We start from the raw sequence: 121,896 nt of genomic DNA, 5'->3' as shown, positions 1-121,896 counted from the left end.
CAGCAGTTGTCACCTACAGCGATCATTCCACAAGAGGGCGCAATCTTACTTCTTTTAAGCTTTGCGGAAAGTCCAACTACATTTGGCCCCTCCTTCAGGTTTTCAATCCAGATGGACTGTATAATAAATATGACTTAACTTTCACAATTACGTACTGCCTGAATTTTCAGTTATTTGTTTTCTGCCCTAAGCTTTTGTCTATAAGACTGTATGCAGGGATTTTCTTGTTTTTAGTTATGGCATGTAAATTAAATTATTTTAGGTGTCATATGAATTCCTATCTCAGGAAATCTCCAACAAATATTATACTGATATGTCAGCTTACTTTTTATCAGCATAATGGATTTTAGAACAGCAAAACAGTAAACAATCCTTTTTGCTTCAATTGTACTGCAAATTACAGAACAATTCTGGCATCTTACAATTACTGAAATTATCTAGTGGAAACTAATGAGTAGCCAATTAAAAATAACATATGCATCATTCTTCGTTTGTTTTAAGTTAACTATACTTAAAAATTTAAATTTAAACTTCAAATATAGTTAAGAAGTACATTTTGCACTTGTCATGGAATTATTTAAAAAAGAAGAGGAAAAAACCCCTGTCAACATGGCTTACATGAAGTTCCAAACAAAAATCTTAGTTAGCCCTTTTCTTTCTATTAAAGCCAGCTCCCGAGTTCTGAACAGATTTGGCTGTTAGCCCAAGAAAAGAGACTGCAGTGCGGTCTTTTGGGCTATGAGACTGCAGATATAAATTAGATTATCGTTTAACTGTCCACAGTAATGTGTTTCCAGTCAAATGCAATATTGGCTCCATGAGTTAACATTTCCACTGGTGGATTAACCATCTGCCATCTTTTCTCCTCTTTCATCTCTCTGCAGAAACACATGGCTAGAGATGGTACCTAACAAAATGGAAAAATCATGAGGTTCATGAGAAGAAATACAATAATTTGGAGAGAAACAAAAAGATGTCCTATTTATGCCAACGTGATCATACACCAAGTAGTTTTCAGTATCTGTCTGAGTCTAGGACTAGTTACCTGAGACTTGTTAAGGATCCCTGAAGGGAAAAGACAAACTATAACCTTGTTTCCTGCCCAACAGGTAAAAAGATGAAGAACAAGACATTTTTGAGGTCTACAAAAGGATCATTAATGTGAAAAAGCAACATCTGGGTATCTTTGGGCCAGTCACTCTCTCTCAGCCCAGTTCACCTTACAGGGTTGTTGTTGTGGAGAAATAGGTGGAGGAGGAAGGAATATTAAGTATGTTTTCCACCTTGAGTTATTTATAAAAAAATAACAAAGAGAGGATGAAAACAAGCAAACAAGTGAATAAATCTGAAAAACAGATGATCTATGTCGTCAATATAAGGCAGTCTGACCTTATATACTGGTCTGCTTGGTTTGAACAGAACAGAACAGAACAGAACAGAACAGAATACAATAACAGAGTTGGAAGGGACCTTGGAGGTCATCTAGTCCAACCCCCTGCTCAGGCAGGAAACCCTATACCCTTTCAGACAAATGGTTGTCCAATCTCTTCTTAAAAACTTCCAGTGTTGGAGCATTTACAACTTCTGGAGGCAGGTTGTTCCACTCATTAATTGTTCTAACTGTCAGGAAATTTCTCCTTAGTTCTAAGTTGTTTGTCTCTTTGATTAGTTTCCTTGATTAGTTTCCATCCATTGCTTCTTGTCCTGCCTTTGTTTATTTTCATGTATTAAAGGAGCTACTAGCCAGTTTATTTTATTTCTATCATTTTAATAAATAACTTTGCTTTACTTCAAAAATTGCCAAGTGTGATGCCTGACATTTCCTAAAAGAAAACATGAGAAAAGTTCTACCTGAAATCCTTGAAATTTATTGCAGGTTAGGTAGGTACCTCAATTTAGTGCAAAGTAGCTGTTCATATTTTGAAAAATACATTGAAGTTTTCTTAGCCCTGATTAAGACAAGAGATCATGAATTCAAATTCTGCCTTAGCCATGAAAGCCAGCTGGCTGACCTTGGGCTAGTCATTCTCTCTCAGTCCAATCCACCTGACAGGTCTGTCGTGGTGGAAAAAATAGGAGAAGGACAGTGTGTTGGATATGTCCCCCACCTTGAGTTATTTGTAAAAATAATTTAGGGATAGAAATAAAATAAAAAAATAATATAATATAATAATATAATAATATAATATAATAATATAATATAATATAATATAATATAATATAATATAATATAATATAATATAATATAATATAATATAATATAATATAATATAATATAATATAATATAATATAATATAATATAATATAATATAATATTATAATATAATATAATATAATATAATATAATATAATATAATATAATATAATATAATATAATATAATATAATATAATATAATATAATAATACAATACAATACAATACAATACAATACAATACAATACAATAGTCTCTAGACTCCACAGGTATTAGACTAGGAATGATGCAAAGTGTAGTAGTTCAAAACTTCTGAAGGGTGCCTAGTTGGTAAATTCTGAATAATAGATATAAAAAGAATTCATTGACAATGTTAAATTCCTAAATTATAAAGAACCAGGAAAAGGCAAAACTAAATAAAATGGCAGTGTCTTACCCTTTGAACAAACTTAGCAAATTCACTGCTTTCTCTGGCAGGCAGACCCAGTAATGGCCGAATGATGGAATCCACAGATGAGCGATGACCAATGATCAGAAGGGTGCCTGTAGACAGAAATGGGATTTCTTGAAGTGTCATACTAAGGTACTGGATATGAATTTTTCTAGACCTGTTTCCCCCAATCTGTGGTGTAGAAGAATATTGGGAATATTTTCTAGGCCTGTTCCCCCTGTTTTTGAAGTCCTATTTTTAATACATTTTCAGCTTTTTGACAGCTGTGGGTCAAATTTATTTTTTCAAAGGCTGGGGGATTAAGTAGTGCAGTATCAGCCCCACTCAGCAGACCAGACTAGGGAATCAATTCCCCAAAGGCGCTTTTTTCAAGAGGCAACTGGACTTTCTTTGTTTTTCCTTGAAGTTGTTTTGCTTCAGAGCTGAAGAAGCTTCTTGGATGAGACGTGAAACAGGAAGGCTAAATTACTTTTATTCTTATACTCCAGTGAATCGGGTGATGTCTGCCTGAGCTACTTTTGAATGTTATCTTATTCTGGACTTTAAAAATGCTCCAGCCATCCTAACTGTCTCCAGGCAGTGGCTTAACGGGGCTTGTGAAAGGTTGGTGGATTTTTTTTAAAAAAAAACTTTGATTGTCAAAGTACAACATGTGTACATTCAGATTAGCTGAGCCTCCCCACCCCCGTGCTCCCTCCCCTGTGACAACAAACCCTCCATCCTACCACACCATGTGAACCAACTACACCACACACTGGCCTCCCAAGTCAATTCTGCATAAGTTCACAGAGATTATATCCCATTTAAAAGCCTAACAGCCCACGGATAAAAGCTATTTTTCAGCCTGTTGGTACGGCTGGCTATACTCCTATATCTCCTACCGGATGGTAGGAGAGTAAAGAGATACCGTCCAGGGTGTGAGTCATCCCTGAGAATCTTCCTCACTCTTCCAAGGCAACGAGCCCTGGCGATGTCATCCAGTGGTGTCAGGGGACAGCCCACAATGTCTTGTGCTGTGCTCACTACCCTCTGTAATACTTTCCTGTCCGCGGCTGTCAGGCCAGCATACCAAACCACGATACCATACGAGTATTTTAACTCCTTTCTTTCCTGTTTGTTTTCTTTCCTCATAGTCTTAGATACATTAAGCATATCATACCAGTATTGTTTTCATTTTCTTCTGTTTCCTGGCACAAACTAGAAGGAAAACACCCTGCTACCTTTGATTTGCCACTAAATTTCAGTGGTGCCCAAAACCGAGCCACATGCAGTCAGACAGGGGAATTTTCTACAGCAAAGTTTTGTTTGCATTTTCATCACTGACCAAAGGATGAAGGTTTACCTTCCGTTGCACAAGTATCAGTAATCTGTTTTACACTTGCAGAGCATCTGCTAATATAGTCTTCATAGCGTTCAGACGGCACCAAAGAAGAACAAGGGAAGTGGCATCTGTTAACAAAACAATCCACTTGGTTAAAATTTGACTTACAGCAGGAATGGATAATCGGAGTCCTTGGCCGCCAGTTCTTTTACAGCTGTTGATAGAGAGACTGTCTGATTGTGCTACTGAGATCCAATAGGATTCACTTCTGAAAACTAGCAAAATGTCTGCCATTTCAGTGTAGTACAGATGTTTGTCTCTTTACACACTCAGAACATTTTTTTTAATAAATTCTAATCTCTCTCTGAATCCTAGTGCTATTCTCTTATGCAATGTGGCTTTGAATATTTTTGAATACAGTAGTCACTCGCCTATTTTAGATTAAATCTCTGTAAAATAATGCATGTTTTTGCCTGTAGCAACTGTTACATTTGGATCATTTGAATACTGTTGCTGTTTCATTATTGAGCTCTCATTATGGCTTGTAAAACCATCCTAGATTAAGAGCCAGTGGCCAAACTTAACTTTTACCTTAGGACCTTGCTTCAGCCAGAAGAACAAAAAAATGTCAGGGGTCAGGAAAAAAAAATCTAGATTTGGTATAATTTATATCCTTTTCATTATGGTATAATAAAATGGCTAATTTGATGGCAAATTTGATGGCAAACTTCTAGAAGAACTCTGGTGCTATATCTGAATCTTTTAAGGGCAATATGTGACTGAGTCTGAGCTTCAGTTTTAGATTTTGTGTCCTTCTTGTTGTACATATGGAGATCTCGTATAAATGGGCTTCAGTGGAGGAAGCAGTACATACATTTCCATATGTCTGTAAATGAAGGATTCTCATTGATTGGATGATTGGACTGCTGCACTGCTATAAGCTGCAAAGGTTGAAATTGGATTGGCTCTCCTGAAATCTAAGTTGCATGGAAAATTATGATCCAATTTCTTTCTTTTTTTTGTAATATATTCAACTTTATAATGATGTCATCATTTCCTGCCCAAGTTCTCACTGCTATAACCTCTTCAAGTAGTTCTTCCCTGTTGGTTAATAGATCAGTGAGACCCATTACTCTTGACTCTCCTTTAGCCTTTTGGAAAATAAAGTAAGAAGAGCACTAAAGAATTGCTGGGATCTTGCAGGATTGGTCTGCCTGATTTTCTTGGAAATGCTTATGTAGTTGAAGCCTCTCATTATTACTGTTTTTTTTTCTTTCTTGAAAGCTCTATTATCTGGCATAGAAAGATATTCTCCAGGTCTCTGCCTGGTTTGGCAATGTATTGTTTATATTCCACAAAAATATATTTCTTCCTTCCTTATACAGTATTCTTGCTCAAATGCTCCAACTAGACCTTTGTAGAGGGACGCGGTGGCTCAGTGGGTTAGGATGCTGAGCTTGTTGATCAGAAGGTCAGCAGTTTGGCGGGTCGAATCCAGAGTGCCGCGTAGCAGAGTGAGCACGTTATTCATACCAGCTTCTGCCAACCTAGCAGTTAGAAAGCACGTAAAAATGCAAGTAGAAAAATAGGGACCACTACGGTGGGAAGGTAACAGCGTTACGTGCGCCTTTGGCGTCTAGTCTTGCTGGCCACATGACCACGGAGACATCCTCAGACAAGTGCTGGCTCTTCGGCTTTGAAACGGAGATGAGCACTGGCCCCTAGAGTTGGAAATGACTAGCACACATGTGTGGGGGAACCTTTACCTTTACCTATAGACCCTTGTGCTCATATCCCTGAATCTCAAAAAAGTGTACTTCCTTCAAATATAAGGCTACTCCTTCTCCTCTTTTCTCTGATTATTTCTTTTGATTAGTTACACACTCCATTCCTTACTTTTTATCCTTTAAAGATTTTAGCAATATCTACCAAATTTACCTTCCTGCATTAAGACTTCCAGTTATTCCTGATATAACATGACTTCTTCCTTATTATCCTATATACATTCTTATTATTGGGTGCCTCCACACTTTGCATATGCCTCCCAGTTCCATTACAAGTATTTGCTGTCACACTACTTTTAGAACTTTCTTCTCCCACCTCCAAGAATTAAGTTGAAAGTCCTCTGGATCACTTTGCAAAGCATCTTCCAAATACATTCTTCTTGTGAACTGTAATCCATCCCTTTTGTACCTCACCTCTTGCCAGTAACTACCATGTCAGAAATGTGTTCTAGGTCAAAGGATCTAAAACACTCTAATTGGTATCATTTGCCAATTCATTTGGTCAGTTCTAAACTAATAGACCAGAGAAATGCTGTGGATGTAGTATACTTAGACTTCAGTAAGGCATTTGATAAAGTAGACCACAACCTACTCCTTGGTAAGCTAGAAAAAAGTGGAATAGACAACATCACACCAGATGGATCTGTAGCTGGCTGACAAACTCTGTTCAATGAGTAGTCCTCAATGGCACTACATCCACATGGAGAGAAGTAAGCAGTGGGTACCACAAGGTTCTGTCTTAGGCCCAGTACTCTTCAATATCTTCATAAATGACTTAGATGAGGGAATTGAAGGGGAAGTCATCAGAATTGCAGATGACCCCAAACTGGCAGGAGTAGCCAACATCCTAGAAGACAAACTCAGGATCCAGAAAGATCTTGACAAACTTGAACAAAGGGCCCTATCCATCAAAATGAGTTTCAATGTGGAGAAAGTTTTACTGAGGAGAAAAGCAAAGTTTTACATTTAGGCAGGAAAAACCAAAGGTACAGGTACAGACTGGGCGAGACCTGGCTTAAAAACAGTAACTGTGAGAGGGACCTTGGAGTCTTAGTGGACGATCACTTAACCATGAGCTATAGGTGTGCAGCAGCAGCCAAAAAAGCTAATACAATCCTGGGTTGTATAAACAGAGGCATAGAAGCAAGATCATGCAAAGTATTAGTACTGCTTTATAAAACCCTAGTAAGACCACACTTGGAATACTGCAGCCAGTTTTGGTTACCATATCACAAAAAAGATCTTGAGAGTTTGGAAAAAATTCAGAGAAGAGCAACTAAAATGATCAAAGGCCTGGAGACTAAAACATACAAAGAACAACTGCAGGACTTGGGTTTGGCTAGTCTAAAGAAAAGAAGAAATATGGGAAACATGATAGCAGTATTCCAGTATTTGAAGGGCTGCCACAAAGATGAGGGGGTCATGTTATTCACCAAAGCACCAGAGGACAGGACAAGAAACAATGGTTGGAAACTGACCAAAGAGAGAAGCAACCTGGAATTAAAGGGAATCTTACTGACAGTGAGGACAATTGACCAGTGGAATAGCTTGCCCCCCAGAAATCATGGGTAGTTCATCACTGAAATTTTTTAAAAAGAGACTAGACAGTCACTTGTCTGAGATGGTATAGGTTCTCCTGCTTGAGGGGGTGGGGCTGGACTAGAAGACCTCAAGGTCCCTTCCAACTCTGATTCTATTCTATTCTATTCTATTCTATTCTATTCTATTCTATTCTATTCTATTCTATTCTATTCTATTCTATTCTATTCTATTCTATTCTATTCTATTCTATTCTATTCTATTCTATTCTCTGATGTTTTCTTTTCTGCTCGATCAGGAGTGAAAAAAGCAACTATATCTCCTGTCACTCTTTTGCCCAGAGCTTCACAGTTCCTTGCAATATCAAGGATATTGTTTTCTTTCCACATGGATCAGTAGAAAGGAATATTTGATGAGCTTTGGGAATCTTCTGGTACACTCCAAATATCTATTCCAGGAAGGCAGCAAGTTCCTTTTGATGGATTATCCAGCCAACAGATTATGACTTCAGTCCTTCTGAGTAGGGAGTCTCTGATTGTTACCATCCATTACTCCCTATTTCAGGTTGAGGGCAGAAATCCTTTCCTTTGCAAGCTTATATTTCTCAGTCCCTGAGTTTTATGGCAGCTGCTCTTCATCCATGCATCCACAAACTTCCTCAGCAGTGAAATCTTTAAAATTATTCTGAACCTCCAAAGTGTAAGAGCTCTTCCTGATAGCCGTGTCTCTTTCTGGCATATTCCTCCATTTCTCCATCCCCTCCACTTGACTTTCCTCTATCTTTCTGAATTGGTGTTGTTGTCTGTTATAGAACTGCTTCCTATCTAATCCAAAAATTCTCAGTCTTCCTTGATAAGCTAGAACAGGGGTGTCAAACTCAATTTCATTGAGGGCCACATCAGCATTGCGGATGCCCTCAAGGGGCCGGGTGGGTGTGGCCAGGGTGGGTGTGGCCTACTGGGTGGGTGTGGCTAGAGTGCGTATGGCCTACTGGGTGGGGGTGGCCAGCTCTACATTGTTCGCATCAAGGGTGCCTATGGGGGCCTGGGCAGGAGTGGGACAGATCTGAGGGTCTCTGGCAGAAGGAGGGTCTCTGGGCCAGGGCCAAGGCAGTGGGGGCCATTCCCTCACTGTTTCCAGGATGGCTTCGCGGGCCACATGAAACCACTTCGTGGGTCAGATGTGGCCCCCGGGCCTTGTGTTTGACATGTCTGAGCTAGAAGGTAAACACTGTTGCCTTTATCCTCTTCAACCTATTTCCCTTGCAACGATCAGGCAGCCCTTACAGCATGTATAGTTCTTGCCTTCAGGAAAGTTACAAAAGCATTTTCCTCTATCTCTATGTTCCTCTGACGAACAACAAGAAAACGTATTCCTTTTCCTTGATCTTCCTTGTCAAATAGCTATTGAGCAAAAGCACAATCAGCATGTGAACAACCAACATAAAGTTTCGCTCTACCAAACATTATTGTAATTCTTAAAAATTGTATATGCATGTTTACAGATATATATAGGGGTTGATTATGTGATTGTTATGTGATTTAATATGTAGATGTTTTAAAGAAATAATTGGTTGCAGTTGGTTGCAATCATGAGAAATATTTATTCACTAAAATCTGCAAATGCTTTGGAAATAAATATGCAATTGTCATTATAAATTTGGCACTGAATTTTCAATGCTAACAACAAATTTCAAGAGAACATAACAGCATTTTCAATTACATCCTGTTTTACACCCCTTATACTGTATAGTTTCAGAAGATAGAAAGATTATTGTAGAAAACATTTCGGGTAGTATCATTGTTTAAATAAGATTTTGGCCAAAATAAAAACAAAATGATGCTGCTAAAACCTAATTCATTGCAGAAGTTGTCTTTCCCTTTGCAGTACATGCTTAAACCAACAAAACCCCAAGCCACTTCTCTCACTTCTGTAAGCAATTTTCACAATTTCAACATCAATATAATAGATATTTCAAAATCTGAAATGTACTTTGCTGTAATAAGTCAACGGCTAACATTGCTTCCTGTTCTGTTTGTGGGTTTGCAAATGTTAAAAAATTGTACTAAACCACAGAACTAAGTTGCTGTGGAAAATAAAGAAACAGTACGATTAGTTGTAGAAAGCAAATAATTTCTAGCTGTGCTATGTCCATATCAACGTATACGACAATGAGTTATTAATTATCTAAAAGTGCTATAAAAATAGAATTTAGTTGTTTGGCTTTTAACTTAAAAAACCTTGTTGTATTGCTCAATGTGGTTCTTGGTTTTACTCCCAGAGTTGCTTCTTAATTGCTTCTTTTTAAAATTCTCAGAGACTACCTAAAATAGCGTAATAGCCTTGTATTCCCCTGTGAGAATTATTGGCACTTGCCACTTTCAAATTGAACTTCGATTTATGAATAACGGCATTCATTCCCTTGCACAAAGCAATTGCTTGCTTACACAAACTGTTGGCACTGCTGCTTCATGAGGAAGGCATGGCATTGGCTATTAGAATAGGAATGGTACACATAGGAGCACCATATATAAGCTTCAGAATCTACAATTTCAAGAGTTCAGATCAAATGTGTTTTTCTCATGGCACCTGTTTCTAGCTATAACCAGTGCAATGCTTTCAAGAAACTTAAAACCAAGATATAAGGCCAACTGTCTTCTTAACAGTTCACTCCTAATCCTCAGTTGCATAGAAACTAGGGATAATTCGGTCATCAGCTTCTGCACTTAAACACATAATCAGCAAAACTAGACTGCATTCAGCTTCTAATCAGTGTTGGAACTATGACTGGTCAGGGCAAAAATCCAGGAAAACCCATTAAGGCGTCTCCCAGTTACTGGCCATGAGTGTCAGCTGATCAGAGGTTTAGCAGGCCATCACAGTGCTCCGGAGATTGCATTTAAAGTTAAATGTAATATTTAGCTATTTGAATTGGGCAACGCACCACAAGTAAAGAGACCCCACCCTGATTAGTTTTATCTGACAAGACTTCCAGAACTTTGGGTGAGTAATTTCCCAATTTAATACTCCCCATTACATTGACACATAATCTGCATCTCCCACAGAGAGGGCCTCCTCAGGGTGCCGTCGGTCAGGGAATGCTGACTGGTGGCCCCCAGGGGGAGAGCATTCTCTGTGGGTGCTCCTGCCCTATGGAACCAACTCCCTGTTGAGCTCCGGATGGCTCCTGACCTTTGCTCCTTTCGCCGCAACCTGAAAACTTGGTTATTTGAGCTTGCCGGCCTGGACTGAGGGATTAGGATTTTAATTTTTTTTTTAATTTTTAAACTTTTAGAATGTGTTTTACTTATTAGGGCTAATTTAACTTAATTTATTTTAACTTTGTATAGTGTATATTGTATATTGTGTTTTAATTGCCCTGTACACCGCCCCGAATCCTTCGGGAGAAGGGCGGTATATAAATCCAATAAATAATAATAATAATTTAAGAAACATATTCTGAATGGGAGCACCTACTTGTATGTGGGATCTATGCTGTAGCCAAGCTCGCTCAGTTCTTTTTCTGTCATAAAAGAGGGAGCAGTTGTGCTTGTCTCCCACTCAGTCCATTCAAACAGTCCAGGTTCTATCCGAATTTTAGCTTTCTGTTCTATCCGGAGCCCTGTAATTGGAAAACATAAAAATAAAATAAAATAAAATGAAGACCTGTTGTGATTCAGGGTCAGCCTGTGGGTTCGGCAGTTGGGTCGGACGATTCAGAGGAGGAGGAGGGGGGTGTTGGAGAGCTTGCTGAGAATAATATTGAGGCTCCACAGAGCCCTCAGCCAGGCCCCTCCCCTCTGGTCACGACGCAGACCCAGCTGTGTGAGCCTGACAGCGTGGATGAAGATGACCCACAGCTGGCCCTGTTCAAGGACGCCCGACGCAGGAGGCAGTCAATCAGGAGTAAACAGAGGAAGGCAATGGGGCACCTCGGAAGGAGGCAGAGAGAAGCCACGCCCTGAACTGTTTAAAAGGGGAATGTGTGGGAGGGCTGGTTTGCTGAAGGCAACCGTCTGAATAGCTCCTGTTTCATGGTTCGTGTTTGCTCTCTTTGCTCTGTTTGCTGTTTTATGTTAATAAATTTGGCAGGCTTAGTTCCAGCCTCTTGCCTTTTTGTAAAAGGGGTTGTCCCTGCCTTTTAATAATAATAATAGTAATAATGATAACTTTATTGTCACTTTGAATGTACACCAATCGGCATACATCAAAATGAAATTTCGTTGCATACAGCTCTCAAAGGGTCACCACCTCTGATATATACTCCTTGTTCATGGCCCGCTCAAATTTCACATTGTCCATTTTAGTCTCTAGGGAGTGAACGATGGCAAACAGGACAGATGGAAATGGGGCTTCATGTGGATTAGCCCTCTGCAGGGCCGGTAGCAGGCTGGTACAGAACAAGACCGATCTTCAGATCTCATTCCTTCATTCAATAAATATCCAGTTTATTTAGCTTATAAATTCAAATTAAAAAACACACAAAGTAAACAGATAAAATCTAAGGAGGAAAGAAAATCATGGATGAATATGACTACTTAAAAGGTGTAGACTTGATCCAAAACAGATTTTCTCCGAAGCAACTGAAGATAAAGCAAGATGGTTTTGAAAATTCTCATTTATTCGGAAGGGCAAAGAAAATTAGAAATGACTAGTTTAAAAAAGGTTATACTTCTACCCCCAGGAAAATGGGGAAAGGGTAAGGAGAAGGCTTAGTTTAAAGGCAGAGCTTCAGTTACAATGATTAAGAAAAGGAATGTCTAAGTAAAGGATCAACAATGCTCTTTTATAAGCTGCTTTTATTAGCAGCCATATTACTGAAAGAGTAATGTCAATTTCTTGTCCAAAGCAGGGGAATAATTTCCTTGAATTCCAATCTTTTTGAATCCCAACATTAATGTACCTTTGGAGATGGCTGGGATGGTGGTACTTAAATTTTGCTAGGTAGGAGAAAAGGAAGTTATCTTGTAGTATAACAGGAACAGAACATTGGTAGAGCAGCAAACCTGGGCTACTCAATACAACAACTGCTTGTATTGGAAAGCCTTACCTTCTAATATATGATGAGCAGTTTGAATACAGTGTAATGCTGGAGAAGAGTATACACAGCCAACAATGACTTCTTTTTCTAGCAAGGCTTCTCCTATTAGTAGGAGAGAGAAAATATTAATTTTCTCCACACAAAAAAGGGGCGGGTGCAAATTAATACATTTTCAGGCATGTCAGTTAAAATTGTTTCAAACAACCAAACTGGGAACATTTAATTGAGTTCTGTACAGTTTTAATGTGGTCTCTTGGTGGATTCTATCCCTATATATAAACACTCCCCTCCCACAACCCCTTTCAAAATCAAAAGAAGCTATTAGAATCTTCATTGGTTTTAATAAGTAGTTCATTAAAAATGTTGTAAAATGTAAAAGATGAGCATTAATTCATACTTATATCTATGCAATATGAATATGATATAAAATCATCATTCCTTTCCATTGTTTCTAAGGACGCTCCGAAGGCTGTTCAGGCATTACTCTTCCACAGCTAGCTAAATATAGAATTAAAATATGTTTTCCCCAAAATATACTGACTTTTATGACCAAGACTTTTCTCTAACATTTAATTTCAGGTGCATCCAGTTTAAAGAGGCTTACAATTATGATGTATGTGTTTAAAAAATAAATGTGTAAGCAAATGTGTATGGGTGTTATATCAAGAAAAGTCAAATAATAATTTTTGAGATTTTTGAAACTCCTCATTTCTTTTCCTCAGCTGCTGATTAATATACTAAAAAGCTTACCAGTCAGTCTAGATTGAAATGTGCCACAGCATGATAAAGGAGGATCATATTTATAACATTTAATATAATCAGGTTGATTTGGTAAACTGGAGGGGAAATTGAGGTCTCGTCGATAATATTTTCCTGAAACAAGATGACATTAACCTTATTTAATTTAATTTTGTTAATTAGCCAGTTGATTTTAATATGCTACTCTGGCATGTAAGACAACTGATTAGTTTTTCTTCAGAATTATAATCCCAATCCTTTCTCCAAACATAAACTATGATGAGAACCTCCTGTTGAGTGGATGTTTTGTTAATTTACATGTAAATGATTTTAAACCCCCAGGAAATTTGGGAGCTGATGGGAAGTTCATGTATCTTCTTTCAATATAATACAAAATAGATGAGTCATTGTTCTGTTGTTCATTTCTGTTAATGTAATCCACAGCTTTAGACCACACCTGCCTTATCAGATCTCTAAACATTTACTTACCATCTGGTCCAAAACACTGTTGTACCCAAGATTTCCCAAACACCTGATCTACTCTTTCTCCATGGCAAATCACCAATAGCTCTCTCTGGGTTGTGGTTTGTGGTGACAACTGAAAGAAATTATGTTACAATTCTGCTTATTGAAACTATTGAAAGATCAGTTCGTTCAGATGAACAAAAGCGAATTCATGTAGCAACTAGATTGATGAAATTTGATCAGCCTTTTTCAACCTTTGCAACTTTGCTGGTTGGGGAATTTGTGGAGTTGAAATTCACACAACTTAAAGTTACCAAGTTTGAAGAATACTGCATTCAATTGTACTATCAGTTTTATATTTATTGTACCATCAGTTTTATATTTATAACTTGTGACACTCAGAACATTGTGATAATGTAGCATGTTTCATGAAACAAAAACATTTACTTGAGTAAAGTCTATCAATAATAGCTTTCTCTCTCAAGAAAAAATGTTGGATCTGAGAAGCTTATAAGTAGCCTCTGCACAGGGGTATCTACAGCAGGCTACAAAGGAGAGCAAGTGATGAAGTAAGCCTCATGGCATTGCAACATTTGTTGGTCATTCTGACAAAATTATCATTTGCTGCAGATCTTCTGTGGATACATTGAAGATTTATTTGTTATGTTACATTGTTATCGAATATTTAAATATTTGTCCACTGTAATTAAACTGTTAAATAGTAGATCTAGATTATCTTTTCTAAAATGCTGTCCCCCAAATATATTAGATTACGCTTTCATCATTTTCAAACAACATGCTACGCTATGTGGAAATGATGAGAAAGCACCAGGTTGGAAAAGATTAAACTTAGTCAATTAAGATACTTTCTCAAAAAAAAATGCAGGAAGAATTTACTTATGTACATGCTATAGATTTATTTACATGAAATGAAATCTTTTCATAAAGTTGATTGACTTCAGAAAATAGAAGTCCTTGTCCTTTGGCAATTTTGATAATGTTGCTCTTTCATCTAGAAATCCTGAACCAAGATTTGAAAACTGGATAAACGTTTCCTGTATCTAAATGTTTTGTACCTAAACTTGTCTTCCTCTTCATTCTCACACATATTCCACAGATCAAGATCTCTGAATTCCAGTTACCTGATGAGCAAGCATTTTGGCTACATTCCTTGGCACTGGACTTGGAATCTTTGTTTTAAAGCAAGTTTTGCTTTGGTTCTTAGGAAGTTGGCCTGCATCTGCAGAGAAAATATATTCTCTGAAACATAAATAGCAAAGAACAAAACAGAAAACAATGAGAAAATTTGAAATGACACATATCTTTGGACCGAAGGTAACACAACACATCTCAGAAGAGTAATTTCCCTCATAAATGGAACACAGCATTCTTATCAAGACATCTGAGCCTATACAGACATCAAGACTCTCTCCTGTGATTAAAGTGGGAAGTAGGAAATCTAAGACTCTCCAGATAGTTACAATTTTCATAAACTCACCCAATTTAGTCAATGGTCTGTGACAATGGCAATTGTATCTCAACATATCTTGGTGTTGGCAATAGGGGATAAGAAGGAGGAGAATTATGGGCTCAATCTGTTAATGACAGTGAAACTGAACTGTTTAGTGACAAATGACAGAAAGTTCAAAGGCAGAACTCCATTTCTTTAGTATTATTTTTTATATAATTAAATCTGCATTTTATGCAGAATAAATGGTATATTTCCCCTTCAGAGCATGTCTATAAAATTTTTGATGCTTTCTAGCATCTACAACCAAAAATGCTCCCAAGTTATTTTAAGCAAAAACTATTAAAGGAACATCCTTAACTGTCAAAGACACAGAAACAGTTGTAAGATTGTCCCTCAATTTAATGGCCATGACAATATGTTTACTTTCATTTTGACTTCATGAGTCTGCAATGCTAAAATAACAGATACAATGTTGAGACCCAATTCGGTTCATTGGCCTGGTTATTCATATTTCTTGAAGCGGGATGAGGTATATCTTTTGGCTGTTACATATTTTTCTGCTGATCTGCATTTAGGAATGGATAGCACTGGTAAAGGTCTCTCTCTCTCTCTCTCTCTCTCTCACACACACACACACACACACACACACACACAGCTCTTAAATCAGAATGATGAAGTTTTCAGCCTGTGAGCTAATCACCAGGTTGACCTATCTGTCTTGTGGTGCTGCAAGTGAGGTTCTGTCTCTAAAAGATGAATTAATAAATTTTCGACCAACTAATACTAACCTGTGTTTGACCCAGGTATCTGACTCATTGGCTTTTTCTGTATAATTTTCAGGAAAAAATCCCCGACATCCAGTTCGGTGAGATATACCAATTGTCCAGCCCTCACATGCTTCATGTTGCTGTGACCGATCAACATACATAAGATCCCCTGAATTCAGCATCAATTCATCAATATTTTGAGGCTTATACTGGAATAAGGCCCTCAAAACCTTAATAGAAGCCAGTAAAAATATTTTGTCAAATCCAAGAAAAGTTACATTTGCATATATTTTATTTGCTCCATTCATTCGTGCTGTTGACATACAACTGTAACCATACTCCTACATCACTAAGCAAGTCCATCGCTTGATTAAAAATATTTCCAAAATTCTAAGCACATTGATTTGTGCCTTAGATTGTAAGCCGCCCTGAGTCTTCGGAGAAGGGCGGGATATAAATGGGATTAAAAAAAAACACAAAAAAACTTCAGAACTCAGTACCACTGATTTCAATAGAATTTATTTAACAAGAAGGAGGTGGGATTTGATTGCTGGAAAATCAGCTACATTATAGCAGTAGTAGGAGAAAACATAGAGTGGATAAAGTGTTGCTCTTGGACTTTGATGTAATACCTTGCTAAGAAAGTGATGGTCTAATTGTGTGACTTGTTATCGTGGAACACAATTATCATCAATGACAGCCAAAAGAGTTTCTCAGTAATGCATAGTTATTATTGTTATATCAAAGCCTTTTCAGATCTCTATGCATTTGCATCATATTTATTTTTATGTATAAGATTCAAATTTTAATTCAGAAAGGAATTCCTCAAAAAATAAATTAACGTATATATTTTTTGACTTTATTTAATGGATTGTTTTTATCTGTTTTTCAAACGTGTGGAGAACAGATTGTGTTTTAGTTCATATTTATGCAGAAATATTGAAAATTTGAAAGGTTTTACAAACTTTTAAGCACTGCTCAAGCATCCACAGACAGATTTTAATTTTAAGAGAATTAACAAACAGGGCATGTGAATGCGATGGAAAAATTACTTTGGTTTACATTTTAGTGAAAACTTACCAAGTTTGCATTTCCCGAACTAAAACTCAGTTCTAGTGTAAGTTCAAAATTTTCAAAATTGTACTGTATGATGCAGTATTTTCATCAAAACTATGCATGAATTATATTGATTTGGGGGAAAAAGTGTACAAGATCACTATATTACTGAAAAATAGAAAATGGCGTTCAAGCAAATTGCTCTGAATGGTTTTATAACAGGTTCAGAGCAGATATTCACACATATATGAGTATACTGTACAGTATGTATGAAAATTCATATATATTTTTGAGTGCCATTCTAAAAATCTACAAAAATCTACAAAAATGGGTGAACTTAGAAACAGAGCAAGCCTGAAGTGGATGGATTCCAGGTAATACACCTACCTGATAATGGACAAAGCGCATATCTCTAGAATAGAGAGCTGCCACCCATTGGCAACTTTGCTTAGGGTTGATTGACTTGGCCAGTTGTTCCAATGTCTTTTGATGGTGAGGATAAAATTTGTGGGCTAAAGTGAGGTGGAGTTGCTTTTTGGAAGGCTTCACACAACAATCTATGACTTCCGGTGGCTCCGCGGCGACGGAGACAGCCCTCCCGGGCTGCCCGCGGCTCAGCTGTTGTTCTTTCGCCCGAAACAGCGCCGATCAGCTGTTCGGGCGAAATTGAAGCCCCCTCCTCGGGAGAAGAGGAGGGGGTGAGCCCCCAGGTAGGGGTAGAGTTCCCCGGGGCCGCCTGAGCTTGGAGCTTGGGCGGCTGAAGGTTTGAACTCCCCCGTAGCCTGGGCTGCTCCCAGCTGACCAGCGTCTCTGCTCCGGATTTCATGGAGCAGAGCCAGGCGTCTGCGACCATCCCTGCTTGAAGGAGAGACTATGAAAGGAAAAAAGCAGGCAGAGCAGTGCAAGAAGGAAAGATAAAGAGATGAAGAGGATTATTTTGTTTTACTCTCAAGCTTGATGGACTTTGCTTAAAACTTAAAGTGAAAGTGCGTCACAATTGTAAGTAAAAGATGGCGGCTAAACCTCCCCCTAGAGCTTTTCGGAGTGCTGGAAATTCTCCGGTGCAACAACAATCATTACTGCAGGCGTTGCATTCTCCTGATGTACTGACATCGAAGGATTTGGAAAAACATACCCAGTTAATTTTGGAGTCAATAGGTGTTAAATTTCTACAGATGGAGGAGAAATTGGAGAAATTGGAGCAGAGAATGGAAGAAAGGATGGAGCAGAAACTTAGAGAGATGAAGGTAGACATTTTGTCCTCTGTGCAAAAAGTTGCTAAATGTGTGGAGATGCTGGATGATCAAGTGCAAGACTTAATTCAAAAGAATGTTTTATTAGAAGCAAAAGTATTGGAATTGGAAGATTTAAAAGACAAAATGGACAGTGAACAGAGTTTGGCCCAATTTTACCAGATGCAGTTTGCTGTGAGAATTAGAGGCCTAAAAGAGAATATTAAGGAAGATTTAAAGCAGTTGGTTTCTGAGGCTTTTGAGGGGGTATTGAACCATCCAGCATCTGAATTAAAACAAGGTATGGACAAAGTGTTTCGTGTGAATTCGTGGATTGCTAAACAGAGAAAGTTGCCTAGAGATGTGGTGGTTTATTTTGTAAAAAGGGAAATTAGAGATGAAGTTATATAAGCTGCCTATGATACCAAAGTTATGATTGCTGGCCAACAAGTTTTGGTTCTAAAAGAAATTCCTCCAAAGATTTTAAAGAGAAGGAAGGATTTTATATTCCTGGTGCAAGAGCTTAAGCAAAGAGATATAAGGTTCAGATGGGAGATTCCAGATGGGTTGAGCTTCATGTATGATGGCAAAAGGTACTGTTTGAGTAATGTGAAGCAAGCGCACGATTTTTACAACAATGTTTTGAAACTAACCCCATCAACACTTTTGGAAGCTGCAGAGGGATCTGGAGAAGGAGAATGTCAAGAGGATGAAGATGGACAGATGGACGAGAAGGGTGCAGGAGGAGATCAAGCTGCAACTCTTTTGGATGATCTTAGAGAACAGAGGGTGACGCGTGCTGCCTTAAAACGTTCAAAAAAGACTAAAAAATAAGACCAGTAGAAATCTATGGAACTTCCACAATACATTTATAGTTAAGTGGTAGTTGTGTTTTTAAAGGTTTTGGGATACTATGTGTGGTAACAGATTTTTTTTCTAATTTGGAATTAATGGATAACTTACTATAGAGGAAGAGGAAGAAAGTTTTTTGGCTTAATGTGGGTTAATTTGGGTAAGAGCTATCTATTATAGCCTATTTTGGTTAGAGAGGTTAACAGGGATAGGTGTTTGTGATGTGTAAATGAGAGTATGTCTAGGTAATAGTGAATTGTGGAAGAACATAGATGGGAATAATGTTAGTTTTCTTTTATTTTAGTTTTTTATATATATTTAGTATTATTAAGGATTGGTTTACCTTATATAAGCTAGAGAGTGATGGATTTTAGAGTTTATAATTGTTAGTATATGATTGTTTATGATTGCCTTTTAGATATATACCTTGTATTTTGCTCTGGGAAGTCGGGGGGGGGGGAGGGGGGAGGAGGGGAATTAGAGGGGGGGAGGTAGGGGAGGGAGGAGGGAGAGGGGGAGGGGGGGAGGTAGGGGGGAGGTAGGGAGGGGAGGAGGGAGGGGGAAGGGGGGTTGTTAAGGGAAAATTGTATTTTATAAAACTTTTCAATAAAAAAAAAAAAAAAAAAAAAAAAACAATCTATAAAGAAAACATAACAATATATATCTACAAGGCTATATCAGGTATTACTGTATTATTCCTAGACTTGTATTCCACCAAGTGTTGCAGCATTGAACTGATGCACAGGGAAATCATATGACCAGCCCCTGAGAAAAAAAGCTCCCTTGGTTTGTATTCCTAGAAGCTGAATACATACAGGCAAGCATTAGACCATGTTCCAATACTCACAAAGCTACACAGAGGGTCTTTTCGTGTAGAATGGAAATGTAAAGGTTTGTGATAGGAGAGGCTGCTTGTGATTTCTGGCTTGTGGTTACCTGCTAAGACTGTAGCCTCTGCAGCAAAAGCAGCAGCAAATGACTTGATGACATTTGCAGGGCCATCATTAAGAAAGAAGCCAATGTAGGTGCTGGAGGAATGTAGTGATAGGGAAATCATCACAGGAAAACTGCTGGAAAATTGGCTACCGGCTTTTTCTAGAGCTTCATATAAGCCATCAACTTTTTGGTCTTCACACTGGGAGAAGAAAAAAACACTCTTGCATTACAGTTACAGACTAAAGAGCTCTCTTAACCCTTGAATGTAGTACAATGTAGAAAACTAAAACCTTTAAAATAAAGATGACAAGGATATGATCAATAACAATTGAAATAAGTATCGGTCATTTCCATCCAGCCACTGGCTTTTCTTCTGAAATCCAAGAAACTTTTCATGTTGCCCACAAGTCTCCTGACCATTTTCTTGCTGGCAATATTTGCTTCTTCTCATGAACAAATCGGACACCAAGGCTGTACAAAAACCAGTTTCCAGTCAGCAGTCCACTCCAATCTATTCCATCCCACTATTCTCTGTTTGTCTTGCAGCCTTTCTTCTTCACTCAGGTGAAAAAGCACAGGGAAATAATGGCAATGGTGCTTAGTCTCACAGGGACTGGGGGAAGTCACTCAGCAGAAAATGTTAAGAAGGCAAAAATGCTTGCCTATTAAATCACCTGCCCAACATCTCCAGGGCTAACACTGCAAAATAAACTTCACAGTATTTTGTCCTGTACCACAAATGAGAATGAAGTTAAGGAGCTCAGTTATGGAAAAGCGTCATTGGTGTAAGAATAGTAAGTGTGACACAAATCCCCAATTAGCATAGATGCAGAGTGAAATTACCTCTGAGCTTAATCTTTAGCTGGCTCAGTGGGTTAGGACGCTGAGCTTGTCGATCAGAAGGTCGGCAGTTTGGCGGGTCGAATCCTGAGTGCCGCGTAACAGAGTGAGCGCCTGTTACTCGTCCCAGCTTCTGCCAACTTAGCAGTTCGAAAGCACGTAAAAATGCAAGTAGAAAAATAGGAACCACTATGGTGGGAAGGTAACAGCGTTCTGTGTGCCTTTGGCGTCTAGTCATGCTGGCCAAATGACCACGGAGACGTCCTCGGACAAGTGCTGGCTCTTCAGCTTTGAAACAGAGATGAGCACTGGCCCCTAGAGTTGGAAACAACTAGCATGCATGTGCAGGGGAACCTTTACCTTTTTACAGCAAGGGAGTTCACAACAATTAAGAGACACCAGAATGTTATTTAAGCCATTGTTCACCTCACACACAAAAATAACTTACAGTGAAGAAGTCAGAAAGTGTAATGTGTGGGAAATTTTCATGGGCTTTGTTTTTTCCACATTGGCATCTGCTTTCTCTCCAAAACTCCATCAGAATGTCATTCAAGGGGCCTGCTGGACACAAATAGAGAGCATATTCCTGAGGGATGGGATCTTCTAACGAAGGATCATTGCAATGTGAATGCAACCTACAATTAAAAAGGAGAATGGATCAGTTGTTTGAGCATTTTTCAGCTAAGCCACCATATGAACATAAAGAATGGAAAGAAGAATGATCTAGGACTGGATAAGATCTACTGACTTCCCTTCTGAGATCTTCAGAGCTCTCCAGAATGGATAAGGCCAAAAATTAGGCAACTCTCTCTTGCATTTTAGAATACTTTAAAGCTGTTTTAAGCCTTGTAGAATTTTAAAGCACCCAGTCCCATCCTTAAAAACTGGCTAATTCTTTCAGAATACAAGTTGGTCCCACCTATTTAAAGTATGGCTCTTGACATGTTGCATAAAGCCTAGTTAATCTCTCAGTTTGTCAGAAATTGCCCATAGAAATGTAGAGCGGGAAAAGTACTGATCTAATACTATTTTTTATTCAGGGAAAGTTGTGCTAAAGCTTTTCAGACAGATGATTATCTGATAATCTCCACTGAAACCACTTACAAACCACTTTGTAAGACATTTTCACTAGTAGATAATTTATTATCATATTTATGGAGATTCTTAATTACCTGGGTCATGGCGTCCCAAAGGTATTTTTTCAAAGGTGTTTTTTATTGTAATGAAAATCCTACTAGTACCTGATTTAAATATGTCATTGGTTCTGTTCATGCCTTATGGAGCAATAGACAAAAGCCAACTCTCTCCTGTATGGCAACCATTTAGATATTTGCTGTCACATCTTAGTCTTCTCCTCATAAAGCAGACATGCCCATCTCCTTCATTTTCCTCATAGGACTTGGTTCCCAGGTCTCTTACCGAGTAAGAATTAGTAAGAGTTGTCTTTACTTGTGCCAATTGGTCAATGTTCCTTCAAACTATGATACCAAAACTAAATACATCTCCAGAATAGAGATGTTAAAGGTACAATTCTTGTTACAAAAAATCCACTGAAATTATTCTAGTTTAAAACCACACTAGGTTCATCCTTCTTAAGATTAAATATCTTTCTTTGAAACTGTGAAGAATGTTTTCTGAATGAGAGGAATGAACAGGGACCAATAGCCTATTTCATGCACTCAAAAAAATGAAATATGGTGGAGAGAAAGACCCATCAGCACTCCTCCTCTCTCTTCACTTAAAAAAAAGGTTCAGAAACAGAAGATTCCTATTAACCCAGGGGTGTTAAACTCAATTTCATTGAGGGCCGCATCAGTATTGCGGTTGCCCTCAGGGGGCCGGGTGGGTGTGGCCAGGGTGGGCGTGGCCTACTGGGTGGGAGTGGCTAGAGTGCATATGGCCTACTGGATGGGCGTGGCCAGCTCTACATCGTTCACATCAAGGGTGCCTATGGGGGCCTGGGGAGGAGTGGGACAGATCTGAGGGTCTCTGGCAGAAGGAGGGTCTCTGGGCCAGGGCCAAGGCAGTGGGGGCCGTTCCCTCACTGTTTCCAGGATGGCTTCGCGGGCTGCATGAAACCACTTCGCGGGCCGGATCCGGCCCCCGGGCCTTGTGTTTGACATGTCTGTATTAACCGAATGCAGTTACAATCTGCACCCCTGTTTGAAACCGCATTCAGTTGAATATCGTTATACAATAATTTTAGAATGTTTACCATAAGGAGAGATCAGAAAGGTTTATATGCATCTCCATTATTCTTCAAGTATTTTAATGCATGTGACATTAATAATAACTTTGAAATAATAAAAAAAGAAAAATATTGTTAATTAGCTCCTTTAAGTACTACCTAAATTAAATACTTATGTTTAATTTTAGCTTTAGCAGTCCAAAGCACCTTAAGGTTTATACTGAAGGTTCTCAGTCAGGAGTAGACAATCTGTTACTCCTGAGGTGCACCACCCAGTATCTCTAGAAGCCTTGCCCGAAACATAAGAAATGCTGAGTTGTGGTTTAGCAACAGCTAAGCCTGCAATGAAATCTTTGGGATAAATTTTCTTAAGTAAGCATATTTTGGTTGTATGCTACCTAGAGTCATTTGTCTGCTAGTTGAGCAGCCATATAAATATTATGAAATAAATAATAAATAAATATTTGTTCCCAGAACTGTAAATGTTACAACTTTTACACATTTAATAATCACATTTTTAAAGACTCTGATCATGTCAGTTTCTGGTAGTTTTGATGACAAAGCAATCTTTCCCCACTGCCAAGTTAAATTGTTGTCCACCCATCCATGAGTCACTAGAAAATAGTGCTAGCATAATGTTTGCTTTTTCCTTTGCAGATTCCTATCCCATTTCTTTTGTGTCTGTTCTGAATGGCCGCGTCCTGATTTTGGGTGTGTGCTGCCTTTTGTTTAACATTCTGGTGGGGCTGCTCTCCATTATTTTTGAGAGACTCCAAGCTAATGGGACACAGTCACCAATCCCAATGATAATGCAGGAGTGGGACAGGAGAAGATTTGGGGAGATGATGAATTTAGACAGGTGGCACGATCCTTCTTTCCTGCTTTATCCTGCAGAGCAAAGCTGGGGGAGATGAAATTACATCTTAATTTAGGAAGCCCACCAAACAGCTACTGGAAGGATTGCCAAAATGCCAGATTTTGAAAGAACATCCATTCAAAACCATAGAAAGTGACTTGCAAAAAACTGCAGTTTTGAAATATCATATTAGATATGTCAGGTTGGCTTCTTTTGAAAGGGTTACACTTTTTCTATTTTCAAGTAAGTACTGTTCTTTAAAATCCATGTACTTCCCCACCTTTTTTTAATGGGGAGAAGAAAAATGACAGCAGAGAAGATTGCCAAGGAAGTGGAAAGAAAAATTATGTCCACACCACCTTGAAGTGGCCAATAGAGACTGAGTCAATCCACCCCTTTTGGATCGCTCAACTGAGCCATCCCAACAGCATGGGCAGTGAAACATGTCATTATGAAATTGTTAGTGGTTGCTGTCAGTTTTGGAGAGGAAACAATATAGGAACAACTAAGAATGACTGAAGACTGCCTCAAGCTTGGGCCAAGGATCAGAAGACAACTCTCAAGGACCAACAGAGTAAAGAGATTGTTAGGGGATTTCACACCTTGATTAGATAGGCTTCAAGATAGGTAGGCCTGGTGTTGAGAAAATACTGTATCTCTTGCATATAATCATGACACTAACACACACTGATAACCTCTATTAGCTTTATTTCTCTGAGGCAACTTTAATAAATATCCATATCCAAAGCACTTCTTCCAAATCATTTTTGAAGTGTGTGCAGCTCTATTCCCTAGATCAGTGTTTCTCAACCTTGATCACTTAAGACTTGTAGACTTCAAGTCCCAGAATTCCCTAGCCAGCTATGTAATACTGGCTATGGAATTCTGGGAGTTGAAGTCCACAGATCTAAGTGACCAAAATTGAGAAACACTGATCTAGATAACATAAATGAAAATCAGGGTTCTTCACAGTAGAGTTATTGAATAAGAGAAAAAAACATTTAACATTAATTTCTGAGCAGCAACATGCCATACTACTTTATTTAAAACATTTAAATACTTATCCATTTTATATCAAATTCTGGACAATTCCCATTCAGTAATTAAAACCACATCAAAACTTACCATTGCATTGCTGCTTCTGCTGTCTTTTGTCCAGTAGCTGCCAATGCCTTTAATCTAAGGAAAGAACAATATATTCATTTTGAGCAAAGTAAGTGATAGATGATGTTTAAACAGTTTGGCTAAGGTTTTGGCTTTGCCATATGTATAGCTATTGGTCCAGTTAGTAGTTAAGGCACCAGGCTAGAAATCAGGAGATCAAGGGTTCTAATCCCTTCCTAGTTAGGCATAAAAGTTGACTTGGGGACCTTGGGCCAATCCCATACTCTCAGCCCAACTCATAGGGTTATTGTTGTAGGGAAAATAGAAGGAGGAAGATTAGGAAGATTGCTTACTGCTTGGATTATTTATAAAAATAAGGAAGGCAGTATAAAAATATTTTAAAAATCACTAAGTTCAAGCCCTAGTGCTAAAAATATTCTTGTACTTGCAAGCGTTTCAGTAAGCCATTAGCTTTTTCTGGTTTTCAGCTGAAATGGTATAAGGATGAAAACTGTCTTGTTAGCTATAACAAAATTAATGTGCAGACAATTATCTATGAATCAGCAGTAATTCTCCAGTTCAGGTCCTCTAGGTTTAAAGATGTTTTTTTTACATATGATAGTACCCACCATCTGAATGTTTCTTCTTGTAATTACAGAGAAGCAAGAATTACAAAATACTTCGATTTTAGAAACCTATGCCCTGTTAATTGGAGAATTAGATTACCTCTTATTAAGAAATAAAGCCATCCTACCTTTGGTTTTACAAAAGTCTGACATTTAGCCTTAGATAAAACTTAATACAGGTAGTCGTTGACTTATTCATTTAGTGACCCTTCAAAGTTGCAACAGCACTGAAAAAACAAACAACTGTTGCAGCATCTCCATGGTCACATGATCAGAATTCAGATGCTTGACCAGTGCTTTTTTTGTAAAAGAAAAAGGTGCCGGAACTCACACAAGTCATACAATCCGCCTTGCCTACCCTACAAGGTTCCATCCAAAAAAGGTGCCGGAACTCCATTCTGAGCGTTCTATGAGAAAAAAAGCCCTGCTTATGACAGTTGCAGAGCCCTGGGGTCACATGATCACCTTTTGCAACCTTCTGACAAGCAAAGTCAATGCGTAAGAAACAGTCTTAATCACTTTTAAGATTCACTTAACAGTGGTGTTACTAACTTAATAAGTGTAGTGATTCACTTAACAACTGTGGTAAGAAAGGTTGTAAAATGGGGCATAATTCACTTAACATCTGTCTCAGTAACAGAAATTTTGAACTCAGTTTTGGTTGTAAATCAAGGGTTTACCTGTACCTGCCAAAATTCTGCAGTAGCATGAAATTAGGCATTTTTCTTTAAAAAAAGATTGATTTTCTCCTTCCTGGCAAGTTTTTTTTAAAATAAATAAATAAATAGATTAATTAATTAATTAATTAAAAGCTCTAGCCTTTATGATAAATAGGGCGGCGTGGTGGCTCACTGGTTATAATGCTGGGCTTCTCTGCTTGAAACCTGGCAGCCGAGATTTGAGACCCAAGCGCCATGCAACAGGTTGAGCTCCCGTCCTTGCGCCAGCTCCTGCCAACCTAGCAGCTCGAAAACATGCAAGTATGAGTAGATAAATAGATACCACTACAGTGGGAAGATAACAGTGCTCCATGACATCATGCTGGCCACATGACCACAGAAATGTCTTCTGACATGGCTGCTCAATGGCCTTGAACAGAGAAGAGGACTGCCCCCTATAGTTGGCAATGACTAGAGGATTAAAATCTGCAGGTATTCCATTACCTTTTACTTTTTAGGATAAATAAGCAATTATTAGTTTAGACTCACTCCTTAGCTGATGTAGATTAGCAGCTCATTTGTAGGTGTGACTGGGTGAGAGAAGGATGCAATGGATCCATCAATATTCTTTTTTTTGTAAATATTTTATTAGAATTTTTTAACATAACATAAATCATTATAAAACAGAATGTTGTCTGGGTAACATTTATAAGACAGTCCTTAACAATTAATTTCTATAATCTATATTCCATATGTTAATTATTTGATTTCCCCTTTCCCCAACATATCTTTCTTTGCAAAACATTACATTAAGACAGTTTTATTTGCTTAACAACAGTTCAATATATAGTTTCAATAATCCTATATATCATTTTAGTTGCGTTATCATAAATCCTGTCACCATGTTTATTTCAGCTTATTTTTCCCCTTTTTAACACTTAACTATATTTACTTTGGTGGATTTCATTCTGTTTTTTCCATACCCTCTCATATTTTTATATTTCCCAATCAATAAGTAAAAAAAAAGAAAAAGAAAAAGAAACAACAAAAAAAGAAAGAAGAGTAGCTTATTTCTCCCTCCAAATTCTAAATGTTTTTACAAATAATCAGTTCAACATTCAACTACATTGACATTAGTGGATTTAAGTACTAGACTACAAAAGATAACATATGAAAATATGTATTTCTCCTAATTTATTATATATTTATTCCCTCAATTTCTCGTTCATTTTTACCATAGCTAAGAATGTATTTACTCTATTTAAACTTTGAACATTCCATTCAATAGTTCTAATCATCTAATCCTTTAAATCTCGTTCAAAACGCATTTTTATATTTTTCTTATCATCACATTTAAGTAGCTAAAACATTTGCTTTTGTTTAAATCAATTCAACTCAGAAGAATAGAAAAAACAAAAACAAAAAACAAACAAAACACAATTATATTGATTTGGAGGAAGAAAAAGAAGAAAAAATTTCCCTCTAAGAGTAGTATATTTCAAAATTTTCCCATTTCTTATCCATATTCAAACAAATGTTTCTTTTTAAAGTATTCTTTCTGATATGTTCCATCTTTTTCCTGAAGTGTCATCATCATTTGTTTCCCTAAAGGGAATTTTTTCTCATTCTTTTCCTTATCTTCAAAGTTGTTTAGACGTATTAAAATATTTCCCAATTGAATTAAATCATAATTTTTTTATTTTATATGATTCCATGTTCAAGTCTCTATCCTCAAAATTATATTTAATCATCTCTACTATATTTTCCTGAGAGAGTTCTTGAAGTGAAATTAACTTGAGAATAAGTTGATTCATGCTCTCAAAATTCTTCTGCATTTCCTTGTAATTTAAGGTCATTGTCCTTTGAAATTTTTGCTGCTTATCATATACTTCCTTTTTTGAAATGAGCATTTTATAAGGTTCCTTCTTTGAGTCTCTGTCTTTAGAATCTGGTTCAGTCATCTCTACTGTATTTTCCTGAGGAATTTCTTGAAGTGAAATTAAGTTGAAAATGAGTTGATTCATACTCTCAAAGTTTGATTTTATTTTATTTTATTCCAGATTTCTATGTAGTTTAAAGTCATTGTCCTTTGAAATTGTTGTCGCTCATCACATGTTTCCTTTTGTAAAGTATTCATTGCTTCAGCTGTGTTATCTTTGTTTAAAACAGGTGTATTTTCTGAAAGCTTAAAAGTTCAAAGGGAAAAAAGTAAAGAAAAAAATCCTTATCCACCAGCAGGTGTCAGCAATTGCTCATTTTTCATTACTTTCTAGTTGTTTTCTTTCTCTAAAGGGTAAATGTCGCCGCCCAACTAAAAGGGAGGGAGCGAAGTCCCCCTCCCCCTTTCCTTCTTCGGAGATCTCTTATTTTGGGGATTTTCTTCTTCAGGAAAGTAGGTAGGATAGAAAAAATCAGTATTCTTGCCCAGATTCAAGGATGCTGTTTATTATTTCGCTTAGTTTAATCGCTTATGACTTCCGTTGCTTCAGCTATGAGTGGACACGATGTTAGCCAGCCTTTTCTTCCGATGGTTTCTGGGAGGCTTCTCCTGAACTGTTCGGAGAGACCGCCATCTCTCCTAAGTCTCTGGGATTTCCTTCCTTCATTCCACCCCTTCAGGGTGGATTCTGGCCCCTTAGGGTCCCCAACAAAAATAAATTTCAGCCGGAGGATCTGACATTTCGAATTTTCCAACTGCTCTGCTGAGAAACAGGAATGGAAGTCGGATCCATCAGTATTCTTAACATATCATTTGATATGCCCTTTTAACCCTTGTTTGACATCAGAATGAACCTGCTTTAGAAGTTTTTATGCAGCTGAGTTCATTTCTCTGAAGTTGGAGCTATCTCCCCACCTTCAAGGGTTGGTGTTGTCAAGAAATCTTTGGTTTCCTGGATCGTGGACTGCATTTCCTTTGCGAAGGACTCTTGGCAAGGAATGGGCCTTGCCTCACAAAAACAGGGAAAAATGTACTTGGGAAAAGACTGACCCAACTCATCAGGAGGTCTTTAAACTAAAATTGAGGGGGGAGAATGACAAATGTTCAGAATCTCTAGAACCCCAAACCAATCATAAATCCCAAGAAAACAAATCAAACAATGAGGTGGGCAGAGATGAAAAGAAAAAAGAAAAACTCAAACAATCAGGAGATAAAGGAAACACACCCATGGACAGGCATAAAAATCTTAAATGTTTATATACAAATGCTCAAAGCTTGGGGAACAAACGGGGCAAACTAGAAGCAATAGTACATGAGGGAGGGTATGACATAGCTGGTATTATAGAAACCTGGTAAGACGAAACCCATGAATGGAATGGAATGATGGATGGATAAAAATTGTTCAAAAGAAACAGGTCTACAAAAAGAGGAGAGGGAGTTGCATTATATGTAAGAAAAAACTATATATGTACAGAAATGGGCATGATCAAAGATAAACTCTCTCCAGAATGCATATGGGTCAATATAAAAGAGAAAAAAGTGACATTACCATAGGTGTATATTACAGACCACCCAACCAATCAGAAGAAATAGATAAACTCTTTGCCAACTAGTTAACAAATGTATGTAGGAAACATACTACAATAGTAATGGGTGACATTAACTATCCAGATATCAACTGGGAGACAAAGTTGGCAGTTTGGCGGGTCGAATCCTGAGTGCCGCGTAACAGAGTGAGCACCTGTTACTCATCCCAGCTTCTGCCAAACTAGCAGTTCGAAAGCATGTAAAAATGCAAGTAGAAAAATAGGGACCACTACCGTGGGAAGGTAAAAGCATTCCGTGCACCTTTGGCGTCTAGTCATGCCAGCCACATGACCATGGAGATGTCCTTGGACAAGCGCTGGCTTTTCAGCTTTGAAACCAATGGCACTACATCCACATGGAGAGAAGTAATTAATAGGGTAACACAAGATTCTGTCTTAGGCCCAGTGCTCTTCAATATCTTCATAAATGACTTAGATGAGGGAATTGAAGGGGAACTCATCAAATTGCAGATGACACCAAACTGGTAGGAGTAGCCAACACCCCCGAAGACAAACTCAGGATCCAAAAAGATCTTGACAAACTTGAACAATGAGCCCTGTCCAACAAAATGAGTTTCAGTGTGGAGAAAAGCAAAATTTTACATTTAAGCAGGAAAAATCAAAGGTACAAATACAGACTGGGTGAGACCTGGCTTAAAAACAGTGACTGTGAGAGGGACCTTGGAGTCCTAGTGGACGATCACTTGACCATGAGCCAGCAGTGTGCAGCAGCTGCCAAAAAAGCTAATACAATCCTGGGTTGTATAAACAGAGGCATAGAATCAAGATCATGTGAAGTATTAGTACCGCTTTATAAAACCCTAGTAAAACCACACCTGGAACACTGCAGTCAATTTTGGTTACCATATCACAAAAAAGATGTTGAGAGTTAGGAAAAAATTCAGAGAAGAGCAACTAAGATGATCAAAGGCCTGGAGACTAAAACATACAAAGAACAGCCGCAGGACTTGATTTTGGCTAGTTTAAAGAAAAGAAGAAATAGGGAAGACACGATAGCAGTATTCCAGTACTTGAGGGGCTGCCACAAAGATGAGGGGGTCATGTTATTCATCAAAGCACCAGAGGGCAGGACAAGAAACAATGGTTGGAAACTGACCAAAGAGAGAAGCAACCTAGAATTAAGGGGGAAACTTCTTGACAGTGAGGAAAATTAACAAGTGGAACAGCTTGCCTCCAGAAATTGTCCATCACTGGAGATTTTTAAGAAGAGGCTAGACAGTCACTTGTCTGAGATCTTATAGGTTCTCCTGCTTAAACGGGGGGCTGGACTAAAAGACCTCCCAGGTCCCTTCCAGCTCTATTCTATTCTAATATAAAGGTTGTGGCCTTCATCAAACACTGTAGCCCTCTTGAATTGTATTTATTTAGGATCGCTGTGTATCCTGCCCTTCTACTCCCAAAGGCTAGCAGCAACTGAATTAATAAGCAAGCTGTTATAACCTATACAAAAATAACAATAGAAACCCAACAATTAAACACATGTTGATTTTTAAAGAAACAATTGACATAGCCAATGGACAAACAAATATTTCAAGCTAATTAAGTTGTAGTTAAGTACAAGCTAACTACACTAATTTACACTCTAACTAAAATAATATCTGTCTGCCAGGGGAAATAATCAGGAAATGTTTTTGTGGCCCCACTCAGAAAAGATATGAGTCCACGAGGCCCTTGCATTTTTTTTAAGTGAACAAAAAATGTAAATGTTTTTTCCCGAGCCTGCTCCTAAACCTTTAAAAGAAGCCTGGTATTGAAATTATTTCTCAAATGTTATCTGCATTGTAAGAAGTAATACATTGGAGTAAACTCATTTGAAAGTAGTGAATAAAAATTATTCATATATTGCATTCTTTGAAATGTTTAATATGCTACTTAGCAATGTAAAAGCTAGCACTTTGGTATTTAAATGATAGAAATTGGCTATCAAAAAACAAAAGGAAATTGGTGAAAGCACTTCTAGAATTCTAAAATCAGAAAGATAGAAGGGACATTGTACAGTAGGCCATTTAACTTAGTTGCTCGTGGCTGTGGGAAATTCAGAGCTTCCCAAACAAGGGGCTGCCTAGTCTTTACTTGCAGTTCTTAAGAATCCTCACAGAATGACACAGTCAACAAAACATTTGCTTACTACCACAGAGTTTTAAGTATTCTTGTCTCCTTTAAGAATTTAACTTCAGTAAATCCCAAACAATCTCCAGTTTTAATATTTTATTTGCTTTGCTTTGGTCCAGATTTACTTTAGATGATTATACTCTGAATTTTACAATACTGCCAAATTTACTACATTTATGTATCAACTTTAAACTGTAATGCTGGCATAAATTATTTTGTATACCATGGAGAGCCAGAGCAACCAACAGAGAGGTGCTGAATCAAATAAAAATGGACACATCACTAGAAGCCAAAATCACCAGACTACATCTGATTTATTATGACCACATCATGTGTGCAGGTTCATTGGATAAATCAGTGATGCCAAGGAACAATTAATGGACCAAGCAGAAGGGGCAAGCAAAGAACTCGCTGGCTTGATACCATCAAAGCTGATTCAAAGATGAACATCCAACAACTGAAAGAAGCGGTGGTTGACAGGGTAGCATGGAGAGCACTTGCAGACAAAATTGCCAAGAGTTGGACATGACCGAATGGTTAAAACAACAATATACTGCCCATATCATGACTGAGTAACTCTGAGTGGCTTACAATACCTTAAAAACAAAAATATATAAACATTAAAACATTAAGAGACAATAAAACATTAAAATTAGCAGGAATTGGGTAAACCAGAAACCCATACACAACCAAGGTGAGGGTGAGATGTTCTTCTTATAAGCTCTTTTCATGAGCTCCTCTAAACATAAAAGGGTGGATTTCCGTGGCACTGTGAGAATGACTGTACTTACGCTGTATGTACAGAGAAACCAGTAGCCAAGAGAGGCTCCATTAAGGAATTGGTACTTCTGCTTTTTCTCTTGTTTAAGACCTTTGAATAGAGCTGTGTCTCAGCTGCCGCCATCTCTTCCTTTCCTTCTGTGAATGTGTGTATAGAGAAAGAGTAGAGGGGCAGAGTCTGCTAAGATAAAATCAAACCCTCAAAACCTCCTTCAGTCTTTTTGACACAAGCTGATATCCTGTTTTTTACAGAATGCTGTGGTTCTTACAATTATTACAGTAGACAGACTGCAAAGAGAGGTGAAAGGAAAACAGAATTTTATATACATGTGTATATATATGTTTTCTATACAGTGTGTATATATATATATATATACAGTGTATATATATATAGTGTATATATATATATACAGTATATATATATATACAGTATATATATATATATATATATATATATATATATATATATATATATATATATATATATACTGTATATATATATATATACTGTATATATATATATATATACTGTATATATATATATATATACTGTATATATATATATATATATATATATATATATATATATATACTGTATATATATATATATATATATATATATATACTGTGTATATATATATATATATATATATATATATATATATATATATATATATATATATATGTAGATCTAGAGTCTCGGGTTTCTTCCCGCGTTCCTTTCATCTTCAGAAAGTTGTGGCGACGTTTCGACGAAATCCCATCCGTCATCATCAGGCCGGAGTGTTCCTCCTGCTGTTTCCAGGAGCAATGCATGGTCTGGCTGTTCCTTTCCTTCCAACGAAGGAACAGCCAGACCACGCATTGCTCCTGGAAACAGCAGGAGGAACACTCCGGCCTGATGATGACGGATGGGATTTCGTCGAAACGTCGCCACAACTTTCTGAAGATGAAAGGAACGCGGGAAGAAACCCGAGACTCTAGATCTACACATACAGACACCCGCGAGAATCTACGAAAATATATATATATATATATATATATATATATATATATATATATATATATATATATATATATATATATATATATAAACAGCAAATTCAGTATGACTTATATTGAGTAGTCTTGGGTCCTGGAGACAGCTTGGATTAATATCTGCACATTCCTTGGCAAGATTTTGCAATGGCTTGCCATTCATTGCCTCCTTCCTAGGGCTGAGAGAGAATGACTGGCCCAAAGTCACTCTCTTGTGCCTAAGACAAAATTACAGGATGTGGTTGGTAGTGCGTTTGGTCTCTGCACCCAACTGGTGCTCTTTTAGCAAGAATTATCAATGAATTAGCTACATTCCATATTACTACATGTCAGTACTTCCTGATTTGTAATTTTATTTATTGAACTGTATGATAATCCAGGTTCAATTCCCCAAAGATGTTCAGGAACACAAATGCAGCACATTGTCTGTCTGCAAGTATTTAAAATACCTGCCCCTTTTCCTGGAGCTATGTGGCTCTTGCAGAGCACAGATTGCTTTAAAGAGCTGCTGATAGATACTACACTCTTATCCCTGAATATTCTGAAGCACCTTTTTGGAATCAAATCCAAAGCATTGTGGAGCCTTATTCATTTATTCAAAAGCAGGTTTAAGCCAGCAGGAATTATATATTGTCTGTTTCTATTAAGCAATATAATGAGAAGTGGACAGTTTATTTTGATTTTTTATGATTATACTGTCTTCTTTTAAAAAATAAGGACAAAATACCTATCTTATATTAAAATAAAATAAAAACCCAAAGAACAAGGAAATCCTGCAAAAAATCAGCTTACATAAAACAAAGAATGTGTGACTGCAGTCTTACAAATAGGTAGTTCATAACGAGTCTTACTAAAATCAACGGAGCTTTCTTCTGAAATGACACATTGAAGGATAATGCTATAAAATCCTTATAGGCCAGTTCTCACATAATCTTCCTCCTATCTGTGATCCTAAAGCTTTTCTCCAGGAGCTTCTAAATGACTGGAGGTAGAATAGAAAAATAATATATAATGCAATGCAATGCAATGCAATGCAATGCAATGCAATGCAATGCAATGCAATGCAATGCAATAATATATATTGGTACACACACACACACACAGACACACATGTGAGGGTGATCTGGCTGCGACATCTGTCATCCCATTGATTGCCAGGGTTGATTTGGCTGATCTGGCTGGCTAGGCAGGTGTCCCCTTCCTCCCTCACTGCTCCATGTGCATCTCTCCCAAAGCTGCGCACTCGGTGGAAGAGGACAACCATCCCAGATAGAAGGAGTGTACCGAGATAAACATCCTTCTGACAATTCTTGGAAAATGGACAATTGGTATATTCATTAAAGCTAATGACAAGGCTTCTTAATAAAAGTAGAATTAAGTCAAGAACCTTTCAGGAAAAATATAACTTCATTCAAAACATGTCCTCTTTCCAAAGTAGATAAGTGTTGTGTTCCTTGAGTCATAATCTTATTTGGATTGATTTTTTTTTTGTTCCCTCCCCGTTCTTTCACACTGTCTATTCAATGTTCAATCACCATTTGTAATTAAACTCAGGAAGTTGATTTATGGTGGATCGGAATCTGCATGTAGAATCTCCAGATGTTCTGGAGTACAGTAGATCCCCCATAATCTCCAACCACTATTTTTGCTGGCTGCCACTAATGGAAGTTGTTGGCCAAGACATATGCATAAACCTGGGTTGGAAAAGTTTAATATTCCCTGATATGACAAACTGCTTTCCAGGATTTAAAAAAGGAAATAGGACCTCCTGCTTGCATTCTATTGCTGAGCAAAAGTTCTTCTGAAAATACTGGTTCAAAATTCCACTTACATATTTCAGGAAAAACGCTATTTCATCCCTGCTGATGTGTTATGGGTCGTAACTTCTAATCAGTATACTGTATGAGAATTCAGTTGTGCTCTTTCCTGGACCAGGAGGCCTTACTCACAGTCACTCATTCCTTGGTCACTTCCTGTAAGAGCCTTGGTGGAGCAGTGGGCTAATGCCTCCTTAAGTAACACCAGCTGCCTGCAATTAGTGCAGGTTCGAGTCCCACCAGGCTCAAGGTTGACTCAGCCTTCCATCCTTCCGAGGTAGGTAAAATGAGGACCCAGATTGTTGGGGGCAATTAAGCTGACTTTGTAATAATGCCGCTTGGGGGGTTGTGTGTGAAAGCCCTAATAAGCAGGCATATACATTGAATGAAGGCTACTGCTAAGCTTGTAAGCCGCCCTGAGTCTTCGGAGAAGGGCGGGATATAAATGGAATTAAAATAAAATAAATAAATAAATAAATATTGCAATGTGCTTCTGTTCTATGGAACACTCTGCCTCCTGAAAGTCAGTAGGCCTCCACCCTCCTAGTTCTCTGTAAAATGTTGAGGTCCTGACTTTCCCCCAAAGTGCTGGGATAAGATTGGATGACTGCACATTAAGTTTGATTTGGTGCCAGATTTATTGTTATTTTTAATGATTTAATGTGTTTAACTTCATAGTTTTAGTGTGATTTTGTATTTTGATCTTTGATTGGGAGCCACCCAGTGGGCTGAAAGATTAAATTAATTAAATGTTTTAATTAGACAAACAAATAGACAGATATAAATAAACAAACTATGTCTTCGGTTGCCAGAATCTTTTTATTAATGTCTTTCATACTTGTGGGCTAATATAATAATCATCCTATAAAATAGAAAAGTTTGATCAGTTTGGTTCTGCAACTTTTGTTGATGTAGTGCAAACAGAAACTTTGGCGCTCCTTATTACCCAGTCTAGTCATTGCACATTTCTGCAGGCACCGACTGAGGTAAATAATACATGTCCTTCTCTGCAAGACCCATTGTGTCAAAGGTGGGGAGGGAGTTTGTGTGTAATATGAGGCAGAAAAAAACAAAAAGACTCTCAAGCAGTATTCCCATTGTTCTTTTATATAAATATTTTAATTGGTGTGAAGCTTTTCATGCACACTTCATAATTCTTTAATTTCCTGCCTAGACTCAGGATTTACATGCATTGCAAAAGATCATGAAAGATCCTGGGTGTGGTTATAGGTTTAAGATAGGCAGTTGTTGTTTTACTGACCGCTGCTACCTTTTCATATCTCTGAAACCACATCTCCACTCTGCCATTTGAGAAGCTCTGTTGTTTGAGAAGTGACCAACAAATAATGTATTAGGTGTCATTAACTATCCTCTCAGCAGAATTTCTACTAGAGACAATCTGACCAACCAAATCATCAGTTTGAACTGTTTTGCCTGAAAAGTAAAAGCTGCAGTTTCCAAGATTCTTGAACATATTTGCATCTACCACAAATGTTTCCTTCCCTTGATTACAATTAATTAATAGGACTGGTGCCTTTTTACCTTCCTGGTCTTTGGAACAAAGCCATGCTAGGCCACTTGATATCTTTGGTCTGGTTGGGTTACATTAATAGCAGTCATAGGATCATCTGCTGCAATGAGTCCAATACTAATTCCTGAGGAGTAGGTGAACATATTTGGAAAGAATACCATGGGGCTTTTAGCTAGATAACGTTTAGAATGAAAAGAGGGAACATTCAGGCTTTTCAGGATGAGTTCATTGGAACAGGTAAGTGAAACCCAGGGAAGGAGAAAGAGGGTTAAATGTTTTTCTTCTGTTTTTCATTACGTGCCACATTTTGGAAACTGGTTTCTTTGACTATTGCCAGTTCTCAGAACAAAGTCCCCCTAGAGAGAAGTAGATGGGAGCCAGAAGTAGGCAGGAGCCAGATAAGGGCAAGTCTTTTTGAACTCACATGATGGTGTAGAAAATAGCATTCTAATGTACAATAGATTGTGTACTTTGTTATTTTTGATTGTAGACAACTGTTTGAATTCCAAATGCACTGAATGAGAAGGGTATAAGAGCACATTTCAGTAGTACCAGACTGTTGCAGGAAAATAGTCGCCTGTTAATCCAGCTGTGCATTCAGTTCTCCGCTGGATTTCTTCAAGCACAAGTTGAATAGATTCTAGCACTGGGCCAAGTTGTTTTCAATTCAGTGAGGACTGTGGATAGAGTATGAAGTTATTTAGGAGCAGGTTCACCTCTAGCACAACACTAATTGTCATGTGTGTTACATGGCCCCCTCATGTGCAGAGGTGGATACATGTACACAAGGCTGGTGCATCAACTCTATGCACAATAGAAGAAATCTCCCTGAGAAAATTTCACGTACATGCTAAAATGTAAGAAGTAGTTCAGAGTAATGGAAATATGTTAGTACTAGGCACTTGTTTTGTTTAACATTCTTTTGTGCAGAATTACAGGTAGTCCTTGACTTACAACCTCAATTGAGCCCAAAATTTATGTTGCTAAGCGAGACATTTGTTAAGTGAATTTTGCTCCATTTTACAACCTGCTGTGCCACAGCTGCTAAGTGAATCACCCTGAGGATGCTGCAGTGGTCTTAAGTGTGAAAAACAGTCATAAGTCACTTTTTCCAGTGACGTTGTAACTTTGAAGGGTCACTAAATAAACTGTTGTAAGTTGAGGACTACCTGTATAATTGTGCTATGAACAGAATATCTTTTTCCTTCATTATTATGTTTCCAGAGAAAATAAACTTATAGGGAGACATACAGTTAATTCTATCTGAAAACAGAAGGCATTCATCAAAGTAATAGTGCTAATTTTCAACAGTTATTCCATCACCCTCATTCTTACTTCCTCCAAATCCAGTCCAAAAATATGGACCAGATTTGAAGGCACCAACCTTCAGGAGGAAGAGAAGTTACAGGGAAAAAGGAATAATAAATCCCTTGTCTTTCTATTTTAGAGGAACCTTTGCATCAGCAAAGACATTTCCATTATTTCTATTATAGTTTCTATAGACAATATCAAACTGAAATATTTTTAGTTTAAAAAGCACTTTGAAAAAAATGGTATTTATTTAAATAGGTCATATTTTAAATACTTGCACACAATTATTTTAGTCACTAGGAAGTCAAATGAACAATTGCAGTTTATTAAAGACAGGCTTAAGGAATACTCCCATCCTTTCAAGTTATAAATCCTCTAGTCAAAGGCCACGAATGATGAAAATTTGAGTTCTAAATTAAAACAGTTCTAAAATAAGATAACGTTTGCACTTAATTCAAAGAAAAACAGCATTGTTCATGCAAGCCCTTGGCATGCCTACACTCATTTCTAATCTGCAGTTTCAAGCTTTAGGCTGGTGATGTAGGTTATATGGGATAATATAAGCTTTTACTACATATATATTTTAAGGGATATAAATATTTTAAGGGATTACAATAGGACCCAAGGTTTGAGGCTACACTCTATGGTGTTTTGCTCCATCATGGGAAGCAATATAAACAAGATCTGAACAAATAAATAACTGACTTGTGGTTAGTTACTCAGTGGACAAGGTGCCTGGTTAAAGTATAACCATGGTCATGTATGTGATCCTTAATTTACAAAAGTTGAATCCTATTTGGAATGAAAGGCTCTCACAAGATTAACACATGCTGTTCCTTCTACCCAGTTGGACTACTGAAATAAGTTCTAAATGGGGCTGACTTTAAACAGCACTTAAAAACTGCAACAGGTATAAAATTCTGTTGGTTCATATTCAAATCATGAATTTATTACACATCTACTATGGGCTACCAATAGGCTTCCAGGTGCAGTAGGAAATTTTTGTTTTGAATTATAAAGTCTTATATGGTATAGAGGACATAGAGCAGGGGTGTCAAACTGCCAGCCCGTGGGCTGGACACGTCATCTGGAAGCCTCGCCCACCCCATTGCCGGCAATGGCAAAATAGTCCCGATACGTCTTGCAACGTCATGTGACGTCGTGAGTTTGACATGTCTGACGTAAAAAGTAGCTTTGACAGACCCCTCTATAGTTCACGTGAAAATGGCATGAGGAAAGGGGAAAGCACATTCAGACTTGTAAGATTGTATTACTTTTCATTTTACAATAGCAGTATTTTTTTAATCTCCTTTCTTAGCCTTGTCTATCTTATAGAGGTGACTTGAGATCTTGTACCATAGTATTTCCAACACTGCCTACTTCAGTTTTCTCTGATTCAATCACCACAGGATATGATTACTTGTAATTCCCCCAGGTCTATAAAATTAAGGGGACAGATGTGAGAAACAGATTTTTTCTGTCCTGGTCCCCACTTATGCTTTAGGTAGTAACACTGTTAGCCTTCTGGAAGCAAGTTGAGTAGAATTATTCTTTTTATGTTTTAATTAATTAGACACTGCAGTGGAAAAACATTATATTCTGTTCTGCTTTTTGGGCTGATGATTTTATTGTTGGGTACAGAGTTTTTTTGTTTATTTTTGGGGTACTTGGCGAATGTTTTTCCTTGGTATACACTACGACTAAGGGTGCAACAGTTGTGACAGCAAGAAAAATTAACATGTAACTAATAAGTTAAATAAATAAGCAAATAAGTAGCCATGGTGTCCATCTTGTCTATTGCAATTAGAAAAGTGAGAATTATTTTGATCCAGATTAAAATCCAATTACAGGAAAGAGGCTTTACCTCTTAATATGATTTCCATTTTTGATGGGAGAGGGCTTCAAGTCAGCATTTGACTCCTGGTGACTTCCTGGATAAGTCCTGCAATTTTCTTGACAAGATTTCAGCAGCGATTTGCCATTTGCTCTTCCTAGGGCTGAGAGAAAATGATTGGCTCAAGATCACCCAGCTGGCTTTGTGTCTAAGGAAGGACAACAACTCACACCCCAAGTTTCCAGCTTGTTGCCTTAATCACTACACCAAACTGATTCTCTATTTACTCTTTGGTAAAAGTAATAGATTCTGAGTTTGTTAAAGAGCGCCACTAAAACAACAACAAAAGCATTGGTTGAGGACTTATTTCCTGGATTCTCGCTTGACAATCACCAGGCTCCCTATCCTACCTATGCTATTTTTCTTAGATTTGTTAGATTAAAAAGCAAATGGAAAATCGACATGCTGTAGGATAAATACCAACATCAAGTATAACTTATATATCCATCAATATCTCTAGGCCCACGTAGGTACCAGAGGCATTCTTAAAAAAATAAAATGATGAGTGGCTGAAGCCTTGTGCTCTGGGTCTGTCATATGGATGTTTGGAATGGACACAACCGGTAATCATTTGTAGTCATGTCCTCCCTGGCCTATATAGTTTGGGAATCTGATCTAATCTATTCCAGGGATGAGATTTGGCCTATCATATATGTATACTTAATGCTTAGGCTGAGTTTTCATATGCGTCCTTCCAATAATCCTGCCACATAAGACAGACGTACTGTGCCGCAGTTGATTATGGGACTCCCAAGACATATGTACCTATCCTGATCTAGGCCCCAAGAACAGATTCCAGTCTTGATACCACTGAAATTGCCTCTGCTGCAGAAGATGAACTGCCAGATTCGAATATTTGTTTCTGCTGCAAAAGGATGTTCTGTATACAGCAAGCAAAAGTAGATCATAGTGAACGTGAAAACGGTAAGAAGCATAGAATTCTTTGATATAACACAGCATAGGTTGTTGCCTCTCCAAATCTTCTTTAAGCCCTGTACTCTTCCTTTTTATATTGCTTATTGATTTCTTTTTGTTGTTGTTGTTGTTGTTGTTCTTGTTCACGCCTTTGTATGTAAATTCATATTAACAATCTGGGGTCTTTTAAAATGTTATTTTGATACAAAATCTCACGATTGTATGCATTTTTAGACATTTTTATTTCTCACTTTTCTGTTTGATTCCCAGAAGAGATTGCAGTGCCTCGGTGCCATTTTTTAATCCCACTAAGGTTGCTTCCCTTTATCCTTGCCTTATTTCTCACTTTAATCATAGCAACTGCCATTGCCTTGAGTGGTGAGTACAAATAATTTATTTATTAGGTTTTCAGTTAACTATCAAAGAGTTTGCATTTTTCATGAACCTCCTGCCAAGGATAATATTAATTGGATACTAAAAATTGCATCTTGAATTATTGCTGTTGAAATAATGATCATAAAAAAAACTCTTATGAGCTTTGTAAAGTAAGATGGTCATTAATAGGTTTAGTCTTCCCCCAACTTAGTGCCCTCCAGAGATGTCGGATTTCACTCCTCATGATTCCCAGGAAACAGGTTATTCCACACAGTCAATCCTTCTTGAGACCCATTATATCATTTCAATTTTGTTGTGCTCCCATTTTTTTTCCTGAGTGTTTCAGATACCTGCTAGCTTTCTTTCACAAGGTCAAGCATTTGAAAGTTTGCCAAACTTTCAAGGATTTTTATTGCTAAGCAAAAGTCAACACCCATAGATTATCCTTCCCTGGGGCATGCAGTCGCACTGACCATACATAACAGCACCTCTATTCAGCTAAGCATCAGCAAAGTTGAAGTGGCACTGGATTTTCCCCAGTCTCAGCAGGTCTATTTTATTATGGAAGTAGTGTCTCATTTTAAAAGCCACCATAAACTAAGAAAAACCAGGAGAAAATAATTAATCAAGCTTTATGCTTCACACAAAGCTTTCAGTATAGGAGGATTGGGTTATAAAACATATGGGGAACAATGGACAGGCATTTTGTATTGACAGTGAATGAGTGTTACCCATTTCACATTGTAATAGCTGGTTTTTGTTGCCGTATGAGGGAATGGAGAAAAAAAACCAATGAGAAGAAAGGAGAATCTGGATGGAGAAAGTTAGAGAAAGGAATGGGTTCTATTTTAACTTCCATCACAAAACAGTTATAACATTGTTCTGTACCCGCCTACTACCGGCCCTGCAGATAAGGCAGGGACAACCCCTTTACAAGAAGGCAAGAGGCTGGAACTAAGCCTGCCAAATTTATGGACACAAAAGCAAACAGAGCAAAAACAAGACATGAACCATGAAACAGGAGCTATTCAAACGGTTGCCTTCAGCAAACCAGCCCTCCCATGCATTCCCCTTTTAAACAGTTCAGGGCATGGCTTCTCTCTGCCTCCTTCCGAGGTGCCCCATTGCCTTCCTCTGTTTACTCCTGATTGACTGCCTCCTGCGTCAGGCGTCCTTGAACAGGGCCAGCTGTGGGTCATCTTCATCCACGCTGTCAGGCTCACACAGCTGGGTCTGCGTCGTAACCAGGTGGGAGGTGCCTGGCTGAGGGCTCTCATCAGCAAGCTCTCCAACACCCTCAGCAACCTCTCCAACACCCCCCTCCTCCTCCTCTGAATAGTCCGACCCAACTGCCGAACCCACAGGCTGACCCTGAATCACAACAAACATTTCCCTCTTTCCAAGGTATAAAGAAAGAGTGGAAGGTTGCGGACATAATTCCTGTTCCAACTTGGGAGGGCCAATCATATATCAAAATGTTGCTGTTTCATTGTAGATGGTATTTTGAATGAACAGCATAATAATATTTATAACCACAGATGATTCTTCAATGTTCCTTTTTTCATTTCTTCTCTTTCATTTGTGTGGAAATTTTTGAACAAATTTGAAGTTGTGTTGATTTCATAAAATATCCTTTCCCCTCCAGTTTATTTCAACTGCAATGGGAGGTTTCAGTGCAGATCTTCCTTTAAATGCATTGATCAAGCAGCAAGGTGTGATGGCGTCTTCAATTGCAAAGATGGAGAAGATGAGTACAGATGTGGTAACATTCATTTTTTAATTGTGGTTATTACAGTATGTGCTACTTCCTCTCAAGGCTTAAGTTTTGAACTGAAAAAGAATGACTAATCCAATGTTACCTTGGCAATTTCCGTATCTAGGCCTGTGCTGTAGGTAATATACTACACTACTAAAGGGGGAAAAATATTAGCCTCAGGGGACCCTTTTGTGGAGAAAATAATGAAATACATACAATTTTTCCTTCTCAATGGAGTCCTTTTTTAATTTTGAGAATTTAAAATCCCTGCCAGTGTGAATAGTTTTTCTAATTGTGCACTCATCAGGTGCTACCAGTTTAACTGAACATGTGCAGAAGAGCTACCATTTTATACAATGGTGAAAAGAGCTATAGAGATGACCTTGCAGAAACTATGTGAAAGCAAAGTGATTTAAGTCCAAGACAGAAGAAAACATTATAAAGAGCTCAGTCCAGCTCTGTCTTTACTCTCTTGAATATAAGAGGGAGGGAGGGAGGAATAAAGTTGTTAGACTTTCAGGATTCTGTTATTAATAAAATAGTGTTCCAATATTAGTTGTGGAGCCTGTTTCCTTAATCCAGCTTGCCACAAAGCGGTGACACATGCTAAAAGGATTCATTTATTCCAGAATCAGCATTGATTGCAAAAACATCTTTTAAAAAAATCACATAACAAAGTTATGCACCAAGCTGGCAGGAATAGCCAACGCTCCAGAAGACAGGCTTAAGATACAGGAGGATCTGGACAGACTTGAACACTGGGCGCTATCTAACAAAATGAAATTCAGTGGTGAAAAAAGTAAGGTTCTACATTTAGGCAAGAAAAACCAAATCTACAGGTATAGTATAGGGGTACCTTGCTCAATAGTAGTAACTGTGAGTGGGATCTTGGAGTCCTAGTGGACAATCATTTAAATATGAGCCAGCAGTGTGCTGCAGCTGCCAAAAAAGCCAACACAGTGCTAGGCTTCATTAACAGAGGGATAGAATCAAGATCACGTGAAGTATTAATATCACTTTACAATGCCTTGGTAAGGCCATACTTGGAATACTTCATCCAGTTTTGGTCACAGCAATGTAAAAAAGATGTTGAGACTCTGGAAAGAGTACAGAGAAGAGCAACAAAGATGATTAGAGGTCTGGAAGCTAAAACATAAGGAATGGCTGCTATAATTGGGTATGTCTAGTTTAATGAAGAGAAGGACTAGGGGTGACATGATAGCAGTTTTCCAATATCTCAGGGGCTGCCACAAAGAAGAGGGAGTCAAACTATTCTCCAAAGCACCCGAAGGCAGGACAAGAAGCAGTGGATGGAAACTAATCAAGGAGAGAAGCAACCTAGAACTAAGGAGAAACTTCCTGACAGTTAGAACAATTAACCAGTGGAACAACCTGCCTCCAGAAGCTGTAAATGCTCCAACACTGGAAGTTTTTAAGAGACTGGACAGCCATTTGTCTGAAATGGTATAGGGTTTCCTGCCTGAGCATGGGGTTGGACTAGATGATCTCCAAGGTCCCTTCCAACTTTACTATTATGATTATATTATATTTGTACATTGTAGCATTATACTTATCCTGAAATACTATAAAAATGTCCCTTTATATCTGGGTTCATATGTATTACATAGATAACCATATATGAGTAAGACTGCCTTGAAACAACCCAAATTTATTATTTGAAAGTTGACCCATAAAATTACAAGTTCTGCTTTTAAATATAGGCATTTTTTAATTATGGGGAATCAAGGGCAATAAAATCCAACATTATCAGCATAGCCTTCAGCACATGGAATCAGGGATGTCTGCTGGGATAGGTTAAAAAAAGTCAAGATGGTTGATGCAAATGTACAGTCAAAGGATTCCCCTCTTATTTTACATAAAAGGTGGCACAGAGGTTAGAATGCAGGCTACTTGTGCTGACTGCCGTCTGACTGCAGTTTGGCAGTTCGATCCTCACTGACTCACAGTTGACTCAGCCTTCCATCCTTCCAAGGTCAGTAAAATGAGGACCCAGATATTTGGGAGCAACATGCTGAGTCTGTAAACTGCTTAGAGAGGGCTGTAAAGCACTTCCATTGCACGCTCAGGCCACCATAGTTTTTTGACTCCCCACAAACATTTTGCATTTGAGCATACTGCATGTCAGCTCTATCCCAAATTAATTGTTTAAGGAATTTTTAAAAGTGGGGGGGGGAGAGATAAAATTGGAGTCAATTACAGGGTTAATTTCATTGTTTTGAATATATTATTACTGGTTTACTTTCTGAACTAGTCTACTGGAGGTCTTACGCAAATAGTGCAAAGAGAGAAAAGCAAGAGGCACTTGGCTGCTGCAACTGTCCTGTCCTTACAATAATTATTATTAAACACCAGCTGACTTTTTGTGTGTGTGTGTGTCCTCCTAGTTAGATTGAGCGGCAAAAGAGCTGTGCTGCAGGTGTTCAGTTTTGGAACCTGGCGGACTGTGTGTTCTGATGGCTGGAAAGACAACTATGGCAATGTTTCGTGTAAATACTTAGGATTTTCAAGGTATTGCTGAGCAATTTTGTCAAGTGACAATGGAAACAAAATGACCCAAAGTATATTACATTTTGACTCAAATATACAGTGAAAATTTTGTTGAATTAGCTTTTTGCATTTAGTGCTTCTTTTTAAATTATTGACTGCAATTAATAATAGCTTATTAAACTACACAGTTTCAGAAGACTTTCAAAATGTTAGGAAAACTGCCAAAATGTGACAGGCTTGGTACTGCTGACGATTATGTTAAATCTGACAGAATTTAAAACAAAACAAAACAGTAAGGCACTGGAGATGCAGGTCTTCTGTTTGCAATGTTTACAACTGTATAGAACAGGGCCCACTGTGAAGTAGTCTTTCTAATGCAAAAGGAATGATGGGATGGTGGTGGTGGTCTAACATATTGAGAAGATGCTGGGAATGCTGACAAGCATGGAACTCCAGCATTCTGAGAAGGTTGTAGATTTGCTACCCTGAATTAGATTTATTGTATTATTATAATCTACCCCAGATTCGAAAACCAGATAATATAAGAAGTCTTAAATATAAGAGTTAAGCATGAAAATTGTACTGGAACATATTGGTTAATTCTTACCTTCTGCAGTTTTGTAAGTGCATCTGGCTTCCCAGTGGCTGCCATTGAGAATGAATTCCAGAAATATTTTGTTACTGCAAATCATTGGTTATCAGCTGATCAGCTGACATCACCACAGAATGCTACCAATGTACGGTATGTTTCAGATATTTAGCTTCAGAAAGACATGTAAATGGGCTCCACGAGCTTCCATAGAACTGCAGAATCTAAATCTATATTATCTGCATTATCTGGAATTAATTGTAACACGTGTCCAAGTAAAGGCTTTGTATAAATAACATGATCTCTCTCATGTCCAAAATCATGTGTATAGTTGATTCACAATCTGGACATCCTTGGGACCAGAACACTAAGGAATTTGCTTCTGGGAGATTCCATTTTACCCTGTTAAGGGCTTTAATATGGGAAGGAAGTCTTCATATATTAAATTAAGTATCTCTTTCCATATATCTATGTGGAAATATTTATGGAAATTCAGACTTCCAGGGATGAACTCATACTTGGTGAAGACTATGCTGACAAAATACCTGATTGAGCCAATAATCTTTCTTGTTTAAACCAATCGTTGCCAATCTAGTCCCTTTCAAATGTATTTTGAATGTATCTCCAAGGGAGATGGGCAGTTAAGAAATGTCAAAAGAAAGAAAGAGAGAAAGAGAGAAAGAGAGAGAGAGACAGAGACAGAGAGAAAGAAAGAAAGAGAGAGAGAGAGAGAGAGAGAGAAAGAAAGAAAGAAAGAAAGAAAGAAAGAAAGAAAGAAAGAAAGAAAGAAAGAAAGAAAGAAAGAAAGAAAGAAAGAAAGTCTTAGAATTTTCAGCCAACATAATGAAAGCTATCTGGGACACATTTGGAAGTGATGAATTTAGGAAGGCTGGTTTAAATTTATAGACTGAACAAATGGCATTTTTATGGCTAAAGCTGCCAGGAAAAGAACAAGTAATAGACTTTACTTTTTTCTGTTTCAGAGAAGAATGTATTTCAGGCAATGTAATTGTCTTAAAATGTTTGGGTAAGTGATTTGGGAATAGTAATGTTTGGTATAAAATTTGGTATAGTAATGTTAACTCAATTTCCTCCCGCAAACTAAGGAAGAATGCAAATGTTCAAATATAAATCATTGTGTGCAAGTTCAATTTTAAGGAAGGGCAGCTATACGAAACAAGATTATCAGTTTTAATTAATCTCTGCGAATCTTTTGGAGCAGAACTTTCTGGTGGTGATGCCTCAGTTATTAACATGTTTGGTATGACTGTGTTTCTCCTAAAATGATAAGGACAAAATAAGGATATTTTCCGAGTTAGAAAAATTAAATCTTTTCTATTAGATAAGTTTTAAAAACAGGCATTTTATAGTGACAGGTATATTCCAATGATTTTATTTTTTCATTCTGCCAGCATGTGGTACCAGAACCTGGTACTCCCCACGTATTGTCGGTGGAAATGTGTCCCTGCTCCAGCAATGGCCATGGCAAGCCAGCCTTCAGTTTCAAGGATATCATTTGTGTGGGGGGTCAGTCATCACCCCACGATGGATTGTTACAGCAGCTCACTGTGTTTATGAGTAAGCAGCCCATCTAGAATACTATCTTCTAAATGTTTTGTGATGTTATCTCCAGTTTTCTGTTCCAATTTCCTTATTCCAAAATGCATCCATATGAACTCTCACACTGGATATCTGAGTTTTATCTTTATCTTTATCTGAGTTTTATCTTTCTGGTCTTCATGGATTTAGCCTATATACATATTTCCCTTCTTCTGAAAAGGTGGTCTTGCTGTTGTTTTTTTAACCTTATTATGTTGCTTCACAAATGCATTAAAGCATTAACATTTATCATCTGTATATTTTAGTTATCGGTACTTTTCATTACAGCAGTGACACGGGAGTCATCTTTCCTTGTTTATTTTCCAAGATAGAGAGGCAACTAATTGTTGACATCTTATCCTGGTTGGGCCTGAGTGGCTGGATGTGGGCTATAAGAAACTTTTGAAAAGTGATTAGATATCATACAAAGTCATTTTCACTTAACAAAATGATGCAATTATAAGTTCATGTTACACATTAGACATCAATTTGGTTTTGTGCTCATGCTATAAACTTCTTCAATAGTGCCAATAGAAACCTTACATTTACTCTCTATCTTTCTTACAGAATCACTCTGAGTTATATTTCAATGGCTATCTTCCAGCACAATCTCTATGGAGATTCTCAGTCATCCAGGTCATAGTTTTCCCAAAGGTGCTTTTTCAAGAGGCAACTGGACTTTCTTTGTTTTACCCTGAAGACGTTTTGCTTCTCATCCAAGAATCTTCTTCAGTTCTAACTTCTTCAGTCAGAACTGAAGAAGCTTCTTGGATGAGAAACGAAATGTTTTCAAGATAAAACAAAGGAAGTCCAGTTTCCACTTGAAAAAGCACCTTTGAGATGATATCTTCAAGCATGGTTTTGATGTTTTAATTTGGATTCTGGAACTGATCTGAACTGGATCTGAAGGATGGAATTATTTGCCTAAATGTCCCTGAATGTTTATTTTTTTATTTTTTTATTGGATTTATATACCGCCCTTTCCCGAAGGACTCAGGGCGGTTTACAAGGTATTTTAAAAAAAGATCGATACAAAAGTTAAAAACTATTAAAAAAGATTAAATCAATCCCTAAAAAAATAAAAACCCCAATTAAAATTCTCAGCCTGGGCCGGAAAGCTCGAAGAGCCAGGTCTTCAGGTCCCGGCGAAATGAACGAAGGTCAGGGGCAGTCCTAAGCTCCACAGGCAGCTGGTTCCAGAGGGCAGACGCACCCACTGAGAAGGCCCTCCCCCTGGGTGTTATCCACCAGCAATCTTTTACCGGCGGCACCCTGAGAAGACCCTCCCTGTGGGAGCGCACTGGACGAAGGGAACTTGATGCTGGCAGCAGGTGTTCCATCAGATATCCCGGACCCAAGCCATTTATGTTGCTGTGAAAAGGTGGTGATGGTGGGAAATATAGGACTCCTGTGGGCACCACGTATAGAAATTTATACAGGTAGTGCTCAGGTTACATCTGTAATTGAATTTGGAATTATGGTCATAAGTCGTGCAGTTGTAAGTTGAGGTATCACATGACCAGACCCTAATTTTCATAACTTTTTGTGGGGTTGGTTAAGCAAATGCCATGGTGATAAAGTGAATGTCACAGTGATGTGATATAAGATATATGATATTCATATGATTTTATATTTTTGGAAATGAAATCTTGTACATCAAAACTTATGGAATGTAAAGTTGTAAATGCTACACATAGCCAATTTTAAATGTTGACAGATATTACTTCCTTTTTTATTTGCAATGTTTTTGCTGAAACAGTTTGTACCTACCAGGAGCATGGAGTGTTCACGTGGGTTTAGTAATCCTGGAAGAAAGCCCAGTTAATCCATACTTAGTGGACAAAATTATATACCATAAAAAGTATAAGCCTAAAACAATGAAGAATGATATAGCGTTGATTAAGCTGGCTACTCCACTTGCACTAAATGGTAATTTTGACTCTCTTGATTTTCTTTTTTCTCTTGTTTTGTATTTAAAGTTCATATTGAGAAGGGTGGCCCAGATTTATCACATGTATTATTTGCTACAGTGTCTATTCGCTTATAGGAAGAATATTATAACATGACCATGAGAAGGTGAGACCTGTAGGATGTTGGAATATTCTTCTTGTGCTTTTCGTTTCTCTTAAATTCTCTTAAATTTGTGATGGAAAGGAACAGTAACCATTTCCAGAAGGCTTCTGTGCAGGTTTCTGATGATGTCAGACCTGATGCTCATTTTGCAGAAGCAATTATGATGGAGAGGAAGGAAGGAAAGGTGTGAGCTATGATTCTTATCTCAGAATTGCTGTCTTGTGGGAGAGACTACCAAAATGCCATTTGCAGAGAGAGGCTGTTTCGTAATCTGTACAAATTTAAGAGTAGTTGAAGAGAAGTGAAGAAGAACAAGAAGCATGCCTTTTGTTTTTTAACTTTTCTGATAACTTTTTGGTAAATGAGAATTTGTTATATCTTCAAAATAAAATCCAGATTTTAGAACTTATGCAAAGTATGCAGACTCATTTTCCCCTATTAATAGTGTCATATCAAATTTTCTTCTTTCATCATTTTCAGTGAAATGTTCTTTATTTTATTAAGTTATGCTGTTCTATCGTTGTTGTATGATATTATGGCACAGTCAGCCAGATGTTTAGACTGGATTTGGCATTTTTATACTACCTATCAAGTGCTTCCTCAGGACTTGGGCTAGGCCTAGGGTAGGCAATCTTGGCTCTTTTATGACTCGTGGACTTCAACTCCCAGAATTTCTATGCTGGCTCAGGAATTCTGGGAGTTGAAGTCCAGGAGTCATAAAAGAGCCAAGGTTGCCTACCCCTAGGCTAGGCAGATGTTGTTGCTTAATGATATTAACTATATTTTTATTATTATTATTTTAGGGGTTCATAGATTTGTGTAGATTCAGAATTGGATTTTTAATTCAAATAGTTTAAGAACTGGATGTTCAGTTCAGGAATAGGAAGTGTCTTGTCACTTTTCCCCCAACCCTCTATAATCTCCCAAAGCTGTAGTTCTACACAAGAAGTATTTGAAAAACCGTATTTAAATTTTTAAAAGTTCTGAATCTTCAGACGAAAGATGAGGGATTTGATCTCACAGAGAATGTTGTTTGCTTAAACAGGTCTTATAGAGCCAATTTGCCTTCCTAATTTTGGAGAACATTTCCAAGAAGGAAAAATGTGTTGGATATCAGGATGGGGAGCAACAGAAGAAGGAGGTATTCGTTTAAGTGTTTGAAACTGTCTTTTTCTCAACCAAACTTTGTCACATGTGAAAAATTAATTCAAGATGTTCCCATAAATATCCTTCTATAAATATAACTTCTCAATAAACATTCCCTTTATTTCTAAAACAGAAAAAGTAGCTATAAACACAAAATACAAATAGAATTACTATGAGCTGCTAATTATTGCTTTATGTACCAATAAACAAACAAACAAATAAATAAATAATTGATTCCTTTTTAGAAATACAAAGATCATCTCCTATCAGCCTTAGCCTGCTTTATCTACGGGAAAAGACTGTAGGAGATGTTCCAAACATCTGACAATACCAAATTGTCTACTTCCTAAAGTATAAATACCACACATTACTTTTGCAATGTATGGCAATTTGATTAGTCTACAGCAGGGGTGTCAAACTGCTGGCCCGCAGGCCAGTTGCATCATACGGAGGCCATGCCCACCCCACCTCCGGCAATGCAAAAAAAGTCACGATACGTTGCGACACGTCACATGGTGCAGTGAGTTTGACACCTGTGGTCTATAGGTTGATCTGAATACAATTAATTTTTGAATTTGCACTCCTCTGAATTTTGTATTGCAATTTCTGCTTAAAAATTACCCACATTTTAAAAAAAAATTAAATTCTTTATTATTATTATTTTATTTTCATCCTACCATTTTATATCAATACGCCTTTCCCATTCTCTTTTCCCCACAACAAGTGAATGGGATTAAGGATGAGTGACTGGCTCATACCTATGGCAGGACTAGAACTCATAATTTGCTGGTGTCTAGGCCAACTGAACTAGCTCAAAATTGCATTATATTAGGACAAGTCACAAATTGTGCATAGTAGAAAATGCTGTGTACAAAAAAAGTGCATATTATGAAAAAATATACACAACATGACAATTTAATCTTTTTTTTTCGGTTTTCAATTGCAAAAACTATACCGTAATGACTATAGCTGACTGTATATAAAATAAGTCAGATTTGGGAAGACTGCTCCATCTCTACTTCATTCCTGGTCCTAATTTACATACACTGGAAGGTAGTAGGGATTACTTTAATAGAGATTAATAATTTAATGTTTTGCTTGTTGAATGTCAAGTTAAATGTCAAAAATTTCAGTGCATTAACTCAGTGTTTCTCAACCTTGGCCACTTTAAGATAGGAGGACTTCAACTCCCAGAATTGTCTAGCCATGATGGTTGGCTGGGGAATTCTGGGAGTTGAAATCCACCCATTTTAAGGTGGCCAAGGTTGAGAATCACTGCATTAGCCTATAAATCGTTTTGAATTAGTTCTTTTTTGGATATTAAAATTCCTTCTAAACAAACAAACAAATAAATAAAAACAGTTGATACATGTGGCCCAATAACTTATAAGACAGCAATACATATACATAGCTAATGAATAAACATATTTACTTTATTTATAAATATAAGACTAATAAAATATATTAAATTATAGGAAATCTTCTTAGGATATACTGTATACTTTATCACAGCTTATAGCTTTTTTAAAAAAGCCATCTTAACACAGAAATGAAAAAACTAATTATTGTCTTGGAATATCAGGAAATACTTCAGAAACAATGAGATATGCTGGTGTCCCTTTAATTTCTAACAAAGTATGCAATCATGGAGAGGTTTATGGAGGAATTGTGGCTTCATCAATGCTCTGTGCAGGTTATTTAAAAGGAGGCATAGATACCTGTCAGGTAAGAACATTTCTTATTGGTACATGTCTAAATTTTATTGCTTATATCCCCTATGGAAACTTTGTCATTAAGACATATGCAAACACACTACTTTTAAAGAAAACCTCTACAGAATTTCTACATGGCATTTCATGACAATTTTTCTTCATCTCAGCCATAGGAAAAAGTTTATGTATCACATCGGCCTGTGGTCAAATTATAAATGCATGCAAATAGAAATGATGTAAGAGATGTGAGGAAACACCACTAGGAATATTGTAAATTAAGGATCCTCCCACCCAATGTCTTGTTTAGGGGAACATAAGAAAAGGAAGGACGGTAAGTATCCAAAGTTTAGCTGTAGAATACTGTACAGAAGATCCCAGTTTCAGTTTTTGGCAAGGATCTGCTCCTGCTTCTTAAAGAAATATTGTTCTTTACATGTGTAAAGCCTGGATAAGGTGGCTTGGGATTCTGGGAGTTGCTTCCCACCCTTTTACAGAAAAGGCCAAATTGAGGGAAGCAGAAGAGAAGAACCAAGATCATGGCTATAGCCAAAACTGGCTGGGGAATTCTGGGAACTGAAATCCACACATCTTCAAGAGGCCAAGGTTGAAAAACACCCAGCTGTATGATAATGGCAAAAGGAAGTTTCTTTTTTCACTTTATCCTCATCAGTCTCTCAGACAAGTGATGCTGTGGACTCATCGTAGAGGCAGTCTTCCTCTTCATTTGCAGTTGCTAAGCGGCTTGAATAAAATCGTACACTTGCTTGCTTTACTAATTGCTCTGCTGATTTCTAAGGTGGTAGTACTTAACGTATGGTGTAATTAAAAGGTAGCAAATGTCCTCAAGATTATATGTGCTCCGATAGTGATCAGCAATAGTTTTCAGACATGGCCACACCACTTTATGTTTTGCTGTTATGTCTTTTCAGGGAGACAGTGGGGGGCCACTGGCATGCAAAGACATGAATACTTGGAAGTTGGTAGGAACAACCAGCTTTGGGGTGGGCTGTGCTGAGGAAAACAAACCTGGAGTCTACAGTCGCATCACCTCATTTCTGGATTGGATACATGAACAAATGGAGGTTTATTCTCTGATAGTTTCTTTCCCTGGCTTAAGCTTATTGTATCCAGTGGGAGCAGGCAGGCAGTTACAGGTGAAACTCGAAAAATTAGAATATCATGCAAAAGTTCATTTATTTCAGTAATGCAACTTAAAAGGGGAAACTAATATATGAGATAGACTCATTAAATGCAAAGCAAGATAGTTCAAGCTGTGATTTGTCATAATTGTGATGATTATGGCTTACAGCTCATGAAAACCCCAAATCCACAATCTCAGAAAATTAGAATATTGTGAAAAGGTGCAATATTCTAGGCTCAAAGTGTTCCACTCTAATCAGCTAACTAAGCCATAACACCTGCAAAGGGTTCCTGAGCCTTTAAATCAGGGGTGTCAAACTCAATTTCATTGAGGGCTGCATCAGCATTACGGTTGCCCTCAGGGGGCTGGGGTGGGTGTGGCCTACTGGGTGGGCGTGGCTAAAGTGTGTATGGCCTACTGGGTGGGCATGGCCAGCTCTACATCGTTCGCATCAAGGGTGCCTATGGGGGCCTGGGCAGGAGTGGGACAGATCTGAGGGTCTCTGGCAGAAGGAGGGTCTCTGGGCCAGGGCCAAGGCAATGGGGGCCGTTCCCTCACTATTTCCATGAAACCACTTTGCGGGCCGGATCCGGCCCCGGGCCTTGTGTTTGACATGTCTGCTTTAAATGGTCTCTCAGTCTGGTTCAGTAGGAATCACAATCATGGGGAAGACTGCTGACCTGACAGTTGTGCAGAAAACCATCATTGACACCCTGCATAAGGAGGGAAAGCCTCAAAAGGTAATTGCAAAAGAAGTTGGATGTTCCCAAAGTGCTTTATCAAAGCACATTAATAGAAAGTTTTGTGGAAGGGAAAAGTGTGGAAGAAAAAGGTGCACAAGCAGCTGGGATGACCGCGGCCTGGAGAGGATTGTCAGGGAAAGGCCATTCAAAAGTGTTGGGGACTTTCACAAGGAGTGGACTGTGGCTGGAGTCAGTGCATCAAGAGCCACCACACACAGAGGGATCCTGGACATGGGCTTCAAATGTCATATTCCTCTTGTCAAGCCACTTCTGAACAACAAACAACGTCAGAAGCGTCTTACCTGGGCTAAAGAAAAACAGACCTGGTCTGTTGCTCAGTGGTCCAAAGTCCTGTTTTCTGATGAGAGCAACTTTTTCATCTCATTTGGAAACCAAGGACCCAGAGTCTGGAGGAAGAATGGAGAGGCACACACTGCAAGATGCTTGAAGTCCAGTGTGAAGTTTCCACAGTCTGTGTTGATTTGGGGAGCTGTGTCATCTGCTGGTGTTGGTCCACTGTGCTTCATTAAGTCCAGGGTCAACACAGCCGTCTACCAGGAGATTTTGGAGCACTTCATGCTTCCTTCCGCAGATGAGCTTTATGGGGATGCTGACTTCATTTTCCAGCAGGACTTGGCACCTGCCCACACTGCCAAAAGCACCAAAACCTGGTTCAATGACTGTGGGATTACTGTGCTTGATTGGCCAGCAAACTCGCCTGACCTGAACCCCATAGAGAATCTATGGGGCATTGCCAAGAGAAAGATGAGAGACATGAGACCAAACAATGCAGAAGAGCTGAAGGCCGCTATTGAAGCATCCTGGTCTTCCATAACACCTCAGCAGTGCCAAAGGCTGATAGCTTCCATGCCACGCCGCATTGAGGCAGTAATTGCTGCAAAAGGGGCCCAAACCAAGTACTGAGTACATATGCATGCTTATACTTTTCAGACGTCCGATATTTTTCTATGTACACTCCTTGTTTTATTGATTGCATGTAATATTCTAATTTTCTGAGATTGTGGATTTGGGGTTTTCATGAGCTGTACACCATAATCATCACAATTATGACAAATCATGGGTTGAACTATCTTGCTTTGCATGTAATGAGTCTGTCTCATATATTAGTTTCCCTTTTTAAGTTGCATTACTGAAATAAATGAACTTTTGCACGATATTCTAATTTTTCGAGTTTCACCTTTTGCTCAGTTGCAACATTTTCCTGCAGTTGTGGATAAAATAGTCAAGGTGGCAGCCGCTACTGTGTGCTCAGACCTGGACCCTTTTTGGTATCCATCAACACATATAAAAAGAAATGGACTTCAATGATGTGGTTGCATTTGCCATCTTAATTCCTTCCTCCCTGCAGATGTTCCTATTTCTCTCTGTTGCAAATATGTGAATGGCACAAGAGAAAGGGATTTTGCTTCACCTGCAGCTGATTTTATACTCTATTAAGTTGGCAATTGTGGGAGCAATTGTTGAAATCTAGTGTTTATTGTGTGGGTGGGAAGAAACCAAACCTAAGTCTGTGTTTCTAGGAGTAGGAGGGCGAGACTTTGATAAAATGCAAGATTTATGCCAGAAGGCTGAGTGTCATTTGAACTTTGTTGACATTTGGCAAATAGGATAGTCCTGCCGCACCCCAATATGCTTCTATTTATCCAGGGATAAAACAGGAGAAAGATTAGATTTGCAGAGCTATGCTTAATCATTTCCTGCTTGGTTTTGCATTGCCAATTAGAGCCAATTATTTCAGGAATATGAGCACATATTCCTAAGAGAGTAGCAGGCTTCATGCGGGCACCTCCCAATGTAATATTTCCCTTATCTACAGAATGACAAACAGCTTAAGAGTGATCTAGTCATCAGACTGATGTTATCACTCTTTCTCAGCAATCTTTGCTTATACAGTAGGTGTAGTAAAGGAATGAACAAGCTTTACTGTAAATGAAACAGAATCAAAAATTCTATGGAGGCATAATAAAACAATGTAAAGACCAAATGTGGGTATTATGATTGACATGCCCATGGGAACTGTGATCCCTGACTTACAAAACAGCTGTTAGACTCTTATCAGTGAATAATAGATGGACAAACAGCCACTGTTTTAATAAAGCCATTGAAAGATGTTTACAATGTAATGACAATTTAGGAAGAACATTTGATGTACATGAAAGCTGCATCACCGTTAGCCTAGCACCTTTCCTATGGTTTGTCTATGTATGGATCCTCTGATTCTGAGTCAATATCTTTCCACAAATTTTGGAGATGCTGATTATGCAGACCTATGTGGATGTGTTCATGAGTATTATCTCCACATGAACTTGCCACATGCGTTTTACAGTAAACGGCATTAACAATCACAGCATCCTTCTGTAATGAAGAACGTTGTTATCAATTATGACAAATCTTAACTTTAAATTTTTTCAACAAAAGACAAAGGCACAAGTGGTCAACTGATTCCCATGAATTAGAGTAAGTGAAATATTTTAAGTACTTGGGCAGAGTATTTCAAGCCTCTAGGAAATTAACAGCCCAAGTAAATTCTGCCACTTCTACTGCCCAAAAAAGCACACTATGAACTAAATTTTATAGGCAACAGGGGGCAAATTACATTCCAGCATCAGTCACATTGTTTATGGCCAATTTATGTGGGATGAAACCTGGCCTATATACAAACCTTAGGGCTTATGAAATCACTTATTTTCCTTAGGACTTTGTTCAGTATCCCAAAATGCACTCCTAATGCAATCTTGATTTTTATCCATAGAGAGAAGAGTGGAAGGGAGACGGTTAGCATCATCATCATCATCATCATCATCATCATGCATTCATCAAAATGCTCTACAATTAATTTTCAGCTTTTTTGTACTTTTGTACAAAGGTGCTGCAATTTTTTCTTTTTTGCTATAACTACACAATATACTTTTATATTGGAGAATTTTTGCCTTCTTTGGATGACTTTGTGCAGTCTTGAGATGAAGGCTTATTTGTAAACCATTGGTTCCTTTTTTTAAAAAAAATCCTATCCATAATCTGATTGCTTTAAAATGAAACCAATAACCAGAACAAAAAGACATATTTAAAGAGTGAGCTAAGGTCCTACACCAAGCATGGGAGGAATACGTATAAAAGGGGAGAGGAGACTATGATTTATATAGGGAATTCTGATAGAAAAACTGTTAGACACTAGCTGAATGTTGAACTTATTTAAATATATCAGGTCACTTATTTACTGACTTGAACACAGCTTGACTTTGGTGCTTGCTAGCAGGGACAGACACACACAAAATCTGTATTCTAATTATGGTTGGTTGCGTACTTAGATGTTTCAACTGAGTTTGGCATTTTTATCCACCTATCGTGTCCGTCCCTAGGGCTGGTTTAACACCATCAACATCTGCCTATCGAAGGTCCTTTAGAAGGACTTGCTAAGTAGATAAAAATGCCAAACCCAATCAAACATCTGGGTGACTGTGCAACCAACCTTAATTAGAGAACACAGATTATGTGGTCCCTGGTAGCCAACCCCAAAGCGAAACAGTGTTCAGATCGGTTGTTTGTTGCACAGTTGGACAGATGTCCAGACTTGATTTGCCATTTTTATCTACCTATTGAGTCCTTCCCAAGGCCCTGGGGTAGATAGATGTGGATGTTTGATGGTGTTTAAAAATACTGTAGCAAGATATAAGCTGCCTTTTGAAATTGACTAATGGTGAATTTGTCAATGACAATGGTATTCAAGTGATGCTCCAGTTGTTTTGGGATTGCACCTAAGGTATCTATGACTACGGGTACTATTTTGCTTTCTTTTGCCACAGACATTCTATTTCTATTTGCAGGACTTCATATTTTGTTATCTTCTTTCTCTTCTCTTGTACTTCTCCAGGTATTGCCATGTCCACTATCCAGACTTTTTTGTCTTTCTTATCAACAGTTGTTAAGTCTGGGTTGTTAAGTGTCAGATGCCTGTCTGTTTGAATTCTAAAGTCCCATAGCACTTTAGCTTCTTCATTTTTTATTACTTTTTGTATTTTATAGTCCCACCAGGACTTGCTTGCAGGCAAATGGTATTTCTTGCAGATCTTCCAATGCACCATTATTGCTACTTTGTTGCAATACGTTCCCATCGTCCTGCTACTTTGTTGCAATACCTTAGGGAGCACCTGCTGCCAGCATCAGCTTCCCATCGTCCTGTGCGCGCCCACAGGGAGGGCCTCCTTAGGGTTCTGCCGGTTAGAGACTGCCAGCGGGTGATCCCCAGGGATAGGGCGTTCTCTGTGAGTGTGCCCACCCTTTGGAACGAACTGCTGATGGAGCTTCGGACTGCCCCCGACCTTCGCTCGTTTTGCCGGGACTTAAAAACCTGGTTGTTTGAATTGTCTGGCCTGGACTGAGGGATTTTAAATTATATTAATTAAATTTAATTTATTTTAATTTTAATTTTAATTTTAATTTTAATTTTAATTTTAATTTTAATTTTAATTTTAATTTTAATTTTAATTTTAATTTTTAATGTTATCTTAATTGTGGGCTTGTATTAATTTAATTTTATTTTATTCTCTCTTTTGTATTGTTTTTTGACTTGCCCTGTGAACCGCCCTGAGTCCTTCGGGAATGGGGCAGTATATAAATTCAACTAATAAAATAAATAAATAAATAAATCTTTGTAATCAGTCTGTGTCTTCCATTGTACCATTGATTTTTGCACAAAATGTCTGATATTTCTTACTGTTATTTGTAGGCACTTGATTATTCAATCATGTGGCAGAGAGTTGAATTCTTGTAATCACTCCATGCTATATACAAGTTGATCTCCCTTTTCTTGCAGTTTTTCACAATCATCTTGTCAATTAGTTGTTTATCTTTTGTTTCTCTGCTATTTAGGCACTTTCCTTTCAGCTCAAGTGGAGAAAGTTTGTTTTCCACTAGATGTTGAACTGTTATTCACTGCAGTTTCTCCATTGATGGATTGCTAGAAACGTTTCTGATTAGACTGAAATTGGAGATTCCACCTATAACTTGCAATTCAAACTCTGTATCTGCCGATCCTCTTGGCTATAGCTCTTATTTGAAATTTTATTATTTCCAGTGCTTTCTTAATTTTCCTCATTTCTAAGTAGTATTTTTTGATTAGATATTTTTTGGTCTTCTTGTTCAACAACTTTTTTCATTTCATATGTTCTAGCTTGCTTTCATTTGATCTCAGCTTGCTGATCTTATTTTCCAAACTAATCTTCCATTTTAGATGTGTATCCTAGATATTCAGTTGTAACTGCAGCTGTACTATAAATTATTTGGTTTGTTTCATGCTGCAAGCTGGTGCTTAGATTTGATATTACAGTATTGGCATCTTTTAATGCTTGGGCTAGCTGTCTCTTTGGAACAAGCTTCAATTTAAGCAACCTTATTCTGTTGTTCTTGTACTGTTCTAGATGTTTAGTTATACTTTCTTTCAATTTTTCTACTTCTTTAGTGATAGAGCTTTGTTTTTTGTGAAGCAGAGGAGACAGTGCCTGGTTTCTAATGCAAACAATTCTATACCTGTGCTGGCTTCCACTACTGCCAGCTCCCTCTGGTTTGCTTCTACAGTCTGAGGTACTTATGGCAAGGCTTTGATTTCTTTGCCCTGTTTAGACTTTTGTAGGTCTTCCAATGCTGCTTCTATGAATACTTTATTTTGTATTATAAATCATTGATCTGCTAGCCTCTGTTCTGTTATTTCTAATTCTGGATGTTGTTTTTCCAGACTTGGTGCATTCATTTCAAATATTCTCTTCTTCTTGGACTTGATCTGTAATAACAGATCATTATTTCTATGTTTTCTGTAACTGCATATTTGCGACAAGTAAACACCTTTCCCTCCAGTAGTTCTGCAACTGCTGGCCTTGGTTGTTCAGCCAACAGTCCTGAGTCTGATAGCCTGTTTTTCATCAAATGCCCAGGAACTCCAACAACTAGCATGGTCCTTGTTGACCCGGGCCATGTCCAAGCCAATATGGGTTTCAGTAATTTATGTTTCACCATAATTTTTATGGGAAAGACACTCTTTGTCTGACTCCTCTGATGAGATGTGTCCAGTATGGTTGAACCTCTGGTATAGCTCTCATCTTCCTCAGAGCAAACAAGCTCCACAACCATGTCAAGACAGTGCCTCAGTGGGTATCAGGGTAGCCCATAATTGGTCAGAGAACACAGATTGTGTGGTCCCTGCTAGGAAGCACCAGAGTCAAGTTGAGTTCAAATCAGCATTATTATATGGTTGTTGCACAGTCAGAGAGATGTTCAGATTGGATTTGGCATTTTTGTTTACCAATCAACTCATTTCCAAGGACCTGGGATAAACAGATATGGATGTTTGATGGTGTAAACCATCCAGTGGGGTACTATGGTTGCTGGTAGATTTGAGGCTGTTATTCCAAATGTTGATCCAGTGACTTAGCTATTACATCACAGTGGAATGCATTTAATTAATTAAGATCTACATTCAAGGGAAAGTAGAGAAAGCTGCAAAATAATTTTTTTGTGGAAAAAAGCAAATAATCCTTTAAAAACAGCTTATAAAGAGAAAGTTTATTCTGTCCTACAATAGGGAATCTGAAGTAAGACTCTCCTGGGAAAGGAAATATCAATCTCTGGGATGATCTCACCTTCTGGTCCTCAATATTGACTAGATCCTCAATAGCCCTGATTCTGGTTGTTGTTTCTAAATGCTAGTTTGGTGTATAAAAGGGCTGCCCCCATCCATGATTTGATAGTGGTAAAAGGTAAACGTAAAGGTTCCCCCGCACATGTGTGCTAGTCGTTTCCGACTCTAGGGGCCAGTGCTCCTCTCTGTTTCAGAGCCGAAGAGCCAGCGCTTGTCCGAGGACTTCTCCGTGGTCATGTGGCCGGCTTGACTAGATGCCAAAGGTGCACGGAACACTGTTACCTTCCCACCGTAATGGTCCCTATTTTTCTACATGCATTTTTACGTACTTTCGAACTGCTAGGTTGGCAGAAGCTGGGACGAGTAAAAGGTGCTCACTCTGTTAAGCGGCACTCGGGATTTGAACCACCAAACTGCCGACCTTCTGATTAACAAGCTCAGCGTTCTAACTCACTGAGCCACCGTGTCCCTTTACCTTTTGATAGTGAATGAGGCAACTAATCTGGCATGTATAACCAGGTTGGATCCAGAAGGGGATGTTTCCATCTTTGAAGTATGCCTACCTGGGATTTGAGTCTGACATCAATTGCACTCCTGTACCAGGGAGGGTGGGACTGTGTTCTGAGAAGGTGATCTAGTGATTTTTAGGGACACTGTGCAATATATTAGCCAAAAAAAAAGTATCATGATTGAAATCAGGCCCTAGGAAACAGTCGGATTTGATGCTGCTATACCAGCCTTCTTACTTGAGCTGTCTTACTCTGTTGTGGAGTTGATAGTAGAATCTCCTAAACCAGTAGTTCTCAGCCTTTTCTTCACCAAGGAACCCTTTAAATACCTTTTGTAGCTATCGACTATGACCACATACCCCCAAGACTTAAGATTTAAATCATAACATTTCTTCAAGCATTTGCAGACCTCCCCCATGACAACATCACAACTCCCCAGGAATCCATGGACCACAGGTTGAGAACCACTGTCCTAGACTGTTGGGTCTGTGTGACTTCAATCTACAGTCCTGGGGCACTGAACTGGAGGTGGCTTGAGAATTCACAGCCAACACGGCAACTGTAGACCCGAACATAACTTACACAGGTGTCACACACAAGGTCTTTTTCTTTTCCTGGAACAGTTTCAATGTGATTTGAAAACACAGAATGTTGCAGTTAGTCCTTTCTCATGGTATGATCACACTGGGGTCTGCATGACTTGAAGAGACAAAAAAAGTGTATCTTAAAAGACGTAAAAGATGGTGAAAAATGTTTGCTATTAAGAACATAAGGTCATAAGTGTCAGGAAGTGATCTGCCACTGCCCTGGCAATAGAGAAATAACTTTGTCTCTGGTAACTACTCTACTGTAGGCATCAGAAGGACACTCCATTGAAAGCATATGCATGGTTAGGAACATAATGGATCTAGCTGATCATTCAAAACAGATCATCAGGTCCTGGGCTGTGAAGTTTTTTAAAACTCAAAATGAATACTTTGAATTGGACAATATACTAAATTGGGACCAGTCAACTTCTCAAAACTATAAAAGAACTGTAAAAGAAAATAAAAGCAAAAATAGAAGACAAGAAATTCTGTGGAGAACTAAGAGGGATTCTGCAATAAAGTATTGTGTGTACATGTCTCCAGGGTCAGCCCAATTAGGTCTCTGGATTTTAAATGAGCTTGCAGATGTCATTATAAAGTCCTTTTCTCTATTCCTTGCGGAATCGCAATGAACACCCACAGTGCTAGAAAATTGGAAAAGGTCAAATGTTTTTATCTTCAAAGAGAATGCCAAAGTAATTAAGACCCTTCAGCTTAGCTGACCATGGAAATGTGGTGGATGTAGCATATCTGTGCCCTTATAAGGTAGAATACCTTATAGAGGGCACAGGAAATAGTCTTGAAGGACAGGAGGAAATGCTCCTACAATGATTAGAGAAGCATAGTTCGAGTACTTTCCGAGAAATTTGAGCAAACACCTCAGACAGGTCCCTCTGTCATTTGTCCGCCCGGGCCGGTTTGAACCTCCTTCTGGAAGCCGACGGCCGGTCGAGAAGACGAAAGTGGCAGAGCCACCCGTAGCAACGTCCACACGACCTTCCTCCCAGCCAGCACGGGCTGCTCTGAGGTGTTTCAGATGTGACCAGCCAGGACACCGGGCAGTCGATTGCCCTCTGCCTCCTGCCCGGCCAGCCCCTGTTTCCCCAGCACGGGGGGCCGGGACTCGGAGATCCATAGAGCGGACACGGGCCGCTCACCAACTGGGCGGAGATGTCTCCAGGCCAGCTGCTCCTGTCCGGGTGGAGACGCCGTTAGATACCCAGCCTCCTCCGTACGAGAGTTCAGAAGAACAGGATCTAGACGAAGATCCGATGGTAAGTGCTCCGGTTTGTCCCTTTGTATTCCCTGTGGTGTTGGTCAGTCCCCGCACCGGACAGAGGACGGCATATAAAGCCCTCGTAGACTCAGGTAGCACACGGTGCCTAATGAGCCAGGCGGTGGTGGCAAGGCTGGGGGTTACGGTGAAGCGATTAACTAGCCCACTACGCTTCCAGCAGGTGGACGGGTCTCTTTTGGGCGGGGCACCTGTCACTCACGTCACCGAACCGATCCGATTGGAGATGGGCGATCACTGGGAGACTTTACGGTTTATAGTGGTGCCTTCTATGACCGAGGCGGTTATTTTGGGGCTCACGTGGTTGGATCGGTGGGGTCCTACGATCTGGTGGGAGGGGGGTAGCCGCCATCTCCGGTTGGGGTTGGGCCCACAACCCCCGCGAGAGCACGCATTTTTGGGACCACTACGCACGGGGGAACGGGAGAGGGTCTGTGCGGGTGAGTTAGCGCAAGAGGCTCAAGTACCCCGTGAATATTCCGACCTGTTGGACGTCTTCAATGAACGGGAGTGTGACACGCTACCACCTCATCGCACCACGGACTGCGCCATTGAGCTGGAGAAGGGTGCTAGGTTACCAAAACCCCGGATGTACGCCATGTCCCCAAAAGAAATGCAGGAACTCCGGCGGTACATCGACAAGAACCTGGGGCGGGGATTCATCCAGCCTGCACGGTCCAGGATGGCGGCGCCCGTGCTGTTTCGTGAGAAAAAGGATGGTGGGCTTAGACTATGCGTGGACTATCGTGGTGTGAACGCGGTGTGCGTTGAGCACCTTTACCCGCTCCCACTAATGAAGGACCTGTTAGCCCATCTGGCTAAAGGACGGGTTTTTACCAAACTGGACCTCAGGGAGGCCTATTATCGTGTTCGAATCAAAGCAGGGGACGAATGGAAGACGGCGTTCAACTGTCCTCTGGGTAGTTTCCAGTTTAGGGTGATGCCGTTTGGGCTACAGGGTGCTCCCGCCGTCTTCATGCAATTGATCAACCAGGTCTTGCATGAGTTCTTATATCGTGGGGTCTTGGTTTACCTGGATGATATCCTGGTTTACACCGAGACGATGGAGGAGCACGTCGCCTTGGTCAGGCGGGTATTGATGAAATTGCGGGACGCACGGCTCTTTGTGAAACTATCCAAGTGCGAGTTCCATCGGCAGCGACTTGATTATTTGGGGTACAGAATCTCTGCAGGAGGGGTAGAAATGGACCCAAAAAAGGTGGAGGCCATCCAGCAGTGGCGGGCCCCGCGGACACGGCGGCAGTTACAAGCGTTTCTAGGCTTCGCGAACTTTTATCGCCAATTCATACCCAGTTTTGCGGCCATAGCCCTGCCACTTACGGACCTTCTTCGCACACGACAACTAACCGTACGACCACGTCCTGGGTTACGGGTGGGGTGGACTGCAGAGTGCCAACGAGCTTTTGATACGTTAAAAGCTCTTTTTGCTAAAGAACCAATCTTACGACACCCAAACCCTGCCCTGCCTTTCGTGGTCCAAGCCGACGCAAGCGACGTTGCCCTCGGAGCCGTCCTTCTCCAACGAAACAACGACGGGGTGCTTCAACCATGCGCTTATGCGTCTAAAAAGTTGTCTCCTGCAGAACGTGCCTGGGCAATATGGGAGAAGGAGGCTTTTGCGGTACGCTGGGCACTGGAACTGTGGCGACATCATTTGGAGGGGGCTGTCCACCCGTTTGAGGTGTGGACGGACCATAAGAATCTGGTGGCATTACAGACACCCCGACGGCTGTCCCCCAAGCATGTGCGGTGGGCACTGTACTTCCGTCGGTTCCGCTTCACATTGAAATATGTTCCGGGGGGAAAAAACTTCCTGGCAGACGCATTGTCACGTATGCCACAGTTTGAGGGGAAGAGGGAGGATGTTGTACAAGCGCTTGTGCCTACCGGAAGTCCAGATCAGGAGGGGGACACCGCTTTGGCAGCACAAGACGAGTTCTGTGAAGAGCTTCGGAAGGGCCTTCAGGGGGATACCTGGCTACAGGCCCACCCAGAACTCGTTGACATGCGTGATGGCTTGGCCTGGCATGGGACCCGACTTTACGTGCCAGCCCCTTTGAGGGGGCGAGTGCTGTATCGGTGCCACGACACCAAGCAAGCTGGACACTATGGGTTTCTGAAGACCCTGCATTTGGCACGTCGGCAATTTTGGTGGCCGCACATGGCAAAAACGGTGGAGGACTATGTACGGCAATGCCACATTTGTGCCACCACAAAACCTATGGTGGGAAAACCGTTGGGTCTCCTACAGAGGGTGGCTGATCCTACTCGTCCATGGCAGGATATAGCCATGGACTTCATTGTTGAGTTACCCGACAGTAAGGGCCATAACGTTATTTGGACGGTGGTAGACTTATTTTCAAAGCAGGCCCACTTTATTCCCTGTAAAGGGTTGCCCTCAGCACGTCGATTAGCTTGGCTCTTCGTAACCCACGTCTACCGTTTACATGGAGTGCCACGCCGTATCATTTCGGACAGAGGAGTACAGTTTACGGCACGTTTCTGGAGGGAATTTGTTCAGTTCATCGGGTCAACTCAAGGACTCAGTACGGCGTACCACCCTAGCACCAATGGCGCAGCAGAACGGGCCAATGCTGCCGTTGAGCGGTATCTACGTTGCTACGTTTCGTACCAGCAAACCAACTGGGTGGATCTCTTAGCGTTTGCGGAAGTAGCGTATAACAACGCTGTACATAGCAGTACGGGGTTTTCCCCTTTCAAAGTGGTTATGGGTAATGATTTTGTTCCCATCCCCGAATGCAGCCCGGGGCACGAGGATCCCTGTCAGCCACGCGAATGGATGAGGCAGATTGAGGGGGTCTGGGGTGCAGTGAAAAAAGCGTTGGAGCGGGCTGCGATATCGAATAAGGAGCAGGCTGATAAGAAGCGAAAAGCGTTCGCAGTCCCAAAGGTGGGGGACCTGGTCTACTTGTCTACTAAGTATCTGCGTGGCCAGGTTCCCTGTAAAAAGCTAGGGCCCAAATACATCGGACCATTCAGGGTGGTACAGGTAATTAACCCTGTAACAGTACGACTACGACTACCAAAGATCCTAGGCAAACTTCACCCAGTATTCCACAGTAGCCTTCTGAAACCTGCCACCTCAGGCGCAACAGCAGTGGGGGAGGGTGGGCCTGGGCCCACCCAGGGCGACCATTATGAAGTCCAGGAGATCCTTGACTCCAGAGCTCGTCGGGGGGGCGTCCAATACCTCATCAGGTGGAAGGGATATCCTGTGGAAGAGGCGACGTGGGTGGGGGAGGCAGATGTTCATGCTCCTCGGTTAGTGCGAGCATTCCACCGGTTGCACCCTGGGAAGCCGAGGGGAGGACGGGGGGACACCGCGGACAGGGTGGACGTTTGCTTACCTCTTGTGTCTTCCCCTGCAGGAGGGGCCCTGGTAGGAGGGGCGGCATGTCGCGCCCCGTGGGCTCGACGCCCAGCGGCGTCACGGGCGCGACACTCACCAGCGCCGGTTGCTCCTCCTCCTCCTCCTGCACGGCCCGGGAGAGTGCCTGGCGGCCTGGAACGACGACGGCCTTTCCCCTCGCCCGACCAACAGCTGCGACGACGGCCTCCTCCTTCGCCCGCCCATCAGCTGCGACGGCGGCCGAGCCGGTTGAGGCCGCCCGACAGCTGCACGACGCCCGGGCCGGTTGAAGCCCTGAGAGTGCGCACGCGTGACGTGCGACCCGGCCCCGCCCTGCCGGCTACGGTGGCCTCACAGGACCATGAGGCCAAACTCAATGAAGACTCGGCCCTTGCGGTGATGGTGGGCGGGGCCTTCGGCAGCGGAGCCCGTCTGCGAGAGGAAAAGACTGGGGGCTTGCCTGTCTTGCAAGGGGGGGCCGGGCAGCAGGGCTGCGGTGGGTCCGTGACAGGAGGGAAGGTGCCGGGTACAGGGACGGGGGTGGGGGTGGTGATTAGCGGCGATGGGGAGAGCGTTCGCGGGGAGACTCACCTGGGAGGGAGAGGGTGCCGGGTGACAAAGGGAGGTGTTTGGGAGAAACGGGAATTAAGTAGGGAATGGGCGGAAGTGGGTGCGGTTGGGTGGGGCGTGGGTGTATACATGCAATGTGTATTTAAAGGCGTTGGATGAGGGTAGCAGCCAACGCTGGCTTTGTTCCGTTTGAAGATCGTTTGCTTTGCCTATTAAACCACTTTGGAAACTCAGCTTTCGTCTCGGTTGCTTGAATTTCCTGCTCTCCGGACGAGGTTTGAGATCATTCATATGAAAATACAGTGAGGGAGAGGAACAGCACACTCAGACGATTCTGTTGTTATATGTCAGGCCCAAGCAACAGGTCAACAGTTGACCTGAAGAGCTGCAATTTGACTACTGAAATTTTACCTATAATATAGGAATCGTCTCCAGACAGCTGGCCTTCCCTTGGGAACAAACAGATAAGGTTCCGTAGAGTTTGGGGCATGGTGGGTGTGGGTGTGGGTATCAGTCCTAGATCTCTTGACAATTCAAAGTTAACTCCCCACTTGATTCTTCCTTTCTGCATGGCTGGACATTTCCCAGCAGCACATCCGCTCCAATAAAAGTAGTTTTAGCTCTATAATGGCATTGGTTTCTTAGTCTGTCTACCTTATAAGGCTGGCATAATTTGACTTCAGCAGAACATTCAATAAAGCATTCAAAGTAGATGCAAAGCTTTGGGCTGGAGTTGGCTACCATTAGATGTACACAGAAGTAGCTGAACAATTTTATTAGTCAGTTAGTTTATTTATAAAATGTATTGGCCACCCATCTTACCACAGGATAAGGCAGCTTACAGTCATAAACATATGCCTATACATGTACAATTAAAGCATAAATAATTAAAACCAACATTAAAACCTGGGGAGGATGGGGTTGGAGTGGGGGGAGGTGGGATTGATTGTTACTCAAACAACTGCTACCACTATGCTGTCCCCCTTGGCTCCAAGCCAACTGGTAGAGCTGCGTCTTTAGCTGAGAAGACTCTCCTCCTAGACCCCGCCAGCCAGAATAATCGGGCTGACGGGACCCACAGCATGCCTCCTCTGCTGGCATAAATGCGAGTGGCCAATTCCAGTGGGGTGATTTAAAGGTGATCATCAACACCTTGAATTGCACCTGGAAGCAGGATAGATAGATAGATAGATAGATAGATAGATAGATAGATAGATAGATAGATAGATAGATATGATATATATATGTTTTCTGAGGTTTTCGCGGGGTGCCTGTATGTGGATCCTTGGTTTTTCGGGTTTTTCCCACGTAGAACTAAAGGTGTGGGCGCAACGTTTCGACGGAGTCCCATCCGTCATCATCAGGCTTTAGCTTCCTTCTTCTGGGAGAAGCATGTGGCTGTTAGTTCCTCTTTTTTAAACTGCCAGAGGGGGTGTGTTCTGTGGAGGTGTGCTCTGATTGGGTAGGGGACCAAGTGTGTTCTGATTGGGTGGGGGGGTGTTCTGAGTGGATGGGCTGGTCTCAGCTGCCAGCTCCAGAACTGAACTGGTGAGTTGTGCTGCTTTTGTTCGGCTTCGTGTTTGTGGTGGTGCCATGTTTTTATAGTGGGTGTCAGTTTGCTTATTGTGTGGTTTGGAGGGGTTTAAAGTGGCTGATGTTGCAGCTGTAGTTAGGTTTCTGTTTTGTGGTTGTGTGTCTTTATCGTTGTGGGTTCGGATTTGCTTTTTGAATGGTTGTGTGGTGGTGATGTCATGTGATGTTATCATGAGTTTGGGTCTGGTATCATTCTTGGTGGTTGGGCCTCGTCTGTCAATCAAGGCGGGTTTCCAAATGGCTGGTAGACGAGAGGTATCATCTCGTGTATTCATGCTGTGGGGGCGTTTTTCTATCTCAATGGCTTCTCTGATTATTCTGTTGTTAAAATGTTCAATTTTGGCGATAGTTTTGGTTTTTTTAAAATCAATTTCATGTCCCGTGGCTTCAAAGTGTTGGACCAGGGATGAAGTTTGTTCTCCCTTTCTGAGTGAGTTTTTGTGCTCTTCAATGCGTGCACTTATTCTTCTGTTGGTCTGTCCGATGTATGTGGTGGTGCAGGTGGTGCATGGGATTTCGTATACTCCTTGGTTTTCTAGCCCAATTATGTCCTTGGGGTTTCTTAGGATGGTGGATATTTTTCTGTCTGTGTAGAATGCTGTTTTGATGTTGTGTTTTTGGAGGACCTTGCTGATTCTGTCTGTGGTCCCTTTTAAGTATGGGAGGAGGGCTTTGCCATTTTCTTGTTCTCTGTCTTGGGTTTTTGTGGGTGTCTCTCTTCGGATTAAGTTGGTAATCGTGTTTCTTTGGAATCCATTGGCTGTTAGTACATTAGTGAGAGTGTGTAGTTCGGTTTTTAGGTGTTGTTCGTCAGCTAGATGTTTTGTTCTGGAGATGAGTGTCTTGGCTACGGAGTTGATCTGTGCTGGGTGGTGGTGTGAGAGTGCGTTCAGATAGCGGTTTGTGTGTGTTTTTTTATGGTAGATAGTGTGTCCTAGGGAGCCGTTGGATTTCTTGTAGACTAAGACATCAAGGAAGGGAAGTTGATTGTTAGCTTCTGTTTCCATGGTGAATTGTATTTTGGGGTGTAGGCTATTGAGGTGTATGAGGAAGTCATCCAGTTTTTCTTTGCCGTGTGGCCAGATTACGAAGGTGTCATCTACGTATCTGAGCCAGAGTTTGGGTTTGTGGTTGGATTTTTCTAGAGCGAGGGTTTCAAAGTGTTCCATGTAGAGGTTTGCGATGACAGGTGAGAGGGGTGATCCCATGGGTGCTCCTTCCATTTGTTTGTATCTTTGTCCATTGTAGATGAAGTATGTGTTAGATAGGCAGTGGTTGGTCAGATCTAGGATGTGTTTTGGGGGGTTGTATTTATTTACGATAGCTGTCAAGGCTTCTTTGATTGGCACTTGGGTGAAGAGGGATACAACATCGAAGCTCACAAGTAGGTCACAGGGCTGTAAGTTTAGTTTACTTATGATCTCTATGAATTGGAATGAGTTTTGTACGTGCGAGGTGATGGAATTTGCATAAGGCTGTAGTTGTTTGGCAAGAAATTTGGCTAGATTTTGTAGAGGTGAGCCTATGGAGCTGACTATGGGTCTGAGTGGGGTTCCTTCTTTGTGTATCTTGGGCAGACCATAGAGCTTAGGACATCTGGATGATTTTTCTCTGGGAATGATTGTTGCACACCTCCACAGAACACACCCCCTCTGGCAGTTTAAAAAAGAGGAACTAACAGCCACATGCTTCTCCCAGAAGAAGGAAGCTAAAGCCTGATGATGACGGATGGGACTCCGTCGAAACGTTGCACCCACACCTTTAGTTCTACGCGTGGAAAAACCCGAAAAACCAAGGATCCACATATATATATTGATATATATATGATTGATATATATGATATATATATATATATATATATATATATATATATATATATATATATATATATATATATATATATATATATGTATGTATGTATGTATGTATGTATGTATGTATGTATGTATGTATGTATAGGTTCCCCCGCACATGTGTGCTAGTCGTTTCCAACTCTAGGGGCCGGTGCTCATCTCCGTTTCAAAGCCGAAGAGCCAGCACTTGTCCGAGGATGTCTCCGTGGTCATGTGGCCGGCATGACTAGATGACAAAGGTGCATGGAATGCTGTTACGTTCCCACTGTAGTGGTCCCTATTTTTCTACTTGCATTTTTACGTGCTTTCGAACCGCTAGGTTGGCAGATGCTGGGATGAGTAACAGGTGCTCACTCTGTTATGTGGCACTCAGGATTCGAACAGCCAAACTGCCAACCTTCTGATCGACAAGCTCAGCGTCCTAACCCACTGAGCCACCACGTCCCTTATATATATATATATATATAAATACATAAATAAAACTGCGTTCAAATTGAACAGCCCTCTCACAATGAAGGGAGCAGGATTCAGCATCACTTATACCCTGTTTACAATGCAGTCCTCTCAGCAATCCCAAGACAGTTCCACACCTGTTTGCACTCATTCAGGTGACTTTGAGGATACAGATTAACTCTCAGGTGATTTCAATGACTCTTGAAATGTTAACGACCAGCTGATGCAAAGAGTATAACTCCTCTCCATTCTCCACCAGTTAGAACTGAAGCAGATTCTTGGATGAGAAGTAAAAGATCTTCAAGAAAAAAGCAAGAAAGGCTAGTCGCTGTTTGGGGGGAAAAAAGCACTTTTGGGTCATTCTCCTTAGCAGTTTTCACCAACAGAACCACCTTTTTGGGAGAGAGAGAGAGCATAGAAACTTCAACAGAAATTAAAATGATCTGGCTTTTGGCTATTTGCCTAACCATAGGGTTCAGCAATGCCTATTCTTGTAAGTGTACACATTTTCATTATGTTTCTATGGTATGTGCAATGTGAAAGATCAAATAGTGAGAGATTAACATATATGAATAGTGAAAGCATAGGCAAAATTGCTCAGTAGAAAGCTCAAAAGGATGTAATGAGAATTTGGAAAATCAAAATCGAATTGGAGAAGAAATACTGGAATATGTAGAAAATATTTCACCAGACAACAATTCTTTTAGGGTTTTTTTTGTATTGCAGCTAATTATAATTAATGGAGTTATTGCCACAATGTTAAATAATTATATATTTGTTATTTGTAAGGACAATGACATCAGATAAAATAAAAGAGCTGGTAATATTGTGTTATCTTTCAAATAGCTATGGAGCAATGCAATGTTCCAGCAACGGCAAGAGAAAATTGTTCCCCTCCCGGCATCACTGAACATCAGTGCAAAGCTAAAAAATGCTGTTTTGATTCAAATGTACATAATGTCCCGTGGTGTTTCAAGCCAGCTTCAGTAGATGGTTTGTATCTTTCCCTCAAAGTCATTACTGGGCTGTGAGTTTCTTTCAGTTTCATCATTGTGACTGTATCTGCCTCTCATGAGTGTGAAAATGAACAATTTCTGGATCTTGATAAATTGCAGCCTAAATGGTTTTATATATTCTGTGTGTCAGTTTGAGGTGCCATGATTTCTGCATGTTATTCAATAACCTTTTGACCCGGAGAATACCAAAGAGTATAAACATGAAACATATATATATATATATGTTTACATATATATATATATATATATATATATATATATATATATATATATATATATATATATATGTAGCAGCCATCCCTCTTTTCCATTTTCAATAGTCTAGTAATGACCATGTGTAAATCCATTTTATACTCCAACAGGAATGTCACAGCACCTGCTATCGGAACCACTTAACTTACTCTGCCTAATGGTAGTCCTAGCATTAGCTAGGAATGGCAAAGAAGAGAATATAGGGAATGGGGGAATTTCAATTTTTAAAATTTACATAGAATCATAGGGCTGGAAGGGACTTGGGGTGTGTGTGTCTTCTAATTCAACCCCCTCCCCAAGGCAGGAATCCTTATATCATCAAAGACAAATAGATGTCCAACCTTTTCTTGAAAACCTCCAACGATGGAGCACCCAACCACTCTGGGAGGCAAGCTGCTCCCCTTTTGTTCTTTGCCAAATTTCAATGGAAGTGGTACCTCCTTTATTACCTATTATATTTCCCCATTAGGACTGCGGCTTTTATGCATCGCACAATAGAAGAAGCAGTAAAAAAAAAAAGTGTTGTGCTCTCATATTATCTCTTCCCACTCTTTAAAATAGGCCTTTGTTTCTAGTACTGTGTGGACAGAAACTAGGTATTGTTTCATATATGACGAGTTTTGCCCAATCTTGTTTTTCATGATCTGTTTCAATTGCTGCTCTTTATATACATAAAAACATGTTATTAACTCAAAAAATTATTCAAATTTTCCTCACTGTACAATCCTATCTAATATCCCACCGACCCAACATCCTTAAAAAATTTGAGCGGGAAAACACCATATCCCTGTATTAATTAGAAAAACCAAATGGGTAAGGCAATATTATTATAATGACAATTTTACAATAAGCAACAGCAAAGGAAGACACTTCAATAACATCACAAGACAGATGGTGAATTACTGGAGACGGTCTCTTAAGAGGCAAGTAACATGTACTTCAAATTGCATCAGCCTATTTAAAGTCAGATCTTTTTCACAATTTGTGGTGAGAAGTGTTATGATGAATCTACTAAATTGTAGTTTTACTGTTTTTCATTCTATTCAGCATTATCCATTTTTGTTTTTATTGTAGCGTGTGCCTTATAAAATGTTTTCCACCAAACCGACACTCTTAATAGGAAGTACCGTACATTTCTGCATGAAGAGCTGTTCATCTAACTTCTTTCATGACTGTGCTTTTCATTATTTCTTCATACCTTATGAAATCCTGCAGAAAAAATACAGCTGAATAAACTAATCAAATCCACTTCCCCTGATCTAAGGGGAAGAATTAACAAACTATGATTGTGAAATGCTACTTTTCTGAATCCTGGTGCCCAACAATATTTGCACCCTCTAAAAAATAAAGCAAAGCAAACCATGTGATGTGTTTAACTTCATCTTAAATATGTCTCTCCCTTTTTCTCCCTGGAAATCAACAAATTCTGTCACTGCCACCTAATGGATAAAAAGTACAGCCCCAGGCAATGCAAAGTATTTATTTGGGTACATCCCATCCAAGTTTGTGGTGGGGTGTGTGTTTGTGTGTGTGTGTGGGGGGAAGCTCCCTTTATTTAATCCTGCCTGAATCTTTGTGATTGTTTTGTTTCTCCAGCAATTCAAAGAGATGTTAATTCAATAATTCTGCTCTATTTCAGTCTCATATTCAGGAGGCCTATTGTCAGGACCCAGATTATTAGTGCAGTTATACCTTTAAAATGTTCCTACTTAACCCCAGGCTTTTTCCAACTGTGTGAAGTTAAAACTCTCAAAATTCTCAACAGTGGTCTTGCAGGCTGGGGAATTCTGGACAATCTCCAGAATTTTGGGAGTTTGAATTCCACAGAACTGGAAAAAAACCAGGTTCATGCATCTGGAAGATTAACCAGTTGGGGATTCTGCAGGTACAGTACAGCCTTGGTGGAGCAGTGGGCTAATGCCTCCTTAAATAACACCAGCTGCCTGCAATTAGTGCAGGTTCGCATCCCACCAGGCTCAAGGTTGACTCAGCCTTCCATCCTTCTGAGGTAGGTAAAATGAGGACCCAGATTGTTGGGGGCAATTAAGCTGACTTTGTAATAATGCCGCTTGGGGTGTGTGTGAAAGCCCTAATAAGCAGGCATATACATAGAATGAAGGCTACTGCTAAGCTTGTAAGCCGTCCTGAGTCTTCGGAGAAAGGCGGGATACAAATAGATTTTTTTTTAAAAAAACTAAGCCCTCCAGGATAACCATGCTTCCTCCAATTGAAAAAGGCTACAGAATTCAAACTACTCCCAAAGGAATTTAATATATTAAATATTTAAAGGTATTAAAATTCTTTCCAATGGTTACTTCTATTTAATAGTGTCAGAATTCCTACCTAACCAATATTTAACTATGTAGTACATCATTTGAATTCCATTTGTGAACCTATAGAATAGGTATTCCTCTAATACAGACATGTCAAACACAAGGCCCGGGGGCCAGATCCGGCCCACAAAGTGGTTTCATGCGGCCCGCGAAGCCATCCTGGAAACAGTGAGGGAACGGCCCCCACTGCCTTGGCCCTGGCCCTGAGACCCTCCTTCTGCCAGAGACCCTCAGATCTGTCCCACTCCTGTCCAGGCCCCCATAGGCACCCTTGATGCGAACGATGTAGAGCTGGCCACACCCACCCAGTAGGCCATACGCACTTTAGCCACGCCCACCCAGTAGGCCACGCCCACCCTGACCATACCCACCTGGCCCCCTGAGAGCAACTGCAATGCTGATGTGGCCCTCAATGAAATTGAGTTTGACACCCCTGCTCTAATAGTTCATTTTTTACACCTTCAACAAATGCTTGAAGGGATTTGTGAGACCACCTAAATAGCAGTGCCCAACATTAATATCAAGTGCTGTGTCCCTGATGAATATCCATTAGATGAGTATAATTGTCTAGGGTATGCATGTAGTGCTTCTGTCCTCCTAAAATATATCTAGATTCCATTCCACATACGTACATCTAATATACTTTTGTAAGAGGAATTGAAGACGGCAAAAGTTCAGATAGGGACAAAATTAGAGGGCCTCTCTCTGTTTTCCAGAAACATAAAGAAGGGAAAAAATCAAGAATTCTTCTAAGGACAACTGATTCAGCCAAATCTTTCTAAAACAAAATATATCTGAAAAAATATGTGGACATTCACATATGAGACTTCAACTCAATTGACTCTGAATATAATAGCCTAATAGTCAATGGTGAAACTTTAGCAGCTACACGCCTCTATGTTTCAACTTGCCTTTAGAGTTTAAAGGGGGAGATGTTACTTTCAAGTGGGTTAGATGGAGAAATGGAACTTCTACGATTCTGCTGAAGACTGTGAGAGCCTGAAACCTTTTCAAGGACACCAGAACAGGTGTGGATTTGAAGCAGACGGTTCCCATAACAAAGTGAACTTGTTTATATAGACTACGTAAGATATTAGGGGCTTAATAGCATAATCAAATCAGAATTGTTACTTCAAAAATCTTCTTGCCTAGCCTTCAGGTAATGAAGGAAATCTATGGCTGTAACATCCTTGATTGATAACTATTACTTTAAACCACTGTTTCTCAACCTTGGCAATTTTAAGATGCAAGGAATTCAACTCCCAGAATTCCCCAGCCAGCATGCAATCTGGACATCAAATCCAACTAATGCTGAATCAAAATTAATGCCTTTTTTATATTTGTTGCTTTGGATTTAACCGCCTGGAGAAAAAGATAACGGTTTTGTTACAATGACAGCCCTTCAGGTACCTGAGGATGATTAGATGATTAACATAACTCCCTCTTAATCGTAATTAAAATGGACATTAATTAAGTGATCTCTGTACTTTCTTTGTCGCCTTCCTCTGGACACTCTTCATCAACCTCTATAAGTAGCAGAAGAAATATTTAAAAGCAGGTTTTAACTTCATATATGAAAACACTCTCTATTCTAGCTGTGTCAGATCTGGGTATAGTGATACCACAAGAATCAGCCTTGTACAGGACCAATTTCTCTCTAGCTGAAAAGCTTATTCCTCATTTGTAGAACTAGTTACTGAAGATACAATTTATTTGACATTTTGTATTTTAAAGGCTTCAGATGATACTATATATAAATTTTCACAATGTATTCATGCAGTGTTGACATATCCCCATTTACCTCTGTTGTCTGTGATCATAACCAATCAAAGAATTTGATAAAAAGAGGGGAGTTATTACTGATGAAAAATGCATTCTGTCCATACTATAGAGTATACAACCATAGAATGGGTTTTCTTGCAGTCTGTATCGTAATCAGCTATGCGGAAAAAATAGGGAAATGTTACCTTGCCATTTATCTTGTTTTATCAACATTTCTTATTAAAAAGTGTAGATGTACAATGCAGTTTGCATTACTTTCAGGAAGGCTTAAAAATGAGGGTGGTCCCCAAACAGTGCATGCTGAAGATAAAGATTTCCAAGCAAATCTGTCTGAATTCCAGGGCACATCCTTGATGTCAGAATAATGCCAGGGGTTATGGTTTATCTATCCAAATATGGAAAACATCCAACATACTGCCAATATGTTGCAGTAAGAGCTCAGAAGATCCAGTGCTAAGACAGTGAACTAGGTGAACATCTTACAAATAATTAGGAAAGTGCAGCCTGTTTCCCAAGGCCTAAACTATCATGTATGAACAAGCCCTTTGTTCTATGCTCTTTCAAAAATAAAGCACTGCAGGCTCCGTTAATGCATGATGTAACTTCACAGTCATTAAAATATGATTCCACAGACTAAGGGGCATTATGCCAAATTAATACTTGGGCCCCAAGTAAACAGGAAATGCAGTATTACTCCAGGATCCATATCTTCAGGCACTACAGTCAAGTCAGATATTTCTAGCTTCTCAAAAGTTCAAGTAAGATTAAAATCTTCATGTGTTTCTTTGTCTTATTCTTTGTTTTCTGTTTTGTAAGTGCCATGGAAAATCAAATGATCGTTAAAATAATTAAGCCTTTAAATATGTTTTTAAACTGTGGGATACACTGGGGTCAGATGAATTTGTTTGGAAAGGGTGGGGGCAGGTGCAGTGAGCATATATTTGGATATGGAAATATAAAGATTTTCCCAAAGGTATTAACCCTCAAGATGGAAATCTGTAGTGATACAATTTCATAAATCACTTGCTACAGAAACAATAGTTTCATTTTATGCTGCACTAGTCAGATCATCAAATAAAATTGATTAGGGTGGAATAAAATGGAAATATGTTCAATTCATAACGAACCAATTCAAGAACAAGGTAGACAAAACTGAATGGTTCCAATTTCCTTTTAAGGGTCAGGTTGTGGTCTATAAAATACAAGATCTTGCCCTGAAAGCAGCTTAAAAAAATGCAACTTTAATGTGAACAAAATACAATCCTAAACTCTCTAATGCTCATCAAAATTGTTTTGAAATCTCAGAACAGCCCAGAGCGTTCAATGGGAATACTGTCACTATCACACTCACCAGAGTAGGGAACGGGCAAAGAAAGCTGGCAGGAGAAGTGAAACTTTTGGCTGCAAAATTTTTCCTGTTGTGATAAATCTAGTGCAAGTTATTTTACCATGTGATTAAAAACACATTATTTAAGAAGAGAAGTATTTTCTGGTTTGTACAGTTAGGTAGTTGTTACAGAATCACAACCACAAGTAAGTATTTAGAATTAATCTTCAGAAGAAGCAGAACTTTGCCGCAACATTTTTGAAGGAGAAAAGCTGATTTAATATTTATATGATAGTAACTTAATGATTATAAATTATTTATTTTATTTGGATTTATATACCGCCCCTCTCCCGAGGGGCGGTATATAAATTATATATAAATTATGAATTATGTTCATGTGTATTTGTATTTGTATATTTAAGGAACACTGAAGAGGACAGGCTGGATAAAGGAATGGAGTTTAAGACCTGCTTAGTACTAGCTACTGCTTTGTGTTTAGGATTTGTAGGCCCCCAAAAGAGTAGTCACCCACCATGTAAGTATATAATATTTATTAATAACAAATTGATGATAAAGTCATGGGTTAGTTATTAATTGGTTAATAATCAAGAAAAAATGGATAAAAAACTCATTTTATTTGCTAATTATAGTGCATGCATATGAATACTATATATATGACTATATAGAGGGGTGTGTGATGGCTCAGCAGTTGAAGACACTGAACCTGTTAGCTGGAAAGCATTCAGATTTGAAACCTGAGTGCTGCATGATGGAGTGAGCTTCCATTACTTGCTCCAGCTCCTGTCAACCTAGCAGTTCAAAATCGTGCAAATGCAAGTATATAAATAGGTACCAATTTGGTGGGAAGGTAAAAGTATTCTGTGTGCCTTGGCATATACTCATGCTGGCCACAAGACCATGGAAATGTCTGCATAATGTTGTTCTCTCTCGGCTAAAAAAACAGATGAGATGAGCACCAACCCCTAGAGTCGAAAACAGCTGGAAAGGGGAAATCTTTATCTTTACCTACAGTATATGATTTTATGAGATATAGTTCATAACCTAAACATGTACTGTATTTGCTCCAGTTAAATAATGTGGGAATTCTAAAGTCCATTGATCTCATTAGTAGATATTTTGAGTGGACATATATATGATTGTTCTCCAGGACACCATTCTCTCTTTGGGGTCTATGTCTGGCTCTCTTGTGAAATATGTGCAGGTATTATGGAACCATCCAAAAGCATTGGAGTACTAGGTGCATTACCAGGTATCTGAACAGATAAGAAGGACATGGGAGATTGGGAAGATCAAATGGGAGAAGAATGAAGTGTGTAACTTTTTTGGCTTCAAAGTAAAAATTTCAGTAAAAAGTGACAGAAAAAACATGTTTAGACCTACATTTATATGAAATTACTTTTCCCAGCATCAAAAAGACTAGCTTTTCAATCACAGGAATGTACCAGAGCAAGAGAGGACGCAAAATACTGCATCATGTAGTAAGTGATTAAGGTCTTATCAGTTTCAGGCAGAAGGCAGCCTGGAGGGTACTAGTCAACCTAGACCACAATGCTGAGCTTGTTAACTTGTCATTAGCACTTATTAGGGAAGCACTGTCTCTGGGAGAAAAGCTGCTGAGAAAGAGATTGCTTGTAGATACTTAAGCATCCAGACGGTACTTGATTTTTAAGGCTACATCTGCTGGACAGAGGACATGATGACAAAATGAAGGACGTAACTCCTTTTGATAGAGAGACCATGGGAAGAATTCCATGGATGAGAATCCTAAAGGGGAAAACAACTCAAGAAGCTTGGGAAATTTTGAAAAGTGAGATAATAAAGGCCCAGTCTAGTACAATACCAACAAAGAAGAAAAATAACAGCTCTCAAAAGAAACCAGCATGGCTGCATAAAGAACTCTCTGATAAATTGAAAGATAAAAAGGACAAGTATAAGAAGTAGAAAGAGGGGCACATAACTAAGGCAGAATATCAGCAAATAGCCTGTGCCTGCAAAGATGAAGTGAGGAAAGCTAAGGCTCAAAATGAACTAAGGCTTGCGGCCAAAGTCAACAATAACAAAAAAAGCTTCTTTCAACATATAAAAAACAAGAAAAAAGTTAAGGAAATGATTGGTCCATTAGTGGGGGAAAGTGGCAAGAAGGTGTCAAGCAACAGGGAGAAAGCAGAACTATTTAACTCGTTTTTTGCATCTGTCTTTACACAAAGGGAAAAAACAGTCCAACCTACCAAAACCAGTCCCATAAAAAACAGAATAGAAACGTAAGTTAAAATAGGCAAAAAAATGGTAAGTGAACACCTGTCCAGCCTAGACGAATTCAAATCACCAGGACCAGATGGATTACACCCCAAAGTTCTCAAGGAACTGGCAGACGTGATCTCAGAACCACTGAACTATATTTTTCAAAGATCCTGGAGCACTGGGGAACTACCAGACGACTGGAAGAGAGCTGATGTAGTTCCCATCTTCAAAAAAGGGAAAAAATAGATCCAGGAAACTACAGACCTATCAGCCTGACCTCAATACCTGGGAAGATTCTGGAAAAGATAATCAAACAACAAATCAGCGAACACCTAGATACAAACAAAGTCATCACTAAAAGTCAACATGGGTTTGTCAAAAACAGATCATGCCAGACAAATCTTATCACATTCTTTGACCAAGTGACAAAATTAGTGGACCAGAGGAATGCTGTAGATATAATTTACTTGGACTTCAGTAAGGCATTTGATAAAGTAGATCACAACCTACTACTTGATAAGATAGAAAAATGTGGGTTAGATAGCATCACCACCAGATGGATTCATAGCTGGCTGACAGGCCGTACTCAGCGTGTGGTCCTCAATGGAACCGCATCTACATGGAAGGAAGTGTGTAGTGGGGTGCCCCAGGGCTCTGTTCTGGGACCAGTGCTCTTCAATATCTTCATTAACGATTTGGATGAGGGGATAGATGGGGAACTCATCCAATTTGCAGACGACACCAAGCTGGCAGGAATAGCCAATACTTCAGAAGATAGGATTAAAATACAGGAGGATCTGGACAGACTCGAACACTGGGTGCTATCTAACAAAATGAAATTCAATTGTGAAAAAAGTAAGGTTCTACATTTAGGCAGGAAAAATCAAATGCACAGGTATAGTATAGGTGGTACCTTGCTCAGTAGTAGTAACTGTGAGAGGGATCTCGGAGTCCTAGTAGACAATCACTTCAATATGAGCCAGCAGTGTGCTGCAGCTGCCAAAAAAGCCAACACAGTGCTAGGCTGCATTAACAGAGGGATAGAATCAAGATCAAGTGAAGTACTAATACCACTTTACAATGCTTTGGTGAGGCCACACCTGGAATACTGCATCCAGTTTTGGTCACCACGATGTAAAAAAGATTTTGAGACTCTAGAAAGGGTACAGAGAAGAGCAACAAAGATGATTGGGGGACTGGAGGCTAGAACATATAGGGAACGGTTGCTGGAATTGGGTATGTGTAGTTTAACGAAGAGAAGAGTGAGGGGTGACATGATAGCAGTGTTCCAATATCTCAGGGGCTACCACAAAGAAGAGGGAGTCAAGCTATTCTCCAAAGCACCTGAAAGCAGAACAAGAAGCAATGGATGGAAACTAGTCAAGGAGAGAAGCAACCTAGAACTGAGGAGAAACTTCCTGACAGTTAGAACAATTAACCAGTGGAACAACCTGCCTCCAGAGGTGGTGAATGCGCCAACACTGGAGGTTTTTAAGAAGAGACTGGACAGCCATTTGCCTGAAATGGTATAAGGTTTCCTGCCTGAGCAGGGGTTGGACTAGATGACCTCCAAGGTCCCTTCCAACTACTACTACTACTACTACTACTACTACTACTACTACTTATTATTATTATTATTATTATTATTATTATTATTATTATTATCATCATCATCATTATCATCATCATCATCATCATCATCTGGTAACCCTATCCAAAGTATTTGAACTGAAAAACTTTTGATTGCTGAACTGAAGTAGCCAGGCAAATAGCTTCAAGGATTTGTCCCAGTGGTACTCATAGCCAATTACAAGCAGGGATATTGGCAGGAGAGGGGAGGAGAAAAGTGGCAAATGGTGACATATGTGTAGTCACCTGAGTGTTGTGATTGTATTTTTGTCAGGATATCTAATGCAACTGTGTAAGTCACAGCCTTTGTGTGAATACTTCATTGGGTGTATATTATTTTTGGTGTTGCCACATTTTCTCAATGAGAGGCTATTGCAAATTAGAATGTTGAGAAGATTTAGAATGAGCTATCCCAGAAAACAGACCATCAGAATTCTAGACCATTTAAAAAAAATCCTTGTGTATTTCCTAGAACAAGAAAAATGTTTCTTGAATCTAAATTTAATACATTCTGTTAAAAATCTAAGGGAATCAATGTGGTATTCAGGTGTTCAGACCCTGCATATCCGTGTAGGGAGCCTGCCAACATGTATTGAAATTATGGCTGTAGGATAGAACTTTTTACTTCTTAGTATATTAAATGATCTATGTCTGTGTGGTAGGTTTAATAGACTGGATTTATTTATTTATATTCTTGCTCAAAGCACCAGCAGTTAATATGAAAGAGAATAGTTAAATCAGCCTTCTACATACAGTATGTTAAGAAAGTGTAAAATCATACAGAGAAGGGGATGTTATTAATGATCATGGGATGGTTTAAACACTACTCATAACTAAAGTTCTACTAAACTGTTCTTATTTCTTATATTGTTTAATCCTCTTTTAATTTTTGTATTTATATCTTTTAACTTTTTATTGTTGTGAGCCACCCTGAGTCCTCAGGGAGAAGGGCGACATATAAATTTAATAAACCATAAACCAGTAAACCATACAATAACCAGACAAGTAATAACTGTGATTGTTCCAAATGTATTATTAATAAATATTAGTACAGAATGATTCCTACCTCTAAATCATCGGTTGTTATCTTCAGAATTGTGAGTCTTGTATCTTCCATTGGAAAAAATGGAAACGACTAAGGGAAGAGCATCGGGTTGTATTTGATGATTCACATTATTACAGCAGCAAGATTGTCATTTGCCCAGAATTGGAAAAGGAGTGAAATCCCAGTAGAAAACGAGGTAATATATATATATATGAATATATATATATATATGAATATTGTAGACAAGAAGGTATGTCAGTCCGTTTGTACCATGTCCAATGTTTTAAATAATAAATTTAATAAAGATAAAATAAAAAAAGGAAAAGGAGCACTGCTTAACATATCTAGTCAGAAACACTGACTGTTGAATTTGAAAAAAAATGCATTCACAGGGAAGAAAGGATTGCAGGCAACTGCCCAATTTCTTTCTCCCAAACAGATGCCTGCCAATGTCTAATGGAAGTCAGTGAAAGAGATGAATGTGAATTTTCTTCAGAAAACATTACTGCAGAGCAGTGCACGGCAAATGGATGTTGCTTTGATGCATTGGTGCCTGACGTCCCCTGGTGCTTCAAACCATCAGGTGAAAGAGGTAATGAGAAGTGGGCAGCAGAAAGGGAGATTGTCTATGGAGATTCTCAGTCATTCAGGTCATGGTTGTCCCTAAAGGGCTTTTCGAAAGGCAGCTGGACAGTCTTTTTTTTTTTTTCCCTTGAAGACGTTTCACTTTTTATCCAAGAAGCTTCTTTCGTTCTTCTTCACTTCTTCAGAACTGAAGAAGCTTCTTGGATGAGAAGCAAAATGTCTTCAGGGGAAAAAAACCAAGAAAGTCAAGTGGCCTTTTGAAAAAACCCCTTTGGGAGAAAGGGAGATTGTACCTGTAGTGTATGTGAATGTTAACACTGTTCAATATAAGAAACGCGTGACAGCTCCCTTTGACAGCTGACAGCCGCACACACGGTTTCCGATGACAGCTCCACACGAGGCTATAGTTGACAGCTGAGTTTGACAGCTGCGCACATGGTCCACGCGGATTGGAAGGACCCGAAATGGCGGGAAGTATCCTAGGACGGGGATTGGCTAGAGGCCCGCTGGCATCCCTATATAAGGGGGAAAATGTCACTTGCTTGTTCGTTCCTGTGAGGCAAATAGCTGTTTGAGTTGAAGCCTGCTGTCCTCCTTCTTACCGGGAACCCGCCGCGAACACTACAGTACCCCTTCAGGCAGAATGCAACTTTTATTTTTTAAGCCACAGCCAAGCTTATTATCTGGAAAATACAGTGACCTGCATATTATTTACAACAACAGCTTCAGTAACCTATGCAAGGAAAATGATTCCACCACAAGAAAGAAAGGAGTGTGGCTATCAAGGGATCACCCGCAAAAGGTGCAAACGAATTGGATGCTGCTTTGATCTAAAGGCATCTGGAGCACCAACTTGTTTTCATCCTCCAGTAAATGATGGTAGGCAATTTTTTGAGTTCTTTAAGAGCTAAACAAAGAAAGAAAAGCAATAAAATGTATATCCACTTTCCCCCATTTTCTTTAAAATCCATCTCTCCCACCCCCCACCCTTTTTTTATTCAATATAGAAAAGCAGATATATCTAACCTTGGCAACTTCAAGACTTGTAGCCCGCATGGTTGGCTGGGAAATAATGGGAGTTGAAGTCCATGGGTCTTAAAATTGCCAGGGTTGGACCCCCCCCTTCTCTAAAGTGTCTAAATAATATAACATTAAGATGATTAGCATATTTTATAAATATCATTGCACTGAAATAAAATAAGGCGTCAAGATTTATATTAACACAATACAAAGCGAAAAAAGAAGCAAAACCAGCTTACAAGTCTACTACTTCAACTTCTGGTAAAAGTATGCTGATACCTCAAAAGAAGTTGCACGTATATAAGAGCTTCCCTGCAAAAACCAAACCAACCATCTCTTTAGTTTGCTGTGTTGGCTGAACAGAAACCAGAATTTACAGTCCATCCAGGAGAGGACTTCTGTTACTTGAAAGCTTCGGTTTGTTTTTTTTGTTTTTGTTTATGTTTAGCTTAAGTTTTCTTACTAAGTATTTATCCATACCATGTTTTTAAAGATCGTCCACTCTACACTAACCCTTTTTTTTTAAAAAAATGAAAAATATAAAGAAGGATGATTTTATTCATGTAACGTGACTCATTTTTCTGAATAGCTTCTCAACACTGTGTAATGGAAGGGAGCGCAAGGCTAGAATGTGGTTACCCAGGCATCACTGCGGAGGAATGCCAAGCAAAGGGATGTTGCTTCAATTCATATGACATTAATACCCGGTGGTGCTTTCATCCTCTGTCGGACACAGGTAAGTATCCAAAGATTTATTTATTTATTTATTTATTTATTTATTTATTTATTTATTTATTTATTTATTTATTTATTTAATTAGTTGAATTTATATACCGCCCTATTCCCGAAGGACTCAGGGCGGTTCACAGGGCAGTTAAACAGTACAAAAAGAGAATAAAATGGAATTAAATTAGTACAAGCCCACAATTCATAATAACAATAAAATTAAAATTTTAAAATTAATTTAATATAATTTAATTAAAATACCTTAAAATTTAAAAACCCTTCAGTCCAGGCCAGACAGTTCGAACAACCAGGTTTTTAAGTCCCGGCGAAACGAGCGAAGGTCGGGGGCAGTCCAAAGCTCCATCGGCAGTTTGTTCCAAAGGGTGGGCGCACTCACAGAGAACGCCCTCCCCCTGGGAATCACCCACCAGCAATCTCTAACCAGTGGAACCCTAAGGAGGCCCTCCCTGTGGGTGTGCACAGGACGATGGGAAGCTGATGCTGGTAGCAGGTGCTCCCTAAGGTAATCCGGACCCATGCCATTTAGGGCTTTATAGGTCATCACCAGCACCTTGAATCTCACCCGGAGGGCAACTGGAAGCCAATGCAGCTCGCGGAGAAGAGGTGTTACATGAAAGTATCGGGACACTGCCATTACTACTCACGCAGCTGCATTCTGCACCAGCTGAAGCCTCCAAATGGTCCTCAAGGGCAGCCCCATGTAGAGAGCATTGCAGTAGTCTAACCGGGAGGTCACGAGCGCATGAGTGACTGTACGTAGGGCATTCCGGTCCAGATAGGGCCGCAACTGGAGCACCAGGTGAACCTGGGCAAAAGCCCTCCTGGTCACGGCTCCTATATGATCTTCCAAACTGAGCCGTGAATCCAGGAGGACGGCCACGTTACGAGCCCTATCGATGGGGGGTAACACCTCACCCCCCATCATTAAAGATGGAAAAAAATGATTCACTCAAGATGCCGATACGCACAGCCACTCAGTCTTGGCAGTATTGAGTCGGAGCCTGTTTCTCCCCATCCAACCCCGAACTGCCTTCAGGCAACGGGACATCACGTTGAGGGCATCACTGAGTTGGTTCGGGGTGGAAAGAAAAAGTTGGGTATCATCAGCGTACTGATGATACCCCACCCCGAAACCACGAATGATCTCGCCCAGCGGCTTCATACAGATGTTGAACAGGAGGGGAAAGAGGACCGACCCCTGAGGAACTCCACAAACGAGGGGCCTCGGGGTGGACCTCTGCCCTCCCGTCAACACCGACTGCGAACAGCCCAGGAGGTAGGAGGAGAACCACTGTAAAACAGTGCCCTCCACTCCCAACCCCCTGAGACGTCGCAGCAGGATACCATGGTCGATGGTATCAAAAGCCGCTGAGAGATCTAAAAGGACTAGGACAGAGGAACAACCCCTGTCCCGAGCCCGCCAGAGATCAGCGTGACCAATGCCGTCTCCATGCTGTACCCGGGCCTGAAACCCGATTGGTACGGGTCCAGATAATCAGTTTCCTCCAGGAACAGAGGAAGCTGATGCGCTACCACACTCTCAACAACCTTCGCCAAAAAGCGGAGGTTGGAGACTGGACGATAGTTATTCAAAATGGCTGGGTCCAGGGCAGGCTTCTTGAGAAGGGGTCTCACCACCGCCTCCTTCAAGGTGGCAGGAAAGACACCCTCACTCAAAGAAGCAGATATCACTGCCTGGAACCAGCCTCATGTCTCCTCCCGAGCTGAATAAACCAGCCAGGAGGGGCACGGGTCCAATAAACAGGTGGTAGAGCTCAGCCTCCCCATAATCCTGTCCACCTCCTCGGGAGTCACAGGATCAAACTCAGTCCAGATAATACTACTCTCAAGACCGCTCGATTCCTCCTCGTCAGACTCTGCCCAGTCAGAGTCCAAACCGGTTCGAATCTGAGCAATTTTGTCCGCCAGATGCTGGCTAAACTCCTTGGCCCTCCCCTGTAAGGGCCCCTCCCTCACCTCCTGATTAAGAAGGGAATGAGTTACCCTAAACAGGGCGGCCGGGCGATTATCTGAGGACGCGATGAGGGCCGTGAAATAATTAGACTTCGCCGTCCTCATCGCCGCGAGATAAGACCTAATAAAAGATCTTAGTCGCAATCGATTTGTTCATGGGAACCACATTTACCTGAAATCAAAGGAGAGAAAATCAATCTGAGGTAAGCATAACTTCAGGGTGGCTAGAAGGTGTGAGGGATGGAGTTGGAAAGGTGGAGAACAAATCACTTGGGACCAGAGAGGACCCATTTTGTAAACAAAAACTAGATGCCATCAACAGGTGAGCATGATAAAAGGACTGCAAGCAGCCTGTTCCAACCTAGGAGTGACATAAATTCAGCAGTTATACTTTGACATAGTTGTAGATGTGGGGGGTGGGGGAAGAGAGAAAAACGTTCTAGTTTTTTAGGCTCTGTAGAAGTGGATTTTTGTTGTGCTAGCATCACTCATATTTGCAATAAAACATCTTATCTAATCAAACTGAGTCTTGACTTTCCTGGAAGTATGCTGAGTTCCGTGAGGAAGAATTATTGTTGTAGTGCTTGCCATACATCCCTGATAAGTGTAATGATTTTAATTGTTATCTTATCAGCATTGCTTGCTTTTTATTAGAATATGACACTGTAGTACCATGTTTTTATCTCTGAAAGTTGCCATAGCAGACTTCTGTCTTAAAGGGAGCAAAGAAATATTGTAAATAAATGTATAAATTAATTCATAATAGAATATTTTATAGAATACTTTATTTGGCCAAGTGTGATTAGACACACAAGGAATTTGTCTCTGGTGCATCTCCCAGTGAACGTGCAAAGTAACAGAGTAATAATAATCATAATCATAATGATACCAATAAGAAGTAAGTCTTTGCTTGAGATGGGAGATCTTTCCACCAAGATGAATCATATTGTTTTTCTACATCCAATGTTATAACAATGTCTAGATTTGAAATTTCTATATATATATCAGCATATATATATATATATATATATATATATATATATATATATATATATATATATATATATATATATATATATATATGGATCCTTGGTTTTTCGGGTTTTTCCCCGCGTAGAACTAAAGGTGTAGGCGCAACGTTTCGACGGAATCCCATCCGTCATCATCAGGCTTTAGCTTCCTTCTTCTGGGAGAAGCATGTGGCTGTTTGTTCCTCTTTTTTAAACTGCCAGAGGGGGTGTGTTCTGTGGAGGTGTGCTCTGATTGGGTAGGGGACCAAGTGTGTTCTGATTGGGTGGGAATGTGTTTTGAATGGTGGGTGTGTTCTGATTGGGTGGGGGGGTGTTCTGAGTGGATGGGCTGGTCTCAGCTGCCAGCTCCAGACCTGAGCTGGTGAGTTGTGCTGCTTTTGTTCGGCTTCATGTTTGTGGTGGTGCCATGTTTTTATAGTGGGTGTCAGTTTGCTTATTGTGTGGTTTGGAGGGGTTTAAAGTGGCTGATGTTGCAGCTGTAGTTAGGTTTCTGTTTTGTGGTTGTGTGTCTTTATCATTGTGGGTTCGGATTTGCTTTTTGAATGGTTGTGTGGTGGTGATGTCATGTGATGTTATCATGAGTTTGGGTCTGGTATCATTCTTGGTGGTTGGGCCTCGTCTGTCAATCAAGGCGGGTTTCCAAATGGCTGGTAGACGAGAGGTATCATCTCGTTTATTCATGCTGTGGGGGCGTTTTTCTATCTCAATGGCTTCTCTGATTATTCTGTTGTTAAAATGTTCAATTTTGGCGATAGTTTTGGTTTTTTTAAAATCAATTTCATGTCCCGTGGCTTCAAAGTGTTGGACCAGGGATGAAGTTTGTTCTCCCTTTCTGAGTGAGTTTTTGTGCTCTTCAATGCGTGCACTTATTTTTCTGTTGGTCTGTCCGATGTATGTGGTGGGGCAGGTGGTGCATGGGATTTCGTATACTCCTTGGTTTTCTAACCCAATTATGTCCTTGGGGTTTCTTAGGATGGTGGATATTTTTCTGTCTGTGTAGAATGCTGTTTTGATGTTGTGTTTTTGGAGGACCTTGCTGATTCTGTCTGTGGTCCCTTTTAAGTATGGGAGGAGGGCTGTGCCATTTTCTTGTTCTCTGTCTTGGGTTTTTGTGGGTGTCTCTCTTCGGATTAAGTTGGTAATCGTGTTTCTTTGGAATCCATTGGCTGTTAGTACATTAGTGAGAGTGTGTAGTTCGGTTTTTAGGTGTTGTTCGTCAGCTAGGTGTTTTGTTCTGGAGATGAGTGTCTTGGCTACGGAGTTGATCTGTGCTGGGTGGTGGTGTGAGAGTGCGTTCAGATAGCGGTTTGTGTGTGTTTTTTTATGGTAGATAGTGTGTCCTAGGGAGCCGTTGGATTTCTTGTAGACTAAGACATCAAGGAAGGGAAGTTGATTGTTAGCTTCCGTTTCCATGGTGAATTGTATTTTGGGGTGTAGGCTATTGAGGTGTATGAGGAAGTCATCCAGTTTTTCTTTGCCGTGTGGCCAGATTACGAAGGTGTCATCTACGTATCTGAGCCAGAGTTTGGGTTTGTGGTTGGATTTTTCTAGAGCGAGGGTTTCAAAGTGTTCCATGTAGAGGTTTGCGATGACAGGTGAGAGGGGTGATCCCATGGGTGCTCCTTCCATTTGTTTGTATCTTTGTCCATTGTAGATGAAGTATGTGTTAGATAGGCAGTGGTTGGTCAGATCTAGGATGTGTTTTGGGGGGTTGTATTTATTTAGGATAGCTGTCAAGGCTTCTTTGATTGGCACTTGGGTGAAGAGGGATACAACATCGAAGCTCACAAGTAGGTCACAGGGCTGTAAGTTTAGTTTACTTATGATCTCTATGAATTGGAATGAGTTTTGTACATGTGAGGTGATGGAATTTGCATAAGGCTGTAGTTGTTTGTCAAGAAATTTGGCTAGATTTTGTAGAGGTGAGCCTATGGAGCTGACTATGGGTCTGAGTGGGGTTCCTTCTTTGTGTATCTTGGGCAGACCATAGAGCTTAGGACATCTGGATGATTTTTCTCTGGGAATGATTGTTTTCTGGATCTCTTCACTGATGGGGGTAGCTTTTATTTTTGATTTTGTGGTTTTTTCCAGGTAGGTGGTGGAGAGATCCATCAGTGAAGAGATCCAGAAAACACCTTTAGTTCTACGCGGGGAAAAACCCGAAAAACCAAGGATCCACATAAGCATATATATATATATCAGCATATATATATATATCAGCATATATACATATATATATATATATACATATATACATATATATATATATATATATATATATATATATATATATATATATATATATATATGTATATATCAGCATATATATATATATATATATATATATATATATATATATATATATATATATATATATATATATATCAGCATATATATATCAGCATATATATATCAGCATATATATATATATATATATATATATATCATATATATCAGCATATATATATCAGCATATATATATATATATATATATATATATATATATATATATATATATATATATATCATATATATCAGCATATATATATCAGCATATATATATATATATATATATATATATATATATATATATATATCAGCATATATATATATATATTAACATCAGCATTTTCTCTCATAATGCCATTTTATTTGGGTGTCTTTGCTATCGTTCCAGCACTCTTATATCAATTTGGGAAGCTTGAAGATACAAGAAACAGAAAGAGGGAGTAGGATTTATTTGTTTGCCCTTTTTTCAGCTTCTTCCTTAACCATGGCGCCATACTTGTGGCCAGTGCTTTTTTTGTAAAAAAAGAAAAAAAAGAAAAAAAGTGCTGGAACTCACACACATCATACAACCTGCCTTGCCTACCCTACAAGGTTCCATCCAAAAAAGGTGCCGGAACTCCGTTCTGGGCATTCTATGACAAAAAAAAGCCCTGCTTGTGGCTATATTAACTAAAATATACATGCTATTATTTCTGAGAATTCTCACAATGCTATAACAGAAGTACGAGCATCACTGAAAGAGGTACAATGATGCTGCTTTATTACCAAGAGAAAATATTCAAAGACACCAAGACTCAACTTCTTTACTGTAATTTTGTTTTAAGTACCTGAGAGGCTATGTGGAATGGCACCCAAGAGACGAGTGTCGTGTGGAGCTCCTGGCATCTCTGCTGATGAATGCATGGCGAAAGGATGCTGCTATGAACATTACCAGTATGCCAAAACGGTCCCCTGGTGTTTCCAGACATATGAAAACAAAAGTAATTATTCTTTCTGAAGAACAAAATGGAAAGAAATGTGGTTTGTTTGAAGATGCTTGCAAAGTGAAGGGCAAAAGACATAACATTCGTATGGGGATTTGCTCATATTCTTTGTATTATTGTAGTAAATGTTTAGTGTTGAATATTTTGAGGGTATTTTGCTTTACTTCTCACTTTTTCAGAAGGAAGAATTATAGCATCGTTACTAAAATTTTCGAAGAATAAATCAACAGCAAATTCATATTTTTACACAATTCCTGAATGATAAGTAATATCCAATTCACTGAATGTAATGCAACTGTGTCTGGACTAAACATTCAAAATTTAAACAATTTGAAAGTACATTAAGATTTGTACTCAATGCACAGATTCAAAGGCATTCGTTCAGCTTCGGTTGTTGGATAGAGTCTTACCACTTCTTGGATAGAGAGCTGTAAAGGCATGTACACAAATATACCCTTGATATGTTAGCCATATAGGTGGTCCAAAATAGGGGAACTAGATTTTTAAATAGGAACAGAGCAAATACAACCATGCTTACTTCATTTGAACACCTTTCCAATTCTAGGTGCAATTAAAGCAGAGGTCCCCAACCTTTTGGGCACCAGAGACTTGTTTCATGGAGAGAGGTTTCTCTGCGGACAGGAGGGGGCATGGTTTCATGTACTGCCTGCATCCCGTGGATGGGGCTTTGCTTGTCTGCGTGGCCTGGTTTCTGGCATGTCATGGACTGGTGCCGGTCCACGGAGCGTGAGTTGGGGACCCCTGCTTTAAAGCAATACAAGTATCCCTTATTTAGCTTCATACAATGACTGTTTGCAGTTATGACAGTGATAAAAAAGTAACTTTGTGACCAATCCTCACATTTATGATGCTTCCAAATTTCTAAAGCAAAGGAAAGCTGAATTAAGATCATAAGCACAGTCATGTTTTCACTTAACAACCATTTTGTTTAACAACTGAGTTGCTGGTCCCAATTGTGGTCACTAAATGAGGACTACCTGTAATTAGCTTGAATTCTAAGTATTGTAAAGGTCAACCACTTCAGAATGCTTTGCTTTCAAAATGAGCAAAACTGGTTTTCTTCCAGATTAGTATAAACATAAAAGCAAGTCTTCTTGGCAACTTCATACCATCTGAGACTTGTTATATCCCAATTCTTTCAGTTATCCAGACTTAAAGAAACTGGACTTTTCCCATGGCTTTTGTTGCTTTTATTTAATTGAATTTTAATTGTTTCTGATATTGGGATTAGTGTTTAAGGGTATATATTTTCCATCTTTCCTCTTAGATTTAAATGAACTTTCGAAGACATGTTTCCTATATTCTGTGAGTGCATTTCAGAAGGAAAATGTATTTTGATTAAATGCAAAATGGGATGTTACTCAATTTACATACATATCTGAGACATTAATTTCCATATTGCTAACAATGGGGGGGGGGGAGTTTGTACTAGCCAGCAGAAAGTACCAGAAAGAACAGAGTAGAAAGTTTTTTAAAGAAGCATCTGGATTGAGGTTTTTTGTTTTTTTTAAAGGTTTGCCTTCTTAGTTTTCTAAAATTTGTTTCATCTGAAACTGTTCAAAATTTGACAGCTGGCTAATGGCCGTCTTGGCTAATATAAACACCTGACTGACATTTATTATTTTTCCCTTGCAAATATTATCCGGATACCTCTACCACATATCTAATAACAATCTAAATAACATTTTCTAATTACTTAAGGTGGAGCTAAACAGGGTATTTGTTATCTGAATGAAGTATAAACATTGTGGTATAAAATAAGCTCTATTTATGCCACATTATACTCTCTTTGATCCAAATCCCTACTTTCCAAGAGTTGTGTGCTATGGAGAATCAGAAAAGGGTCTGGTTATGTCTAGTTATTTTAATTCTAGGTTGCAGCGTACTGCTCGAAGGAGTAAGACCTCCACGTAAGTACTTTAAACTAGCATTTTACTGCAATGTTTTAGTACATGAAAGACACTGAATATGATATTTAACTCACCTAATATTGAGACAGTTTTAACTCATTGCCAATATTTTGAATCTTCTAGACAATCTTATTTCTGCTCGCTAAGCTTCAGAGGTTTGACAGTCATTCATCAGTTAGGCAGAAGTCCCAAACCCCTGGGCTGTAGACCACTGCCACTCCGCGGTCTGTTGGGAATCAGGCTGAGCAAGAGGAAGGCGAGTGTGTGAAGCTTCATTTGTGCAGGCTCAGGAGCTTGCTTGCCTATGTGAAACCATCCCCGCCCTTCTTCCCACCACCTCTGCTGCTTCTGGTCTGTAAAGCCAGAAAAGTTGGGGACCGCTGAATTAAGGATTAAACTATGCATGCATGCTTTACAGTATAACATTTTAAAACATGTTACAAAGGGCTGTACAGCTTTCTTAGTCCAGGAATTCATATTAAAGCATCCCCAATTGATGAGTCTCTAGCCTGTCATTGAACGTATCCAGTGAAAAGGAGCTTATCATTTCTGCAGGTGATAACATTATTCCAGTGTAAAATTGCTCTTATTGTAACAACTATTATTCCATGTCTTGATTCTCTGCTCATTGGGCAAAAGCTATATAGAAGAAAACTACATTTTCTAGGTAAAGAGCAAAGACACGTTTATTTAATTCTAGCATTACAAGCAGATAAAGAAAAATACAGTGCTGGGAATGTGAATTGTAGGCATAGGGAAATAGATAATAGCTTCTCAGTGAAATCCAAAGTCCCATGAACAATGCCAATTGTATCTAGTTATTCTTTCTCTACAGGAATTATACAACAGAAGATTAGGGAAAAATCACAAAGGAACCCCAGCATCTCTCTCTTGTGCTGAGGCAGAGATTCCAGCACTTGATTCTTTGAGTTGTTGCTTCCTCCACAGAGAACTTCTTATAATCCAACATCTTCTACTGATTTGGACTCATAGGTTTGGTCTCATAGGTTGGTCTGAAAGACCATGCCGGTTGGACAGCATGAAGGCTCAGTACATGCAGATGACAGTAGGTTAGGAAGGCTGTATTAAAAGTTAACAGCCATGTGGTTTGGACAATATAACAGGTTTAAGAGTTTTCCAGCATGACTGAATCCAGAAAGTTGAAGCTTAAGAGGAAACATGGATTAGCTCAGTAACAAAGATCCCTTGGCTTGGATTGATTTTGCTAACAGACTGGAACAACGTGCCATTTAAAAGGTGTCTTTTAAAAGAAAATAACCATGAAATAGCCAATTATTATATTAATCTTTCACAGCAATGTTTAAAAATAGGAATTGTGGGCAGTAGGGCAGCATATTCACTCACTTGTTAAAAGTTTAAGTGGGGAGACAATTTTTTTGCATTTCTGAAGTTCTGCATTTTTATAAAAATAGTACTCCAACATTCTTTTTGCGATACACACGATGCTGGCTTCCATGGTGATAGCTAAAAAAAATCATTTGCCATACATTGGTAACATGGGATAACCATGAGTTTTGTCTTTTGACAGCAAAATGCCGATGTAACGTTGATCCCCACAAACGAACCAACTGTGGACCTCCCGGGATCACTCGCCAGCAATGCGAAAATAAAGGATGTTGCTTCAATTCAACAGTGTCAGGAGTCCCTTGGTGCTTTAAACCAACCCCCCCAAAATGTAATCGATCTATGTGATACTAAATCAGACTTTTCCAGCTCTAAAATGATATCCAAATTGGTGGAATAGATAAGAACTTTGAAATAGCTATCTTGCTGGCAGTAGCAGTGAGACAATATCACTGATACACATGATGCTGGCTTCCATGGTGATAGCTAAAAAAATCACTTGCCATACATGGTAACATGGGCTAACCATGAGTTTTGTCTTTTGACAGCAAAATGCCGATGTGACGTTGATCCCCACAAACGAACCAACTGTGGACCTCCCGGGATCACTCCCCAGCAATGCAAAATTAAAGGATGTTGCTTCAATTCAACAGTGCCAGGAGTCCCTTGGTGCTTTAAACCAAACCCCCCCAAATGTAATTGATCTATGTGATACTAAATCAGACTTTTCCAGCTCTTAAATGATATCCAAATTAGTGGAATACATAAGAACTTTGAAACAGCTATCTTGCTGGCGGTAGCAGTGAGACCATATCACAGGTTCTTTATTTTTTTTAATTGTACATTAGAGTGACCCAGACTCAAGAGAAACAGAGAAGTACTGGACCTTGGATAGATGGTTTCTTTATATCTTCCTCTAAGAGTTGGAGAGATGTTTCATTTTATCAAAACAAACAAAGTTTTTCTCCTCGTGGCCCAAACCCCCAAATTCATGTTTTATATATAGAAATCTATTCTCTAAAAGAATATATAGCTTCAATGATAGAGGCAAGTTTGAAAGTTAGTTGAAGAGTATTGAAACATTATCAAAATTATACAGTGTATGTAAATCCATTTTCCAAACTACCCCTAGTTGATAGTTAGTTAATTATTGAGGTCACGAATAGAGATAGCTGAAGTTCAGGAAAATAAATAGATCTAAAGATGATCTAGATAAAGTATCTAAGCAAATTTGTGATAATTAAAGATGCTGCCTGCATGAGCAAAAACTCTAAGCAAAAAATTTGGTCTGTGTAGTACTTCTGATTCAACTCCAGGAGTTTCAGTGGAAGACTGCTAATGTAACACCTGTTTGTATCTCTTTAATGTAGCCACATCTTTTGTGGGATCATACAGCTGTGGCTGCCACACATCTGCTTTAAAGAGTTATAGACAGGTGTTACATTCCCACACCTTCATTTTCAAAGTTCTCGTTTGGAACAAATCTCAACCACTGTACAGGACAATCAGATTTAGTTAAAACTGAATTGTTACAATCAGGGTCCATCAAGAGAACTCTTAAAAGCTATCCATTAGATTTTGAGTTCTACTGACACATGCACACCTGATTTTACCTTTTGAAAGAGAAATGAGGCAGGAGATCTGTGAGATTAATTTATATTATGCCTTAGGCCATGGGCAGTTTTAATTCTTAAATATGAGTCAGCATCTAAAAAGTATTGTAATGCATTTTGAACTGTAGGCATTCTTTATTATGTCAGGCCATTGTAATTTTGATTACAATTTTAATTATAACTATACACTGCTTACTAAATTTTGTCTGAAAATAGTATGTCTTCTTACCCTATTATTTCATGTACATAGTTAGAGGTTGAAGTCTGCTAAATAAATAATTCTCTTGGCTGCTAGTAATTTCTGGATAAGAGGTATTCTTTTGGAACATTGCTTAGAAGTAACACAACTATATGATAAAGTCTTTTTTGGGAAATAACAGAACCCAAACTGCTTTTGACAATCATTACAACCCAAGCCCACTTAGATGAGTTATTATTCAGAGGTTCCTTAAGGTGAGATATTTAAATACTTCAATATAGTTCTGAAATGATTTCCTAAACAACACAGCATAGTTTGCAACACATGTTATGAAGAATATAGGGTTTTGTTTTGCATTTCTCAGTGATTTGATACATATTTTATTAAACCTATTACTTCTAACTGCTACAATATTTTTAGTTCTTATTCCATCTGCTCAGATGAATTGAGAATTATTATAATGGCACATAATAAAATATAAGTTTAATAGTCCTGCCCTTAGTGGATTTTGAATGAGCAGATTCCAGATATCTCTCTGAAATAATGGATAGTCCATTGTAACTGGATAGTCTAGATAAGGCACAGTGATATTTGCATATATTTTGTTAAATTTTTACTCAATTTCTGTCATTCTATCTCATTTTAGTTATGACATCATTGTGCAAATAATACACATTGACACAAAATATAATTTTCATCATTTGCAAAATGACTGTTATGTAAATGTAAATTATGTATTTTTTCAGATTTAATGGACATTCAGAACTAATAAAGGCTTCTCCTTCTGAATGGTACATTAAACTGAGATTTTAAATCAACCTCCATTACAGTCAGAGAAATCCACGGTAAATGCATGCATGGCCCACTAATCTTGAGTTAATTTATTTTCCTAACAGATAAAAAGGTGTGTCCTACAGATGTAAAACTCCGGAAGAACTGTGGCTATCCAGGAATCCCGGCTCATGAATGTGCAAAGAGAAAGTGCTGCTTTGAGAGCAAACCACCTGGTGTCCCATGGTGCTTTTTTCATGTCAATGTGGAAGACGGTAAGGAACAAGTATCAGTTTTGATGAATGCAACAACCTTTTATAGGAGACACATGCTAAGATACTTTCTGGCATATAGTACAGTATAGTTTTCCATTGTGAGCAGAACTCCTCAGTTAATTGCGTTTGCTTACAGTACCTTAGAATTAAAATGATGTATGCACATTTAATTTTTATATCAGTGTTTTCCCCTGTTTCCTAGTTTATAATCTGCTAGCAGGAGTTTTTTGGGGTGTGTGTTTTGTCTTACCTTCGGGGAAGGGGAAATTATTATTATTTATTTTTATACTAACTTAAGTCTGTTTTAGGGCTTATGCTACAGTTTGGGTAGAGATTCCCATCTCAAAATGACAGGACACAATGTCACCAATTTCAATTATTATAGCCTGGGAATTGTACATCATTTAAAAAAAAACGGGGTCTGCATGGGTTTCCCAGGCACTTTGTCTTCTCAAAACCCCAGGTTTCAAATTATTCTAGAAGTAAAAAAAAAGAGAAAGAGAAAACATTTTGTTTAATTTTCACTTTATTCAGAAACTGCTACAAACTCTGCAATCTATGAGCCATTTTCTTAAGACATAGACCAGGGGTCTCCGAACTTGGCAACTTCAAGATTGGTGAATGTCAACTTCAAGATTGGCTGGTTGGGAAATTCTAGGAATTGAAGTCCACAAATCTTAAAGTTGCTACATTTGGAGACCCCTGACATAGAGGACTGGTTGCTTTCATCAAAAAGCCATGGTTCTGATTCTGAATGCAGCTAGATTCAGTTAAGACCCTCAAGCTTTATATCTACATTTTGAGAACAGCTCCAGCATTGCAGGCAGTGATGTATGTTTGGCAGGTTGAATCCCGAGTGCCGCGCAACAGAGTGAGCGCCTGTTACTCGTCCCAGCTTCTGCCAACCCAGCAGTTCAAAAGCACGTAAAAATGCAAGTAGAAAAATAGGGACCACTCTGATGGGAAGGTAACAGCGTTTCGTGCGCCTTTGGTGTCTAGTCATGCCGGCCACATGACCATGGAGACGTCCTCGGGCAAGCGCTGGCTCTTCAGCTTCGAAACGGAGATGAGCACTGGCCCCTAGAGTCGGAAACGACTAGCACGCATGTGCGGAGGAACCTTTACCTTTTTACCTTTATGTATGTCTCACTAAGGTGGAATTAGAGATGAGAATGAAGGGAGAAAATGATACTGGGCTAAGGATCATAGTGATAAATATCAAACAAACCACTATCTTTGATTATGCTTTTGGTCTTCTGAATGCTGCAGCCCTTTCCAATGAGTGGCATGTGTGCCTGGGGCAGGAGTAGGCAACCTTTATGACTCATGGACTTCAACTCCCAGAATTCCTGAGTCAGCTATGCTGACTTTTATGAGTCATAAAAGCCTTGGTGGAGCAGTGGGCTAATGCCTGCTTAAGTAACACCAGCTGCCTGCAATTAGTGCAGGTTCGCATCCCACCATGCTCAAGGTTGACTCAGCCTTCCATCCTTCCGAGGTAGGTAAAATGAGGACCCAGATTGTTGGGGGCAATTAAGCTGACTTTGTAATAATGCCGCTTGGGGTGTGTGTGAAAGCCCTAATAAGCAGGCATATACATAGAATGAAGGCTACTGCTAAGCTTGTAAGCCGCCCTGAGTCTTCAGAGAAGGGCGGGATATAAATGGAATTAAAAAAAACAAAACTAAGCCCTCCAGGATAATCATGACTTCCCATGTAAGTGCCTGACACAACACTGGAAAACACCAATGTAAAGCCAATTGGAAGGGACCCTTGTTAAGTTGTTGTGATGTTTATAGATTTGATATAAGCCAATTCTGAACGATGCAGACAAAAGAGGCTCTGAAACCAGCACCAGAGGAAGGAGGAAATTAGTGTGATAAATATTTCAGAGACAAAAACATGCAGTTATGGTTCTAGTAAAATATGTGTTGTTACTTTTGGGGGGGGTTTGATAGAAATAGAAATAAGAGAGAAAAGCTGAAAAAAGCTTGACTTTTTCCCCCTTTTCTTTCTTTTCAGAGTGTTAAAATGATGCTTCAGGAAGGAGCTTTCACAAAGAGCGTGCTTTCAACAGAACTATTCAAGCACAATGTTATCCCATGTGCTGTAGTAACTTTGGTTTCCACGATACATTATTGCACCTTAATTGTAGACACTTAATTACAGATTTTGTCACTTCTTTACATCTGCTAAAGGCAATCATGATGATAAGAAAGCAATATCTTTTATGTTTATGAATGCATTACAAATTTGCCTCTTGTGTTGATATCCAGGTAGTAGCCTATACACGAGACATTAACTTTTTGTAACTGAAAATTTCATTTGTGACCTGCTTCCGTTAGAAATATACCACTTAAATAATATGCTATTAAATCATGCAAAACAAATTGACCATGACTCTTTGTCCTAATAGACCATCTAGTATGCTTTATGAAGTTTACTATAAATCCTTGTCAATGATAAAAAGCTTCTGACATATTAAATAACAGCAGATATTGAATGAATGAATGAATGAATGAATGAATGAATGAATGAGTGAATGAATGAATGAATGAATTTCAGAACTCCCTCTCCTTTGGGGCAGCAGTTTCACCCAATTTGGAAATCAAGAGGCAAGCAAGAAGTTTCTCCTGTACTTCTTCAATTACCCAACCTGCAACCTCTTCCCCACCTACCAGGTTCCTCTCTTTCTCAGTGTTAGTTACCATCTGCAGAAAACTTATTGTGCAGCTGTATTGAATACACACTGAGTAGCAGGCCCATACTTACATACTGTATAGACAACCATTCAAACTCAAGCAGTTTCTCACAAGCAACAAAAAAAGAACACAACCATGTTGCCAAGATGGAAACCAGATTCTGCAACAGATCCTTTGTCTCCAAATCTACACTACAACAGCACTATCACAAGCCCAATAATATATATATTCAAGACTACAAGTACTGTTACAAGCTTTTCCTTCAATGTGATATTTGTCATCAGCTGCCAGGAGAGCCATTCTGTATTCTACATAGAAGAAATGGGCAACATTTGCACACAAAAACCTAATAAACACAAGTTTGATATCAAGACTCACACATAAAAAAATAATATCAGAGCCTTCTAATCTCCCAGGATATTCTATGGCAGACATGTCAAACACAAGGCCCGGCGGCCAGATCCGGCCCGCGAAGTGGTTTCTTGTGGCCCGTGAAGCCATCCTGGAAACAAGGAGGGAACGGCCCCCACTGACTTGGCCCTGGCCCAGAGACCCTTCTTCTGCCAGAGACCCTCAGATCTGTCCCACTCCTGCCCAGGCCCCCATAGGCACCCTTGATGCGAACGATGTAGAGCTGGCCATGCCCACCCAGTAGGCCATACGCACTCTAGCCATGCCCACCCAGCAGGCCATGCCCACCCTGGCCCTACCCACCTGGCCCCTTGAGGGCAACCACAATGCTGATGTGGCCCTCAATGAAATTGAGTTTGACACCCCTGTTCTATAGCAAACCTCCAAGTTATGGCTTTAAGCACAGAGTGAAAAATTGTTGAACTCATATACATCAAAAGAGTTCACACAATCTGAACTCCCACCCAATTTAAATCCTACATCAGTCCTGCCACTCTATGAAGTAGCCTGCCACTAATAATAAACATTTTATAAGTGATATTAGAAAAAGTACCACCAGGAACCTTTTAATAAAAGTGATTAGAAAAGGTACCACCAGGCTCCTGGGGGTTTTTTGCCTGGAATCTTTGGTGTGTGAATATTCTTTCCAAAGAATCAAATTCTCAAGCTAATTCCTCCAGCACTGACAGTCTGGATATGTTCTACCTCAATTTTTTTTCCCACCTTCTATCAAGAAGGGAGGGTAAGTTAGGGAGACTGTATAATGCTCTTTCAATAGGAATGAATGGTGAAAAACTAGGTCTCTCTTCAGACACTACAGTTTAAAAGATAAAGGATTGATTTTGCTCTCATGAGAATGGTCCAACCCCCCCCCCCAAAAAAAACCCTTCAATTTCAATTCCTAGAGGGTCATATAAAAGGGAGAAACCTGGTAGAAAGCCAAATATGATCTCCAAAAGTGATTGGGTGGCCTGTCTGATGAAGGGGGACAGCAGAATGGTTAGAGGAGGCTTTGCCTTTGGCTGGCTGAGCAATGAGCTCCCTGAATCTCCTAGAGGAGTCTGCAATCAAATCACAGAAAGATCCTTTTGCAAAAGGAAGTTCTGGTGAAAGAATAGAAAATGAAAGCAATACTCAGAATGTTCACCCTGAGTTTAATGGAGTCTACCGATTATTAATCTTTTCCTTATAACCTTCTGGATACAAAATCATTTACTTACTTATACTTATATTTACTTATTGTAAATACACATTTTGTACATGAAATTCTTAGAATATACATGATTGTGGAAGATAATTACCACAAGAAGAACTTGAAAGGTGAAGTGGTGCTAGACCCATCCAGAGCTACGGAAAGCCAATGGATGAATGATAAAAAGGCAATTTATGTAACATGTTTGAACATTTCACAGTAATGTAAGAATGAAATACAGAATTTCCAGAAACCTGCCGCTTGCTGTCAGAGAGAGCATTGTTTTAAAAGATGAGGTGAATAAAGACCTCATTATGAATCTTTCAAGTCCTTCTCAGGAAGCACTCAAAATATTTGTCAGGTGAACTACAACAAGCAAAGCTAATATGAGAGAGCAATGCAAACGTATTTCTTCAGCTGGCTCTTCCTCACCTGAGGAAACTTCAAGTCAAGAGCAGTTTTCAGGCATTGTTCCTCATGGCTCAAACATGGAGGAACAGAATAAGGGGAACAATGGGTTCTTGTGACCACAAACGTATTTGATAATTATCTAAGACATTAAACAAGGTGTAAGAAATGTTGCTGCAATAATCTATTACATATGGTTGTCTTTTTGGTAATCTATGTCTCTCTTTTTTTGGCCAATTAGTGGAACTAGAACAGGAAGAAGGAGGGCTTTCTGAACTGTATAAATGAGCATGTCTACCTTCATTCTGTGGTGTGGATTTCTGAACACCCACATCAAGAGTGGTAAGTTATATACAATCCACAATGAATTAGGTGAGCATTTTATAAGACATTTGATTTGCATTGACAGAATCAGTTTAATCCAATTGGATCAGTTTTATATCAAGAAATAGGTCTATCTTAAATATGCTATGACATTTGTGAGGACCTGATGTTGTTGTTCAAATATTTAATGTATATGTGGCATAATTTTTCAGATATCTGTAACACAAACTGGTTCTTCCTTTCAGATATTATTTTTGTCTTGAATTCCTAAAAGACTATATCATTATGAACTTTATTCTATTTCCAGTTTTTATTTTTGCCATTAAGAAAGCGCAACTCCAAAGAAAAAAAATGCCTTTTCTTGTAGATATCCTAGACTCCCAAAAGACCTTTTTTGATTCCTATATTAAAAGTTACAAAGTTCTCCCTTCCTGTCTCTAGTGATAACATTTCTGCAATTGTAAGGTCACATTCCTGCATCACATTCCTGTCTCTGGTGATTCTTCATTTATAACAAGACTTGTTTCATGTAATTGCCCATGCCTCAAGATATGGCTTCCTGTCTCCTGTAACTGTCTCTGCTTCAAGATTATGTCTTTCAAGTCATGCATTCCTGTGATAACTCTTGTCTTCTCTGTTAGCGTTTGTATATGCTTTATTGTTTCCTGTGATGACCTTTGCTCTCTTCATTAGCAGATGTATGCAATGAGTTATGTTTTCCTTTGACCTCACATATGTTAATTCCTCATGTGTACTTCCCCCCTCCGCGGTGAAACTGCTCAATAAATAGAGGGATGTGCAAAGCTGTCGGGGGGGCAAAAACATCCACCCCGGGCACTCTGTGCTCTCTCACCTTGAACAAACTTGTGTTGGTGCCTCAGTTTGTCCTAGGACTCTGCTCCTGAGCCATCGCAGTTCCCAAGTGTGACCGTTGGAACGTCCGGCACACTGGGTCGGTGGCAAAGGGCAAGATCCTTCCATATTCAAGGTGTTCACCCTTGCGAGGGTCCCTCTAAATTCTCACCCCTGTCATGGGGCTCTAAGAGTTGAGGCCAGAACCCTGATCAATCGCTCAGCCCAACAACTGGGGGCTCGTCCGTTGGATCGCGGCTTCAACTCCACAGTACGACTCCTGTCCAGGGGTGTGCTGCCTGCATTCCTGTTCTCACGCACCTCGGAGAAGGCTTTTACTCGTGAGTAAATGGGCTCCCCACTTTTCAAAGTTTCGTCAGGTCATTGGGACGAACTTTTTAATATAGTGCAGAAGGCTAATTTTGTTCAAAAACACAATGGCACCATGGTCCATCCTGCAGGAAAGAGACTTTTAACAAAACTTTTACAATATATTAACAAAAATTGTCTGGCTTATCTAGAATCAGGCACTTTGTCTGTTATAACCTGGGAAAAGCTAGGTAAATATCTTCACAATCATCCCAGGGCACCTGCTGACATTCTGTCTGCATGGCAAGCAATGATGGCAGCATTAAAACTTTTGCCATCTCCTTTAGATCTGACATCTTCTACCTCTAAACCTCTTGATCACTCTTCTGATCTTCTGCCTTCATCCGTGCCGCCCCCACCCTATGAAAAATCAGAGAAACTTCCTCCTATTGCTGTGCCTGTCCCCCCCTCTGCTCTGCCTCCGGAGAATCTTCCTTTTGCCTTTTCTCTTTGCCCTGCTGTGCCTGTCTCTCTTTCTAAACCCCCCCTCCCCCCTTCCCTCCTCCTCCTTCTCCAAATCTCTCTCCTCACTCAAGGAGCACCTTTTGTTCACTCTATGCTTACAGCTCATGCCTCCGGGACATTTCTTTTCCTCTTAATGCTTCTAACCCCTCTGAACTTTTCACTGATTCTCTTTTTCATTAAGCCTTTTCAGTTTGTCATCTTGTTATCTTGTTAATTTTTTGCCGCCACCAGCAGCCGGAGGTTAACCAATCCACCCTTGCATCATGAATTGATCAACTATGTGCAAGGATTTTTAATAAGTATAGGTAAGCTAACATGGTTTTGACTCTATCACAATATCTTGTTTGGGAATCTGAATATAAATAAAAAAGAAATAGAGAAAAATTCTTGCTGGATTACCTCAAGGAGTAAATAGGGATCAATTATTTGGCACGGGACAATTCATTAATGACCAACAGGCTCAAAGCCCAAGGGAGGCTTTTAATTTGAAGGGGCTTTAGCAGCTTTCCACAAGATATCCTCACGGAAAAGCTAAAATGTCTTTTGCAAAGGTTTATCAAGATCCCAATCAGGCTTATTCAGACTTTGTGGATAACTCCTGTTAAAATTGGCTTATGTGGGGCTTGAAAGAGCCTCTTGGGGCGAGCTGTTCTCAGTAAAGTCCAGGGGCGCGCCTGTTGATTTCAACTGCCTGGACCTGTCTGAGATCTAGCTTCCCATAGCAGGCTCCGAGCCAAGCTAAATTGGCTTATTCTGGTCTACCAAATCAAAGAATAGGAAAGTAGTTGTTGTTGTAACCTAAAGAAAAGAAAAATCAAAGAAATAAAATCAAGTTTTTCTTCTATCTTTTTCTTTTAATCTAGCTCTTTGGATTATTGTTTTGGCCTAAAACCCCAAATTGATATGTGTGTTTTGTTCTGTTTTAAATAAATGTTGTTTTATATGTGTGTTTTGTTCTGTTTTAAATAAATGTTGTTTTAATAGTATGTGTGTATATATGTCTGTCTGTGTTGTTCTGTGTTATTTCCAAGACTTGGAAGAGGGTCAAAATCCTCTCTGATAACACCAAACAAAAAGGCCTTATTTAACAATGTATGGTTTGTCTGGAGAAAGTATGAAATGGAATTTTTGTATGTGAAATTGTTTATGCAAGCAGTCAGAATGGAAGTGAATGAGTTAATTTGCTGATATGTAAATGTGAGTGTGTTAGCCCTCAAAACTGCAGATTTTATTGTTGTAAAAGCCATGGATGATGTGTGAGAGTAAATGCATGTAAAGGAGAGCAAACAATTTTAATTTTTTATTTTTTTAGTGGTGAGATTTTTGTAAAGTTTCTTTTACTCCCCCCAACCCTGCTGTGTTACTTTAAGAGTGAGAAAGGGAGAGACAGCCAGAAGGAGGGGGGGTGGCTGGTCCTTTTAACCATTTTTTTTTCTCTGCTTAGAATTCCAGTCTGAGAAAGGGGGGTGGATGTGAAACTTGATGCCCACTCTTGCAGTTTCAGCTTGCAATTTTTTTTACTCGAAAGAGGAGAGATTCTTTGTTGGAGAAGTTTTTGGAATTCTTTGAGTTTTAGTTAAACATCACCCAAAAGAAGTTTTTGAATTCTTTGAGTTTTAGTTAAACATCACCCAAAAGAAATTACTCTGATCTTTTTGTGGAGTTGTTTTTTGTTTTTGTTTTTGTTTTTTGTTGTTTTTGATGTTTTTGTGTCTGTGTGCAGGACACATTGATAGAAGGTGATATCTGGGAGAATTTCCCTCCCTTAATCAGCACTAGCCTGTGGATTTTATACCTTACAACAGGCTCTGAGATTGTTAATACAGGAAAGGAGGAACATATACACTGACTCCAAATATGATTATGGAATTTTCAATACTTTTGGACAAGAGAAATGTAGAGGATTGATTAATAGCTAAGAGAAACAGTTGGCTCATGCAAAAGTTGATAGAAGCTGGAAGCAGAAAAGAGAGAAGTTAGGCCAGAATGGCAGAAGGGCAGTGAATGAATAGATAATAGAAGGGAGAAACAGAAAAGTGGTTTTTAACTTGGTTTGCACAGATTTGTGAATTGCATGCATGAATTGTATGCCTTAACACAAGCCTTAGAAAACATGGGAAGTAGATTATTTTAAACACGCCTGGACTATTTACTGCTGCTATTGTTCAATGTGCTAACCAATTGAAAATTTTGGAGTGGATTCATTTATCCCACACACCCAAAGTTTCTATTTTAACCAGAGAACTCTTTTTGTGCCTATGTCTTTGCAAATTTGGGAATCATTTTTTCAAACCTCAAGCGAATTGCAATTTTTTTAGCTGATTGGCATGGCAAGGTTTCTTGCCACCCACCACCCGATTAACCAAGCAAACAACACCCCAGCGGTCAGCTCAAAAAGCTGAACTGGCTGCTTCAATTTTGGCCTGTCAAATTTTTTCCTTTCAACCTTTGAATCTTATTGTGGATAGCTTTTATGTTTATCACACAATTCAAGTGATTTATGGATCTTATTTATCCCCCTCCATTCAACCAGATTTGTTACAACTTTTTTTTTTAACCTTGCAAAATTTGCTTTTTGAACACCAACATCCTATTTTTGTTGCTCACATTCGTAGTCATCAGCCTTTTCCATGTTTTTTGCAAGAGGGAAACAATGTTGCAGATCAGGCTGCCTCCGGACCTTCAGCCTGTTCTTTGCAACCCCTCACCCCCTGGGAAAGTCATTCATATTTTCATCAAAATTCCAAAGCTTTGCAGAAGCAGTTTATTTGCATGTTTCAATTGACACCTTCTCAGGATTCATCATGGCCACCCCCCTAAGGGGTGAAGCCACCAAACATGTAATTAATCATTGTATTCGGACCTTTGCAGTGCTGGGATGTCCAAAAGAACTCAAAACAGATAATGGCCCTGCCTACAGCAGTCAAGCCATGGCAAAATTTTGTCATCATTGGCAAATAACACACAAATTTGGAATTCCATATAATAGCCAAGGCCAAGCCTTGGTGGAAAGAGCTAACCAAACCTTGAAACATGCTTTAGATCGCTATAAAAATCAGAACAGGGGAAAACGAAACCCCAACCTCCCAGCAGTGCAAAAAACTCTTAATCTTTGCCTTTACACTCTAAACTTTTCCAACTTGACTGGCTATCCCTTAACCACAGCTGCAGAGCAGCATTTTTTATCTCCAGTTGCAGATCAGCCTAAACCCAAAGCGTGGTATCGCCAACTTCCATACCTAACTTGGAAAGGCCCTGCAGACCTTCTCACTTGGGGAAGAGGCTACGCAGCTGCTCAACTGCCAGACAAAGTGCTGTGGATCCCAGGTCGCCACGTTCATCCGTATCATGCCTCCACAAACACAACTGCAGAACCCATTAAAGATGACAGCATGGTTTGTGACTTTTTTCAGCTTTGTTCTTACACCACTGACTGATGCCACTAAAACACAATTCCATCTGAAAGCTAACCCCAGACATCAAAGTCTTGCCGCCTCTCACACCTTTGACATTGGTTCCAGTCAAAAATGACTCTTTTCACACTGTTTTTGCCCATCGCATGGACCCAGAAGGAACAACCTGTTGTTAACAACGAGTCTACCATCATCATCTATGTGAACTCTGTAGCTCATGTTCCTGTCCAAACTTGAAATGGTTTCAACTTTCAGAAATTACTTAGCTCCTGGTTTCCCAAATTACCTGGTTTATAAGCTATTGTAGCTTTTATTAGTATGATTGTATTAGGATGTATTATTTTACCTTGTGTCTTGCCTATTTTTATCAGAAGTATTACTAACAGTATTTCTTTGATTGTGCTTGACTCCATGGCAGAATTAAACAAACGATTGAAAGACAGAGAAGGGGAACGCTCCCAGCATTATACTTGGTATCAAGGAATGTTTAACTTTTCTCCCTGGCTGACCACCCTTTTCTCAGCTATAGCTGGTCCTTTAATTTTATTATTACTTGCATGTGCAATTGGCCCATGTGTTATGGGTAAACTTTTAGATTTTCTACAACGAAGGCTGAGCAGCATTAGCGATGACATTCTGTTGATGAAACACACTGTTGACAGTGAATACAAACATCCTCTTTTAGAATTCACTTCTGACCCAGAGACTGATGCACCCTCACACCAACACTCTTTGAAAGGAACACTGGCGCAGGCACAGGAGGTATCGAAGGATTTCTCTTTTTCCAGCGTAAGTATCCTAGAAGAGAAAGTTCTGGATTTTGAAGGGCCTTCTCAGTAATTAGCTTTAAAAAACAGAAAAGGAGGAGTTGTAGATATCCTAGACTCCCAAAAGACCTTTTTTGATTCCTATATTAAAAGTTACAAAGTTCTCCCTTCCTGTCTCTAGTGATAACATTTCTGCAATTGTAAGGTCACATTCCTGCATCACATTCCTGCCTCTGGTGATTCTTCATTTATAACAAGAGTTGTTTTATGTAATTGCGCATGCCTCAAGATATGGCTTCCTGTCTCCTGTAACTGTCTCTGCTTCAAGATTATGTCTTTCAAGTCATGCATTCCTGTGATAACTCTTGTCTTCTCTGTTAGCGTTTGTATATGCTTTATTGTTTCCTGTGATGACCTTTGCTCTCTTCATTAGCAGATGTATGCAATGAGTTATGTTTTCCTTTGACCTCACATATGTTAATTCCTCATGTGTACTTCCCCCCTCCGCGGTGAAACTGCTCAATAAATAGAGGGATGTGCAAAGCTGTCGGGGGGGCAAAAACATCCACCCTGGGCACTCTGTGCTCTCTCACCTTGAACAAACTTGTGTTGGTGCCTCAGTTTGTCCTAGGACTCTGCTCCTGAGCCATCGCAGTTCCCAAGTGTGACCGTTGGAACATCCGGCACACTGGGTCGGTGGCAAAGGGCAAGATCCTTCCATATTCAAGGTGTTCACCCTTGCGAGGGTCCCTCTAAATTCTCACCCCTGTCACGGGGCTCTAAGAGTTGAGGCCAGAACCCTGATCAATCGCTCAGCCCAACATTTTCTGTCTTTATTCTTTGGCCTTGCTGGATTAAATCAAAAGAATATAAATTCACTATTTTTGTGCTAGTAATTTTCCTGGGTATAACTCAGAAATTGGTTTGCTCTTGGTGCTTATGCAGTTATCCTATGTTCTTCTTCTTGTTCATCTTCTTCTCCTTGGTGAATTAGGAGGTCCAGTGTTTAACTCCGATATCTGCACCAATGGTCATGTCTTTCTTCTTTCCTCCATCAACCACACAGAGAATAATGTAACGGAGTCTTTTTTATAGAAATCTTACAAGAGTTACAGTTAGGAAAGTGTGAAGCATTGCAAAATTAATATTTCATTAACACAGCTGAGCTTGAATCAAAACTTACTTTGCAAATCCGTATCTGCAATTACTATGTTTAGTTTTTAAATCACAGAAGATACAGTACACCATAATGTTCTTATGCCCTCCCTCAGCTCTTCCCTCCCTCCCTCTCTTTTCTTTCATTGCAATCACACCATGTACCACACCTTCCATATTACCACAAAGACTATTTAGATGCACATTTTCATATGGTTTCCTTTGCATATTTAGAGGACACAGGCAGGAATCTTTTAACTCTAAGATGTTTAAGGTGTTGTTGAGAGTAAGCACTTGGGCATTAGACCACTTCTCTCCCCCTGGAGTTCCAGCAGTAGAAAAAGTGTTTGAATACTTTGCAACTTGCTTTGCAGGAATCAGATCACACAGAGAGACCAATGCTCTGGAATTCTTCAATAAATCTGACTCTTGGTGAAGACTGACATTCAAAATGAACTGCAAATGGCTCTGGTTCCTGACCATTGCTCTGATATTGGGATTCAGCTCTCTGACAGATGCTAGAATACCCTTTAGACCTAGACCACCACGTAGACCACATAAAGGTAAAGGAGTCCTTGCAGATTTTACACCACTAGTCGTTGCTGACTCTAAGGGGCGGTGCTCATCTCTGTTTCAAGGGACCATGAGCCAGTGCTGTCCGAAGACGTTTCTGTGGTCACGTGGCCAGCATGACATCACAGAGCGCTGCTACCTCTCCACTGAAGTGGTACCTATTTATGTACTTGCGTTTACATACTTTCAAATGGCTAGATTGGTAGGAGCTACAGCAAGGACAGGAGCTCACCCCATTGCATGATGCTCGGATCTTGAACCAGTATCTTAACCCCTGGGCCATTGCACAGCCCTAGACCACCACATAAGCCAGCCACCAATTCTAAATGTTTTTATAACTTTTAGACTATTAAGGTGACCCCAACAGTTCATTCTGCAATTATGTTCCTTTTCCATAACATTTCAAAGCCATATGCCTATATGAACATTTTGTTACTTAGTCAGAGAAAAAAATAAGCCTGGAATGCAGTGGTGACAGGATCGAATGTCATTCTTTATATAAGAATAAGAAAGCAGAGCAGTTATATCACATTTGCCCATGTGACATTGGTACTTCTGGAATTCAGAGGACTCAGCATTTGGCCCACTGAGCATCCTAATTGCTGACTAGTTATTTCAACATTCCTGAAGGCCAACTTGGGAATTAGTTCCTTTGGAGTTCAAAGGTAGAAGAGCATGACTTTATTTGAGTGACAGCTGTCTCACACAGCAGATGTTGAAGATGAACTCCAAAAATGTGTAGAGGGGGTGTGGTCCTTTTTAAGTGTGTTTGTGTGAAATTTGTGCTTCAAGCTTCTTATAGCAGTGAAAAACTAAACTTTTCACTTCACCCACTCTGGATAGGCCCTGGAGGAAGCAAACCAGATGCTGACATCTATTTTACATTCAACATTGAGGTTCCAAGAAGAAAAGTCAAATCAGTCAATTAGATGTCTTAGATATATTTTTTGTGTGTGCTTAATTTGGTAAAAATTAAGAGTGATAAGACCAAACATTAGAATTTGGTGGCATTAGCTGTATTATTGTTTAATTTGAAATTTAAGTCTAAGTATTCCTTCTCCAACCTGATGCCCTTGAGGTGTGTCAATTCAGATGTGGCATCAGGTTTGAGGCGACTGCTCTAGGCTTGGGACGCACAAGTTCTAGAATATGCCTATGAAGAATTTTCACCTGGAAGCCAAAGAAATATTTTAGTGGTATGACTGCCAGCCTATACTTTTTTTTAAAAAAACCTTATAGCTCCGCATCACGTTGTACTAAATACAAATTAAACCATTTCTATAGACTTGAATTCTATACTTCTCTTAGGTAAGAATTGCAACGTAGCTCCAAACAGAAGAAGAGATTGTGGATATCCTGGAATATCAAGAAAAACATGTATGAACAAAAACTGTTGTTTTCGTACCAGGCCCCGGAATGCGAAATGGTGTTTTTATCCCAGGTGAGTAATACATTTCTGTGGGACATTTGCTTTTTCCTTTGTAGCCTTCTTGTAAAAAAAAAGTATTTGCAAAAAGAAGAATGAAAATGGGTGTAATTAAGGAATTTGTTAGCGTGATTTCCTACTACTGCCACCTGGTTTTCATGAGCCTGAGTGAGCTGATGTGGCTGACTAAACATGGATCCCCTTTGTCTCTCTTGAAATGTTTAAGCAGATGGAAGAAGGGGACACACAGAAGTAGCTTTTAAAGAGTCAGGATAGGCCACCCAGAGCCACTCCGAAATGAGATAGGCACCAGATAAATTTAACAAGTGAATAAATATGTGACAATTTAACTGATTTCTTGTTTGCTCTTCTCCTTCAGATAATTACAACAAAATGGAAACTGGAATCAAGAATAATTTGAATGGAATTCCCAAAATGAAAGCAAGATGGACGTCACATAACAATGGCGTGACATGTTATCTGCTCTTTATCTAATGTCTTGTAGCTTTTCTTGCAGGAGGTGAGATATAATAGGCATCTCCTATTTAATAAATCATCTAGCAGAAAATTCAGTTATCCTGCCAAAATATTTGGATGGGGACATATTAAAGAAGTATGGATACTTTCATATGACCAGTAATTTTCCACATTTATAGTATTCTAAAGACATATTTGCTTACTGCAGCCTGACTAAGCATTTCTGACCCTCTCAGCTCCACGCCTTTATTGTTAAGTTTTGCTATCACTCTAAGATCTCGTCTTTTCAGCAATATATGTATGGAACATACATGCAAAAGGCATTAAAACATGATTGAAAAAAAGTCACAGGTTGCATGTTTTTTTCAACATACGACTAGTTCTCCATTTTACTCTAGTTCTGCCCCCATTTAGCTTAAAAATTATAAATAACTTTAAAAATGTAACTTAGCTAAGTAGCAGAGTCATTCAGACCCTGGCCTATGGGTCAGCAGAATTCCTACTGAGTTTCTCCAAAAATAAGACCTGGTCTTATATATATATATATTGAGGAGCCTTGGTGGAGCAGTGGGCTAATGCCTCATTAAGTAACACCAGCTGCCTGCAATTATTGCAGGTTCGCATCCCACCAGGCTCAAGGTTGACTCAGCCTTCCATCCTTCCGAGGTAGGTAAAATGAGGACCCAGATTGTTGGGGGCAATTAAGCTGAATCTGTAATAATGCCGCTGGGGGTGTGTGAAAGCCCTAATAAGCAGGCATATACATAGAATGAAGGCTACTGCTAAGCTTGTAAGCCGCCCTGAGTCTTCGGAGAAGGGCGGGATATAAATGGAATTAAAATAAATAAAAATAAATAAAATAAATATATTTGCCTCCAAAAGAGGCAGTAGGTCTTACTTTCGCAGAATGTCTTATTTTTTTCCTGACACCTTCCTCGCCTCACGGTGGCGGCACCAACAGCCCAATCCAGCAGGAGCCCGCACAGCTGCTGGCCTGTTTCTGTGGCCACTCATGGCCTCTCGTGGCAGGAAGCCACATGGCCCACCATACTATGTTGCTGCCACGAGGTGAGGCAGATGGGGGAGGGGGTAGAGTTACCTTTTCGCCCAGAGGGAGACTGGAACCTTCGTCTGCTTGCAAATGGGGTGGTTGGAAACCGAGACATTCACTCCATTTCTGACCACCCCATTTGCAAACAGATGATGGTTCCAGTCTCCCTCTGGGTGAAAAGTGTTTGGATGCCTATGGGGTGCCCAAACACTTTTCACCCAGATGGAGAAATGATGGAGACTGGAAGCTTGTGTCTACTTGCAAACAGGGTGGTTGGAAACAAAGTGAATTCCTCGGTTTCCAACCGCCCCATTTGCAAGGAGACGAAGGTTGCATCTCCCTCTGGGCAAAATGTGCGTGGCATGTCCAGATCACCTACCTCCCACCTGCCTCTGCACTGGACTTACCTGCGCTGCTCGAAGGACCCAGTGGCTGCGGCTGCTGCCAAATATTGTCGGCCCCTGCATGTTCACCACCCCTGGTTCTGGCCAACTCCCGGGGCTTATTTTGGGGGTAGGGCCCACCCCCACAAATTAGGCTAGCAATTATTTTCAGGGTACATCTTATTTTGGGGAAAACATGGTATCTTCTGATCCTTGTACTTCTCTAGCTGTTATAATAGATATAGGGGGGGGCAACCTGAGGCTGCGTATCCCCCAGCACTTCTTTGCTCATTGGAGTACTTGCAATCAGTGACAAATGGCAAATTTGGCCATTTTGGGATTTAACACCTGATAGTGTGAGTTTGGACTATCTTATAGGTTTAAGGGAGGGTAAGAGTCATAATGGAGGGACCTCCCACTCCCATCTTGAATTTCCCTCTCAAAATGTTAATCTAGCTGTATCCAGAAATGACACCAGATGGTATTTTTGTGGCCCTTTGGAGGTTCAACAAACACATTTACAAGCACAAGTTAACATTCTAAGAATGGAAACTTGCAGAGAACTCTAGAACAATCTACTTCCCCTCTGACGATTCCAATCCAGACATTCCTGAGGAAGTCTCGCAGTTTTCCTGACATTACTCCTCCAAACCAGAAGTGAATTTGTGGTATTCCAAAACAGACCTGGCAAACCATGAACCACTTGAGAAGGATTAATTTCTACCCCCAGAATCAATGAGCTGGGCGTGGTCCAGATGAAGAACCGAACATTCCAGAATTCTCTGAAGCACTCTGTTCCTGGAACAGCAGGCTTTGCAAATATCATGGGTGACAGGAAGTTTAGTTGTTCTTAGCTGTCCTGAAGCATAAGGTGATGGGAAGAGATGCAATAGAAGCAGAACAAGGATCAGCAATCTGTGCAACAAACTTTCTAGTGTGATTTTTTTCCCCCCAAGCACATGGATAGTTGGAAAATACTTCAGTTCTGGAGAGGCAATGGCCAATAGAGTTTTGCAAGACTCGTTTCCAGCAGTGTATATCCCAAAGTGTCTTTCATTCCGTAAAAACAAACTTCCACATTTTCAAAAAATATATGTCAATAAAGCCCTCTAAACCTAAATAAAAAGAAAGTTATTTGAAGATGACACGCATTCTATACATAATGTGCAAAAATCTACCACTCGTGTTCTCTCTTGTTTATGTTTGCTTAAATGAAGGAGAACATACATTGATCAGGAACATTTTCATCCTCTTTTGTTTAGTAAAGTCATTTTATTCCACTAAGGCCCTTTTTCCCACAGACCCCTTCCATAAACCCACCCTTTTGTTCTCACTGGGAGTTTGAACAGATAAAGCTCCAAGATTTGATTAACTATTTACTTACTTATACTTGTATTTACTTATTGTAAATATTCATTTTGTAAATGAAATATTTAGAATATATATGATTGTGGAAGATAATTACCACAAGAAGAACTTGAAAGGTGAAGTGGTGCTAGACCCATCCAGAGCTACGGAATGTCAGCTTTGGTCTTTTTCTTGTAAGGTATTAAACCAAATAGAATTCACTGAGCCTTTCTTAACTTGCAGACCATAATTGCATGTGCTTTTTTCCCACCACATCCTTTGTACATGGAATTAACCTAAGGCACAGATCTGCAACCCGCGGCTCCGGAGGCACATGCGGCTCTTTCAGCCGTCTCCTGCGGCTCCCAGTCCTCTGCCATGTGCAGTCCGGAAAAAAAAAGTGGGACTAAAAAAGTTCAACCAATCAATTCAAATATGCAGGGTAGGTGCATATCTCGCCTTGGCTCCACTCTTCAGTCAAACCCTGTTCTGTGCATGCGCGCATGTACACGCATGCGCACACATTTTTTGCGGCTCCCAGTTTTTCCTTTTGTGAGGGAACCGGTTTTGAGTGGCTCTTTCACTGTTTCAGGTTGCTGACCCCTGACCTAAGGCATCAAGAATTGTGCACTTTTCAAGGATGGAGATTGGCTGAAATAATTCTAATAACAACCCTCAAAGTAAAAATCTGTGCCTGATTTTCAGCAATTGATTGTTCATATGTGTTTTGTGCCCACATTAAAAATAAGCTTATTTTTTACTTATTTGGTTAAGAAAAGCACAAGGAAGAAGACTTTTGAGCCATTCTGTTTAGACTACAATTTTTCCAAGACACTTTCATTTCTCTGTTTTCCTTCCTCAGTTTCTGTAATATTTATTTATTTATTGCTTGTTTATCTATTAAATTTATTTGCCGCCCATCTCACCACAAGGCAACTCTGGGCAGCTTACAATATTAAAAGCAGTAAAACTATAACAATAAGAATACAAAATTATAATTAAAAGAATAGATCTTTTATACAGATATTTTGATTATTTTGATATTATATTGTGTTGTTAAATCAGTTATGCTTTTTCTTCTGTTACCTTTTGGATCAGCTGGAATTTCCCATTGAGCCTTGGTGGCGCAGTGGGCTAATGCCTCCTTAAGTAACACCAGCTGCCTGCAATTAGTGCAGGTTCGCATCCCACCAGGCTCAAGGTTGACTCAGCCTTCCATCCTTCCGAGGTAGGTAAAATGAGGACCCAGATTGTTGGGGGCAATAAGCTGACTTTGTAATAATGCCGCTTGGGGGGGGGGGCAAAAGCCCTAATAAGCAGGCATATACATAGAATGAAGGCTATTGCTAAGCACATTGGTTTGTGCTTAAATTGTAAGCCGCCCTGAGTCTTCAGAGAAGGGCGGGATATAAATGGGATTAAAATAAAAAAAAAATTCTAAGATCACCCAACAGTATTACCCATGATTGGGATATGGTCATTTTTCACAAGTAAAAAATTACCCTGTAGTTTCTGTTTCCTATCTTCAGTTAAGCTTTGCTATGACTGGTTGCATTTGTCTTTGCTTGATATTCCTAATGGTTGTTCTACTCTTGGTTCTTACTGCCATTTAGGCATCATCCCATATATTGTTTTAAAGATGCAGCTAGCAGGAACTACCTATATTTTTTTCCAATTTTCTTTCTTATCTGAATCATGGAATCGTAGGGTGGAAGGGAGCTGGGAGTCCTTCTACTCCAAACCCTCCAAGACTGGAGTCCTTTTTCAAGTGCCTTTGTTTTTTTTCAAGCATCAAGATCTTTGTAATCAGTACAACTATAAATTGAAGAACTAACTTGAATCAGAATAATTTCAGAAATTTACTCATTCACCTTACCAAAAGATGAAGAAAAGATCAGTCATGATTTAAGTACTAATAAATAACATTGTTCAAAAACTGAGTTCAGATTTGTGAGAAGATTAAATGAAATCTAAATCAAACGGACTTTCACAATTGGATCAGTATCATGAATAATGTAATTTATTGCTTCTTAATAGATCAGGAAATTTGGTGGCGGTATAGGCTTGTAGAGAAAACCTATAATGAAATTAAATCAATGATTCAAATTAGAATGGTTAGAATGAAAACACAATTCAAATTCTAAAGAAGATATTTTCAACAAATATTAAAATATTGTAGAAACTATTCTGGGAAATGAAGGACAGAGTTCTGGGCACTTCCTGAATGACCACTATTGGATATAACATTTGGTCTTGCTGAATTTGATTTGGTTTAAAAAGCTGGAAGTGTGCTATATCTCAAAAATATTATTGTAGCCTGAAAGAGACGCAAAAGATTCACAAATATGAGTTCATTTAGGATTTGGTTTTTTTTATTTAGCATGACTAAATCAGAAGTAAAATTAAAAATATAAAACATAAGGAAAAAAACAAGACGCTCTCCAGTAAAGCCCACCTCCTGGTGTCTGGATTGAGGCAATTTTCTTGGTTGTGTGAGAGAAGCAATTTAGTACTGCTTTCTTCTAGAATTTTTTAAAAAATATTATTTCATAGTTCAGACTACAGTCCTGGTTATCAAGGGAGTGTCCCCTTCAAATAATGTCCAGGAAGAACCCTGCAATAATTTCAGCTCCACCTTTGGCCAATTAATTAATCATAATAAACCATCAACTGCCATTTTGTTTGTACTAAACACACCAAACATATGTTCAACTTATTACGCCATCTTAAATATGTGTTTCCACTGAGTAGAAATGTATATAATTTAGACTGCATTCATTACTATCTCATCAGATAATCCCAAATGTATATTCTGCCAGATAGAACAAAACTGGACTTGCTTTAGTTTAATTATACACACAGAGAGATAAGTACTAATAATTAGCTTTATATCTTTAGGGTAAGCTTTTCTTTTGAGTTCTGCTGAATAAAGGCCCTAATAAACTTGATCTAATTTTTCCTTCTGGTTCTTCTTTCTGTTTTTTTTTTCATTTATGGCCCCCTACGTGAAAGGCTAATATGGTCTTCCCAAATCTTCTCCACAATCTTTTTCACAGCATTGTTTAGCACCTTTTTGTTGTTAGTTGCAGTATGCTTCCTGCTACAGTGGCGAAGAAGAAATGTAATGAAAGATAGCTTACATTGGGGGGGGGGGGGGAGGCCAGAAATACAGTCCAGACTAAATTCAAGACATTGACAAGATCAAGGGAAATAGATAGGACCAAGACAAAATAGCTGGGCTGTGCAATATTTTGAGTGAATAAGTGGGATTTTTGGCCTCTGGCCAAAAATTTATTCATTTGCACTAGATATCAAAGAGAGGCTGATCTCTCTTTCTACGCAATCTTTCTACTAATAGTTAATCCATCATTACCACATTTTGATACTTTATCTGGGTATACATAGAAATCTTTGTATCAAAACAAAGGTGGAGTTTTATGTACTTATGACATAAAAAGCCCTCCAAAGATAAATATTACCTAAAAAGATTGAACAAACAGGCTAGTATAAAAATTGTTTTCTGCAAATTTTTTGCCTAGACCCTGCATAGTTAATTTCTTGTGGAGCATTAAAAGTTCCTGACAGAAGAAAGCAAGCTGCCATGGAACAGAAGAAGTTCTGGTTACTGGCGATGGTCCTTTTCTTGGGATTCAGCACCCTGGCTAATGGGTTTTTCCTGAAATTACGTGAGTGAAACTTTTCAAAAATGTTTACTGGGAATTATGGATTCAGTTTATATAAAAGCTGCCTATTCTACACTTTCTGCAGCAGCCTTTTGTCATCAATATTAATTTTGTCAGCATTTGATAACACGTCTGAAGAGGAGGCAGAATCTTCCTGGCATTCCTAGTACTTATTCTTTGTTACAATATTTTTACAGATGTTCATCCTCCGGTGGCCAAACTTCTTGACTGATTTATAGCGCTTTGAATCTGAGGGAAGGGGTTGCATTTGCTCCCCTGTCTAGAGCATCAACATATCTAAAGACAATTTTAGACTTGATTAACATCTGTTTTTCAGAATATTTCGCATTCAAATTTGAGCAGAGAATTTTTTTGTTTTACAAATCAAATACCCTAATGGTTTTACCCTTCCCCAAATACATTATTATACTAGATTAATTTAGACTGTATTTAACAGTTCCAGGACAATGCCAAGTGGAACCGGATGCCAGAGTGAACTGTGGATACCCCTACATCAGTGCTATGGAATGCAACAATAGAGGATGCTGTTATGATTCAAGTATTACTGGAGTCATCTGGTGTTTCTTCCCAAAAGATAATACAGGTACTGATTCAGTGATTGAAGCTACTGGTTAGGGAAAAGTCTTCACAAAGTGATTCTCATAACCATATAGATGCAACTAGTTTAAATTACTAATACTAAATATCTACCGTCTGGAATGGGACACCTTACCACAGCCAATTTGCCATGGCCAATTTGCCATGACCAACTTACTGTGACCAACTCACCAAAGGACAATTTGCCATGGGAAAATTCAACAATTCAATTTTATTATTTAAAATAATTTAAATATTATTTTAATTTTTCTCATTCACATTTCATTTTTGTCCCTCCTTTTGCATTCTTTCTTTAATGACTCCCTTCCACCATTTCTTTGATATTAGGGTAGCTCTTGTCCCATGGCAAGTTGTCCCGTGTCAAGTTAGCTGGGGCAAGTTGTCATACACCTCTATTAACTCCCCTCAAAGTCAAAAACCCATAATTAGAAAACATTACAATCTGATAGCAATAAAAGTAATAATAGTAAATGTAATGGAATCAACCCATGATTTAATGGACTGTTGGGAGAAAGGAGTGTCTGTTAAAGCCAAATGTCCATTCAATCTGAATTTGCCTATTTAATTTTCATCTAAATATGTCATTTGGTACAGTTATGAAGTGATATAAATTGACATGAATGGTGCTGAGGCAATATGTAGATATGTATCTACATAATTTATAGGTTGTTCACTTTCACAGAGAACTAAAATAGTTTACAGCCAGAGAATTGCAGCAAAAACAAAAGCAATTCACCCATCTAATCTGGTTTATCCAACCTAACACAGCTATTGTACTATCAGCACTATATGTTCAGTGGAATAAGAAACTGAGGCTTTGCTCTTATATCAAAATGATAAAATCAGTTATCTCTACTGATCTTCTCAAGTGTCCAGATTGGGGCAATTCCACTTGACAATTCACTTAGTGAGAGATTAATTAACCAGAAAAACAAACTGAAAATTTTAATAGGGATCATATGTACATTCTGAAAAATTCTATAAATCCAGCTCTTACAGCAGCAAACATTAAACCATTTAATACAATAAACCATTTAAAACAGCAGCAAATCTTGCTCTTAATAAAACCAAGTGTTCCTGCAAGCAGAATCCATATTATTTTGCAAACCACTGTCAGCGTTTATTGATCTTCAGGGATCAACCTAATAAGTATGTGCTTAGATGAACTTGAACATGGTGACCTGTATATGGTGTCAAGGACAACTGCAGATTCTGTTCGTGGTCAGCTATTCACCACAAGCATTTAACAACCACAGCCTGATCCCCATTCTGGATTTTGGTGTACGCTTGTAGGGTGTGTGCACATGCAGGGCTTTTTTTCTCATAGAACGCTCAGAATGGAGTTCCGGCACCTTTTTTGGATAGAACCTTGTAGGGTAGGCAAGGTGGGTTGTATGACATGTGTGAGTTCCGGCACCTTTTTCTTTTACAAAAAAAGCACTGGGTACATGTGAATGCAATCCATTGAATGCAATTCATTGAAAAAGCTCATGAAAAGGAAATGGGAGACACACAGCTATTCCTATCTTTTAATGAAAGTATAGTTTAGAGACTTAACTCTGACCAAACTTCTAATGATTTGAGAACCAAGTCTAAGTAGGAGAAAATTAAGCCAAACCAAATAATCTTTTAACCAACCAACAAAAGACAAAAATGCTGAAACTGATCGAAACGGATGGATTAGCAGTTTCATGAGTATTTGTCACTCATGTTATGCAGTCTAGGTGCAGTTTGTATCTCTCTCTGTCTGTCTTTTAACCCACTATTCTGCATCACTTCTGTCTTTTTTTGTCAGACTCATGTCTGAACTAACTTTATTTATTTTTATTTATCATATTTAGGAATGGCCCATCTCCCTTACAGAGTAGCTTAGAGTACTAATGTCCTTAAATACTTAAGTGCAAACAATATCAGCATAATTTGCAAACTGGTGACCTAATACTAATTCTCTGGAAATATAAATACTTCTCCATCCTTTAACCAATTCTAATTCTCGGGAAGAAACATCATTCTGTAATCTAGAGAAAACATATAGGTAAAGGTAAAGGTAAAGGTTCCCCCCGCACAGGTGTGCTAGTTGTTTCCGACTCTAGGGGCTGGTGCTCATCTCCATTTCAAAGCCAAAGAGCCAGCGCTTGTCCGAGGACGACTCCGTGGTCATGTGGCCGGCATGACTAGATGCCAAAGGCACACGGAACGCCGTTACCTTCCCACCGTAGTGGTCCCTATTTTTCTACTTGCA

The 121,896-nt window shown here is 39.4% G+C and overlaps 3 protein-coding genes across 3 annotated transcripts; 2 read left to right on the top strand and 1 right to left on the bottom strand.

Annotated features, from left to right (window-relative positions):
• Positions 1 to 416: 416 nt before the first annotated feature.
• Positions 417 to 32,683, bottom strand: UBASH3A (ubiquitin associated and SH3 domain containing A; the record flags this gene model as incomplete). The annotated part of the gene is made up of 14 exons (XM_083361584.1): positions 417 to 907; positions 2,632 to 2,738; positions 3,989 to 4,095; positions 10,768 to 10,912; positions 12,341 to 12,433; positions 13,082 to 13,204; positions 13,559 to 13,667; positions 14,677 to 14,794; positions 15,794 to 16,002; positions 17,216 to 17,385; positions 19,849 to 20,047; positions 21,137 to 21,323; positions 24,858 to 24,911; positions 32,571 to 32,683. The coding sequence occupies 14 exons, from the start codon at positions 32,681 to 32,683 to the stop codon at positions 770 to 772; spliced, it is 1,872 nt and encodes a 623-aa protein (XP_083217710.1). The 3' UTR covers positions 417 to 769.
• Positions 32,684 to 37,164: 4,481 nt separating this feature from the next.
• On the top strand, positions 37,165 to 71,787 carry TMPRSS3 (transmembrane serine protease 3; the record flags this gene model as incomplete). Its single annotated transcript, XM_083361274.1, has 15 exons — positions 37,165 to 37,182; positions 40,930 to 41,074; positions 41,336 to 41,443; positions 43,086 to 43,202; positions 45,602 to 45,725; positions 46,321 to 46,446; positions 47,277 to 47,320; positions 47,706 to 47,871; positions 49,652 to 49,821; positions 51,011 to 51,106; positions 52,694 to 52,836; positions 53,753 to 53,977; positions 63,343 to 64,079; positions 66,534 to 66,681; positions 71,716 to 71,787. 15 exons carry the CDS (start codon positions 37,165 to 37,167, stop codon positions 71,785 to 71,787), a joined length of 2,439 nt encoding a protein of 812 aa, XP_083217400.1.
• Positions 71,788 to 77,701: 5,914 nt separating this feature from the next.
• Positions 77,702 to 100,232, top strand: LOC310640210 (uncharacterized protein). Its single transcript, XM_083362373.1, has 10 exons — positions 77,702 to 77,750; positions 78,742 to 78,854; positions 83,695 to 83,847; positions 84,564 to 84,719; positions 85,450 to 85,596; positions 91,726 to 91,881; positions 95,365 to 95,511; positions 95,729 to 95,875; positions 97,889 to 98,038; positions 100,061 to 100,232. The coding sequence occupies exons 2-10, from the start codon at positions 78,773 to 78,775 to the stop codon at positions 100,066 to 100,068; spliced, it is 1,146 nt and encodes a 381-aa protein (XP_083218499.1). The 5' UTR covers positions 77,702 to 77,750; positions 78,742 to 78,772; the 3' UTR covers positions 100,069 to 100,232.
• Positions 100,233 to 121,896: the final 21,664 nt, after the last annotated feature.

The sequence above is a fragment of the Vipera ursinii genome (assembly GCF_947247035.1).
Source record: "Vipera ursinii genome assembly, chromosome: 4".
Classification (NCBI taxonomy): Eukaryota; Metazoa; Chordata; class Lepidosauria; order Squamata; family Viperidae; genus Vipera; species Vipera ursinii.
The sequence above is the reverse complement of the archived record's forward strand: the minus strand, read 5'-3'. Positions and strand labels throughout refer to the sequence as shown.

Bases quoted from the DNA above. Each gene is read 5' to 3' on its own strand.
- LOC310640210 (XM_083362373.1), top strand. From the start codon at position 78,773: ATGGAGTTTAAGACCTGCTTAGTACTAGCTACTGCTTTGTGTTTAGGA. The intron at 78,855-83,694 runs GTAAGTATATAA...TCTCCCAAACAG, and splicing joins AAAGAGTAGTCACCCACCAT to ATGCCTGCCAATGTCTAATG. The intron at 95,876-97,888 runs GTAATTGATCTA...TTTTCCTAACAG, and splicing joins TAAACCAAACCCCCCCAAAT to ATAAAAAGGTGTGTCCTACA.